This window comes from Lactuca serriola, chromosome 7 (assembly GCF_051521515.1).
Source record: "Lactuca serriola cultivar US96UC23 chromosome 7, Lser_US96UC23_V15, whole genome shotgun sequence".
NCBI classification, from domain to species: Eukaryota; Viridiplantae; Streptophyta; class Magnoliopsida; order Asterales; family Asteraceae; genus Lactuca; species Lactuca serriola.
Window position 1 is genome coordinate 15,449,717 of NC_136414.1, and position 144,179 is coordinate 15,593,895.

Here is a 144,179-nt window from a genome sequence, read left to right on the forward strand (position 1 = left end):
ATGGCCCATCTATGGGTTAATTTTCTAAATTGAGCCCAAGACTCTCACATGGGCCTTATCCTAAAACCCATACAATTATTTAGTCCATTTACTTATTCTTGTAAAGCCCATTAATAGTCCAATCACCAAAGCCCAATAGAAAGGCCCAACTCAAGGCCCAAGTGAAATTAGGGTTCCCACATGAAATGATGATTAGGGTTAAGTGTTTCTTACTTAACCTGTAACATCCCAATTTTCGAGCTCAAAAATTTCGTTTTTAATTAAGTGGTTTATAATTTAGTCTATCAAAACATTGCCAAGATCATATCAATACATAAAACCAAAATATCATGTCTCAAACCAAATCATCTTGGAGTAACAAAATATCTGAGTACAATCCCAGAAAACTCTAAGCGGAAATCATGAGTGTGTGTGATGCACTGCTATACCGCCGACTCCTTCCCCTTAGACGAAGAGGCGCCTGAAACCAAAACTAAAACTGTAAGCACAAAACACCGCAACTCGCCAAGTCCCAAGAACAACTCGTCGAGTCCATCCTTGACCAACACTATACAGTCTATTTAAATGGGTATTAACACACCAAAACCATAGATCTGGCCTCCTAATGTCCATTTTACATGTAAAGTTCCAAACTTGGTACACATGCAATGGGTCTTTGGCCCAAAAAGCCATAAAAATATGGCCTCCAAGGTGCATGGGGTGTTCATGGCAGCAAAATGGGCACCTTTGTGCCATAACCCCCCCCCCCCCCCCCCAATAGACCTGGATCTAAAGCATACACTGACTTCCAACACTTAATCCCAAATACAACCTCTATAGGGCTTAGAAATATGAAGGAAAAAGCCCAAAAATCAAGATCTATAGACAAAGGTTCAGCTTCATACCTCCAATAAGCTGAAAATGAGCTCCAAACTCTAGATCTTCTTGTTCCCCCTTGGTCTAACAAGCCACTTTCCTCTTCTCAAGCTTCACAACCCACCAAAAAGCACCTAAATGGCCTTAGAACACACACAAAAATGGCTAGGGTTTCGATATGATGTCTTATGGGAGTATAAGGGACGATGGAGGCTGAGATAAGGTGTTTTAATAGGGTGCAAACCCTCAATTTAGGGTTTTACCCAAGCAACACCTACTCGCCGAGTCAGTCTTCCGACTCGTCGAGTAGGTCACTTAAACTCTCCGCGGATCTCGACTCTACTCGATGAGTTGGGCCTCCAACTCGTCGAGTCCTAGAGAAAAACACAAGAAATGCTTGAATTAACTGCCAGCAGGAATCGGGTGTTACATAACCCATTAAGGACTAAATCCATTAAGTCTAATATTGCCTTAGGTTAATTTGCCAATGATTAATAATTATTATTTTAGGTTTTATAATTAATTCTCGTGCGGTCCTGATCAATCCTAAAATTAGGGTTTCAAGGCATTAAGGTTTTCCAAACTTTAATTAGGGCTTCCAACTCAAATACTAGCCCATTAATCAAATGGTTGGTCTTTTAGGTCAATTTGGGCTTCATTGGGCCCATTAGGGTTTCGTTGGGCCCACTTTGTCCCAACATCCCCAAACAAGTCAAAACGCAAACGAGGGACACTGCCCCCCTACACGGCGGTTGGTGGCGGCAGCCACCACCTCATGGTGGTGATTATGGATTTGTCTATTGATTATTCTGACACGATTACAAACAATATAACAATGAGCACACATACACACACACTCAAAATAACACAATAAATACACACCCACAGCCACCCTTTGTGGTGGCAAGTGGTGGTAGGTGGTGCCACCTCACGGTAGTGGTGGTGGCCCTCTTGTGATCCCGGCTAAGACAACCACTCACACATGACACACATACGAAATCTACATCATACAGCAACATACACACCTACCATGGATGTCCTTGAGGGGGCAGCCATGGTGTTTTTCGTGGGTTTTTTCGGCAACAATAGCAACATTGCGGCGTTCATGGCATTTAGCAGCCGCCCACACCGGCGTTTTTTCCTTGCTACAGCCACACGATGCATCCGCTTCATGAGTCCACGAGCTCAGCCACCATTTCACAGTGGCGGAAGAGCATCTCCGACGACAGCTTGATCTTCAACGAAAATGGGCTGCGGTCGCTATGCCTTCACCGTTTTAGCGCTATAGGGTAGCAATTCTGGTGGTTCGCACTATCAATTCTTGTTCCTGGCAATGGTGGCAGCTGGAGGTTCGTTCTTCTCTAACCACGAATGGCAGCAGCTTCAGCCATGTTTTGTCGTTTACGTCGGCAATGAAATGGTGGCAAATGACGTTTTCGCCGGCAGCAAAGTCCGTTGGTGACCTTGGTTGATCGGAGCAGAAAAATGAGGAAGGGAGGCAGCGGCTGGATGATAGGGAATGGAGATGGTGGCTGGAGGTTTAGGGTTAGGGTTTGCTAAGCTTTGTTTTTAAATGAATGGGAAGAAGGTGACGGGGGAAGGGGGTCGGGTTTAAGTCCCGTGTTCCAAACGAAACTATAACACCTTTTTACAAGTCTGGCCCCCTGACTCCACAATTTAATTCATATAAAGTTCAATATTTACACTACAGCCCCTACTCTACAAAATTCCTTTCAGCACAAGTCCAAAAATTACCAATCAGTCCCTAGCCTCCAAAACTCATGACAATTTAAGTCCCAGAAGTTACCATATAGCCCCTTCATGACAAATTCTTTTCAACTTAAGTACAAAACTTACCATTTTAGCCCCAGCCATCCAAAATCCTTTCATATTAAATCCAAATGATACCAAGCACCCCCTGGCTTCTAAAATCCTTTGGAATATAAACCCCGAAACTACACTTTAACCCCCGGAACTTTAATTCTTGTCACTTGGCTTCCCGAAACCAACACCCCGCTAAATATTATTTGATTTTTGGGCTATTATAAAATAATATAAAATATAAATTTATATCTTGGGGCTCCGGGTTTATTATTTATTTTAATTAATTTAAATGGAATGTTACATGAACCCTCAACCTCAAGGAGGAAGGACAACACCGGATACCGTTGGACTAGAAGTCCTTTGATGTTTTGTCATTCCGTATTAAAAACTTTAAAAAAAATATATTTTTATATATTTGAGGACAATTACATATTAATATATCGATTATGTGATTATTTTAAAGCATTTTATAATACATAGTTTAATTAGATAGTTGAATGATGCGGTATGCCTAACTGAAAATGTCATTGTAGGCAATGGCGGATCTACCATGGAGCCTGGAATATCCCAAGAGTCCCCTAAAAAAATTTAGTACTACAAATTTTTCTGAATTTTTTTTTGTTTATATTGCCTTTAAACCCCAACAAATAATTTGGGCTACCCTAATTTTTTTTAGGTTTTTACTAAATGGTAAATTCATATACAAACTAGTCCATGAAATAGTCCAAATTTATTAAGCCCAATTGTCAAATGCCCGACATAAAATTAGTTTAATTTAACAATTAACACAAATTTTAGCCCAATACACAATAAAAATCGGAAATAAGAAATCAATCGACACTGACTCGCGACTTCGCTTCTCCCCTCCGACGCATGTTCTCGCTGTTGTTGCCCTTCCTTCTTCTGTCGGCGATTGGTCATCGGTGGTGGGTGTTTTCCAAAGAAATCTCACAGTGGCCGGTGGTGAGTGATTATTGATCAAAGTGGTGCTACAGTGAAGCAAGTAAGTAGAAATTTTGTGATAGTTTTTTAGTTAATTGAAATTCAATTTCTTGTCATTGTGTTGAAAAAAATAAAATTACCAATTATGATTGTTAAATTAGAGACTCACGTTAATATTTAGTGATTATTTGTTGTGGAAGAGGTGAAGATGTGAACTTTAAAATGTAACTTTGTTATAGAAGTTTAACTTTAAATCTAATAAAATTGCGGTTTTTTTTTATCTTATTGTATATTACACAACTTTTTTTGGGATACCCCTTTATTAAAACCCTGGCTCCGCCACTGATTGTAGATTGTCATGTTGACATTCAATGATATAAAGTTCAATGATGATCGAACCCTTCAATAAGAAAAAAAAAAAAAAAACTTGCTAATTGTGAAGTATATATTTCATTGAATTTTGAAAAGTTCAATGCACTGTAAATCCTTTTTCCTATAATTGAATGGAGAGTAAAATGGTGATATGACAATCTATTAAACTCTAGCGAATTCAATACATTGTGGATGTCTATAATTGATAGACACACAATCAACTGTCCTGTTTTTTATAACTTAAATATGTAATTTTTTTTATAAATATGATTGTTGTTAAGCGCGTCAAACTCAACAAATATAGGGGTACAAACGACTCCTTAAACACTACTACTTTGTACTAAAAATGTAATACAAGGTAAGTAGGATCGATCCACAGAGACACGAGATAAATGCTTATACCCTTTTGCACAAGGTACAAATGAGATCACAAAAGAGGGGGGGGGGGGGGGGTTAGATGCAATGAATTAAATAAACGATAGAAGTAATAAGTAAGCAATTGATTAAGTAAAATAAACTTAAGATTTGTAAGTACTCTAACTCTATGCAAGACAAATTAACAATGTGATTCCATGGATGAAATGATATTTGTTCAATTCTATCTAAGTTGGTATTAGAAATGCTAATAAGCTCTAGCACTTCACATTCACCATTTTTTAATTAATTAAATTAATTCTAATCTAACTAACCTAATCTAAACAAGTTCTTAGAATAGGTGAAAGATTGCATTATACTTCATTGTGAATTTTACCAACAACATTATATACTCCTCATAAGCTTGGGAGTGTTAGAATGTTTGAATTTGATTTGTACTAAAATCATTGCAAGTAGTATGATTTAGTACTTGTTACTTATTCTATTTTACAAAACAAATACAGATTTTGTATAATAGATAACATGAGTGATTTAACCCTAACTCAATTGGCCAAAAAGATCTAGAATTGAAATCAAACATTCAATTTAAACAAAATGAAATTCATTAGATAGCATTTAAAACAAACACCAAGCCAAATGATTGGAATCACACACAATTGTCAATACATGAAGTTGGAGAATTAAGTTTCTAGCCACTCATGACTAGAACAAGCACAAACCTAGAAATTGAAGTTAAAGTGTTACAAATTAAAATCCAAGTGAAATCCAAATGTTTTCAATCATCAATTGTCTTCAAAAATACTCCCAAAATCGCCTCCTGGAACTCACAAAAACGACACTCCCCTTCTAGAACCAGTTGCATCCTTTTAGAAAGGAGAAAAACTGATTTAAATTGACGACCTCATTTACACAGCCCGTGTAAACTCAAGGCTTGCATTTACACGGCCGTGTAAATACAAAAACTATATTGTTTAATTCGGCCAGGTCTTCAAAGTAAACTACTCATGAGTATGCGTTTACACGGCCCGTGTAAACTCAAGGCTTGTATTTACACGGCTGTGTAAACTTCTGTAAAGCTAAAATCTTCATGTTCTTGAAATCTCCCTTCTCGATGCTCTAATAGTCCCAAAACTTCATCCATATCTCTTATTCATCACCTCAACTAACATCCTACTTCCAAAAGTCCCTAAAATATCATAAAAGCGTGTGAAGAAAAATCCCGAAAAATATGCAACATGCATGAGTTTAAAACTAAATGCAATGCACTCTTATGAAGTAGAACTGCAAAATGGATGCATGAAATGCATCCAACAAATCTACCCAAGCTTGATCCTTTCTTGTCCTCAAGAAAGAACAAGAAAAATTTAAACTAGAGAAAATAAAATAAAGGAGAAGAAAAGAAAACCAAAGTCAAAACTTTTACAAACTTAATGCAAGAAATCAAATCGAACATGAAAAAGAATCCAACCCAATTAACCTTGTTTTGTACCATAGTTGAGAATGTACATGTCGTGCCTTGAGTCAACTTGGATTTAGTCTCAAATTATATAACAATAGAAATAAGACTTTAGCCACTCCCTAATGCAAGTTATGGTCTTACTCTCGTGAAATTGTATGTGACAAAACATGCTCAATCATATTTGTTTCACAAAAAATATAATAATGACCGACTCTAACTATTTGTTGATTAACAACAATCTTTTTCTAAGAAAATATCTTCTAAAAATTCCTTAGTATTTACCCAGATTTGTTACAAATTTCAAACCACTTACACCAGTCAAAGTAATTAACATTCAGTCCTAATTGTTGGTTAATTATGGGACCACTTCATAAATATGTACGATATATTATGAAATCAATTTATTATGGTAAGAATATAAATTGTTGATGGACCGATTTATATAATAATTACTTACCATGTGGGTTGAGTTCCCGGTTTGACTCAAGATCCTCAAAGATCCCTTCCATCTCTCACATTAGGGTTTATATCCATCTATAAATACATGTGATGAGGAGCAAATAAAAACACACGAAAATACACTAAAAATTTCATATGGTTCATTGCTAGGGGATTTTAGAGAGAGCCTTTGAGATCAACTGGAAAGCTCTTCCTAGTCTCTAGATCCGAAAATCTCAATGGAACAAGGTATGTAATCATTCTTTCATGTTTAAGTTTTCTTTTAATTAGATTCGAGATTAAAGATCTTCATATTATGCTTCCGCGTTTATGTTTTGGTTACAAAAATAACCAAAAATTGGTATCAGAGCCTACTCGAATCTATTACTAGAAAGTTTTGTTTTGATTTGTTGAAGATCACTTAAATCTGTGAGTTTCAAAAGGTTTAATAAAAACTTTTGGATGGGATATGTAATTATGATCTTCGTAACATACCTGTTGTTTCTAGCTGTTGATGAAAAGACTGCATTAATTTATTTTCTTTGTTTCCATTGTGTTTTAAGTGTGTGTATTTTGAATGAGACGTGAGACCCATTATTTTCTTTATGACCTTTTAATTAAAAAGGCTTATTTGAATATCTTGCAAATCAGAAAGAAAAGTGAAAGATTTATAAATTTTGTCCATTTTTTTCTCTGTCAACGGAGATGTACATGGTATGTGTATATTGATGAGAATTTTTTTTTTCTCTTCTTGAGTTTGATCTCTCAAAGACGTTTTAGATAGTCAAACTAAGGTATGCTTTTATGAGGTTGTTCAGCCGATTAGTTATGAATGGTTGTTAGCAATTTTATGATAAGTTTAATTAACCATGATATTTAACGAAAATAATGTTTCTTAAATAACGAGTTAATTAGTCATGGATTTTATTTTTATTATTATTATCATTATTAGTTTGTACATTTGGATATGTTTAATTTGCTATTCGGCCTAAAAGAAACTGTGTAAATCACTTTTATCATATTTCAATGCAAGGAATTTTCTTTTTGGTTCCAATATACGTATAAATTGGAAATTTAGAGATTAATTTAATTGGAATTTTGGAGATTGATTTAGATTGTCAGTTTATTGTTGATAATGTTTTTCATTGTATTATCAAATTTTGGTTTCATGAAAACATGTGATAGCATTTATGGAAATTTATAAACGTAATTTTGGTTATTGATAAATTTCATATATGACATATTATTTATTTTAAGGGTAAATTAATTGACACAATATATCGCCAAAGCGATCTCTTTTGTGAAAATTAATTTACAAAGAACTTAAATTTTATGGTTTGTATTTATTACTGCGGATATTAATCGACCCAAAGGTAGGTTAATATTTGGCCGGATAAATACATGTTTGATGATAAATATGCGACGATTTTTTAGGTTACATGTCATTAATAAGTCAATCCAAAGAGAGATTTATTAATTGACATGATATATTGTCAATTCTTATTATCAAAATTTATAGTTTATGTGTTTATTAATGCGGATATTAGCTGACCCAAAGGTAGACTGGTATTTGGCCGAATAAACATATATGTGGTGATAAACATGTGACGATTTTTTGGTTCCATGTGATTAATAAGTCAATCCAAAGAGGGTCTTGTTAATTGACATGATTTATTGTCAACGTTTATCTCTAAAATAAGGATATCTCTTGCAAGTTAGTATTACTGTCCAAAGACTTGATATTAATGTTGTGTTGATACCTTGTAAAAATGTCATAAATTGAAATTATTGATTACGGTTTATGGATTAATGAGCATAAAAGTAGATTTATCTATATTCTCAAAACAGAAATTTGAATTATGGTATTATACCTGTTAACATTGATCACACTTATGATTCTTACTCAATGAGATTAACTTTAAGGAATGCAATGAGGACATTATGTTAGTTCTCAATTGCGTGGATATTGACCATTTATTTTGGATAGAGCAACATTCTTTGAGGATGTTGAGTTTGGGGGAGAAACAAGGTTAAAACATTGTCTATAAGGAGGAATCAATCTTGATTCCTATTATTGCTTTTGATAGTATGCAAATTATGAATCAGTGATCGACAATGTTTTTCAATATCCTATTTTGAATACACAAACTCAACAACCTCAACTTTGGATATCCTATGCGTGGTACCACATTTATCATCAATTTATTATCTCTTTTGGTTTTGGGGTAAATACAGTAAATGATATTGTGTATCACATATTAAGTGGGAGTAAATTTATCTTTCTGGTTTTGGGTCAATATCTATACAACCTAAGTTTGGATCATAAGAAAGTAGCCAAATGAATTTTGAGATATCTATATATAACAAAAGGCTATATGCTCAACTATAGGAAATCAGATGTTTTGGAGATCATTTTTATTAAAAATCTGATTTTATTAGATGCCAAAATGGTTACCGATCCATATTGGGATACTTTTACATTTTAGCATGATGAGCCATTTCATGGAATAGACTTCGGTAGCTTCTTCCATAATGGCAGCATAATTTGTAGCATGGAATATGGTTGTGGAAATTTGTCACGAGGCTACACATTATTGGTATTGAAAGACCACTAAAGTTGTGATAATAAGTCAGCAATGTTATATTCCAACAACAGAAGTTCTATTAAGTCAAAGCATATTGACATCAAGTTTCCTTCTGTTAACACAATAGTGCAAAATGGAAATATATATAGCACATATGAACAAACTCCATGAAAGCGGATCTGCTCATAAAGGGATTACCTCCCTAGGTCTTTCATGAGCATACTACACACGTTGGTGTGATATTTGGTTTTAGTGGGAGTTTTATGGTGCTTTATGTTTTGTTTAAGATCAATTATGTTTTTCTGTACAGAATTAAGAATTCAGTTAACTCCATTATTAGTTGCACTTATTTGAAGTTTGATCTCACTTCAAGTTAAAAAGGAACTCGTTGGAAATCTATTTAGATTTTAAAACCACACTTCATGTTTAATCTATGTCGTTAGTTATATATGTATATGTGACCATTGATAGGTTTAGTTATGTAAATTGTAACGAATTCCGCTTTGATCCTATACTATTATGATTAGTGGACGAGATTGTTTAAGGGTACCAATGTTATAATAACATTCATTAAAGCGCTTATACAGTTATACGTACATTTATATATTCGTGGTCCAGTGGGAGATTGTTGGTTAATTATGGGACCACTTCATAAATATGTACGATATATTATGAAATCAATTTATTATGGTAAGAATATAAATTGTTGATGGACCGATTTATAGAATATTTACTTACCATGTGGGTTGAGTTCCCGGTTTGACTCAAGATCCTCAAAGATCCCTTCCATCTCTCACATTAGGGTTTATATCCATCTATAAATACATGTGATGAGGAGCAAATCAAAACACATGAAAATACACTAAAAAATTCGTATGGTTCATTGCTGGGGGATTTTAGAGAGAGCCTTTGAGATCAACTAGAAAGCTCTTCCTAGTCTCTAGATCCAAAAATCTCAATGGAACAAGGTATGTAATCATTCTTTCATGTTTAAGTTTTCTTTTAATTAGATTCGAGATTAAAGATCTTCATATTATGCTTCCGCGTTTATGTTTTGGTTACAAAAATAACCAACACCAATGTCATAAGTTCAAATCCAAGTCCAAATGAATCTTTTGACAGTCAAGCATTTTTCCTAAACATATTATTCAATTAACTATAAACACAAATATGTACAAACTTCCTAATTACATTTTCCTACAAATAAAGCTCATGGCTTTCTTTGAAATCCGTGTAACGGGCTTCCAACCAACACATCCAGATCAAATGACCTTAGTGTGCTAGATTTAAAGAGATCCCTCTGGTTTACTTGCTCGAACCTCAAAGGCCACACATTAGCTTTATTTGTTATTATCAAGTTCATGACTTTCTATGGAACCCGTGTAAAGAACTTTCAACCCAATCAGTCCCAAACAATTTAGCTTTAGGCGATTAGGTGTAAAACACCCCTCAGAGTTTACTTGTTCGAGTCCCAAAGGTCATAGATTAACTTAATAACAATTTTTTTAATATATATATAACTAAGATAACACATAACACTCTTATTAATTTATTTATTTGGCTTGTTTCTTTATATTTTCGTCCTTGACTTTTCTATTGTGGGACATCTCACGGTCTATTACCATGAGGGATTCTAGACATTTTTTGGGGGACTGAAGTTAACATGCAAAGACACGTAGGTATAGTTTGAAATATTTCCCCAAGCAATGTATATAAAAGGGAATGAGTAGAAAGGACTTTTTAGAGAACTGGAAGGCTCGGGACATTGAGATTTTATATTCTTTTTATGAATTTTTGAATTTGTCAGTTTGAGTTCAATTGAGCATTTACTACTCAGAAGACCAGTCATGCGTCCCAAAGAATTGACTCATACATGCTGTTATGCTCCAATGTTGACAATCTTCTCACTTTCTATTTTGCACAAGTAGCTTTGGGAGGTGTGTTCGTGTGTGATTAGCTTTCTTTTAGATTTTCAATAAAAAGAGCAAGTCTAATCTCAAGGCATACGACTCACTTAACAGCTCAACTGTTTTGAGAAGATTCAGTTGCTTGGATTTGATCAAAAATTTTATTATTATTATTATTATTATTATTATTATTATTATTATTATTATTATTATTTTAAACAAAAGAATGATTTAGATGCAAAATGCAAAGAAAATAATCAAAATTAGAATAGAAAGAAAATATTTTTTTTATTTTTATTTTTTTAATTTGTATGCAGAAAAATGAAAATTAATGAAATATATACAAAATTACTTGCAACCTACATACAACGGGATTTATGCATGGATGGATGCCCCTCCTCAAGCTTAAAATAAGCATCGTCCTCGATGCTTGGAGAGAGGCATAGTTGGCCTATTGAGGGTCGGGCGGTGGTGGATGTCGAGGGAACTGTGAAGGATAATCAGTAGGATAATATAGATGCCATTGGGGTTGGGATGATCATGGTTGCTGCTGCGTGGGAAGGACAAGTACTTAATGAATATCATTCAACAAGTGATGAATGTTTATGTTATGTTGTTCCTGAACAGACCACCGTTGATCTTGCTCGGCCCATCGCAACTCTTGTTGGGCCCAACGCTCTTCCTGAAGATTGCGGTAGTCTTGAAATTCGAAAGAATTTTCAGCAACACCTGTGTAAATCTCTCCTACCTCCTGCTGTAAGCTCATGTAATCGTGGTCCAAGCGTGCAAATTCGCCCATGTAAAGATTGTGTTCAGGAAAAGGAATGTGGCGAGATCAGCTGGAAGCACCTGCAGTTGCAGTTGGAGCAGGAGGATTAGGAATGGTGGTTGGAGATCTACGGGTTGTATTAACACCCAAGTTGGATTGGAGGTGCCAATTGGTAGATGGGATGTCATTAGCCAAGGCTAATATCTTCTTATTTCAACTGTCGATGCATAGATATTCTTTACCGTCGGCGGTCCAATGAACATCCCCATTGGGATTGCGGTGAAAGACGTGCATGGATTCCATAACATCAAGTGATAAACAAGTACGACCCAGAATTATATTGGTTGGATTGTTGGGTAAATGGAGGCCAAGATGTTCAGCTATAATAGAAACCATGCCTCCACAATGAAGCTGACCATCATTACTCATGGAGTTTCTGAGCATTTTCTGGATTACCCAACACCCAAAATGAGGAACTTCCTCGGGTTTGTTAATCATGCACCACAAGATTTCCAAATCTTTCTTGTTTTCTTTGCTAATCTCTTCTTGAGGAAATAGGAGAGAAGCAATGATCTAGTGGGTGACTTTAAGAACCAGATGAATGATATTGGAGGCCATTGTCGTGCCTGACTGAAACTCGTTTTCACCAGAGATGCTTCTCCAAAATATTCCGCGGTTTTGCTAAAATGTAACATTTTTCTGCCCTTTGTTGTATACACATCCCTTTTCTCCTTTGGAGCACCAATAATATCACAAAGGATGTCAGCATGAATCTTATGGGATTGATTTAGCAAACGGAAAGTAAGGATATGTGTTTGGTAATCAAAGGCGATGGATGAAAAGAGTTCCAACATGTGTGTTTGATAGCTTAAAGCATGGAGATTCAATAGGCCCTCCCAACCAATGTTCTTCAAGAGCTTGTAGACATCTTTATAAATATGAAGGTCCTTAAGGGTTTGGATGTCCACAAAATTTTGTGCCCCTTTTACCCTTTGAATAAGGCTTGCATACAAAATCTCTTGTTGATTGGACTAAAAAATAAGACCAAATTCATAGGGGTTTTCCATGGAATGTTGGTATTGTTCATCATTGGTCTCTTGACCACCCATATGTGAAGTCCCAATTCTAGCCCTTTTTCCACGGGAAGCCATTGCCCAAATGAATTCAACAAATTTTTGCACAGAATGTTGGATAATTTGTACTCTAAGGTATGCACAAGAACTAGCAATATCACCAAAAATCACCCCAAAAGAATGTGGTTCTAACTATATACACAAAGTAAAGAGTTTGGAACAATTATACCAATTTGTTCTTGAAAATGGTGATAGGGTGATGTCCAATGCTTCCCCAAGCTTATCCTACAAGAAATTATAAACATTAAGACGAAATTTGGAGACCCAAAAATTCTAAGGTTTGCTCAAAACCCCCAATTCGACCATTAGAAGGTGAAAGTAAGATGCAAGACAAAGAAGATGAAGAAAAGAGAAGAGTTTCATACCTTAGAGCTTGATTTTTGAAGCAAAATTGAGGAAGATTGAATGGTTTTGAGGGTTTTTTCAAAGGGAACAGTAGGGAGAAGAGAGTGCGCTAGTTGTGAGAAAAGAATGAGCAAGAAAAATCAATTTTAACCTTTAAAACTACCCAACTCTGTTTTTACGTTTACATGGCCCGTGTAAACTCAAGGGCAAAATTTACACGACCTTGTAAACTAAACGTCTGATATGTGCTGGTCTGGTCGTTTACACAGCCCGTGTAAACCGTAAGCATACGTTTACACAGTCGTATAAACCTCTATAAAATCCAAAATTTTTAATTTTTTGACTTTTTGAAATTGCAACCCGCTACTCCACTACTGCCCGGAAAATGATTTTTTTACCGTCTTTAAACATGAGAAACAAATTGAAAACTTGAAAACGAAGAAAATACGATGAATAATTAAGAAATGACAAAAATAACCCCGGTTAGCCGCCCTTTTTTAATGCCGTTGGCTCGACTTGGACCCCATCTATTTGTCAATCTTGGTACTTTGGATCCATTACTTCCTCCATTTCTTCGTTTTTTACTTGAAATCCTTCATAATAAAGCTTCAAACGATGACCGTTTACCTTAAAGATCTTCCCGGTTTTCTCACTTGTGATTTCTATTGCACCATGCTCAAAAACATTAGTGACAACAAATGGTCCCACCCAACGGGACCTTAACTTACCAGGAATCAATTTAAAATGAGAATGGTAGAGTAATACCTTTTGACCTTTTTCAAATACCTTGCGTGAAATCATCTTGTCATGGTATGCTTTTGTTCTTTCTTTGTAAAGAATTTCATTATCATATGCCACATTTCGGATATCCTCAAGTTCTATTATGTCAAGCTTCCTCTTCTTTCCCGATTCACTTACATCCATATTGAACTACTTGACTAGCCAATATGCTCTATGTTCCAACTCAACGGGTAATCGACATGGCTTTCCGAAAACAATGCGATATAGAGACATCCCAATTGGAGTTTTGTATGCAGTGCGGTACGCCCACAAAGCATCATCAAGACGTGTACTCCAATCTTTCCTTGTTGTATTCACAGTTTTCTCCAAAATACCCTTGATTTGTCGATTGCTCACTTCGGCTTGTCCATTGGTTTGTGGGTGGTATGTTGTGGATACCTTATGAGTAACACCATACTTTTTCAACACACTTCCAAGCATATGATTGCAAAAATGTGTACCACGATCACTAATTAGGGCCTTTGGAACACCAAATCCAAGAAAAGATGTTAGCCTTCAAAAATATATCACAACTTTTGAATCGTTAGTACGGGTAGCTTTTGCTTCCACCCACTTAGAAACATAATCCACAACCAAAAGAATGTATGTAAAACCCGAAGATGATGGAAAAGGTCCCATGAAATTAATGCCCCAAACATCGAAAATCTTACAAGCTAAAATGGGATTGAGGGGAATTTTATTCTTTGAGCTTAAAGAACTCATCTTTTAACATTTATCACAACTTACACAAAAGACATAAGAATCATGGAAAATACTTGGCCAGTAAAATCCACTCTCTAATACTTTTCTTGCAATTCTTTGAGGACCAAAATGCCCTCCACAAGCATAAGAGTGACAAAATGTTAAGATAGAAGGTACCTCATGTTGATCCACACATCGTCTAATCATTTGGTCAGCACAATATTTCCACAAATATGGCTCATCCCAAACGTACCTCTTGGCTTCTTTCTTGATCTTATCTTTTTAACATCGAGTCAAATCTGATGGAAATTGATTTGTGACGATGTAGTTCACAATATCGACATACCATGGGGCAACTTTTGTTGAAAATAGGTTCTCATCAGGAAATGAATCATGAATGGGAGTCGAGTCATCGGGAGAAACAATCCTGCTAAGATGATCAACTACAAGGTTTGACTTTCCGCTCTTGTCCTTGATTTCAATATCAAACTCTTGTAAGAGTAATACCCATCGAATGAGTCTAGGCTTCGAATCCTTCTTTGCAAGTAGATACCTAATAGCTGCATGATCAGAATAAACAATGACTTTAGAACCTAGCAAATATTGACGAAATTTATCTAAAGCAAATACAATAGATAACAATTCTTTTTCAGTTGTTAAGTAATTGGCTTGTGAAATATCAAGTGTTTTTTAGGCATAGTAAATGACATTAGGAACTTGGTCTTTTCTTTTCCCCAACACTGCACCAACTGCATGATTACTAGCATCACACATGATGTCAAAAGGTAAACTCCAATTCGGCGATTGAAGTATTGGTGTTGAGATTAACAATTCCTTCAACTGATCAAAAACTTGCTTGCACTCTTTGGAAAATTCGAATTCTACATCTTTTTGTAGAAGCTCACACATGGGACGAGATATTTTGGAAAACTCTTTAATGAACCTTCTATAGAAACCTGCATGACCAAGAAACGAGCGTACCTCACGAACACAAGTGGGATAAGGTAAAGACTTAATGAAATCAATTTTTGCCTTGTCTACCTCTAACCCCTTAAAAGACACAACATAACCAAGTATGAGACCTTTATCAACCATAAAATGACACTTTTCGTAATTCAAAACAAGGTTGGTCTCAATACATCTCTGCAAAATCTTTTTCAAATTGCCCAAACACTCATGAAAAGAATTACCATAAAATGTGAAATCGTCCATAAAAGCTTCAATGATATCCTTAACATACTCCGAAAAAATACTTACCATGCACCTTTGAAAAGTGACGGGAGCATTGCAAAGTCCAAAAGGCATCTGCCTATATGCAAATGTTCCGAAGGGACATGTGAAACTGGTTTTTTCCTCATCCTCGGGTGCAACGGGTATTTGATGAAAACTGGAATACCCATCCAAGCAACAATAGTGAGTTTTTCCCGCTAACCTTTCCAACATTTGGTCAATGAAGGGAAGTGGGAAATGGTCTTTCCGGGTTGAGGAATTGAGTCTTCTATAATCAATGCAAACTCTCCACCCGTTTTGCACACGGGTGGGGACTAATTCAACTTGGTCATTTTTTGTAACAGTAATACTTGTCTTCTTGGGTACAACTTGGACTGGACATACCCACTTGCTATCCGATATGGGACTGGACATACCCACTTCATCCTTTTGAAGATTCATGTCTAAAATAAGAGCTAACACATCGAGATTAGACAAATCAAAACACTCTTCAGTTAATGGTTCAATAACATCCACAAAATTCAAGGATGAAATATCACTTGGATATCTCATAGCATCGTAGATGTTAAAATTTATCACTTCCCCATCAAATTCCATGGACAATGTACCATCATAAACATCAATTTTTGTCGTGACTGTTTTCAAAAAGGGTCTTCCTTGAAGAATTGAACTCAAATTCAGTGAGTCATCATCATCCATATCAAGGACATAAAAATCTGCTGGAAATACTAACTCATTCACTTGAACTAACACATCTTCTAGCACCTTTTGGGTGTACTAAAGATCTATTAGCCAATTGAATGATTACCCCAATCTTCTTCAATGTGCCAATATTTAAGGTTTTAAAAATAGAATATGGCAAAACATTGATATAAGATCCAAGGTCTAGCATAGCTCGTGGAACATGAAGATTACCTAACTTGCAAGGAACTGTGAAAACACCTGGATCCTTACATTTTTGAGGTAATCTTTTCTGTAACACTGCATACACATTTTCACCTACTTTGACAGTTTCATTCACTTTCGATATTTTTCCTTAAGGAATTTAGCATACCTAGGGACTTGTTTGATGGCATCAATAAGAGGAATATTTACCTCAACCTTTTAGAACATCTCCATGATTTCATTGTCTTCACTTTCACGCTTTGACTTGCTTAACCTTGTGGGAAATAGAGGAGGAGTGACTTTTACTTCAATGGGAACTTGCTTTGAAGGTGCTTTTGACTTCTCTTCTTATTTTGTTGACTCCATCTCTTCTTCTTCTTCAATCATCTTTGGACCTTCATATTATTTGCCATTTCTCAAAGTGATGGCACATGCACTATGCTTTGGATTCTTTTCGGTTTGTGCCGGAAGTTTGCCTTGTGACTCCAATTTACTCACACAAGTGGCTAGTTGAGTCATTTGTTGCTCCAAAAGTCTTTATACTCGCCTTGGTCTCATTTTGAAATGTTTGAGTACTTGTAGCTAAACTCTTTACAATGTCTTCCACAGACATTCCTGATCTGCTTGAACTACTTCCTTGATGCATGTTTTGAGGTTGGAATTGAGATTGATGAGGAGGTTGATTTGGCTGGAAATGTGGTTGATAATTTTGTTGATGATGCATTTGATTTTGAAACAGAGGTCTTGCTTGAAAAGATGGTGGCCTTGACTGAAAATTAGCATTGCGTTGGTGCCAATTTGGATTACTTCTTGGTTGAAAGTTTCCTTGCTGTTGACTAGAAAACCTCATAGCTTGAACTGACTCTATATCTTCTTGTAACATTGGGCACATATCAGTGGGGTGTCCAACTTGTGTACAAATACCACAAGGTCTAACTGCCAGTGGTTGCACACCCTTGTCCTTTGCAAGCATCATCACTACTTTAGTCAACTCAGAAAGTTGACTCTCAACTTTTGGGGTAGAAATTTCTTTCACCCCTCTTGGTGCATCACTGTATCATTCTTATTCTTTAGTTGTATGTCTGGACTCTTCTGCCATGTTCTTGATAAGAGCTCTGATTTCTGTTAGAGTCTTATCAGCTATTGATCCACCACTTGATGCATTGAGTAATCTCCTAACCCAAGATGACATTCCCTCACAAAAATATTGAAACAATTGATACTCTGAAATCCCATGTTTTGGACATCTTGAACACAATTTCTTGAACCGTTTCCAGTAAGTATGCAAGGCTTCTCTCTTTTGTTGCCTGATACCAATAATTTCTCTATGTAAAGTTGAAGCTCTCATTTCTAGAAAATATTTTTCCAAAAACATCCTTGCAAGTTCATTCCATGTTGTGACCGACCCCGGTGGTAAGTCATATAACCACTCCTTGGCTGAATCTTGTAAAGCAAAGGGGAATGCCCTTAACTTGATTTGATATTCTGTAACTTCATGTGGCTTCATACCCACACAGACAACATGAAATTCCTTAAGGAATTTTTGTGGGTCTTCATTCTCAAGACCACGGAATGAAGGTAACAAATGGATGAGTCCAGACTTGAGTTCAAAATTTATTGTTGCAGGGTAATTAATGCACAAAGGTTGTTGGGTGACATCTTGAGTAGCCCACTGTCTAAAGTTTTGTTCAGGTGGTGGGTTTGGAGGATTTTGGTTTCCTCCATGGTTGTCTCCCATGGTAGGAGTTAAGATAAAAGTTTCAAATTCGGGTAAGGGTGAAGATGGTGGGGTAGAATTTTTGGATGTTGGTGAAGATGTAGTTGATGGATTGGATGAAGAAGCTCCGGAGTGTTGTTGTTTCTTTAAGAGTTTGGCTTGCTTCCTTCTTTGTTTTGCTGATTTCTCTATCTCCAAATCAAATGGTAAAGGTGTACCTGTACGAAAAGATCTTAGCATAAACAACTAGTACTACTGTGTCCCCGACAATGACGCCAATTTGTTAAGGACGTCAAACCCAACAAATATATGGGTACAAATGACTCCTTAAACACTACTACTTTGTACTAAAAATGTAATACAAGGTAAGTAGGATCGATCCACACAGATACGAGATAAATGCTTATACCCTTTTGCACAAGGTACAAATGAGATTACAAAAGATGGGGGGGGGGGGGGGTTAGATGCAATGATTTAAATAAAGGACAAAAGTAATAAGTAAGCAATTGATTAAGTAAAATAAACTTAAGATTTGTAAGTACTCCAACTCTATGCAAGACAAATTAGCAATGTGATTCCATGGATGAAATGATATTTGTTCAATTCTAATTAAGTTGGTATTAGAAATGTTAATAAGCTCTAACACTTCACATTCTCCATTTTTTAATTAATTAAAATAAGCTCTTTAATTAATTCTAATGTAACTAACCTAATCTAAACAAGTTCTTAGAATAGGTGAAAGATTGCATTATACTTCATTATGAATTTTACCAATAACATTATATACTCCTCATAAGCTTGGGAGTATTAGAATGTTTGAATTTGATTTGTACTAAAATCATTGCAAGTAGTATGATTTAGTACTTGTTACTTATTCTATTTTACAAAACAAATACGGATTTTGTATAATAGATAACATCAGTGATTTAACCCTAACTCAATTGGCCAAAAAGATCTAGAATTGAAATCAAACATTCAATTTAAAACAAAATCAAATTCATTAGATAGCATTTAAAACAAACACCAAGTCAAATGATTGGAATCACACACAATTGTCAATACATGAAGTTGGAGAATTAAGTTTCTTGCCACTCATGACTAGAACAAGCACAAACCTAGAAATTGAAGTTAAAGTGTTACAAATTAAAATCCAAGTGAAATCCAAATGTTTTCAAACATCAATTGTCTTCAAAAATACTCCCAAAATCGCCTCCTGGAACTCACAAAAACGACACTCCCCTTCTAGAACCAGTTGCATCCTTTTAGAAAGGAGAAAAACTGATTTAAACTGACGACCTCATTTACACAGCCCGTGTAAACTCAAGGCTTGCATTTACACGGCCATGTAAATGCAAAAAGTATATTGTTCAATTCGGCCAGGTCTTCGAAGTACACTGCTCATGAGTATGCGTTTACACGGCCCGTGTAAACTCAAAGCTTGCATTTACACGACCATGTAAACTTCTGTAAAGTTAAAATCTTCATTTTCTTGAAATCTCCCTTCTCGATGCTCCAATAGTCCTGAAACTTCATCCATATCTCTTATTCGTCACCTCAATTAAGATCCTACCTTCAAAAGTCCCTGAAATATCACAAAAGTGTGTGAATGGAATTGCATCATGAAAAAATCCCGAAAAACATGCAACATGCATGAGTTTAAATCTAAATGCAATGCACTTTATGGAGTAAAACTACAAAATATATGCATGAAATGCACCTAACAATCGTCTAAATTTAAAATCACTTTCATAAATAACTTTTAAAAAATTACACTTTTCACAACCTCTAGAAAGTTCAACAATGTAATAAACATAAGCCAAAGAGTTAGGAATATAAATTTTAAAGGAAAAATTAGTAATCAAAATGCAAAAAAAAAAAAAAAAAAAAAAAAAAAAAAAAAAAAAACTTTTTAGGCTATGGAAAGTAGGAGGTGTTAAGCCTCGTCATCTCCCTTGCTATAGATAGTTGTATACACTATGCCGCCCCTAGCTTTCACTTATGGGGTTGCCAAGGTGCCCGCGCCAAGCCGGTAGCGAGAGGGGAGAGAAAGTGGAGTAAAAGCTTATATTTAACTCACTTTAATGTTATACCTAACTTTTTTTTAAATGTCCATTTTTAATAAAAAAAATACTGATTTTTTTTTAAAATAATTAAGTGTTAATTTATTAAGGCTTGGATTTGACCCACTTTCATGTTTTAATTTATTAAGTGATATATTAAATTTTAATTTATTGTAACTTTTTTATTTAATATGAAATGTTTATGTTTTATAAAAATAAAATTTATTTAAGTTTAAGAAAAATGCAACCAGTGTGCTACCACTCTCCAAAAAATGTTCAAGATGTTATTGATGTGACAATGTTTTAAACTCATGTGAAAGCGTTTTAAGGATGATACCATTCTTTATAGTTTAAAAGACGTTTGAGATTGTTTTTTTGTTTTTTACTCCAAAAGTACTTATTGACTTATGGTAGTAGCTAACGAGTTTTAAAAATATATTTGAATTAGTTTTTGTGTATTAATAAGTTAAAAGGTATTTGGTTTAAAATCATATTTTAAAAACTATTATAGTTAAAAATATAAATGGAATTTTTTAAAAGAAAAGTAACGGATTGAAAGAAAAAAACTATTCTGGAAAAAAAATGATTTTGAATTTAACAAACATTTATTATTTTTACTTTAGACAAAACTTTAAAAATGGTCCCTGTGGTTTTCAAAAATATCAAGTTTAGTCCCGAAGTTCAAAAAACCTCACAGATGGTCCCTGTGGTTTCAAAACTTTTAACAAATGGTCATTTTCGCTAACTCCGTTAGCTTTTGGCCGTTAAGTGAAGGGTATTTCCGTCATTTCACAAAAGATGGACCATTTATGAAGTTTTTTGTTATTTAAAAAATATAATTATTTAATAAAGGGTCTCTCTCTCTCTCTCAAAAGAACCCATCTTAAATTGGATCTTCACTTCGTCGATGAACTGAAATGCAAAAGGGAGATGGTGCGTCTTCTTCGTCTGATCGGGGAAGAACACGAATGGAAGTAATCAAAAATCGAGGGTACTAGTGAGGTTCAAGCAGATCACAAGGTGAGGCTGAGAAAGGGACCTCGGTCTTCATCTTCGTCTTCATTAGATCGAGAAGGCATCAGGCGATCGAAGGCAGTCAAAATGGTGGTCATGCGGCTGGCGATATTGAGAAAGGGGGAGGGGCGTCGGCTGTATAGGTCTGCTCCGGCGGTTTCCTTCTTTCATTTTGCCTCATCGCCGGCCGTAACCCGACAGAAGGGAGACAGTAGCAGCATCTGTCGGTCAAGGGAATGAGGGGGTGTTTGAGGCTTCTTTTGGTCGTCTAAGGGAGAGTTGCCGGTGCTTTTCTCGTGACAGTTTCTCAGCAGTTTAAGTCTTGCTAGGAGGCTGTTTTGGATGTCGATGATACTTGAAAATACAACAAGCAGGTGGTGGGTGTTGAATTAAAAAAGGAAGGATGGAGATGGGGCTGGAACAGTCGAGAATCGGAGATGGAGAGGCCGATATCCCGTTTTTCCATCTTTCCTGGGTTGTGGCTTCAAGGAGAGAGAGAGAGAGAGAGAGAGAGAGAGAGAGAGAGAGAGAGAGAGAGAGAGAGAGAGAGAGAGAGAGAGAGAGAGATGATGGTTATTAAGGTAATTTTCTTAAATTTTGGTTAATTTCTATTAAAAAAACAAATAACTATGATCATTTTTCTCGTACATTAATTGCCAAAATAAAAAATTGTTAGAGAAAACCAAAAAGAAAACAATGAAAGGTGGCTTCTTTTTCTTCAAAACTTAATCATGGCGCCTCCATTCTTCCACCATCAATTCAACGCAAAATCCGCTTTGCTTTCGATTTCCTTCTTCTATGAATCTCTCGAAAATCTGTCTACAATTTATCAAAATCTTCTTTGACGACCCAGAAATTTTCAAGGGATTCTTCAGGAATTCGCAACAAGCATGAGCAAATTCATTGGCAAAAACCCAATCTGTGTATCTGTAGTGTGTTAATTCACGGATGTAATGCATCAAAAAATATCTGAAATTCAGATCGGAAAAGATAGCAGCGGTGTCTCTTCCGATTTCAATCCCATTCCAGCATTCTCTTCTCCAATTTCCAACCATTCACCTCCATCACCATCTTCACCGTCTTCTTTGTTAGTAGTCTTGCCATCACCCAATGATAACAATAATAATTTCAACAATTTCACGACAACGGTGACAAATGGAAACCCTAATCATCAACACGAAATTGTAATCAATGATGTTGATATTGATCTTACTCCAATTTCATCACCAGCTCCTAAATCAACCCCACACAAACGACCAATTTTCCCCCAAACCACTACCAATTTATCTTCGGATTCACCCTTTTCACCGGAAAAACATTACTCTAAGCGGGCTGTTGCGCTTCACCTCCTCGACCGTCTCCGCCATCTCCGCCGCCTTCAATCTCACATAAGATTAATCCTTCTGTTATCTCTCCCGTTCTTCTACTTCTTAGTTTCTCGCCCAAGCCAATCTTACGTGCTCGATTTCCTATCCGCTTTTGCATTCTCGGCTGCACTGTTATTCTCCCTCAATCTCGGCCTCCCTCAGCTCCCTTCCCTCCGAACACTACTCGCTAGATCCTTCCCAATTAAGCTATATTCCTCCACCCATTCTGCCAGAGCTCCATTGCCGGTGTTCTGGTCAATCGGATCAAAGCCAAAAGGGAACAAAAAAAGAGTGAATTCCGGGTGTTGGGTGCAAGCATACAGTAACGGCGATGTCTACGAAGGTGAGTTTCATAAGGGTAAGTGTTCTGGTTGTGGTGTTTATTATTATTACATGAGTGGGAGATATGAAGGCGATTGGGTTGACGGAATGTACGATGGTTATGGAGTCGAAACGTGGGTGAAGGGAAGCCGATACAGAGGCCAGTATAGACAAGGGTTAAGACACGGCCTCGGTGTATACAAGTTTTATACCGGAGATGTTTATTCCGGTGAATGGTCTAATGGTCGCAGCCATGGATGTGGTGTTCATTGCTGTGAAGATGGTGGTCGGTATGCAGGCGCATTCAAATGGGGCGTTAAACATGGTCTTGGTTATTACCATTTCAGGTAACATCATCAATCACTTCGACCACCATACTTTTATATGCATTTGATTGTTCTTGTATGGGAATTTCAAGTTTCAAGTGTTGTTTCCTTTTGTAGGAATCGGGATACATATGCTGGAGAGTATTTCGCTGACAAAATGCACGGATTTGGAGTGTATAATTTTGCAAATGGACATAGATACGAAGGATCATGGCATGAAGGAAGACGGCAAGGATTCGGAGTGTACACTTTCAGAAATGGTGAAACGCAATCTGGGCACTGGCAAAATGGCGTTCTTGATGTTCCAAGCTCAAAGAATATAATGTGTCCTGTATCAACTGTCACTGAATATCGTTCAAAAGTTGTTAATGCTGTTCAGGTAATCTACAAAATCACACCCATCACCAATGGATTTATATAGCATGTGTTATCCTTATTGTTATCTACTTTATCAGGAAGCACGAAGGGCAGCAGAGAAAGCATATGAATATGATGCATCAGAAAAAATGGACCAAAAAGTGAACAATGTGGTGACATCCGCCAATCGGGCGGCTAATGCCGCTAGAGTAGCCGCCATAAAAGCGGTACAAAAACAAATGCACAAAAGCCGGAACAGCGACTGTGACAGTGACAAGCTTCCTATCCCGATCCCTGTTGTGCAAAACCTTCATCATCTACCTACGCAATTCACCATTTGACCCTAATTATTTTTTTTATATCTTATATTTGCAGAAATCCGGGTTTCTTAATCTTATCATCATTTTTCTATCAGTTTAACGTCATGTAGCCGTACTTTGATGACTTTGACATGTACAAAATTTAGGTAGATTAGAGCCTTGTATATACTAAATAGTGATCTGGAATCAGAATCATTTGTAAATCCTAAATCCTAAGTTTCCATGTACATTATATTCGGTTTTTAGTTGTAAATTTGTATACAAAACCATTCTTCTTCAGAGTTTTGTTTTTTGCATTTACAATTTCCATAAATTTATCTAATTTTTAAATGACTAAATAGGTAATACAATAAAAGTACACTGATTAGTTAGTTTAACCATGATATCAGCGGCTTCAAATATGAATGAATGCCCATTTCATCCCTTTGCAATTGCTTTTGTTAATCTTTTCCAAAGTAATAACCACATGAGTTTTTGTCATAAAAGCCCTCAATTTTACATGAAATGGTTGATTATGCGCAAAGTTGGATTTTTGTGCGATAATGCCTCAAAAACGTAAAGGGGCTGAGTCAGAGCTGACATGGCTTGCCACGTGCTTGCCATGTCAGCGATGCTTCTTTGGAGGGAAAACCGCAACAAATAAACGAAATGGGGGCAGGAGGGTTCAAACCTAGGTCTCCCAATCCATAAGGGAGAGCAACTTCCACTAATCTTGATGATTTCATCTTGCTTGTGTATCTTTTAATGGTTTCATATTCCTTGTGGATCTTTTAACTTTTGGTTCCTAATAACACTTGATTAATAATTAGTTTTCAAGTATAAAATGGTAATAACATTTGGGTCCTTCAAATCTGCAAAAGCTATGAATAGAGAATAAATAAAAAGTTGATGGAAATCGAATTTGAATGAAATTTAAAAATATAAATTATAGCTTTATGGTGCTTGTTTTTCTCCTTGTTTCTGTGACAATTGAGTTTCTCTAATGTTTCTTTTTTTAGTTAATGAGTTATACTGATACATTTAATCTAGATGGATATACATAGATTTTTCTTTATTAGTCAATGAGTTATACATTTAATGGATAAATAGATGTTTCTTTTTTAGTCGATGAGTTAAACCCTTAACATGGACAGTTATACATCATTTTTTCTTCTTTTTTCTACCTATTGGATTAAGCAAAAAAAAACTAGCTTAATGTATAAACCATTTACCTATCTGTTCTTTTATTTTTTTTCCTTCCAACTTCTCCCGCATTAAAATTGATAAATACTGTCAAAGATGTTGAATATTATAAAATTTGTTTAATGCACAAATAGCCTGGTCATTTAATCTAATTTATAAAAAAATAATAATAATAAATAAATTATATATAACACTTTATCCATAAACTGATAAAAGTACCATTACTCATTCAAATCAGTATTCTCAAGAATGGCTTCTAGTATAAGTAACATTTGAGTTTCTATCAAGATTTGCTTCTAGTAATAAGTTCATATGTTGAACACAAATAGATGCAAAATTGCAAATATATGTTGATATACAGCATAGAATAATGAAGTCAAATGACTCTGGAGTGTAGTTGACATCAACTATATAGCCCAGTCTACCATGAGAAGGGCATTCACGTCTTTTATATAGACAAAAGAACAATAACGAATCCTCATTCCACGTTTCTTGGTTGGACAAAAAATTACAGTTTTTGTCACATTGACATTATTCATTACTCCAATGCACACCACACATAGTAATCTATTGTGTGTCCAATCATGTCAAAGGTTAAAAAGTTATGTCATATTACTTTAAACCCTTATTTGATCTATTACAGTATTACTTCATTATATAATCAAAATATCTCAAACACTAAATACCATTGAAAATTATTGTAACTTCAGGCAGTAAAAGGCTAAAAGCACATCAAATGATCATATACTACCTCTAGTAAAACATTTTATTAAAACTAATTATCTCATTATAATTGTTAAATATCGCATAATCACTTTCAAAACACAACTCCAAACACCCTATAGTTTATGCTAGCAATATCAAATTAAAATAATCTTGTTCTTTGTTCTATAAGAAGTCTTTGAAAGTGAGCAACACATATGTAATGAATTCACAGATCTTCACAAGTAAAGGTGAAAACATGATGAGAAATAAACAAGGATGACTCATCAACTTTGGTTTTTTTTTTTTTTTTTTTTTTTTTTTTTTATAAGCTGCACATACCACACAACAAGAAGGCCGACTCAAATAGCATATGGAGGTGCCCTGGAAGCCATTGTTGTAACTTTAGCTTGCATCTGAGCAGCCCTGACTTTTGCAGCCATTGCACGATGGAAGAACTGTTCTCTAGATAATAATCTTACATTCCTCATATAGAGATCAAATGGTATTGACCCTTCTTGAACAGCTTTATCCAATGCATAAACTACATCTTCTATAGCAAGATCAGATGAAGTTGACTCAAGCATCTGTTTTGATAAAGGATCTGATGGCTCAAAAGCTTCATCGCCATTAACATTTGTTGTATCTCCACCCAATTTTCCTTCATTCTCTCTCACCCACCCTTCTAACACGTCTGTATTCATCAAAACCATCTGTAATTGCTGCTCTAAAGCTTCCTTTTCGTATTGCATCTCTCTTAATCCTTTCAAAACCTCTTCTTCTCTCTGCCTCAACACCGCTTGAGCAGTAAACATCCCTTCCATTTCAACCTCCCTCTTCTTCCGCAACGCTTCAACATCAACATGAACAGTTTCCACCAGTTTATTGATGGCATTCCGCTTGAAAACCTCGCCTGGATCCTCCGTGGCTGATCCTAACCGCTGTGGGGGAGACGGTGATGGAATCCTTCCACTGCCGGAGGCACTCCCATACGGTGATGGCGGATAAGACCTTGGTGGAATCGCTGGCCGTATAGACCCCGCTGAAATCGAATCAGAAGGCGATGCATTTGAAGATACAGATGGATTGTAATTAGGGTTTGGAGTAGGGTTTGGTCGTCGTTGAGAGTATAAAGGGGGGTCGCTACCAAAATAATGACTCAAATTACGAGTTAATTCAACCAGGTTAGAGCTTGGATAAACCCAATTTTGTAGGTAAGGGATGGAAACCAATCCCGATGGATTAACAAAAGAGTGTTGGGCTTTGATGATCATATCACGCGTGGGGTTCACGAAGACGAAAGGCGGATGACGAGGGTAAGTCTCCATGAGCCAGATCACGACGGGGATATTGTAGGTGACGTTCTGAAACACCATCGGAACTGTGCCTTCGGACTGGAGGAGGTTGACGGAGCGTCCGTCGTTGTGGGTGAAGATTGCGGTTTTGGGCTGGAGAGAGGGATAGGTTTCGGAGAGAGAGATGAGATGTTGACGGATGAGCCATTTGACATCTTCGGAGTAGGGAAGGGATGAAGGGCCGCGCTGGGAGAGGACAGAACTGAGGAATTGTTGGGTGTATTGAGCGGTGGAAGACGACGGAGACGGCGGCGGGTGTGCCATTTGATTGGGGATACCGAGCGTTTGGATGTTTTGACTTTGAGGGGAGACTTCTACTCCAAGGCTAGCACTATAAATCAGATCATTTTTGTGTAAAAATCTCACAAAAACCATTTACAATTTTAACGACATTAAAATAATTGAGTAAAATAATCTTTTTATAAATGAGTTTTTTTTTTTCTTTAAATAACCATAATCACCCCTTTCTTCTAAATGCTTCATTTCGGACCACTTTCATATTCCAGACCATTTTTCAAATTTTCTAAAAAATGATACATTTCGAAATATTTCGTTACGGCTTTGATCTAAGATTCCGGATTTTTATTTTGGCTTTTTACTATTTTTTAAAAAATATCCTCCTTTATGTCTAAAATGTTCATTTCTAAGTATTAATATCATTGTTTTTTAATGAAACGTGTTACTTTTTACACTAATATTCTTATATTAATAAAAGAATAGGTGATGTAGTCACATATCAGTCTAATATGTATTTGTATTTATTGTTTGTCATGTGTTATTATAATATCGATTTAGGAATTTTATTTTTAAATATGTTATCTTATACCAAAAATAACTTCAATCAAACATAAATAAAACACATTTAATCCCTAAAATTATGACACCGATTTAGTTAGGATTAACACATCAGTTCATAATGGAGGAGAACCCCCGAAGTAAACATAAATGAAGGGGCATACCCCACCTCAGGCAACCAAACTGAAAAACAGATGTCAGAAAGTAGCTTCGACTTAACAATAAGAAACTAAGTCTGACCAATGTATACAAGAAAGGAATGACAGCTTTTGTATAAAAATTTATTCAAATCTATAGTTAATGGTTATTATTATTATTATATAATTCATATTTACTGTATTTGTTTAACTTTTTATAAAATTGAAGTAAAAACGATTTTTTTTCTCAAAATTTTGGAATTGTTCTTCGGATTTCAGACATATTCTTGAAATTCCGGATTTTTTTTTTGAAATCCAATATTTTAGTCTTGAATCCGTAATGTCATTCCAGAATTAATAAAAAAAACTACTTTTTCTTGGTTTGAAATGCCCCCATTCCGAATAAAGTGGTTATTTTCGCAAAAAAAAAAAATTCAAATACACATTAAAAAGTGGTTAAATTACTTAATTTCCCTTAAAAATTGTAAACATATATGAGTAGTGTTATATACAAATTAATATGAGTAGTGTTTAGTGTGGTGCTTAGTTTTGGGACAGTGGTTTATGTTTGGTTGCGTTCTTTAGTGTTTTGGTTGGTTTTGAGTCGACGTTTTCTACTTTTCTCGTATGAGTTCATGTGGTAAGCGGCTGCTTTGGAGCACCGTCTTCTCTACAAATAGATTTGGCCACATAACCAGACATGTGGCTTTTGTTTAAGAGATTATTTCTTCCACCCCCACAACATTCTCCATTGTCTTTGTACCCCAATGGATTGACTGCATGTATGAACACTTTGCTTTTGTATCATTTCCTTTTTCGACAACGAATCTTGGACCTACCAACGTCATCATTTGTAACGCCTGCAGATCCGGGCTAATCAATTTCGAGACGATAAGCGTCGAAAATGACTTTCTGATGGAATATTATTCAAAATAAGTAATCTTAAGTAAGTTGTAGTAGTCGTGAAAAAGATTCCGAATATATAAAGAATGCCGAAATCTGAGTTATAATGAATAAGTTATGACATGTCGAAGTTTCGCGACAGAACCGGCACGACACAACGCGACGTAAATAGTGAATTTACGGTAGAGCGATATTTGGCCTTAGCGATCTAAACGAAAGTCGTTGAATACGTTAAAGCGAGAGCTTGCATAAAAAGAACGTCCAAATCTGACTTCGTATGAGGAAGTTATGATTTTTCTAAGTTTCAGCTTAGCAGTGTGTAGCCCGAAGTTCGAATATGAGATCGAGTGATTTCTAGCCAAAACAATCTAAACGATAATCGAAGATCTCGTCAATAGTAGTGCAACGGAAGAAAGACATATGAAAACGGACGTCAGATAAAGAAGTTATGGATTTCTAATGGAGTTTTCCTGTCCCGGCCTACTAAAAATAATATAATAAAAATAAAGTCAAAGTTTGCCGACATAGTCTAATCGAGAGTTGTAGAGCATAATCTCATTTTCGCGTGGATATAAAGAACGTTGAAAATGGAGCTCGGCTAGGTTGACTCAATTGACTTGTTGATTTTGACCAAGTGTATTTTGGGGAAATGTTATTAATTTAGAATGGGAAATGTCTTTACATTTAGGATTTGGGTTGAGCCGGTTGTCGGAGCTGGGAGTTTTTTCAGACTGCATTCAAACTATGAAGTGATTTTTTCCTCAATGTACTTACAGGTCGAAGGTACCAAGGCCGACCCATTGGAATGATATCATGGTTTATCGTATGTTGCTATGTTGTAGTGATTTGTTAGATCTGTATCCTGGTATATACGATACTTCTATGTTGTAGTGATCTGTTAGATCTGTAATTTGGTATATAGGATGTTGTTATGATGTGGTGATATGTTAGATTTGTATGAATACCTATATATGCTAGCTATTGATCGTTATCGTATATGTTGATATGTTATGGTTTGTTAGGTTGAGGCGGTCCTACTTTACGCTGAAGGCTAAGACACCCAGGGCAGCTCAGATAGACTGAAGGTATGCGAGGCGGTCTAGTCAGGCCAAAGGCCCGAAGAATGGTCTAGATAGGTTGAAGGCCCAGTGAGGCGGTCCACTCATGTTGAAGGCTCTGTATGCATGTTGTTGTTTGTTATGTTTATGTGGTGGTACTTTGGAGGAACTCATTAAGAGTTGGCTTACAATTTTAGTTTTGTTTCAGGTATGTCGAAGGACCGTGGTAAGGCGAAGGCGTGACCATACACATCCTTGGTTTCATGTTGTTGATCTTTGGAGACTCTAATTTTAAATAGTGTTTTGTAAACAATGGTTTTGTAAACACTTCTTTTAGTAAATGGGTTGTTTTGAAAAGTTTAAATTTGTTACGATTTTTAAGATGTTACAACACTAGGTATCATGGTTTACTAGAATAGTAGGGTCTTGTTTGTTACTTGATGCTTACATGTTTTGTTGGGCGAGGCCCGTTAGGAGGAACATAAATACCAATGTACCAATATACTTTTGTTAGGTGAGTAGTGTCAAGTATTTTTATCTCTAATTTCGATCTTTGTAAGCATTGGTGCCCTAACCCTCTACCCAGATTCCTTTCTACTGATTCTAGACATCCCTGACTCCAACTCTAATTCCAATAAAAAAAATACTCCTAAAGCATGCATGTATCTACTAAGTCATCTGTTGTTTAATGTTTTTTTTCATCTAATGTCTGTTACAGGAGGAATTGTCATTAAAAAGGTTCCTTTGCTTCAAGATTATTACCCTTACATCTTCCTATATAGACAGATCTTTACCAATATTTGGTTTTAGAGTAGCTTTCACTGAAGTCCATCCCATCGTTTCTAGTGATTTCAATAAACCCAATGAACACATTAAAGAAATTGTATCAAATGTATCTCCACCCAAAAAATAGTTGCATATAGTCCCAATCAGAAGCATCTATACAACAAAAACCAGTTACGAAAGTGAGACATTGAAGAATCTAATTAACATTATTAGTGATGCAACTGGAAAAGGTTGACCTTTGTCACACCTACATATGTTGTCCTTACAAAAGTTTTGATATTAAAATTTATATCTTTATCAAATATCAACAGACTCATATACATTTCAATTTCATTTATGTGTTGTCTGTTAATTGTCATTCACTATGCAGATTATTATTAAAAATGGATACACCAAACTTATATTGCGCTCATTGTAACGCCTGTGTTTCTGGGATTGCCATTTTTAGCAATGTAATAGTCTAGGTTAACCTTTGTAACCCCAATTTGAAATAATAAAAAAATGTATTATTTGTGAATTATGTGAATTATGTGATTTATGTGTTTATTTTCTTAATTATTATAATTTAATGAATTAAGAATAAAATAAGCGTCAAAATTAAAGTGTGAGATAAGCCCGATATCTTTGCATAAAGATGTAGTGGTTGAAACAAGGATTCCGGAGATATAAGGAATGCCAAAATCTGAGTTATAACAAAGAAGTTATGACATGTCGAAGTTTCGCGACGGAACCGGCACGACGTCGAGTGATGTAAAATATGAATTTAAGATAGAGCGATATTTAGCCTTAGAGATCTAAACGAAAGTCGTAGATTTCGTTAAACCGAGAGTGTGCATAAAAAGAACGCCCAGATCTGACTTCGTATGAGGAAGTTATGATTTTCTGAAGTTTCGACGTGGCAGTATGCAGCCCGAATACTCGATTTGAGATCGAGCAATTTCTAGCCGAAACAATCTAAATGAGAATCGAAGATCTCGTTGTTAGTAGCGAAACGATGAAAGGATAAGCGAGAACGGACGTCGGACGAAGAAGTTACGATTTTATAACGAAGTTTTCCTGTCCGAGCCTTCTAAAAATAATTAATAAAAATAAAAGTCAAAATTAGGAACGGAGTCTAAACGAAAGTTGTAAAGCGTAGTCTCACCTTCGCGTGGATATAAAGAACGTCGAAAACGGAGTTCGTATGAAGGAGATATGAATTTTTGAAGTTTATTAAATATTTAATATTTATTTTTATCTCTGATATTATCCGAAGAAGGATGAGGCGGTCTATTCGAAGTACGCAGCGCGTACTGCTGTACGCCTCGCGTACAGCGTAGGGCACTCGAGTTCTACGGAGTAGTGAGTCGTATGCAGTGACGTAAGGGGACCGATGACGTAAGCGCTGACGACCACCGAGGCGTACGCCCCGCATAGCTTCGTACGCCTCGCGTACGTGCGAGGGTTCAGCACCTATAAAAGGAGGTCCGAAGCAGCCGAGTTTTATTTTACAAATTCTTCATCTTCTCTCATCTTTTGCCTCGTTTTGCGTGCCGATTATACCCCGAAGCCCCGGTATTATTCCCGAGCCCCGAAGCGAGATCCGAAGCCCCGAGAATCCCGAAGAGCGTTATTCCCGAGCCGAAGCCCTGCCCGCGAGGAGCCGGTTCTTGTGAAGATCTTCCAGATCTACGGAGAGACGCTACTTCTATAAGCCGTAGTACTGTCGGATCATCTTCTGATCAAGTGAGTGTATAGTCCCTTTTCAATACGCGATATTATACAAGTAATTTTTAAACATATTTAAGAATACGGGATGTGAGTGTGTAGTTATTTTCTCTCCAACGCAATATTATGAAGTATTTAATATAAAATACGTGCTACGTGTATATATTTTGTGGTTATATGTGTGAAGGTATATTCTCTATGAAATACGTGTTATGTGTGTATGCCTCATCTGTTATGTGGAATATGTATTGATTAAAGCATGTTATACAGGTTTTTAAACAGTGTATAAAAAATGTATATTTTTATCTACTAATATGTTGGGTAGAACATGGGTAGATAATTGGTGTGTAATAAACAGATGAGAGGCCTCGGTGTTATTGGTGTTATTCTAGTCATTCAGCAGAGTATGGATGACGACCACAGACTATTCTAGACTGTCCTGTGGAACACTAGCAGGCTCATTACCTGTAGGTGTCGTGAACGACGTGTTCACCGGTGTACTCTATCCCCCACATGGTTGCCTTTAGGACACTTATTGTTGAGGAAGCCCCTCTGCAGTAATGTCCGTCCCGATGAAAATCCTGAAATAAGTTCCTTATAATAGACGTTATTTTTAGGAACGTAAGGTGAGGATAACGGGAATGGGTAATCGGGTTTATTGTTGATTGTTGTAATTAAATATAATTATTGTGGGTTTGAAAACCCTATATGCTCACCAGGCTCCCAAGCCTGACCCACTCAGTTGATTTGTATTACAGGAAGTGGCGCAAGAGCTTAAGATGGGCGAATCATCAAGTTGTTTTTGTTTACAAGTCTGTATATGTATATATTTGTTGAACGACTTGTAATGTTATCGTTTATGCTTTGTGATCTGTATCGGAACATGACATCCCGACTTTTGATTATGAAATGAAATCATATGAAATGTTTTGATAAATATCTATTTTATCATGTTTTGTTTTTGGGAACAAATTCTGCATATCTTTTAAAAATCAAATGGATTTACTCTGAAAATGTTTTAAAAAGCATAAATGAAACCGGTCTTTTCTAGCCGAGATTTTGGGGATGTCACACTCATACACATCCATGATGACTTGCCATGTACTTGCAACCGTAGTAAAAATGGGGTTTTTTTTCAAATTTTGTTGGTTTCTGATTTTTGATAATTTCCATGATAAGGCTAAGTGCAAGCATTAGCAGCTCTTTTTCACGAAAGACTGTCCTAAGAGCAAAAAATATCTTGTTCTCAGTAGGTTTGTAAAACAAGTATATAAAAGAATCTCTGGAATAAGCAATGAAGTAACACCTTTCGGATACGGGTTCAAGTTTTTTGTGCGCGTCTCGATGAACGAAATCCTCACAACCCCAAACCTTAATTCGTGCAAGAGAGGGATGAGTCGTTTTCCACATTTCTAATGGTGTTTTCTCAACCTTCTTAGTTGGTACAAGGTTTAGAATGTAAGCGGAAATTTCTAGATCATAACCCATAAACTAATTGGATGTGTAGCACGAGTCATCATAGAACGAACCATGTCTAGCAAGGTTTGATTTCTCCTCTCACACACGCCATTGTGGCGTGATGTTCTTAGTGGAGCTAGTTGCGAGACAATATTACAACTTCTAAGATGATCGTAGAATTCATCACTAAGATACTCTCCGCCCATATCAGAACGAAGTATCTTGATTTTCTTGCCCAGTTGGTTCTCAACTTCACTTTGGAACTTCATGAATACATCAAATGTCTCAGACTTATGTTTAATCAGATAAACTTACCCATATCTACTAAAATCATCATTAAATGTGACAAAGTATCTTTCACCATGTCTAGTGATGTGTCTGAACGAACCATGTACATCCGAATGGATGATGTCCAACATATATGTCCCTCTCTCACAGTTACCTGTGAAATGAGACTTTCTTATCTTCCCAAGTAAATAAGATTCACAATGTCCTTTGAACTCTAGGTTAAATGGTTCCAAGATTCTATATGACTGGAGCTTGTCCATTCTCATCTTGTTTATGTGGCCAAGGAGACAATGCCATGGACATGATTTATCCAAAGTGGATGAACTAACGTTTAAGATTAAGTTATCTTTTTTACTTATTCCAATCACATATTCATATATACCATTGTAAGGATTTAGTTTAAAACAAAGATTATTATCTTTGTAAACCAAAATACTAGCATTATTATTATCAAATACAAAAGTAAAAGCGTCACGCCACAATGCAAAAAGTGAAATGATGTCTCTTTATATATACGACGAATAGCAACAATCTATTAAACTAATTGAAAAACTAGAAGGTAATGAAAGCTCATAATCTCCAATCATGGTAACAACTATCATGCTCTTGTTCTCCATGATCAAATCAATCTCTCCATGCCTTAACTTCTTACTTCATTTTAGTCATTGCACATCAGAACAAATATAGGTTCCACATCATGTATCAAGTATCTAATTATTAGAAGTAGAAGTAGAATGTAATTCAATTTTAAACATACCTGAAGTGGCAGTACCCTTGGATTTTTTCTTCTTGAGATCCTCTAGATATTTAGGAAAACTATCTTTCCAATGGCCCTTTTCTTGGCAATAATAGCAGACGGCTTCTTCAGGATCATTCACTAGTGGTATGTCAGAAACGTCCTTCGTAGGTTTGGAAGTCCAAACTTCCCCTTTCCCCTTTCACTTATAATTGGGATGAGAGGACCTTTTTCTATTGACACCACCTTCCATAATAGACAGAAAAGGAGTGGTTGGACTTGTGTTGCTAGGTGGAACAATGCTTTCTTCAAGTGTCTTGAGTATCCCGTGTAGCTCCATGATACTCTTATCTAAACCATTCATATAGTAATTCATGGTGAACTGCTTGTATACACTAGTCAAATAGTTAAGAATGAAATCAATAGCCAACTCTTGATTGAATGAGAAGCCAAGATGATCAAGTTTTTCAAAGTACCCTTTTAATTTTAGCACATGGGTACTCATAGAACTAGGGATGGCAAAAAAAACCCGAACCCGACGGGAAAACCCGATCCCCGAAGATTTCGGGGCGGGTCGGGGCAAGCTTATCGGGTTTCGGGTCGTTATCGGGTATTTTTTTCGGGTTCGGGTTAGGGAGTGGGGATGCCTGCCCCGACCCGCCCCGCCCCGAATATATATATATATATATATATATATATATATATATATATATATATATATATAAATTACATTTCAGCCCTTCAAACCTCTAACCCTAAAATCACGCATCCTTTTCTCTCCATTCCAATTTCCAGCCGACAACAAAAATTGACGTAATCATATTTTCATCTGTATTCTCTTCTCTCGATCAGAAAAAAATGGAGTTTCATCTGTATCTCTTCTGTCGATCGAAAAAATGGTGGAGTTGTCGACCCTTGGAAGTCTCATCTACCTCGTTCATTTCATTTGTGGCAGGCAGGACCGCAGGAACCAGAAAAAGCAAGCAACGAGCCAGCGGCCTTCAATCTGAATCGAGTTATGATCGATGCTAGCCATCTACCTCGTTCGTTTTCATCTGCTCACCACCTGCGATAACGACCTGCTGATTCTAGTTCTAATCTAGCCGACAGCCATCCAGGTAAGGTTACGTTATTTTTTCTTAATCCGATGTAGCACAACTGTTCTGAATCTGTTCTCATGATCGCAGCTAGTCGAATTTCGACTGATTTGAGTTATGATTTTTGATTAATTTGATTCAATTTGAGTTCTGATCTAGTCGATGTTGTCCCAGTTTTGATGAATTTGATTCAAATCGTCTATTTTCTTTCCTATTATAAGCATAGCATAGCTTCGGTGTTGTCCTAGTTTTAGGCATCGGATAACACACCTGTGATCTGTGAAGCTGTTAAGGGTATTATAAACTTAACAGTTGACAAAATGTTATCTACTGTTCTTAAGGTCACTTCAAACAATAGTGTTGGTGGTATGGATTGAAAAGGTTATATTGATTTAGTTGACTTTTATGTAGATCCCCTCATCAGAGATATAAAATTATACTTTCATGCCTTCAAATAATGCTTTTATGTGAAAGTGGAAAGTGTGTTTTGTTTAAAAAGTAACATTTGATAAGTTGAAATACTTGAACTAGATAATGATACTTGATCATTTGCATTGTTTGTTGCCTTATATTGACATAAATAGGAAATTTTTTGGAAATAGCAATGCACTTTACTCTCGTTAAAGATATAGTTGTATTTGATTCACACCTTTCAAACTGTTGTATTTGATTTCTGTTATGCTGAATTGAATTCTGTTCTTTGATGATTCTGAGTTCTGATTTTCTGAAGAATTTGATTTCGAATTTGAGCTAATTTGAACTTAACAAACTGTTGTATTTGATTTATGATATTACATTGGTTGTTATTTTCCAGGGGATATGAATTCAAACAGTCGGATTCATGCTCCAACTGAAAGTAGTCAAGAGGTGGGAGGTTCATGTTATAATCAAGTAAATACTGATTTTGTGGATCAACAAGGTGGGATGTAGAAGAGGTTGCTTGATTTTAAGTTTGTTTTAATGTTTAAGTGTAATGTACTGTTACGATGAATTTAGTTTTTCATATTTGGTTCAATTATGTTAAGAACTTATTTTGTATTTTAAGCCTTTGTAAGGTTTTAATTTCTTATTGTTCTATTATAGTTTTTTCCATTTTCGGGTTTCGGGTTCGGGTTTTCGGGTCTATATCGGGTTTCGGGTTCGGGATTGGGGAAATTTTCTGCCCCGACGGGGCGCCCCGATAAGAAACCTGTCGGGTATCGGGTCGGGTTCGGGGCCAAATTTAATTATCGGGTTCGGGGATGGGTGTAACGCCTGCAGATCCGGGCTAGTCAATTTAGAGGCAATAGGGGTCGAAAACGACTTTTCGACAAAAAGATTATTTAGAATAAATAATCTTAACCAAGTTGTAGAATATGTCACAGGGTTTCCGTACATATAAAGAACGCCGAAATCCGAGTTATAACGAAGAAGTTATGACCCGTCGAAGTTTCGCGTCAGAACCGGCACGGCGCCGGGAAGCGTAAATAGTAAATTTATGATAGAGCGAGATTTAGATTTAGCGCTCTAAACGAAAGTCGTAGAATATGTTAAACTAAGAACTTCGATAAAAAGAACGTCCAAATCTGACTTCGTATGAAGAAGTTACGATTTTTCGAAGTTTCGGATTAGCAGTGTACAATCCGAAATTCGAATATTAGATCGAGCGATTTTTAGCCGACACAACCTAAACGAGAATTGAAGATCTCATTATTAGTAGCGTAACAATAAAAAGACAGACGAAAATGGACATCGGATGAAGAAGTTATGAGATTTTAACGGACCAATCCTGTCCCGACCTGTTAAAAATATAACTTTAAAAATAAAGTCAAAATTAGCCGACGGAGTCTAAATGAAAGTTGTAGAGTACGTCTCCACCTACGCGTGGATATAAATAACGTCAAAAACGGAGTTCGTATGAACGAGTTACAAATTATAATAGCATATTTACGTATTAAAATAAAGTATAAATCATATATACGTACACATATATATACATATGTATATATCATTAGAAAGGTATCGACGATGCGGTCATTATAAGACTAATGTTGAGTTCTTTCGACATTAGTTTAGTGCAAATATCATTAAATCTATTTAAAATAGTATTATAAAGGGGTGTTTAGTTGTTTATATAACTATAAGGTCATTAAGTAATTATGAAGGGTAGTTTTTGTAAATTCAATTACTATAAATAAGAGGCTTGGGCTCTCATATTTCTTGCACCATTCTCTTGATTCAAGAGTCTTTCTCTCCTTATCCCCCGAGCATTTCGGTCCCTCGTGATTCGACTTCTCTTTCTGTAGTTTTAGTATAGTAAGGTGAGCGCTGAAGCGCTGCACGAATCTTTCTTAGAAAGATTCAGCGACGAAGTTCTGCCCCTACAGAGCCCGACTCCTAGCTAAAATCCCCTTGTAAGTAAGTTATGCTTACCCTATTTTAAATATAGTTTATATTTAAAATTAGTATTGTTATTATAAATTTATAATAAATATTTGAGCTATTATTATGACTTATATAAGTGTCGTTATAATATCTTTTTAACTACTCGCGGTACGGGGAATCTGGTTTAAAGGGCCGCATAGGGTTGTTGGATTTCAGAAGTGCTATATGCCAAAATGGTCCTGCCCTCCGGTGTTTTATGTCTGGCCCCTGTCTGTACATAGTGGTTGGAAAGTATTGTTTAAACGTTTATATAATAATAATAATAAGACTAATAATTAGTCACGGTAAATATTAGACTAAAATCTAGTGGTAATAATACTAGGTTTTGTCGAAGGAAATTATTTTAAAGTAAACGAAGCGCTGTCCGAGTACCGAGTCACCACCTTCTCAAGTGAGTGCATAGTTACTTTCATCTTACACATAGATATGAAGTATTTTATATAAACTACGTGCTATATGTGCACATTATCTGAATACTTGCTGTCTATGCTGGTTGAACGTTTTATACATGTTTTAAAGGACTTAAACTGTATATGTATTTTATATATACGAAAATGTTGGGTATGAGATGGGTAGATGAATGATGAGAGATAGAAGATGACGTGACTATACATTGGCAGCTACAGACTTAGTGCCTATGGGACAAACACCGGTAGCTATGGACTTAGTACCTTTTAGACGTTGGTAGCTATGGATTTAGTACCTGTAGGAATTGGTAGCTATGGACTTAGTACCTGTTGAACATTGGTAGCTATGGACTTAGTACCTATTAGATAAAGACTGGTAGCTATGGATTTAGTACCCGATGAATCGACTATAGCAGCTATGGAATTAGTGCTTTATGAACGAACATTGGCAGCTATGGATTTAGTGTCAGTCCCATAACCCTGGAAGTAAGGGACTTCGGAATAAACGAATGCAGGATAGATGACTCTTAGGTTAAATCCTTAAAGAGTAAAGAAGATAATGGGGATGGGTAATTGGGTTGATTGTTTGATTGAACATAATAATTATATTATTGTGGGTTGAAAACCCTATGTACTCACCAGGTTTCCCAACCTGACCCACTCAGTTTATGTATATCACAGGTGACGAAGTGAAGTGACATTACACTGAGAGATTTAAAAGAGATGTAGATCACTAGTATAAATCATTGTAAGTCTGTTTATGCTTATGTTTCGGTATTAACGATGACATCCCAAACATTTTAAAATGAAATAAATATGTTTCTTCGAAAATGTTTTAATAACGTATTTACCATGTTTTTCTGGGAACAAATTCCGCAACCTTCTTATAAAATGAAGTACTCTGATTTTTATAAAGCATAAACAAAATCGGTCTTTTCTGGCCGTGATTTTGGGGATGTCACAATGGGATTTGCTGACCCGCCCCGAACCCGCCCCGTTGCCATTCCTACACAGAACCATTCTCCTATTGATTGCAACCTAGAATCGATTGCGTTACATTGAATCTTTCAATTCAAGCTTGGTCTTGAAAATTTCTTTGAGTTTCTCGTTCATGTCATACACCCGATGGTTCTCGCAACTCTTTTAGAGTTCAGAAGACATGGTCGCCAACATCAGACACAAGATCTTGATAGAATGATAGCGATGTTTTTCATGTTTGGCTACTTCTTCTTTAGTAGCCTCGTCAGGAAACTCCTTTTCGAGATACTTGTCCAAAACACACTCCTTCTTTTCACACCTCAAAGTAATCATTAGGTTATGAATCCAATCAAGGTAATTTGGACCAGTGAGTTGATCTCGTGCGAGGAGTTGGAGTAGTGAGAATTTTGATGAAGTGGTTGGTGCACGAGGAGGCAGTGGCACCCGAACCAGGAGTCATCTATATAAGAAAAAAACACAATTAGTTTGATCAATAAATCCTTCTAATATAATTACCCAATATAAAATTATTAATCAAAATGCTAGGATACATATTTGGCTTCACAATGTAAAGTGGCTTAGCCAAAAATTACACGATGAATTTATTTAGGTGGACAAACTATTGTCGATCTCAATCTCTATGAGATTCCTAGAAAACGAGATTTATTGGCTTATGTCAATAGCATGATAATCTCTTCTAATGCTCATTTAGCATTCATGACCTGATTAGCCAAGGATCATAAACCAAATGGTGAATCGACCATGTAGAGTTACAAAAGATTTGACTCAAGTAACACTTGATAATCATGATCACCATATAACTTTCTTTAACTATATTATTCTCTTGACGAGCCAGTAAACCACACACTTTTGTCAAAAAGAATATACCACAAGGCTTGATATCCATGAAAAGCATAAGATTCACATTATTATAAAATGAGATTGTGTTTTATTACTTATTAAATTAATACTTGTAACTTTGTACAATTGTACTATCAAACCCTTTTGGTAACTCTATTTAAAACGCAAGAAGGCAGTGATGGTGATAAGCAATAAATGCCACTTAAAAGCCAACAACATTAGGAATCAAAGAGACCTAACTTAAACCTCCCTTATTGCAATAAAGTAGATGAGCCTACTCATGGTAAGACTAACAACGTACATTTAAGAAACACACGAGGACATATGTTTGTATTTTAGTGTGATACATATAAATACAATTTTACTATATATACACACACATTTGGAGTTTATATGTATTTTAATTCAATTGACTAAACAATAAGATTTAAGTCAACAATTAAATTATTAAAGTCATAAACTTTTGTCTTTTAACTAATCTTATAATTAAATCAAGTTGACTTTATCGTTTAGTGTAAATGTTGGTTTGTATGTGTTTTAAAATCAAACAAGGACTAAAGAAAAACTAAAAGCGAGAAATGAATTTTATAATTCTGGAACAACAACTTCCATGACGTGTGGAATGTGCAACCACGTTGTGGAGCACCCACAACACGAGACTAATTATAAAATATTAATTTAAGTTTCAACAGGTCACCACGATGTGTCCAAGTAGGGACCACGATGTAGCGACGAGGCAGTCGCAATCCAGTTTAGTATCCAGTTTATACCACGATGTGCTGGAGGACAAACCATGATGTGGCGAAGAGGCAGAACAACTCGAAAGTCGTTTTTCAAGCAATAACAAATTAAATTTTAACAAGTCAAATTGCTATACAATTCAAAAATAATTTAAACGCATAAATCCTACACATCCAAACCCTAAAATGCAATGGGTTTCAAGCCTAGTCAAAGACCAGATATGAACAACGAAAACAATAGCAATTTATGATCTAAACACTCAAAACAAGCAGATCTAACTCAAACAAATCTATAAAACTTACAGGATACAAAAGAACGAATCATACCTTTGATTTCTTGGTGGTTTTCTTTCCATGAGCTAGTAGATCGGACTAGAGAACCCAATGTAGAATTCCTCTTTTGTGATCGCACCTAAGACACAAAACTTTTACATATATGAACAATTCTCGAACACCATCAACAAACTGATCCTATCAAACGAATATGTGGCGAACCACGACGTGCTGAAAGTACTTCAGGAATTCTTGGGTTTTTTAGGGTTTTGAAGTTTGGTGACTAAAGGGTAGATTTCTCATGTATCAAAAACGGGTTTCGACATCTCTTTATATATGGAGGTGATTCGAAACCCTAAAGATAATTACCAAATATAATTATAATTATCTAGTATTTCAAATCATTCTGGCATATTCCAAATTCATTTAGTTTCTATTAATTAAATAGATTATTAATTAATTAACAAAATAAGTTCTTCATATAACCCAAAAGGGCATTGTTATTCAGAGTAATATTATCGGGTTTGTTACGACTATGGGCACTAATCTCCATCAATTTTTAAAAATAAAATTACGAAAAACCAAAGAATAATTCAAGAGTTTGAAGATCAAACCCGAAATGGAGCATTCTTTGAAAAAAAATTGAAAAGTAGTCCGCAATGAGGCATTCGGGAGATTGTGGTCATTTTTCAAAAAAAATTATAAGTTGGTTATTATTATTAAAATAATCATTTATATGAGTTAGATTACTCAATTTCCCAAAACATATTTTATAATATTTTTATACATATTAATTTAGGACATGGCTTGGGAACAATGCATAGTTTCTAACCGAGCCAAATATGCTATTTTGTCGGCTAAACTTCTGTCATCACGGTCGACTAGTTTTCTTGATATGGCTTCCATTGGCTTATGCATTGTGTTGTTATCTTCAATCAACGTGTTTTGGTTGTATGTAGAAGACGCCTGATACTTTTCTTTGACATAAAATCCTTGAAATGTCGTCTTCTTCAAAGAGCTCCAACCTTTTTCTTTCGCTTCCTTTCTCAACTGTTTATTTATGCCCTTGTTTTTTTTGTTATGCGTTGATGAATAAAGGGTTTTAGAATCAAAGGATTCAAAAAATTGAGGATCAATGATCTCAAAACAATTACAGGTTAGTCCCCTTTTTGTCTTTCTCAAAATTATGGCTTTCCGATTGGTTTTAGCCTCGATTCTCGATTTCCCGTTCTACTCCTTCTCTATTCCATTAGGGGTCGATGGTAATGACTGACAAAAGGGAGGGGGGCAATCCTCAATTTTCCGTTAAGGATGCGGGATGACCAACGATGGATTGGGGAGGAACAAGATTTCTTAAATACAGTCTCTTCAACATTTCATCTAACAAATTTTACTGAAATTTCTAAATACCCCATTCACATATTTATACCAAAAAACATATCATAACATGTAATTCAAGCTTTTACAGTTGTTACAAAAACCACCAAAACCACTACCAAAAACTACCACCACCATAGTCGTCGCCACCTTTGCCACGTCCTTTGTCTCCACCACCACTTCTTCCACCACTGCCATCACCTCCTCTATTACCAACATCACCTAGTTTGTTTGTTTCATGCGATCTATTATGAATATGGTTTGTTTGTTTAGTATCATTTACATAGTATATAGATTTTAGGAAAAAGAAACGTATTTTTTATAGAAATTTTAACTAATGTTTTTTTCTACAAATATTAAAAGAAGACCGGTAGATGTTTTATTTTTAAAAAACAAAAATCACCTTAAACATCATGACCCATTTCTACTGTGAAGAGCAAAAAGAGAGTTATTTTAAGTGTGATCCTAAAAGACACGTTTCCAAAAATTATATTATATTTTAATTTTATAGTTGTTGGTTTATGGGCATCGTTTCTCTTTTTAATAGAAACTTAAAAAAATAGTTATATCTTTGAATACTTCTTGATTCTATCAAAGAATGAAAAGATTGAAGCCTTTCCCTAAGCAATCAATAGTTGATGTTGGCTGCCACATACCAACTTTATAGATGTTTCCATGCACATCTAGAGAATGTTGGAATGATCAAGAATGCTTAGGAAGACACTGGAAATATATAGGACACGCTAGAAGATAACAAAATAATATAGAATGTTACGAAAGACAGTGGAAGATTATACTCCTAGAAGATATTGGAAGGATCTAGAATATCCTAGAAAATACTAGAAGGTTCGACAACATACTGGAAGTACTCAGAAGAGTATGGAACATTATAGAACACGTTAGAAGACCTAAGAATGTCCTAGACTTCTCTAGGACACTGCACAATAGTTTAGAACATCCCGAAACTTTGTAGATAGATATAGAGAATGTAAGAATATATAGAATTGTCATGTATGGTATGGAAGTCTAGAAACTTCATAAGAGGAGGTGTAAGTTACCTACAAATACGTATGGAGCTCATTTTCTCCAACCAGAGAAGTTGCTTTGTAAAAAAGTTGAGTTCCATAATAGAAGCTTTCTTTCATTCATTGAAGCATTATTATCGTGTCTGTTGTTTTACAAGTTTGTTAGTACTTTGTTAAGATCGAAGTTAGACTGAATTGGTTGAAGAAAAGTTAAGTGGCGCATGAGATAGACCAGTCAAAAGAGTCATCCCGTGACACGTGGTATTAGAGCCAGTTTCGTGTAAGCAAGATACCATAACCATGGAAGGAGCGAGTGACGTAGACAACATTTCCCATATTGTCGAGGATAAGGAAAGGAAGTCCAAGAAGAGGTACCAATAAATAGATGCCTTGGCAAGCTTATAAAACAAGCATACAATGGTGGATATTAACATTGGTGACATCCTTGAGAGGAAGGATATTGTCGAGCAATTTGTTGGTGATATAAATGACACGAGTGATGGAATGAAGGAGTCCATCAGTGTCATAAAGGAAGAATTCCTTGAACTCACTAACACCTTGTGGAAAGAGTTTCGTGATATAGTAGACGTGTTGGAAGTTAAAGTAAAATTGTATAAGGAAGCAATTGCCGGGGGAGTTGATATGTGCATAATTAGTTAATTATTTAGCATACATTTTTATTCATTTTTAACTAATTATGTGTATAATGTGGACAAAAGGTACTTAATAATGTTTAAATTTTGTTTTCAGTCCAAAAGACATGCTTGGGAGTAAAAGGGAACAAGGGAAGCAGTTAGAGACCAAAGAATGAAGAATGAGGGACAAAAGCTTTCTACTCGGCGAGTACACTTGAATATTCCAGAAGATAAGTCAATACTCCTGATTTGAGACGGATAACTAGCACCTACTCGGCGAGTTGGGTCTGCTACTCGCCGAGTACACCCTGTTTTGTGATAATTATAAATACCAAACTATTATCCGATTGGAAGGGACTTTTGACGTTTTTGGAGCTTCATCTGCGATTGAAGAACCCTTGGAGGAGCTAAGGAACCCTAATCTTCAATCCTTGGAAGAATCAAGGCAACTAGGTTAATCATTCCACTTAGCTTTAGGAATTAAGTATGTTTAGCTTAGTTAAATCTGTTTTTGAGTTTGTTTTTATCATGACTATGAACTAAATTCGTTTTGTTTCTGTTGGGGAAGACTAATTTGCTCCTATGGTTTAGAATATACTTTTTGATTGATTGTTATTTGGTGATTTTATTAAATTAAGTTTGTTGAAGAACCTTATGCATTAATGACAACTATTTTCTGTTAATTGGAAGGTAATTAAGCTGCATGAACATCTCTTAATTATTAACCTCATATGTTATGTGAACACTTGATCATATGCTTAAGAGTAATGAATATGAAATTAAGATTAATTAGAGAATGGGTAAATTAATGTGTGAGCTTGTTTGAGAAACCAACAAACAAGAGGTTAATTGAAACACCAACTTAATTAACCAATTACAAATCTTATTTAATCCAAACAATTGAACTAGTGTAACGCCCGTGTTTCTGGGCTTGCCATTTTTAGCGATGTAATAGTCTAGGTTAACCTTTGTAACCCAAATTTGAAATAATAAGAACGTATTATTTGAGTATTATGTGTTTCGTGCTTAATTGCTTAATTATGTGATATGATTAATTAAGAATAAAATGAGCGTCAAAATTTAAGTGTAAAATAAACATGATATCCTTGGATAATGTTGTAGTAGTTGAAACGAGGTTTCCGAATATATATATAACGCCCAAATCTGACTTCGTATGAGGAAGTTATGATTTTCTGAAGTTTCGACTGGGCAGTATGCAGCCCGAATACTCGATTTGAGATCGAGCGGTTTTTAGCTGAAACAATCTAAACGAGAATCGAAGATCTCGTTGTTAGTAGCGAAACGATGAAAAGTTAGGCGAGAACGGACGTCGGAAGAAGAAGTTATGAATTTATAGCGAAGTTTTTCTGTCCCGGCCTACTAAAAATAAATAATAAAAATAAAGTCAAAATTAGCCGACGGAGTCTAAACGAAAGTTGTAGAGCGTAGTCTCACCTACGCGTGGATATAAAGAACGTCGAAAACGGAGTTCGTATGAGGGAGATACGAATTTTTGAAGTTTATTAAATATTTAATAATTAATTTTTAATTCTAAATGTTGGTATTATCCGAAGAGGAGTCTCCGGACTCATCCGAAGTACGCCCAACGTACAGCGAAGCATGACAAAGTCTAGCACTTGAGTACCTCCGATGACGCAGGCAATGACGATTGGGCATTACGCCCAACGTACCGAAGCAGTACGCCCAACGTAATGCGAGGGTCCAACCTCCTATAAAAGGGGATGCGAAGCCAACTTCTTTCCTTTTACAACTTCTTCCTTTGACAACTTCTTCCTTTTCTCTCTAGATTTTGCCTCGTTTTGCGTGCCGTTTAGACCCCGAAGCCCCGGTAATATTCCCGAGCCCCGAAGCAAGATCCAAAGCCCCGAGAATCCTGAAGAGCGTTATTCCCGAGCCGAAGCCCTGTCGCAAGGAGCCCGGTTTTTGTGAAGATCTTCCAGATCTACAGAGAAACACTACTTCTGCAAGCCGTTGTGCTGCCCGATCATCTTCTGATTAAGTGAGTGTGTAGTCATTTTCTTCCAACGCAATATTATGAAGTATTTTATATAAAATACGTGCTACGTGTATATATTTTGTTGTTATATGTGTGAATGTATATTCACTTTCTTCTATCTCATAGATCTGATTTATTCTCTATGAAATACGTGTTATGTGTGTGTGCCTCATCTGTTATGTGGAATATGTATTGATTAAAGCATGTTATACAGGTTTTTAAACTACCTATAAAAATGTATATTTTTGTCTATTAATATGTTGGGTAGAACATGGGTAGATAGTTGGTGTGTAATAAACAGATGAGAGGCCTCAGTGTTGTTGGTGTTATTCTAGTCATTCAGCAGAGTATGGATGACGACCACGGACTATTCTAGACTGTTCTATGGAACACTAGCAGGCTCATAACCTGTAGGTGTTGTGAACGACGTGTTCACCAGTGTACTCTATCCCCCTCATGGTTGCCTTTAGGATATTTATTGCTAAGGAAGCCCCTTTGTAGTAATGTCCGTCTCGATGAAAAATCCTAGATTAGGTCCCTTATAATAGATGTTTTTTTAGGGACGTAAAGTGAGGATAACGGGAATGAGTAATCGGGTTTATTGTTGATTGTTAAATTAAATATTTATTGTGGGTTGAAAACCCTATATGCTCACCAGGCTCCCAAGCCTGACCCACTTAACTTATTTGTATTACTGGAAGTGGCGCAAGAGCTTAAGATGGACGAATCATCAAGTTGTTCTGTTTACAAGTCTGTATATGTATATATTGTTGAATGACTTGTAATGTTATCGTTTATGCTTTATGATCTGTATCGGAACATGACATCCCGACTTTTGATTATGAAATGAAATCATATTTCTTTGTGAAATGTTTTGATAAATATCTATTTTATCATGTTTTGTTTTTGGGAACAAATTCCGCATCTCTTTTAAAATTAAAAGGATTTACTCTGAAAATGTGTAAAAAGCATAAATGAAATCGGTCTTTTCTGGCCGAGATTTTGGGGATGTCACAGTGCGTGTCTTGGTGTGTGTGTGTGTGTGTGTGTGTGAAGTATATTATAAGTGTAATATTGTATGTATTATTTGGATGGATAAATCAAGAAAAACAATCCCCCACCACCACCGTAAGGTGGTGGCCGCCGCCGCGAGCCACCATTGGCCACCACCACCCGAGGTGGTAGTGCGTGGTGCCCGACCAATAAAACCCTAATGGGCCCAATGAAACCCTAATTTACCTAAAAGCCCAATTATCTGATTAATGGGCTAGTATTTGGGTTGGAAACCCTAATTAGGGTTTGGAAAACCCTAATGTCATGAAACTCTAATTTTGGGGATTGATCGGGACCCACACTGGAATTATTTAATAAACTTAAAATATTAATTAATAATCATATGCAATTAACCTAAGTCAATATTGGACTTAATGGATTAAGTCTTTAATGGGTTAAGTAGGAACACTTAACCCTAATCGTCATTTCATGTGAAAACCCTAATTTCACTTGGGCCTTGAGTTGGGCCTCTCTTTTGGGTTTTGGTGATTGGGCTATCAATGGGCTATCGAAGAAATAAGTAAATGGACTAAAATATTTGGATGGGCTTTATGGTAAGGCCCATGTGAGGGACTTGGGCCTAATTTGGAAAGTTGGGCCATATGTTGGGCCTTGGCCCATTACTTGACTTTTGGGCCTTTGGAGTGTGAGGTAGGCCTTGTGCTTGAATCAAGCTAAGTTGGGGGTAAAATAGCCTTTTGTGACATCCCCAATTTCACGGCCAGAAAAGACCGATTTGTTTATGTTTTGTTTTATAAATCAGAGTAATCGTTTAAAGAAAACGGTTGCGGAATTTGTTCCCAAAACAAGATATGATAATAACTTATCAAAACATTTGTCAAAGAGAATGTATTTTATTTATTAATAAAACCTCGGGATGTCATGTTTCGATACAGACCAAAAGCATAAACAATATAAAATAGACCTTACAACAGTTATTTATAACTACTGATCTATAATCTAAAATCTCTCGTCAAGTCCATCAACTTATACCCTTGTTCCATTACCTGTAATGCAAAGAAAACTGAGTGGGTCAAGCTTGGGAGCCTGGTGAGCATATAGGGTTTTCAACCCACAATAATATAATTATTATATTTAATCATCAAACAATCAACCCAATTACCCATCCCCATTATCTTCTTTATTTCTTAAGGTTTTACCCTAATAATCAACTATCCTTCATTCATTCTTCCTAAGGATTTACCTAAGGAATTGGCACGAAGTCCATTGCTGCCAAAGTTTATCTATCAGGTACTAAGTCCATAGTTACCAACATTTATCTCACAAGTACTAAATCCATAGCTATCAGGCGCTAACTCCATAGTCACCAAGGTTCACTTAACAGTAGGCGCTAACTCCATAGTCACCAAGGTTTATACAACAGTAGGCGCTAACTCCATAGTCACCGGGGTTTATCTCGTTTATTGATAGTATTGGTTCTGAGACATCCTCTAGCAATACATATCAATGGGTTTTTAGAGTACACCGGTGAACACATCGTTCACAACACCTACAAGTTGCGAGCTTGCTAGTGTTCCACAGGATTGTCTAGAATAGTCTGTGGTTATCATCCATACTCTGCTGAATGACGGGGGCCATCGTTTGGGTGAAGGTTTCACTCATTTTTCACCTGTCACCCTCATCTCATGATCTATATCATCTTTCGTCTCATCCTCAAACAAATCTATCATCACACACCAACTATTTCATCTACTCATGTTCTACCCAACATATTTGTAGATATAAATTACATATATAGTTTAAATCATTTAAAAATTTGTATAAAACATTCATTCAACAACCATCTCAAGTAAACAAACAATGTATAAACACATAGCACGTATTTCATAGCAAATACTTCATATCTATGCGGTAGAAGAAAGTAACTACACACTCACTTGGTTAGACGATGCTCAGACAGCACTACAACTCTAAGAGTAGTATTCTTCGGTGAAACCGGGATCACTTCGCACACCGGGCTTCTCGCGGGCAGAGCTTTGGCTCGGAAACTCTTTTCTTCTTGGGATATTCGGGCTTCAGGACTTGCTTCGGGTCTCGGGGTTGATATCGGGGCTTCAGGATATTTCTTACACGTAAATCAAGGTAAAACGGGAGACAGAAGAGAAAATAGCAACCCTAAACGACTGGCCCTTCAAATCTATTTATAGGGCAAAATTGGCCCTTGCCACGTCGTGACACCTTTTTCCACGTCGTGGGCTTGGTTGTCACTGCATGCGTCATCGTCCACTTGCTCTGTCAGGCTCCAAAATGCGTCAGAAGTCCTGCCACGTCGTGGTCTCTGACGCAGCTTTGGGGTTCGCGCCCCGAACTTCAGAAATTCATAACTTTCGCATACGAACTCCATTTTCGACGTTCTTTATATCGACGCGAAGGTGAGATTATGCTCTACAACTATCGTTTAGACTCCATTGGCTAATTTTGACTTTATTTTAAATATATATTATAATTATATTACTTATATATTATTTTTAGTAGACCGGGATAGGAAAACTCCGTTATAAACTCATAACTCCTTCGTCTGACGTCCGTTTTTGTCCGTCTTTCCATGATTGCACCACTATCTATGAGATCTTCAATTCTCATTTAGATTGTTTTGGATAAATATCGCTCTAACGTAAATTCACTATTTACGTCGCGCTGTGTCGTGTCGGTTCTGTCGCAAAACTTCGACAGGTCATAACTTCTTCATTATAACTCGGATTTCGACGTTCTTTATATATTCGGAAACATCGTAACATAAACTAAATCTTAGTTAAGATTACTCCTTCTAAATTGTCTTTCCCAAAAAAGTCATTTTTGACGCTCACTGTCCTTAAATTGACTAGCCCAGATCTACGGGCGTTACACCTTTTACCCCAAGCATGGACTTGTGGTTATGTACTGTAACCCAATTATTAATTGGGTGTCGTTTTGATGTTGACAGTTTGGGAATCTGTCAACCAGCAGTTGGAGTTTTATCTGCGGGACTTCAGCAGTGTCAAGTGAGTTCTCCTCACTATATCAACAGGTTCTAAGGCACCAATGTCGGCCCTTTTCGGATTTGTATATGGGTTATTGCATGATATGCTTATTGATTACATCCTGGTAGTTAGGATGGTGATATGCTTAGTGACCTGGTTAGGTCGGTATCCTAGTATATATGATGATGCTATGTTAGTGACCGGTTAGGTCTGTGTCCTGGTTATAGGATGTTGCTATGATTGATGATCTGTTAGATCAGTTTGACTATTATATATATATATATATATATATATATATATATATATATATACACTAGCCGTTTACCCGCGCTAAGCGCCGGGTGAGGATATTTTTTTCATAAATTATTATAGAGAAGATTGGTTCTTTTACACAAATAATTTAGGAATGAGAATTTGGCCCGAAAACCCGAACCGAACCGAAAACCGAATCGAACCGAACCGAATTAGACCCGAATAAGCAATTCGATTCGGTTTTCGGGTAATTAAATAAGTCTTATTCGGTTTTCGGGTTATTCGGTCCGGGTTACCCGAATAAGGGCTTATTCGGTCCAAATGGACCGAACCGAATATGAAAAGTCACATTTTTTTTCCACCTGCACGATTGTTTATTCGGTCTTGTGTTCTATCAATCGTTACCCAAAATACCCACGTAATGTTTAATGTTTAACTTATATACTTATAGATAGTTTTTTAGGTGTTTTGGATGTTTAATGTTTACTGTTTAATATGTTGCTTAATAACTATATCTTAAGATTGTGGTGGTTGAATTTTACATTTTATATATCAAGAATAGTTAATTCGTGTTATTCGTGGTTATCATAAGCTACAAAATTCATACAAAATACAATATTTATAATCACATTGTAAATGTTATTTGGGTTATTCAGCTCCTTAATCATCTTGTACATGTTATTTGGGTTATTCGGGTCGGAACCGAACCGAACCGAATAATACCCGAACCGAACCGAACCCGTATTGCTTATTTAGTTCGGTTATCGGTTCATACAATTACCCTTATTCGGTTTTCGGTTTATTCGGGTTCGGTTCGGTTCCGACCCGAATAACATCCCTAAAATAATTTGCTACATCTAGGAGATTCCAGTGGGGGCATTAAATAAAGCAATTAAAATAAAATGTTTTTATGGGTTCTACTAAACATAATAAGTGAATTTGTTCAGGAGAGGTTCTTATAAGAAGTTTCAAAAAGAAAAACATTGATGAAATCCTTGTTGAAAACAAAGTGTCATTAACAACAATGAGAAATCCATAAACCAATTGTCCTTACATATGTCCATTAACATGTTTTGCAATTTATTATATAAATAACACTAAACTCTAAGAAACCGAAGTTTATAACATTATGTAATCATTTTTAAAGTGTAGTTGCTAGTTTGTATTTTGTAGTAAAAATTAAAGAAGCAAATATACATTAAATTTGGGTTCCTCACATGATTTGAAAGGGAGATTACTTCCATATTTCAATCCACCAATTGAAGGTTAGAGGTGGCTCTAAAAATACAGCAGCAACAACAAAGATATAACAACAATGATATAACCCAAAAACTCAACATAAGAGACACGAGGGGCCAAATGGTCAAAGTTTAAAGGCAGCAAGGGTTATCTGTAGGAAGTAGAGTAACATCTTCCTTAATCATTACCAAAAAACTTTCATTTCAGATAAATCACCACAAAACCATAATATCATATAATGTGTTTATGACTAATTGTAAGAAATGGTAATTTATTTCCATTTTTTACCAATAATAGAATTGTAGTTGGGCAATTCCTTTAAAAAACTCTGATATCTTGACACTCTGATATCCAAAGCCTTTTAACTTTCACTCTTGTTGTAACAACCTACAAAATATAAAGAGAATCGAATAAAAATACTCGAGAAAGATTTTCAACCGCACCCTAATAAATTCCCATATAAAATTAAGTGGAGATACCAATAAATGATTGAGTAATCAGAAAAACACTTAATATTTCCAATCGAATGCTGGCATATATATCATGTACATGACAGAGTAATTCTTTAAATTTGGAGTTCATATTGGAGTTAAAAAAAGGTAATACTGTACTTTCAGTTATTTGTATACAATAGCATCCTAGTTTTATTTTTATTTTATACAATTAGACAAACGAAAGTCACATGCTATATTATAGAAAAACATGAAACTACATTGCTACATAATTTCTACAAGTATTCATGTAGTTTTGTTAACCGTTGACAAACTGATGCACATTCCCCAAATCCATCCCTGGTAAACATTTTCATCCAAGTACTTACATCCTTCATTACATAAGGATCTTTGAATACATAAATAATTTCACTCAAAGATTGATAAAAGCCAAAAAAACAATAGATATTTTGTTATAAAAGAGAGGTCTACCTGGCCAAATTGACCGTTAAAGAAATGAACTCATGTAGCCATTATCTAGGATAAAAATAGAATAAGTGAGAAATGATTTTATGAAAAAGGAAGCAACAATATTTCAAAGCCTTGAAATTTTAAGTTGCATACATTCAAGAATTGCATCAACAAATGGATTAACTACCATCTAAGCCCCTGACACTTGATACTTTATCTGAAAAAAGAAAGTAAATCAAAGTTAAAACGAATATAATGAGACAGAGAATATGGAACAAAACATGGTAGTTCATTTAAACAATGAAATTTGGTACCTTGTCGACAAATATTCCATCATCGAAGGATACAGTTGGCATTCTTCTCTTCCCCTATAATTATTGATATACAAATAAATATAAAAAACATCATAAATCTCAAATTAGTCTTTGAAAAGAAAAAAACAAATCTAATTCAAAACTTGATATTTTTAACTAAAATCATTAATTTGAAAAACTGAAATGATCATGATTATGTTAGGTTTACTAACCAAAGTAGAATGAAATTTACCAAAAAAACCTTTTTTGAACCTCATATAATCTGAAATCGAATTATTATGTAGAAATACAATCAATGTCGTCAGAATAGATAAACAATATCATCTTTGAGCAATATACCAATAAAAATTCAAGTTTGTAGAACTCACTGTTGAAATTTAGGGTTCGAAATCATAGGTTGTCTCCTATCTGCATAAATATCAAGATCAAGAGTGAGTTTGGGGATTAAAATAGAGATAGAGAGTAAGATTAAGGGCTCAAAATCATTCCAAACACACATAGTCAAACAAAGGTGAAAATGAAAAGGTAACACAGAACAAATTAAATCAATATTTTCATTTCAGAGAAACCAAAAATCTAGCAAAAATGTTGACGAAAAAATACTTTTGGAAGTACCTAATAGAGATAAGCTTATCTAAGAACAAATCAAAGAGATTTTCAAATCTTGCAGATTTTCCCAATTTTATTTTACAACCAAAGAAACCTGAAAATGAAAAGATAACAAACAAATGTCACAATTTATCATTAATAAAAAAGTCGACCTTTTGGATCTAAGTTTAAGGATTCCATCATCCTTTATTTCCTTAAGACTTCCATCAGCCTTCATGTTTCTGGACAATGTTAGACATAAACCACTGACAATAAAAAATCCATTCGGTAAATTTTTGATGATCTGACCAACGAAGATGGAGAAAAAAAGCTCCGATGGCTAAAAGAAACCCTAATATGAAATACTTGGTTGCAGGGTGAGGACAATGGTGCTGTTAGTGACGATGAGTGGTGGTGTCTGTAGATTAAGGGTTTAGAGAGAGAGACAGAGACAAATCGTGGTGGGGGTCATCAACGGAGAAGTGGTGCGAGAGATAATATTGGGTGGAGAAGGTGGGTTCGAAGATGTAGGTTAAAGGTAGATGTTTGGGTATCGGGATCATTGATAGCCATTAGTTGAGGATCGAAGATGCTGAGTAGCATTAGTCTCCGTTACAGATCTAAAAAATTAGAGGTTTGATTGATCTGTTCATCACCGCCTCCGTATGATAGGAAAGGGGCATCTTTGGTGGTGTCGATGTGAATAGGTTAGATGGCAGTGTGTTTAAGGATTCCTAATACATTGTATTGGGGTGTAGTATATGATCCGTGTAGCGTATAATATAATACGTATAATGCTTAATATGTTGTACATGAGGTAATATATGTTGTACCTCTTAATTTTCAAGAAATGGGCAATATCCTTAATAATATAGTAAAGATATATATATATATATATATATATATATATATATATATATATATATATATATATGCTAGCATATGGTATTATGTGCACATGTTTGTTTGATTGGGGGTTGGGTTGAGGCGGTCCTGTTGTGTGCTGAAGGCCAACATAACAGGGGCAATCCGAATAGATTGTAGGCCTGTGAGGCAGTCCAATCAGGCCGAAGGCTCAACGAGCGGTCCGGATAGGCTGTAGGCCCTACGAGGCGATCCAGTCATGCCGAAGGCTCGAGAGCGGTCCAAATAGGTTGTAGGCCCTGCGAGGCAGTTTAATGAGGCTGAAGGCTCATTATGCATGTTGTTGCTTATTTTTTTATATGATATGGTTATATTTGTATGACGTTAGTATTTTGGGGGTAACTCACTAAGTCTTCGAGCTTACATTTATCGATTATTGTTTCAGGTACTTCTGATGATCGCGGGAAGGCGAAGGCGTGATCGTGCACCTCCTTCTGTATTATGATTTGATTGTGGGATACTCTAATGTTTAAATTATTTCAAAAACAAACTGTAATAACTTAATACTTTTAAATTTTTTAAAAAGTTTTAAATTGACTTTAATTTTATAGGTGTTACAAATGTGGGAAACAATGATTATCGGTTTTTACTTGTGGACACTCACTCCTATGGGTGTGGGGATAGCTGGGTGGAATGTAAGGGCGGGTGGAGTAAGGGTAGAGGCGGCGGTGATGGTAGGTTGGATGGGCGGGTAAGAGTAGATTAGGTGGGATGGGATCGAGTGGGTTAGGGTTATGTAGGGTGGGTTTAAGTGGGTAGTGAGTATAAGGGTAGGTGGGTGGGGGAAGGGTAGGAAAGTAAGGGTAAGGTGTAAGTACGTGCTGGTGTTAGGAAGGTAAGGGTGGAATGGGTAGGTACGTTTGGAGTAGAATGGGAGGTAGTCGTAAAGGGGTATGTAGGTAAAGATAGGGTGGGTAGGGTATGTGTGGGGTATGGGGTGTGGATAGGAATGGATGACTGTTTGTATATTTATATATTTTAGAAAACTTCTAGAAATAGAAAAGTATGAAAAAATACATATTAATTTTTTAAATTCATTATAATTTCAGAAAAAGCATATATTTTTATTTTTTTCTAGAAAATTGAAAAATTTATCTAACCAAAAACGTTTTCAAAAATTTCACTTTTTTTGTAATTTTTTTGTTTAAAATTTAAAGAATTTTTAGGACAAAATAAAACCATAAGTTCTCTAACTTTTTTTTTTTGGTTTTGGTTTGTTGAGAGACCTCTTTAACCCATCAGTGAATTCATTGAAGATGCGTTCTCATATAATATCAAATGGTATTTTTACGATCAAAGTCTTGAACCAGATAACTCATTTTAGTTTGGATCTTTGCACCTCAACAAGATTTTTTTTCTTTGATGATCTAGAAATATATTTGTTGGGGAGATTGGAAATTGGGTGAAGCTGAAACAAGGAGAATCTTGACTCGCCATATGCAAAGAGTTCGACCTTCTTATTATTGATAAACAAAAGCTCATACTAAATTTAGCATATTGTTTATGAGAGCATGGTAATGCACCAGGGGAAATAGTCTTTATATGAGATTGTGATGAAGCAGAGTTCCATCAGAGGTTAATTGAGAGTTGGAGACCATGAACAAGGTGTCAAAATTTTCACAAAGCTTCCTCCAATATCAAACTGAGATTAGTTATCACCAGTTTTTTGGTAAACGATAAGTAGGACCTACCTATTAATGTTGTTACAAGGTAAATTGTGGATGCCTTTTGGATTTGAACTTTTGCGTCACACAACTTCATGTTGCTTCATCTTCACTTATCAACATAAGATATTAGTTTGGTACTTTTGTTCTCTAGTTTTGTTTATTTTGTGTTAGAAAAAACTATGTATTTGTCTTCATAACTCCATTAATGATGTTGTCACGAATTTGACTACGGAAAATTATGCTGAGAGATGTATTAAATTTTAGGTTAAATGGACACAGTAGCAACACATTTGATATCACAAGTTTTATCTTATGCAATGTATTTTAGGTTGTTTTTTTTTCCGCATTAAAGAATTAGTAACAATCAACACAAACCGACCGATCCATACCAATGCGTCTATTTGACCTTGCTATATGTTATGAACATGATTATGGCATGTATGAACTAGGGGTCCACAATTTAAGACACTTTGGTGCGATTAAATGTAGGATTTTAAGGTCGTAAAATCGAACCCAATATCATAGGATTACATGTAGGATTTTAAGATTGTAAAAGTTCAAAATCCATCCATTGTCTTTAATATAGTCTTTAGTGAGCGTGAACTCTAAAGTCCTTTCTAACATAGAAACATTGATCTCACATATTGGTTCAAAAATCCTTCGCAGAGCCTAAATTTTGTACATGCACTTCAAAATCGCACCCCTTCGTAGTTGAGCACCACATATCATCCAAAGCCACACAGAGCCTCACCGTCTCGCCCACTCATCTTGAAATCCAGACTTTTTAGTATATAGAAGTATGAAGCGTTAACTTTTAACCACTGTAATTTTTTACTTCATTCATTTAAAAGAATGTAATTAATGCATATTTTTTGGTTTTCTATCTTTGATATCTTTGTAATTTTTGTTTCTTAAAGAATGCATGCTCTCTCTCTCTCTCTCCTTTTTTTTTTTTTTTTTTTTTTTTTTTTTTTTTGCCTTGGTGCTCATTTAGAAAAAAAGACATTGCTATCTTAGATTCGAAATTTATGTACCGACTTTAAGAATATCACTAATATTTTAAATTTTATGCGTGTAAACAAATGGAGATGTATGTTTCAAGATTGTAACTTATTACTACTTTATTTTTACCGGATTCTTTTATCTCAATCCGATTTTATAATAACGATATTGGAAAGTAAAAATGATCATATTTCAATATTGACAATCTTGATTTCAACTTATAAACAAATGATAAATTCGGATTTTATTCTATTGTTAAACATGCCAAGTTGTAAAATTTTTCTTTACTTTCTCAATTCGGATTTTATTCTATTGTTAAACTTGACAATCTTGATTTCAACTTATAAACAAATGATAAATTCGGATTTCTTTACTTTCAACTTATAAACAATATGTGGAACCCGTTAAACATAACTCATGACAAATCGGTGTCTTAATAGCACCACCCTTATTTAACAATAGTTTTGTAGCGACATTTAATTAATTTATTATTTACAAAGGTCGTGAAAAAGTGTTAGCGGCTCAAATTTGACATGTTAACCGCAGGGAATGATTTATAGGGTGATGTTCTTCATAGGTTGAGACGTTTTGTTAAAGATATCTTTTAACAAATCAAATGCAAAATAAAATTAAAAATTACGTGGACGACAAAATATGTAAATTCTGAGTTTTGCGTTTTGAACACGTAAATCGTTATTTGTATTTTATATCACGCACCAAAAAGAGAATGGGTCGGCCCATAGCCAAGACAGATGAGCCGATTCCCACCTGCCTCAGCACACTCGGCCCGTTAACGCGATTCAGTTTATCACGCCTACATGGCTACATTCGCAATTGCTAAGCGCCAAATTGTCTCTCTAAATTCCTGTTTGCCAATTGGCGCCACGAATCGCCGGTCTTCTTCTTCGGCCATTGTGACGCCAACGCTATCATCAGTCTCATCTCACCTGATTCCGGCGTGTAACGTCATCACTATCATCATTACGAAAGAAAGGTTGTTTTTTTTTTTTTTGGGTTTTTTCGATATAAATCTTTTGATTTTTTCCCTCTTATGTACCTGAATCATTTCTAGTTCTGTTCGAATAAGAATATAAGGTATGATGGGTATTTGGTGGAATATACTCCTATATCACTATTTCATGTAGTATGCTCTACATTTATGAACATCTTTGTCAAGTTTGAGAGCTTTAATTTTTTGTGTGCATCACCTCACTTCGTATATAGCGACTTCACATTTGGCGCGAAGATACTGTTAGGTCTTGCTATTTGTTAAAGAAGGGTGACTAATAACCTAAGATTTCAGACTTATGGTCCTTGCGGTTTCGTCTCAGGCTCATGAGCCCTAGCTAAATCGAAATACATTTTTTGGTTTTTTCTTATATGAGTGAGAGTGTGAGCTTTATTTCTAAAACCCTAGTAATACCCCCTTTCATTTGTCTCTTTTATTTGGTTCACATTTATCCCACATATTTGTAATTTTCTCATTTCTTTGCATTTTAAACGGTATCATCACAAGTGGATATCTCGGTAGTCTCCTCTGCCTGTTTATTTATTTGTTTTTTTTTTCTTTCTCAATTTGTGGTTTCCACATAAACCTGAGTATGTGTGTGTAATGTTAATTTCTTTACTTATTATAGTTGATTCTCATTAGATTTTAGTGATTTTGGTGTTATTCTGCATAATCAAATCCTTGGTAAACTTTGTTAATTAGGAAAATTGTTTATTGTTTTTGCTCATTCGTTTTTATCAATATTATTCAAAAATTGTCTGTTTAAATATGTAATAGTTTTTAATCCAAATTAACAGAGACATGAAGAAATCCAAGGAAGGAAAGGCGTCAGAGGTAGATATGCTCAGTAACTTGCCAAATCCTATCCTTCATCTGATTCTTTCATGTCTTCCAACCACAGAAGAAGTTATTCGAACCAGCATCTTGTCTACACGATGGAGGCATGTATGGACTTTTAGTTCCCTCTATAGACATAGATTATAACCGAGGATGGACGTCCGTTACAGAATTCAAAAAGAACAGCTTCGAAGAGTTTGTGTCTCAGGTTTTGGCAAACAAATCCACCGATTTGGATAGAGTTCGTTTAGATTGTGTGTTTTTCTACAATATTCCGACAATATGGAGGTGGGTTGATGCTGTTGTTAGCAGAAACGTTAAAATACTTGACTTGAGCTTTTGTACTCAAGGCGAGTATGAGGATATTGAGTTGCCCCATTCTCTGGTGACTTGTGGTTCGTTGGAGGTATTAAGGTTGTATCTGTTAGCAACTCGTCTAAGATTGCCTAAACTTACAGGTTTTGTTACACTTAGGGTTCTTGAGTTAAAAAGTTGCAATTTATTCAAGGATAGTTTGGTAAATGATTTTCTCAAAGGCTGCTCATCGCTTGAGGATTTGAGTTTGGTAGATTGTGTGACATACAAACTTGATCATTTTTGTATTTCATGTCCGAAGCTAAAGAATTTGAGAATTGATAACCGGAAAATATTAGATTCTGAAGATTGGGATTATCCAGTGGATGGCATGGGCAAACGCCTTCAGATTTGTTGTCCAAAACTGGTGTTTTTGGAATTTGCAGGTTTTATGGCTTTTAAGTTTATTTTGGAACGTCTTGATTCCTTGAAAAAAGTTGTGATTCACCCTTTAGATACATATGAATGGGCGGATGATAACGTATGTGAGTTGTTTGATGGATTTGCTCATGTGGAATCTTTGTCGCTTCGCATTTGCCTAATCCAGCAGGTAGATGCCTATTTTCATATGACATGCTTTGGCTTTTTTTTTTGCTCTTTATTCTGGTATATGTTATGCTTTGGCCATTAGTTTTTATCATTTGAGTATCTACATGAATATTTATTATCATGAATAATAACTCCAAACCCTTATTTGCTGTCATTACTCTAGTTCATTAATCTACAAGATCTCCCTGAATCTTTACCTAATCTCAAGACTTTGGAGCTAATCACAACACGTGATGCCTTCAAGATGAACGTACTAATCCGAATTCTCATATGTTCTCCAAATCTGGAGTCCCTTCGTTTGACAATTCAAAAGGTATTCTCATACCAAAAATTATTTTTATGTATCACAATCTCATGTGGCTCACTTTCATGCTTTCCTTGGTGTTTTGTGCATTTCAGATACTGAAATACATGGAAATTTTCACTCATTTACCATATAATTTGGGTTAATCTGGTTATATTTTATCAAATGAATAAATGGGATCGAAAGTTCCCAAAATGTATTAAAATGCTTAAAACCTTCTAAATTGTTACATTATATATATATATATATATATATATATATATATATATATTAATTTACAATATATAATATGTAAATATGCTTGATATAGAAATGTTTTATAAATTTAAAATCAATGAACATAAAGTGTGGAGGGATCAACCTAATCCATTTTGACCCGCACTAGAAAAATATCACTTTTGACCCGAACACATTATCTATTGCATCCACCCATTTTGCACCTCAACATGAAAAACTTATGTTTTTGTTTGATGATTTAGCATTGTTTTAGTTCCAAAAACTTTAGAGTTCACCTTTATATTTTTAATTTAGGATCCATTGCATACATCAATTGCAACAGAAGATGATGATTTGGAATTCTGGGAGATGATGGAATATGACTGCATATTTGAAGGGCTTAAGATGGTAGATATGACGGGGATATCTTTTGTTCCACACCATTTGGGAATCATAGAGTTTCTGCTTCAGAGTTCACCAGTTCTTGAGACCATGAGCATCACCCCAAATGTGAACATGACTGATGAAAAATTAAGCTTTACGATAGAGTTACTGAGTTTTAAACGAGCATCACCAGAAGCTGAAATCATAATTGTTCAAGATTAGGCATAAATCATACTTTCATTTGAATTTCTAAATCTGTCGTTTTGCTTTTGATTTTGGTTTGTGATAAACCTCACTTCAATTTACAACTCCTCCAGCGAGATTGGGATAACACCAACAAAGTAAATGTGGTTTTTTCACGAAAAAAAAAGTCAGACAAAATCTAAGGGCTTTTCTATAATTAGCCCCTTTTAAATTATATAAAACTATAATATTACTCGTACCCTAGAAAGGTTCATTTTTTTGGTTTTTGGATATCTACATGTTTTGATCTTTTTTGCCTTATGTACTAGAATCATTGAAACTGTTTTGAAACAATGTATGATCTGTTTCTGATGATATATGAACGAAATCTGTTTATTATGATCTGTTTCTGATGATATATGAATGAAATCTGTTTATTATGTAGTCTACGCTTTGTTCCCTATGATATGTTCTCTGCCTTCTATTGTATCATCTGCATTTTGTCTTGTACTCCCAAAGGTGTAGGATAGAAAAATGACCATTTCCATGGTTGTGGGATGATTTTGGCCTTTGGGAAGGTGAGAAAAGCTGGTGTGGACAGAGGGATTGAAAATGACCATACCCTACTCTACCGTTATATAAACATCTTATAAATTCATATAACTGGTCAGTAACTTGCCAGAGGTAGATATGCTAATGTATTCCACTAAATAGTACAACCAATAAATGATATTTACAAATAGGACCCTACAATATATAAAGTAAGGTCCCGTTTAATAGACATCTTTCTAGGTCTAAACAAATCTTTCTAGCTGAATGGGCCGGAAAGATCGTTTGATTTGCACAAAAAAAATCGTCTTTCCCGGTAAGATGAGTCTTTCCCACAAAGCTACAAAATCTCATCCGAATGTAAAAAAAGACATGCTTTGGACAATTGTGCCCTCACAAAAAAAAGCCAGCATAGATATCCTCAATGCCTCCATCAGCCATCATCAGCTTCTCCCTTTGGTGATCTTCATCAACGGTCTTCGCTGGCTAGCCTTCCCCCGCCAAGCAACCTATTTTTCTAGAATCATTTGGGACCAAAGTTGGGACAAAATTTTTCTTGATGCATATATCCATGAAGTAATCACTAACGGTCGTGAGTGTACTACCCGTCAAACGAAACTCATGGAAGGTTGTAGCCGAAAAATTGGTAAAGGAACATAGTTTAGTTGTTGACCAAAAAAACATGAGAAACCACTACGACTACTACAAAGGAAAGTATCAAGCTTGGGTGAAACTTAAAAGCGAAACTAAAAATATATATGATCCTTTAACAAATAAATTTAATTTGGCTGACGGAGAATGGGAGATGGAGACGAAGGTAATATATGCTCATTGAATTTTAAAACAAATACTAGGTGGAGGAATTATGGCGAAAACACAAAAGGCATAGAATGGGGTTCGGAAGCCCTTGAATATATGACTATTTTGTGTGAGCAGATTGCCAATAAACTACTTTCACATGGTTTACTTTAGAGTTGTATGCACATTAGTATGTTATTTTTCAATTTAAGTATGTTTCTATTTAGATTTTAATAAATTTATGTTCAATTATTTTGTATGACAATTGGTATTTGGATTTTTAAATGATTATTGTGTAATTATTCAGCAACTTCATCCATCACAGTATAAAACAGCATGGTAATATGGTCATTTTTCATCATCTAGCACAGTCACTCAGATGTACAATCAAATAACATGGTTTTTTTTTTTTTTTCTGGTCAGAAAACTTTTCCAGACAACACTTTCCTAAACAGTAACTATCAAACGAGACCTAAATATGTACCCATATATTATACAAAGTAAATAAATAATGTCCAGTTTGATACTACCCTTCAATTTGAGTACGAATAGAAGATTTACGTATGTTTAAACTATTCTGAAAATCAAGAAATAACTATGCGGGAAGATCCTTTTTAAATATATTAGCCAATTGACCAAATTTTTTCCCAAACAAAATATAATCTATTTCCACATGTTTTGTTCTTTGGTGCAGAGAATTGGGTTAGAAGCTAAGTACTTGATACTTACATTGTCACAAAACACAACTGTAGTACGAGTTAAGAGACATGATCATCCCTATACTTGGCTTTGGCACTAGACTCAGATACAACATCTTGACGTTTGGAAGACCAAGACACAAGGTTGTAAGCAAGATAAACATAGTACTTTGATGTTTGGTTAGATCATGGAAAGTAATGGCTCATTACATAAGGAATTCCATTTGTTTAAATCTCATGATTTTTCATTCTTTTCCTGACCTTTTTATCGGAATGAACCAATCTTTGAGACTTATCAAACTCAACTTTTTTTTTTTGAAAATATTTGCATCTTTAAAAACAATCCATAAATTTCCATTTAATTAAAGAATTTGCATAATCTTCAAAAAGACTCACAATTATATGAAATGTTTTTAGCGTTTGAAAAATATGATGAGTAAGACAAAAAATAAATAAGATGTGCTATTTTATAAAAACAGAATCTTTTTAAGAGTCAATTTTTATATAACATGTGAAGATTTGTATAGAAAATAAGAGCTACATCTCTAACACCAATTAAAAGGTGTACCTTGGATTTTACCTCATAGTCTTCTTATTAGTCTGTTAATATACTGCCTTGTAATGTGGAGATAGTTTAGCTAAACGTGGGTGTTGGACCCTGTATTTATACCCTTATAATCTGTTGAATGAAACACACAGAGAATTACACATGATCTTCAACTTTTTATCGATCCCTGATTATAATTCCCAGTGTGGCTCTTTTCATCCAAGTTGATCGCTAGGAGCGAATCGCCGATCTCCTTCCTTATCGGCCATATGATCACATGTGACGCTAACGCTATATATCACCAGTCATCATCCCATCCGATACCGACTACTTCACTTCCACATTAATTAACGATATCACTATCATCATTACGAAAGAAAGGTTCGTTATGATTATAATTTTTATGTACATGAATCATTCCAAGTTCTGTTTGAACAATATATGATGGGCATTTGACGTATATTATATTGTTTGTGTTGTACATTTGTGAAAATCTTTCTAATATGTGCGAGTTTTGATCTGGTGTCTTTATGCACCTGAATCATTCATTTGTATATAGAGACACTACATTTGGCAATATCTTCGGTTCTCTAATAATTGGATTATTAACATCACCAGAGGGATGAAGAAATCCAAGTTAGGAAAGGCATCAAAAAGGTTGGATATGGTGGATATGATCAGTGACTTGCCGGATCCTATTCTTCACTCGATTCTTTCACGTCTTCCAACTACGGAAGAAGTAATCCGATCCAGCATTTTGTCGACTCGATGGAGGTACTTGTGGACTTCAATTCCTTCTATAGACATAGATTATTCCCGAGGATTGATGCCCTTTAAAGAATTCAGAAACAACAAATTTGAAGAGTTTGTGTGTAGTGTTTTGGCAAACAAATCCATAGATTTGGATAGTTTTCGGTTATGTTGTGGGAATTACTTCAGTATGTCAAAAGTAAGGCGGTGGATTAATGCTGCCATCACTAGAAACGTCAAACTACTTGACTTGATGTTTCACCCGACGAGGAAAGTAAAATAACTGAGGTGCCCCATTGTCTTGTGAATTGCAGTTCATTGGAGGTATTAAGGTTGTGTTTGTTGGGAGGATTATTTATGTTGCGTAATTATTCAGGGTTTCTGACAATTAGGGTTCTTGAGTTGAAAACTTGTATCTTAATAGACGATGATTTGGTAAAAGATTTTCTCAAAAGCAGCTGCCCATTGCTTGAAGACCTGAGTTTGGTAAACTGCATGACATCCACCATTACAGTTTTTTGTATTTCATGTCCAAAGCTAAAGAATCTGAGAATTGATAACCAGAAAGTACTTGATTGCAAAGAGTTGGGGGATGACATCGACATGTGTGATAACCTTGAGATTTTTTGTCCAAAACTGGTGTTTTTGGAGCTTTCAGGCCATGTAGCTTATAATTTTCTCTTCGAAAATCTAGTTTCTTTGAAGAAAGCTGAAATTCACCCTGAATTTAAGCTGCAGAGAGAATTACCATCTGAATCCATGGACACCATAGTATGTGCTTTGTTTTATGAAATTTCCAATGTGGAACTTTTGTCGACTAGCCTTTTCTACGACCATAAGGTAGATGCTTATTCTCATATGTTACGATTTGGCTTTTTATCAGTTAAGTACGTACATGCCTATTTATTGATATGAGTGATCAATCCAAACACTGACTTGCTGTCATTATTGTAGTGCATTAATCTAGAAGATCTCCCTAAATCTCTACCTAATCTCAAGACTTTGGAGATAACCACAATAGCTGATGCCTTCAACATGGATGTACTAATCCAAATTCTCACTCGTTCTCCAAATCTGGAGTCTCTTCATTTGATAATTGAAAAGGTATATATTCTCATATCAACTGTTATTTTTTTGTATCACATTCTTTGGTATCTTATGCATTTCAAATTCCTGAGATAGGCGGAAATTTTTGGTCATTTTCCATTTTAAATGGGTTGATCTGATTATGTTTTATCAAATGATCAGTAAAATTAAAAAATTAGCTAAAACTGAAACGGGCCAGTGGGTCGATATGATCGAAGGTGCCCTAAGTGTGTTGAAATGCTTACTATTGGGAATAAAAGGATCAAAATAGCTGTATGCTATTGTGTTTTAGTACTCAAATCAGTGAGCAAAAAGGTGTTTTCTGGTATGGAAGATAGAGGAAACATGGGCTGTAGGCAAAGCTGAATTTTTATTCATAAAAAGGAACTAAACTGTATTAATTTAGAATTTTTATTTACTTATGAAGGTTTAATTTATAACTTAGAGAAGCTTATATTAATCTTGAAGATGAAAAGTTACCTATTTGAACCTAAGCATCAATGTTCTGATTTTTTATTTTTAAAAAAATTTAGGATCCACCGTGTTCATCATCTCTAACAGAAGCTTCCAGTTTGGATTTCTGGGAGATGGAATGCCCCTTTGACTACATATTTGAACGGCTTAAGATGGTAAAGATGACTTGTATATCTGGTGTTCCACACGAGATGGGATTCATAAAGTTTCTGCTTGGGAGTTCACCGATTCTTGAGACTATGAGCATCTCCCCAAGTGGGAACATAACAGATGGAAGATCAACTTTTTCAATCGAGTTGCCGAGGCTTCGTCGAGCATCACCAAAAGCTGAAATCATATTTGTTCAAAAGTAGGTGTAAATGATATTTTATATCTCAATCTCTGCCTTTGATTTTGATTTGTGATCGATCTCACTTCGATAAGCAACCCCTCTTGTGAGGTTGGGTAACAACAAATATTTTTTGTGGCCTTCTCAAAAAAATTCGGAAAAGCTAAGGGCATTTCTATCATTAACCCTTTATAAAACATATAAAACTATAGTCGGTCTCTTCCTCCTCGAACCTGTAATGAAAGGTTCACCTTTTTTTTTAATGGTTTTTGAATATCTTAATAATCTTTTTGCCTTATGTATGGATGTACCTGAAACATTTCAAGTTATGTTGGAATAATAAATTATGTGTATCTATGGAATATGAAAGAATTTATAATTTAGCATATCTGTTTCTACTCTACATTTGTAAAGATTGTTGAATTGTGAAAATAGTTGTTAGTCCATTGATAACTAGTACAACGAATAAATAATATTTACACATAGGACCCTACACTCTTAGTGAGCCGAGGTTCACATATGCTTACATTGTTCCAAAAATCAAGAAATAACTATGTAGGAAGATGCTTTGTAAATATATCGACAAATTGATGAGTAGATAGAACATACAAAACACAAACATGATGAAAGACATTTCCTAACAAAATGTAAATCTATTTATACATGTTTGATTCTTTGGTGCAAAGAATTAAATTAGAAGTTAAGTACATGACACTTACATTGTCACAAAAAATAATTGTAGTACAAGTTAAGGGACATGATAACTCCTTATACGGGCTTTGGCACTAGACTAAGAAACATTGTGTTGACGTTTGGAAAACCAAGACACAAGGTTGTAACCACGATAAACGCAAAACCTTGATGTCTATTTAGATCAAGGAAAAAGAATGATTCATTACATAAGGAATACCATTCCTTTAGTTCTTGTAACTTTTCATTCATTTCATGACCTTTTTTTTTCATTTGTTTTCCCCTTCTAATAAAGGATGACCATTTGCATTTGATATGTTTAGTTTCCTCGCAACGCAACTTGTTGCCCGTTTTCCATCCCACTCGTTGTATGATGATAACAAAGTTTTATTATATTAATATATTACGTTGTTGTGCATATTTATAATGACCAATCACATTGATATCCTATCTCAACAAAACTTGTGATATGTTCAACATATCGTTTGAAATCACAAAAGTATATTGCCTATAATGAAAAAAAACACATTTCTATTTTACATAGAAACTATACTACATAAAATAAAAATCGGTCTAAAGTACGTTGCTACTGTGTTCATTTAACCCAAAATTTAATACATCTCCATAACACAGTTGTCCTATCTTCCAAGTAAAATACAAACCTTTTCCATAAACCGACAGTTTGTATTTTTTTAAAACCAAAAATTTAGGTTCATTTGGGTTTATTTGTCATTACATTGCGTCGTTTAGGTATATCATTTAACAGTTATTAGTTTATATTGAGAGAGTTATAGTCTTAGTTACTAAAAACTATATTTAATTACAGAAAAGAAGACGTATTTTCTAGTAATAATTGAAAATGAAACAACATGAAGCACGGTACCACAAAACTCCAATTCCAAAAGGCATCCACATGAGACATTAATGAAATCTAATTAGTGCATAATTTAGCCCGATAGGGTATATAAAGAAAAGACGACATAATCATAGATGATCGTTAATAGTTATAACAAATTTCTTTTTCCACAAGTAAAATTTAGTGTATATCATAATAAGGTTAATGTATCAAATGACAACAAATAATACTTTTAATTTGCTTTTGATGAGGTAGTTAAGTAATTTATCTTCTAATTATACTCAATAGGGTATTAAACTCCTTTTTGGTTTTTATATTACATAATTGGATGAGACCTCAATATGGTAAAATAGTTTTTTTTTAATCTCATTTGGAACCCAATGTCACAGAATTTGTTTCACTTATTATAGTCACCTGGCTTCCACATGTCGTCCATGTGGATATTTTTAAGCTAATTATAACATTTAGATCTCGCAATAAGAAAATGCAAATACAATAGGTTTAGGTTTAAGTTTACAAAATATGAAGTCACATTAACCAATGTACCATGACCTTTGTCTTTACTGGTTTTATAATCAAGCTAAAGCCTCGATCTATTCTCCAAAAAAATGTGTTATATCCACTTTTTTCCATGACTATGTCGTCACTTTGAAATTTTACATGTAACTATAGTTAGTTTATATTGAGAGAGTTATAGTCTTAGTTACTAAAAACTACATTTAATTACAGAAAAGAACACACACATATTTTCTAATAATAATTGAAAATGAAACAACATGAAGCGGGGTACCACAAATCTCCAAATCCAAAAGGCATCCACATGAGACAAAATGAAATTTAGTTACGGCTTACAGTTTAACAAGTTAGGAAGACTTGGGAGAGTTGATCAGTTTGACAGTTGAGGAAGCCTTGTGAAAATTTGAAACTTTCTTCATAGCCTCCATTGAATTCTCATGTATGTACATGTCTTTGTTATCCCAAATGAAAACCATTTCCTCCAGTGCATTCCCATGCTCAAGTAAGCATCGTGCTACATTTAGTTCCCACTCTAGTCCATCGAATTCAACAAACTCCACCTTTCTCACCTTACGAGCCAAGATTTTCATTGCTGCAGCTTTTTCTAGATTCCAGTATTCCCGCTCAAATATTTGCTAGAAAGATCATCAAAAAAAATCATAAGTTGTTAAAGCTTGCAATGTAAAAGTCTCAAGGTAAAAAAAAAAAAATCACTAAAGAAAATACCATCTCATTTGTCAATGCAACTGGGGCATAGTCATCAATTGTTAGCTCCAAAGTCTTGAGATTAGGTAGAGATGTCCAGACATCTACTTGTGACAGGCACTAAACCATAAAGACAGCAAGTAAGGGTGTGGAGGTTATTACTCATGGCAATAAATAAACATGTAGGTGATCAGATGATAAAGATTTAATGAAAACCTATATATAGGCATGTAGGTGCTAAACTTTTGCCATTTTCACTTGATATAAGAATTTTAACATTTGGCAAGCATTACACAACAGATAAGGCAAAGATTTCAACAGATGCACTACAATAACAAAAAAAAAAGAAACATTTTAACCGAAATGAAAAGTTAAGCACAAGTAGAGTAAAAATCTACCCGTAGAACGATGTAAAGGTTGAGCGACAAATATTCCACATGAGAAATTCTAGACAACGATAATCCTTCGGGATTTATACTTTCGGCATGAATCATAGCTTTCTTCAAGCAATCTAGACTTTCAAAGAAAAAATTCAAAGCTATACGACCTATAAGCTCCAAAAACACCAGTTTTGGGCAACAAATCCGAACCTCAGGACACATTGACTCAAGTTCTTCTTCTTCTCCATCCCATTGCTCAAATCGTATCATTTTCTGGTTAACAATTCTCAGGTTCTTGAGGTTCGGGCATGAAATACAAACAACATCATGTTCATCTATCAAGCAGTGTATCAAACTCAATTCCTCAAGCAACGGGAGACTTTTAAAAAAAAGTTCTAACTTTTCATCCTCGCATGCAAACTCAACAGCGTTTAACTCAAGAACCCTGAGTGTCAGAAACCCTGTCAACTTAGGCAAACGTAAACCACGTCCGAACAAAAACAACCTTAATACCTCCAAGGAACCGCAACTCACTAGAGAAAGGGGAAGCTTGATATCCTCAAAGTCCCACCTATTTATCCAATGATCGGGATGGATGGTATGAGCATCCTTATACTGCTCCCTAGGCCGAAATATCAAGTCAACTACTTTGACCTTTCTCCTAACTGCAGCTTCAATCCACTGCCTTACTGTTGACATACTGTAGTCATTCGCACAACATAAATGAAAACTATCCAGATCCAGTGAATTCTTTAATAAAACTGAATACACAAACTCTTTGAATTTTCTTTTTTTGAATTTCTTCTGGGATGTAAGTCCTCGAAGATAATCTATGTCTATAGAGGGAACTGAAGTCCATAAGTATCTCCATCGCGTCGACAAGATGCTGGTTCGAATTACTTCTTCAGTACTTGGAAGACCCGAAAGGATCAAGTTAAGAATATGATCTGGCAGTTTACTGAATATATCAACCCCATCGTTAGGTTCTGATGCTTTTGCTTGCTTGGATTTCTTCATGCCTTTGGTACTGTATGTCAAAAGTTATTAACAGCAGTAATCAAAGAAGGACATTTTATCAAACACTTTGTGAACAGCATGAAGGTACAGCTTCTACTCAAAGTGAAACAACATAAGTTTTACAAATCTCTGTTTCTCATGTGTGAGATTTTCTGTCTACACCCGGGGTTAATAATAATATCATAATGTGGCAACTTGGCATTTCAATTTTACATCCACTTTATTGTACTGCTAATTATTCGCACCTGATAGACCATAACGTTCCTATGTATTATCTCATCTCATCTCATCTCATAGAGAATAAGTTTAAACATATCATTCACTACTATAAACCCTAGATAATCACTAATGAAAAGAACCAAATTCAAATATTGTAGCTGAAATTAAAGATATTTAAGAGACATACCAGAATTCACATTTGTTTCCCAACGGATTGATCGGTGTATCTGCGTCGTAATCGTCCCTCACTCCCTCCTACTCTCCTAGTAATCGTCTAATCAACCGCGATTGTCTCGCTGATTCCAAATTGATGAAGTTATCTTTTATGGGCCTCCAAAATAGGGAGTTGGGCGCTGGTCCAGGTTTAACAGGCCCTGGGGCCTGGCAGTAATCACATGGTAACTCGAAGAACATTATAACAAATTTCTTTTTGCACAAATATTATTATTTGGTATATCATTGTCAACACCCAATAATACTTAATCTGCTTTTTTAATTAATTTATTTTTTAGTTATATTCAATTGGATACTATTTTCTTTGTACATTAAACCACCGAATAAGATTTTATTCCAGTAAAATTCTTTTATCCAGTATGTCATTGACCGGTTTTTAATTAACATAACATACCCATTAAAAACCTATTTTTTTATGCAATTTTACTTCCAAAAAAACCAAATGCAATATAATGTTGGAGAGTTTGTTCATTTACCGGTTTTCAATTAACATAACATACCCAAAAAAAACCTAAAAACCTATGTTTTTTTATGCAATTTTACTTCTAAAAAAACTAAAAAAATCAAATAATAATTGAAATGGATTTTTTTTTTTTTCCTTTTTTAGAGTTCTTAAAAAACCCGAGCCAGTTTAGAACCGATATATATACATTTTGTAATGGACCCCCAACTTGGTGGTTATTTAAAAGGAAAAATATTTTTAAATTATTTTCTTTAGTATTAAGTCGATATACGGTTAGTTTAGTTAATTTTCCTAAAAATAAAATTTGGAAAGGATACGTATTCTTTCCCAAAAAATATTGGATTTTATAAACATTAAACAACGATGCTTTTTACGGGCACTTGGAAATAATAAAAAACTATACGAAACCCTACTCTCTATCGTGAGAAATCGAGCGAACGAAGGATGAGCGAAGGTTTTGAGTTCCGATCAAGATTTTTCGCCATTTAAGGTAAACTAGAGGATCAAAACTTCGAATTAAGTACATTTGTCATTATATTTTTGTGTTTAGTGTTGTTTGGTCGAGTCTCGTACCCTAATTCGACCAAAACCCCGAAGTTATCAATCGGTTTATGCTTTGAATTTTAGATTTTTAGGGACTATGATACCTCTTTTCTGTTTGAATAAATTACAATATTGAAAAGAATGGCTGAAATCAATGCTAAAAGTTTTGGTTATGGCAGAAAAAATATACTGCACTTTCGGGTAAAAGAGGCAAGGAAAGCGGATTTGATAATTTTAATCGGATATCAGCTAAGCCTAATGCCTTAGTTAATCTGGGCTTAATCTAGGAATGTAGGCAGAAAACAAAATAAATGGTGTTACCCAGTGATTCACCACCCACCTGTCAATCTTACCATTCTTCTTCAGCTTGGTCTTGAAGACCTTTTAACATCTATGGCTTTTGTTCCATGGTGCTGCATAACTCCCATATGTCAGTTTTTTTTCCGATGCTTTAGTTATCATCACATCTCCAACATTCTTCTTTGGTTGCATCATCATAGTTAGAGATGTGGTGATATAGTCAACATGGCATAGTTCTCTGATATTTCTTCTTCATCTCCTCAACACTAATATACACATCCATCTATCCCGCCATTATTCTGGTTATTCTTTCTTGATTTTCAATTGTGGTTCATACTCTTCTTTCCTAGTTATCATCTTCTACTAGCCTTTTTCCTTTTGATTGTTCAATTGAATTATTATTTAATTTGTGTGTATATATAATTATATCGTCCTCTTTGCTCACTTAAGTGGTAGAATCATCCCATTCAAGTTCATCTTGTCTTGTAGTGTGATATCAAAATCCCAAATCCAGCTTGCTTCCTCTTCAAACTACTCAGACACCTTTGCATGAGTAGTTAGAAGTTTTGGATTTGCCGAGTGCTAAAAAGATAATTCTTTAGCTTTGGTTCTGAGTAGTTAGAAGCTGTACCATCTTGTTAACTACCATATTAACATGTCTATACAAAAAGATTATGTGTAGTGTATTTAATAATTCCCAACATGAAAAACCATAGAGATTGATATCAATTTTGTTGCGAAAACATATGTCATTTCACTTTATGTAGAAGCTGTATCATGAGATGTGATTCAAAGATGTGTTTGCTTCTCTATATAATTTTTGTTCATGTCATTGTATTTGTCACCACAGTAACATAACAAAGGCATGGAGAATTCGAAGCAATCAAGAACATCAGAAGACAAAGATGGGGTCGATATGTTTAGTAAATTACCGGAACCTATTCTTCACTTAATTCTTTCACATCTTCAAGGTACAGAAGAAGTAATTCGAACCAGCATTTTGTCAAGAAGATGGAGGAATTTGTGGACTTCAGTTCCCTCTATAGACATAGATTATTCCCGACGATTGAATCCCTATCAAGGATTCAAAAAGAACAATTTCGAAGAGTTTGTGTCTCGGGTTTTGGAAAACAACTCTCTCGATTTGGATAGTTTCCGTTTATCTTGCGCGAATTACTGCAATATGTCGATAGTGAAGCAGTGGATTGATGCTGCTGTTAAAAGAAACGTTAAAGTACTTGACTTGATGTTTTGTATTGGAGATGAGTATGATGAAATCGAGTTGCCTAATTCTCTCATGACTTGTGATTCTTTAGAGGTGTTAAGGTTGTATTTGTTTGGACGTTGTCTACATTTGCCTTATAGATGTAAAGGGTTTTCGCGACTTAGGGTTCTTGAGTTGAACGATATGATGTTATTCGATGGTGGTTTAGTAACGGATTTGCTTAAAAAGTGCCCATTGCTTGAGGATCTGAAGCTCAAGAAGCTCGTGTTTGGTGAAAAGATGGAAATGGTGGATGGAGATTTCCATAGTAGCATTCAAATTTCTTGCCCAAAACTGGTGTTTTTGGAGTTAACAAGTTATCTAGGTAAGTTTAATTTTACCTCGAAAGGTTTAAACTCCTTGAAGAAAGCTGTGATTAACCTGAATGGATCGCTACCTGAATTGATGAGGCGCAACATATGTGAGTTGTTTGCTGGAATTTCTCATGTGGAATCTTTATCGCTCAACCCTTTCACCATCCTTAAGGTAGATGATGCTGATTCTCTTTATAAAATGCAAAGTTTTTTTCATTTTGGTTAAAACTTCAAACTCTTATTTTTTGTCATTATTGTAGTGCATTGATGCTGCATCTTTACCTAATCTCAAGACTGTGGAGCTAAGGATAACAATGGATGACTTCCCCATGGATGACCTCATCCAAACTCTTCAACAATATCCGCGTCTGGAGGCTCTACATTTGATCATTCAAGACGTATTCTCATATCAAAGGGTATTTTTTTATGCATCTCTTTCACACTTTCATTGGTGTGGTGTCTTATATATTTCAGATTCCTAACATAGGCTTAATAGCGGGAAATTAACCTAAATAAAATAGAAAAATACCAATAATGAAATGGGTCAAACTTACGTTTTTTTTTTGATGATGTACTGTAGAGGAATTCGTGGCAATCTGCCCACCTGAAGTTGAATGAAGTTGAGGCAAGAAGAATCTTGACTCGCCATCTGAGAAGAGTGGAGTTTGTTGAATTCAATGGAGAAAATCCGAGTCTATTGATGGCACGTTCGTTACTCATGTATGGAGATGCATTGGAGGAAATGGTTTTCAGTTGGGGTGACAAAGACAAGTACCCTCGCAAGTCAATGGAGACTTTGAAGAAAATGTCAAAATATCGCAAGGCTTCTTCAACTGTCAAGCTCATAACTCTTCTAAGAGAATGATGTTACAAGTTTTTTTGTAGACTGTGAGAAGTACATGTCTTGGGGTCACTAGATTTCTTGATCTCAGTTTAATCCTTTATCCTTTTAAATTCTTGCAATACCTATGCTAGAAAATATTTGTTTAGTTCCTGAATTCTGTTCATATTGTATAAAAACTAGGAGTCTCCAACAAACGTTTCAGTTTGGTATTGGCCTAAAAACAAAACTAAATCATAATAATTTGTCTTGGTAACTCTTATCTTTTGCTCATGCTTGATTTTGGGAGGGAAATATCTTCGGATTATTATTTAAAAAAATGATGTCATGATATTGGACAGTTGTGTTGGGAGATACTAAATTTTGGGTTAAATGCACACCATAGCAACATAGCTGTTAATGTTATTAATAGTAGAATATGTTATTAAAAAGCAAATAGTTTTGTTTTTAGATAACGTATTTGTTTGTAACGATTTTGAATACTAGCTTTTATGAGCCATAGATCATAGATCATGAAGATGATTATTATTTAAAATTGTATCTAGATGAGTAGGTTAGCAAGAATCCTTAAGATTTTGCTTAGAATTATTAATATATTTTTGGATTTGTTGTATTTTTAATAGAATATTTTTATTAGGGATACAATTCATTAAGATTTTGTTAGACATAATCAAACAATTTAAGTATGAATTTGATTAGCTTGATTATTAAAAACGAGCCCTATTTTAACAAAAATTTCAAATTTTGTAGAATTAACAGTTAGAATAATTCGAAATGAAATTATTATGGAGAAATAAATTTAATAACAAGAATTGAATAAAATACTTTCAGATACTACCTTCATTTAATAACAAGAATTAAATAAAATACTTTCAGATACTACCTTTATTGATTAGGCTTGAAATACAATCATTGCATAGATCTGGAGAAAAGATTATTTGAAAATCTAGAACCTTTGAACATTGACTAGTAGATAAAGAAACTCTTGGGGTTTTTCTAGACATGAGATAAACATTTTAGAGAATGAAAGTTTTTTTTTCCTCGAATGCCTATAACTAGAAACATTACATCTTAGTTATAGCAGTCTTAGAGTCTTGAAACCCGAAACCGGAAGTTTACTGGCTTTGCGAATAATCGAATTGAATCATCGTTGAAATGACCGAAAGTGGAATTAATCATTTCTTTTGTCACTCTTTGAATCACCTTTTGAAAAGTTTTTTTGTCGTTTGCAACCAACAACAGTCTTCCTTTTGATAATATGTCGTTTTTGTAATTATCAAATATATTCCCAAATCGTTTGTTTTCTGTTCATAATTGGTTAGTACGAACAATGTCCCTGCAATTTTCTTGATAAAATTTTGATAATAGATATTTTTACATAGTGTATTTATACGGTGTATACTCGCACAATGTATACTCACATGTACATATTTGAAAATTACACTTTTTATAAAGAAATGAAAATTACACTGTGTGAGTATACACCACGTAATCACTGAGCAACTAATACGTAAAAAATGATGGGTTTTGATACAAAATATAAGTTTGTTTTTCATAAAATCGGCAACGGAAGACTTTAAAAATAACAAGTTTATTTTTAGTTCACAACAAAACGAAACCATCATGGATCCATTAATAGAGTTTAGAATGAAATAAAAGCAAACCAAAGAATGTTTAGAATGACAACCTTTGAAGCCTTTGAAACCACTTGGTTTTGGGGTGTTGATGAAGATGGAAAAATCAAAGAATATGATCTTCTCTACAAGTATCCACCATCAAGATTAAGGCATTTGGAATGCTAGTTTCTGTGACAACCGTCAATTTTGGTCAAACAAAGTCAATAAAAGTCAACCAAATCAACTCAACTCGTATCAGAATTTTAGGAGAAATGTGATATTCCCTAATATTAATAATGTATTATTGGCAAGTTATAATTCAAAGTACTTCTCTTTTTACCAATTATTAAATATAAACCCTAATTAGGGTTAGTAATGGTATACTACGTGACAAATTCATAACAAATGTTACATATTCAGATTTTTGGTGAATTCGTTACCAAATGCGACAAATTCTTTACTTGGCTTAAACACTCAAACGTTAACGAAAGAATTAGGAATCATCCTAAATTTCGTGTAGTGTGTTCTTATTTTTAATAATAATGATTTTTATAATAACTTGACCTTATATGATTCAAATCAAGTAACTATACATCATTTTACCACACTTTTTATAAAATCACAAACTTTTATAAAAATTACCCATTTTTTATAAAAATAAACTAAAGACACATTTTGTCCTATATGATTATTACCTCCTTTTAAAAGTAGTATTATTTAAATAAATCGTCATGCTTGACTAAGGGTGCAACTAAGCCGAGTCAAGTCAATATAGTGTTGTAAAAAGGGTAAATATGTAACTTTGAATAATCTCATGAGCTCTACTCGACTTTAATTACACTTCTAAGTTTGACAACTGAAGAAGCCTTATAAAATTTCGAGACTCGATTCATAGTCTTCATTGACCTCTTATGGAACCTGGTTTCATCACCCCAACTGAAAACCATTCCCTCCAATTCATTTCCATGCTCCAACAAGGCACGTGCTAAATCTAGTTTCGGCTTTTCTTCATCGAATTCAAGAAATTCGACCTTTTTCAGATGACGAGTCAAGATGCTCATTGTTGCAGCTGAAGCTTCATCTTGATTCCACATGTCCAATCCATAAACATTCTAGATAATCAAACAAAAGCACATGTGAGAAATGGGATAAGTGAAAGCGAGCCACATGCTTCAAGATTGTGATGCATAAAAAATGTTATTTCATTTGAAAATATATATACCTTTGGAAAGATTAAATGGAGAGACTCTAGATCCGGAAGACATTTGAGAAATGGGATGAGCATATGCAAGGCATCAACTTTTAGCTCCAAAGTCTTGAGATTGGGTAGAGATATAGGCTCATCTTCATCTGACCAATAGTACTACACCACAATCACAACAAGTAAAAGTTTAGAGGTTATTATTCATGAGAACCAATACTAGGTACTTGAAGCCTTGTTCTTGTTAACTCCATTAAGTCAAAAAGAAACAAAATCAGAATGTTCTAATCTTAACTTTCATAAGATGCAAAAAAGAAGAAATTCCACTGCAAAATGTTATAACCGAAAATGGATCACTGTTTAAAAAGAGTATACACATCTACCTGTTCAACACAGAGAAGGCTGATTGACAACGATTCCACTTTAGACATATTACGAAACAAATCATCAGTGGATTCTTCAAATCTAAACAAATCTTGAGCATGAATCACAGCTTTCTTCAAGGAATACAGACTGTCAAACAGAAATTTCATAGCTACATAACCAGTTAACTTTAAATACACCAGTTTTGGGCAAGAAATCGTAAGACTTAGACACATCTTCCAATCTAAGTCTAGGTCCTCATCAGTAACTTCTTCTCTGTTATCAATTCTCAAATTCTTGAGCTTCGGAGATGAAATAACAAGAGAATAGGCACTGCAGTCTCTCAAACTCAAATCCTCAAGCAATGGGCAGCCTTCAAGAAAATATTTTAATAAATCATCACCAAATAAGTCAACTTGGGTCAACTCAAGAACCCTAAGTGCCTGAAACCCTGTAATATTAGGCAAACATAGACGACATCCGAGCAAACACAACTTTAACACCTCCAACGAAGCACAAGTCACTAGAGAATGGGGCACCTGAATATCCCCGGACTCGTCTATCGGGCAAAACATCAAGTCAAGTAGTTTGACTTTTCTCATAACAGCTGCATGAATCCAATGCCTTATGGTTAACATCCTGTTGATATTCGCACACCATAAGCGAAAACTTTCCAAATGTTGGGGTTTGTTTAGGAAAACCCAATACATAAACTCTCTGAATCTGTTACTATTCCATTCTGGGAGATGATTCAGTTGATGGACATAATTTATGTCTATGGAGGGAACTGAAGTCCACAAATACCTCCATCTTCTCGACAAAATGCTGCTTCTAATTGACTGTTGTGTACCTTCAAGACGTGAAAGAATCAAGTGAAGAATATGATCCGGCAAGTTACTGATCATATCAACCCCATCTAATTCGCCTTCTGATTTCTTTGCTAGCTTGGATTTCTTCATCACTCTGTTACTTTAGTGATTTCTATAGCAAATCATTGAGAAAGATATTCAACACACACAGACATTTAATCAAACAGATTGTGAACAACCATTTTTTTTTTTTGGAAACAGCAAATATATTAATATATCAAAAACCCAACCAAAAGCAAGAAGCAAACGGAGGGGAAGGAATACAAACAAACAGAGAATCACAGAAAAAATAAAAAAGCATAGTTACAAGAAACAAAGAAGAGAGTGTTTTTTTTTATTTTTTTATTTATAGAATGGGAAGCAACTCCATTCCACCCATCTACCTACCCAATTCCCCCTGAATTTGATCCATTCGTAAGTTTGAAGAATTATAGAACAACCATTTATTATGTGAGGTTATCTATTTCTATAAATAGTTTTTCTTTCATATGTGAGGTTATCTATTTACACCCATTTATTAGATTGGGGACTAATGGCATAATATGGCAACCAAGTATGTCAATTTTACATTCATGTCGTTGCATTGAATAACAAAAAAATAAAGTTTGAAATTATTAAAAGAAAAAAAAAATCAAAACTAAAATTAATTGACAATCTAGAAATTAAATACTTTTTATGAAATTTAAGGGTTAATGTCATGGGATGGGATTCTAAATTTTTACACTTTAAGTGTATTTTGATCTCCATAAGTTAAGCTTGACTCTCACAGAGGCCTCATAGGTATAAATCTTATATCAGTATACTGTCATGGAAGTTGTAACCCTCCAAGCTTCAAAAACTTCAAACATTAAAAGCAAATAATAAAATTGAAAACTAAACCCTACATGATCATTAACCTTTCAAACTTCAAAAACTTCCGACATTACCAATATATAAATATAAACCGCAGATAATCATCAACCAAACAAATCGAAATCCAATAATAAAACTAAAATTAAAGATATTTGAGAAAAAAGAGTATACAAAGAACATATAAACCTTAGATAATATCTAATAACAAACCGTATTCAAATTACAAACAAAATGAAATACATTTGAGAAAGATACCTGTTTAACGATTTCGTTTGTTTCCCGCCAATCTGAGCATGCGACTGCGGCGAAACCTGATCGTAGCCAAGTAATCGACCACGATTGTTGATTTATTTCTTCCTTCTGTCTCGATTTGCTGATAACATGTTTTTATGGCCTCAGTTTGGGCCTAACTGACTAGGCCCAAGGGTTCAATGCTTAACTGACTCTGGACTAGGCTTATATAACAAGAGAATAAACGTTGAAAATATAACCTTCTCTCTCATATATGTGATAACAAAATAATTATTTACATTAAGTTTAATTACTTACAAATAAAGGTGCGTCTATTGTTTGTGAACTGAAATAAAAAAAATATATTAAATTTTGATTCTTTTTTAAATGGAAAATTTTTACTTTCATTTACTTTTTTTTTCTTGCAATAAAACCTCTTTGCTATACTTTTTTTACAAAGTGAATGAACGAAAATTCTAATTTAATCTTTTATAAACCCAATTCTATCTATTTGGTCATGTTTAACTCCCTACAAAAAAAATTCCAAACAAATTGACGCAGCAAATTTACACAATAAAAATGAAATTTTAAGCCAAGTAGTGTATTAGATAATGCAATATGTTCATCCATTTTGGACAATATGTTTTTTCATTTAAGTGCATATCTTAACTCCCTAAAATAACTAAATTCAACTCATATTATGTGAAACGATGAGGTGTGATGTATCCGATGGAAAAAAAAAAGTATATCTCTTATCAAGTTTGTATCTAATCCAGTCTACCTTATTGGACACAATTTGTATTCATAGGAAACATTGGTTTTTTATTATTGCCAATTTTTCCCATAACCACTTCACATATATGTTGCTCCCAAGTCCTAGTTCGTACTAATGTTTGCTTAACTACCTTCCGCCAATCACCACAAGAGTTGTCAAGGATATAGTGCACAAGAGATTGCATTATTTTTAAGAAAACTTGGTTTTGATAAGGATAATGCTATTTGTTTCACTCAATCAAGATGGGATAGTAGTCTTGATGCTTTGAAAGAACTCTTCCCCAAATCTTACACAAAGGTGAGACAATATAAAAAAAAGAACATTTGAATTTCTTGATGTAATTTGAGTTATTGATTGAATGATTGATTGATTTCAGAAGGAAATAATGCCAATGGACAAGAGAAGTCAAAGTTTCTTAAATCTGAATATGAGAAGGTGATTAACTTCTACATATGTTTACAGATTGATGTAATCTTTTTATTTTTTCATGGTAAAGAAGAGGCCGAATCCATCTTCTTTGAATATCATGTATAATCCTACTTTATACAAAGGTGAATATATGTGTTTTTACCTTTTAGTCATTTATGTATTGTGATATGTGCATATTTGGTCATATATTTTGTTTAATATCTTAATACTTTTTGGCTATTTTGTCTCAATTATTGGACAAAAGGTACTTAATTATGTTTAAATTGTATTTTCAGGCTACAAGACATGCTCAAGTTAAAAAGGAAGCGGGATTAGCAATCGGAAGCTCGGGAATTAAAGAAAGAAGTTTTTGAAGCCAAAAAGTTGAAGGACTCGACGAGTTGGGCATCAACTCAACAAGAAGATAGGAATATTCGCGAACCATCAGGTGCCTTACCGTGCACGGGATTTAAGTGATGGACTCGTCGAGTCGCCCCTGTTTTCAGAAAACTATATAAAGGGCACAAATACCCGAGACATGGACTTTTCCTCTGGATCTTTTGGCGACTTATCTGCGATTAGAAGGTGGAAGCTCTTGAATTCGAAGATCAACCCTATAGATTGATTTGGAAGAGATCAAAGGCAACATATACTCTCTTTTTCTTAATCTATTGCACAATACTATGTTTTTACTTATGGATTTCGTTTTTGAGATATTACTTGTTGTAGATATGAGCTAAAACTCATTACTTATGTTTAGGGTAGACTATCTTGTTAATATGGATTGAATTTATGAAATGGATTATTTGATTTGGTGAAAATTGTTTTGTTAAGCTTGTAACTAATCCTTATGTGTTGACAACAACTATTTTCTGTTAATTATCAAGTCTATTAAGTTGCATGAACATCCTCTTAATTGCTTGCTTCATATGATTTATGTGAAAACAATATTATATGCCTAGTATTAGTGATTATGAACCTAGGATTAATTAGAAAATAGGTAAGTTAATGTGTAAGCTTGTGTGATGAACAACCATACAAGATTTTAATTGAATTAGTAATTTAATTAGCTACAACTACAAGTCTTACTTAACCCGAATCAAAATACTAGGAAATTCATTAGTTTAACCAATTGGTCATTGTTTAAATTAATTTGTTTTCTGAGGATTAGTAATAGTGATAATGAATCTAATCACATTAATCGGTAGCCAATGTCAAAATAATCCATTGCACTAGTCATAAATTCAACTATACAAACAAGCGAGTCAAACCTAAACATAAGTCTATTTTAATATTGAATCTAGCTACCTTCTAATCCCTTAGATGTTAATTTTCTTTGTTTGCGTGTTAGTTAATTGTTTAAGTTTCTAGTCTTGTAAAACTAGAGAAAACCCTTCTTTTTATTGTTAATTTTAATTAGATAATTTTAGTACTTAGTTAATTGTTACCATTTCCTATGTTCGATACCTGCTTGCTTGAACTATATTGCTAAACGATAGGTACATTGCCTTTCGTGTATTTATTTGTGTTTGAAATAGTAGGAATAAAACTAGTGCATTTTTGTAACGCCCGTAGATCCGGGCTAGTCAATTTAGAGATAATAGGGGTCGAAAATGGTTTTTCGAAAAAAGATTATTTAGAATAAATAATCATAACCAAGTTGTAGAATACGTCTCAAGGGTTCCGTACATATAAAGAACGCCGAAATCCGAGTTATAACGAAGAAGTTATGGTCCGTCGAAGTTTTACAGCAAAACCGGCACGACACCGAGAGACGTAAATAGTGAATTTACGATGGAGGATTTTTTAGCCTTATAAATAAAAACAAAAGTTTTAGTATACGTTAAACCAAGAACATATAAAAAAAAGAACGCCCAAATCTGATTTCGTATGAGGAAGTTATGAATTTTCTAAGATTTGGCTTAGCAGTGCACAACCCGAAACTCGAATTTTAGATCGAGCGGTTTTTGGCCTACGCGACCTAAATGAGAATTGAATATCTCATTAATAGGAACTCAACGGTAAAAAGACAGACGGAAACAGAGTCTGTATGTAGAAGTTATAAATTTTACGCGGACATTTAACAGTATAATCTCCTCCTACTGTTAAAATTAAGATTGGTCGAGAATTAGCCGACGGAGTAAAAAGGAAAGTTGTAGATTTTATTTTTACCTACGCGTGGATATAAATAACGTCAAAAATGGAGCTCGTACGCGAAAGTTATGGATGAAGCTTAGTCTCTACTTTTCTAGCACGGCGAATTCGATATAGTTTTGTAAATCCGAGATAGAATGACAATTAGCCTACGAGGTCTAAATGAAAGTTGTAGTACTCGTAAATACCAACACATGGATATAAATAACGTCGGAAACGGAGCTCGTATGTGAAAGATATGGACGAAGCTTAGTCGCTACTCTTCGTGCGCGATAAATACGATACAATTTTTGTAAATCTGAGATAGAAGGAGAATTAGTCGACGAGGTCTAAATAAAAGTTGTAGTCCTCGTAAATACCAACGTGTGGATATAAACAACGTAGAAAACGGAGCTCGTACGAGGAAGATACGGACGAGACTTAGCGGCTACTTTACTATAAAATCCCTATAAATAAAGGGTGAACCCTTCATTATTTCTACACACAATAAGCATTTTTTTCTCTCTCTAACTTCTCTCTAGCCTCCATAAACCCCTCCCAAGTCTAGGGAACCTCCCTAGCACGAGAAGAAAGCCCCGGAGCGCCCGACGGCTCCGAGAAGAAAAGCTTTCGGCTCGGAAACGCTGCTCCAGCGAAGCCCGGTTTTTAATAAAAACTCGTTGTTTTGTCGAGGAAAATTGTTTTGAGATAATGAAGTGTTGTCTGAGTTCAGAATCACCACCTATTCAAGTGAGTGCACGGTCTCTTTCATCTTACAAATAGATATGAAATATTTTATATAAACTACATACTATGTGTGAATACTATCTGTATAATTACTATCTATGCTGGATGAACGATTTTATACATGTTTTAAATGATTTAAACTGTATATGTATTTTATATCTACGATAATGTTGGGTTAAAACATGGGTAGTTGTAATAGATGGAGTATGAGTTGGATGATGAGTTGAGAGGTGAAATAGACCGTGAGGTGAGGGTGAGAGGTGGACGATGTGAGAAGCCTTTTTCCCAAATGATGGCCCCATCATTCAGCAAAGTATGGATGACAACCACAGACTATTCTAGACAGTCCAGTGGAACACTAGCAGGCTCGCAACCTGTAGGTGTTGTGAACGATGTGTTCACCGGTGTACTCTAAAAACCCATTGACATGTATTGCGAGTGGATACTGCCGATAAACGAAATAGCCCTGACAGCTATGGATTTAGTGCCTGTTGAGAAAACCATGGCAGCTATGGATTTAGTGCCCGTTGAGTAAACTTGGCAACGATGGATTTCATGCCGATTCCTTAGGATGATCCTTAGGAATGAATTAAAGAGGAGTAGCTGATTCTTAGAGTAGACCCTTAAGAGTAAAGAAGATAATATGGGATGGGTAATTGGGTTAACTGTTTGACGATTAAACATAATAATTATATTATTGTCGGTTGAAAACCCTATGTACTCACCAGGTTTCCCAACCTGACCCACTCAGTTTATTTGTATCACAGGTGTTGATATGAAGTCACATTACACTGAGAGATTAAGGAGATATAGATAACTAGTGATAATGAATGTAAGTTCTGTTTATGTTTATGTTTCTGTATTGACATTGACATCCCAAATGTTTTAAAATGAATAAAATATGTTTTTTTTGGAAATGTTTTGATAAAGTATTTATCGTGTTTTTCTGGGAACAAATCCCGCAACATTTTTATTAAAAGAGATATTCTAATTTTTATAAAGCATAAACAAAATCGGTCTTTTCTGGTCATGAAAATGGGGATGTCACAGTTGGTATCAGAGCATTAGTTTAAGCGAACTAGGAATTTGTAGGAAATTTCTAGACTTAAACTTAGAATGCTAAGTGATGATTGTGAGATGAGTGTTTGCTATATTTTAGACACAAGCACTAGTTTATTTTAGGAAAGATGCCTAAAATGTTTTATGTGCTAAATGTTTTATGTTATAGCTATAAAGATGCCTTATATGTTATTATTTGTTCGGATCTATGGTCTGTTGCCGACCGGATCTGGAAATTTTATGTGTTTAGATTTCTAAACGTTTAATCATGGTATTAGAATTGGCATATAACTTTTCGTTGTGACAAGGAGATCTATACGTCTATCGTAAATAAAATCTTTCTTATCTTAAAATTCTCGCCTCGGTACACCGAACGTCTGCTTGGGTGTACAAAACGTCATGGTGAATACAGACTAGGAAATATCCGAGGAAGATGACAACCTGAGCCTAAGAATGTGATGGGTCATGCATCGGTTGTTGCGCCTGCACCCGAACCTATCACAATGGCAGAAGTTCAGGAAGTGATGCGAACCATGATAAACTGAGAAAATAGAGGAAATGAGATGGCTTACGATAGTAAATGATACCTATCAAAAGATATCATAAGAGAGGTATCTTGCCTTTAGAATACGTCTGATAAAATAGCAGTACGTCTAGAGAAGTACGGTACATCTGAATGTACACATTTGATTGGCGGGATGATAGAACGATTGGTGTAATTCCTAAAGTTTTCCTATCATCTGGAATTTCCATCACCAACCGAGTTGAAACAGAATTGATGATTGAAGATATGCATGGAAGAAGTCCTAGTAGAGTCTAGGGAAATTTTTATGATTATTTGGACACACTCGTATGTGTTAAATTGTTTTGTGATTTTAGGACTTGGGGACTGCGAGATAGTACTTGGGACGAGTATGAGTAGGTGTGAAAGGTAGTAGATGCATATACTACCGGAAACATAGGACTCACGCTTGGATCAGGGAAAGTCACAAGGTTACCAAGAAGCCAATAATTGAGTCCGTTTTATTCAAGCATGTCGTTACCATCGTTTTGGTAAGAAGATTGTTGTTATTCTGACCCTAGTGGTTATATCAAATTGAGTCTGAATACGATGAGTATGATACGTGGTTCAGAGAACCAAGTTCGATGTAACATCTGACTTAAGCCGGAAGATTGAAATAAAAGATAATCAAAGCGATCATTAGAGGTATCGTGATAGTTGGTTGTAGCTAGAAATGCTACCTTTTAAGATGTGATTATATCACATTAGAACATAAAGGAAGGTATAATATGTTCTGGAAGACTCTAAGAGACCTGAGTCTAAGCGTTGCAACATACGATAATAGGTCATTAGAATATGACACATCGTTCCATTGTAGTAATAAAAGAACTTATCTTAAGTTTGTATCCAGTGAGAATCGAGATTGTGACTTGAAGGTCATAATCTGGAGTCTAACGTGAGATAGGGAGCAAGTGCAAGATCGAGCAATGCCTACAGTCAAGGAGTCCAAGAGTTAGATACTCATTCAAAGAAACAAGGAAGTTACGATTATTACCTAGGATGAAGAGATAACGTATGGAATCATTATACTGCCCTATTTTGTTGATGATTTCGGGACGTAATCATCCTAAGGGGGAGATAATTGTAATGCCCGTAGATCCGGGCTAGTCAATTTAGAGATAATAAGGGTCGAAAATGACTTTTCGACAAAAGATTATTTAGAATGAATAATTTTAACCAAGTTGTAGAATACGTCTCAAGGGTTCCGTACTTCTAAAGAACTCTGAAATCCGAGTTATAACGAAGAAGTTATGGTCTGTCGAAGTTTCACAGCAAAACCGGCACGACACCGGGAAACGTAAATAGTGAATTTACGATGAAGGATTTTTTAGCCTTATAAATAAAAACAAAAGTTTTAGTATACGTTAAACCAAGAACATATAAATTTTACGCAGACATTTAACAATATAATCTCCTCCTACTGTTAAAATTAAGATGGTCGAGAATTAGCCGACAGAGTAAAAAGGAAAGTTGTAGATTTTATTTTTACCTACGCGTGGATACAAATAACATCAAAAACGGAGCTCGTATGCGAAAGTTATGGACGAAACTTAGTCTCTACTTTTCGAGCACGGCGAATTCGATACAGTTTTGTAAATCCGAGATAGAATGACAATTAGCCTACGAGGTCTAAATGAAAGTTGCAGTACTCGTAAATACCAACACATGGATATAAATAACGTCGGAAACGGAGCTCGTATGCGAAAGATATGGACGAAGCTTAGTCGCTACTCTTCGTGCGCGATAAATACGATACAGTTTTTGTAAATCTGAGATAGAAGGAGAATTAGCCGACAAGGTCTAAATGAAAGTTGTAGTCCTCGTAAATACCAGCGTATGGATATAAAGAACGTAGAAAACGGAGCTCGTACGAGGAAGATACGGACGAAACTTAGCGGCTACTTTACTATAAAATCCCTATAAATAAAGGGTGAACTCTTCATTATTTCTACACACAATAAACATTTCTTTCTCTCTCTAGCCTCCCTAAACCCCTCCCAAGTCTAGGGAACCTCCCTAGCACGAGAAGAAAGCCCTAGAGCGCCTGACGGCTCCGAGAAGAAAAGCTTTTAGCTCGGAAACGCTGCTCCAGCGAAGCCCGATTTTTAATAAAAACCCGCTGTTTTGTCGAGGAAAATTGTTTTGAGATAACGAAGTGCTGTCTGAGTTCGGAGTCACGACCTAATCAAGTGAGTGCATGGTACCTTTCATCTTACAAATAGATATGAAGTATTTTATATAAACTACATAGTATGTGTGAATATTATCTGTATAATTACTATCTATGCTGGATGAACGATTTTATACATGTTTTAAATGATTTAAACTGTATATGTATTTTATATCTACGATAATGTTGGGTTAAAACATGGGTAGTTGTAATAGATGGAGTATGAGTTGGATGATGAGTTGAGAGGTGAAATAGACCGTGAGGTGAGGGTTAGAGGTGGACGATGTGAGAAGCCTTTTTCCCAAATGATGGCCCCATCATTCAGCAGAGTATGGATGACAATCACGGACTATTCTAGACAGTCCAGTGGAACACTAGCAGGCTCGCAACCTGTAGGTGTTGTGAACGATGTGTTCACCGATGTACTCTAAAAACCCATTGACATGTATTGCGAGTGGATACTGCCGATAAACGAAATAGCCCTGGCAGCTATGGATTTAGTGTCTGTTGAGAAAACCCTGGCAGCTATGGATTTAGTGCCCGTTGAGTAAACTTGGCAACGATGGATTTCATGCCGATTCCTTAGGATGATCCTTAGGAATGAATTAAAGAGGAGTAGCTGATTCTTAGAGTAGACCCTTAAGAGTAAAGAAGATAATATGGGATGGGTAATTGGGTTAACTGTTTGACGATTAAACATAATAATTATATTATTGTCGGTTGAAAACCCTATGTACTCACCAGGTTTCCCAACCTGACCCACTCAGTTTATTTGTATCACAGGTGTTGATATGAAGTCACATTACACTAAGAGATTAAGGAGATATAGAGAACTAGTGATAATGAATGTAAGTTCTGTTTATGTTTATGTTTCTGTATTGACAATGACATCCCAAATGTTTTAAAATGAATAAAATATGTTTTTTTGGAAATGTTTTGATAAAGTATTTATCGTGTTTTTCTGGGAACAAATCCCGCAACATTTTTATTAAAAGAGATATTCTAATTTTTATAAAGCATAAACAAAATCGGTCTTTTCTGGTCGTGAAAATGGGGATGTCACAGTTTTACACACATCATATTGTATATTATGGGTTTGTTTAAATTTAAGAACAATTTATGATTATCATTCGATGACATATTTTGATAAAATGATCATAGTATATCTTATCATTTACTAAGTTTAATGCTAATTGGGTTAAATGTAATAAATAACAACCAAAATCAGTGACGACTTTTTATGGTCATTAATTAGGTAAATCAGTGGCCACTTTTTATGGTCACTAATTAGACAAAAGAGTGACGACCTTTTATGGTCACTAATTATATAAAAACAGTGACGACTTTTAGTGATTAGTGACAACAGTTAGGGACGAAACGGGTCGTCATTGATTTAGTGACCATTACATTTTAGTCACTAATTAGTGACCATTATATTTTAGTCACTAATTAGTGACCACTTTTATCTTTTGGTCACTAATCAACTTTTGTGACAGAACCATAGTGATGAAAAGTGACGACTAGAAGTTTGGTCACTTAATCATTTAGTGACGACACCTTCTATTATTAGTGGCCATTTCGTTTTCGTCATTATCATTTTTTTGTAGTGAGGTAAACATCTTAAAACATTATGACTGCTATGGGAAGTTCTAACCTCCCAAGCTTCAAAAACTGTAACGCCCGAAATCTTGAGGAGAAATTGTTGGGGAGTAAGCCTCTTTTCGGGTTAGACACGGTGTGTTGGAGGGACAAACACGGCGTGTCTAGTATGGAAAAATTGTGAAGATTAATAAACCAACACGACACGTTGGCAGCTGGAAAGGAAACCCTAATTTTTAGGGTGCTGCACCCTATTAAAAAGCCTTAAGTCCCTTGGCTGGCCTCCTTATCAGCCTCAGGGGCGAATCTACCTTTATATAAAGGGTGTCCATGGACACCCCTAAATTTGAAATTTTATTTAGAAGGTATACCATAAGTTTTTGTGGGACACCTGTTATCAAAAAAATTGGAAACCCTTTGAACTTTGAAAGAGAAACACAAAAGAAAGAACAATAAAAAAATTTGATCTTTCATAGTTGTCAATCGTAAATTCGTAATCTATTCTTAATCTTTACGACTTACAAAAAAAGTAAGAGCATCAATTTAGGAGTTAAATATGCAAAATATTTTCAAAAATATAATAGCAAATAATATTTGAAACTCATACTAATTTGTTTGGTGATCGCATTCCGTCTTGAACCGTTCTTGGTGTAAAAATTATGGACTTCTGGTTCTTGTCATCTCCCTACTCCTACATTCGATTTATTTTCCAGGTAAAGCTCTTTTTTTCTCTGTTTAGGACTCGTTAAATTTCTCTTGGTGTTGTGATGTAGAAGCAATTTATCGCGTACTCTTGGTATTAAAAGTCAAAGTCTACAAACTAGAAGCTATAAAATAATTGCGTACATCATGAAACTAAAACACACCTATCTGTAGACTTACTTTTGTGATGTATGTCAGACATATATTGTCTATTGTATTTGGTATAATACATAATTAGAACTTCCATTTTCCTGGTTTCATTTTGTTTATATAATCCGTTTATGTATTCATATTATAGTGATATGGTACTAGCAAAGATGTATTTATAGATTTTTTTAGGAATAAGACAATTTGTATGAACAATTATAATACATTTATAAGTGTTTTTTTAAATTAAATTGATACTTGAACCCGCAAACTCAATCTACTTCTAACCTAACATCTAAATTCACCTAAAAGTTAATAAATAATAGGCTACAATGATGTTATTATTAAACCAACCCGTTAACCAAATTTTTTGACTTATTTATTTTATCATTTCATTTAAGTAGGATACACGTGAATTTGAATCTTAGATTCGCCACTGATCAGCCTCCATTGTTATCAAAACCCTAAATCGAGTTGTAGCCTTCATTGTCAATCATTTGAGCCTTGGAAGAAAGTTTAGTGTTTATTTTGTGCATTGTGAAGGAGGTAGAAGATCTTGAAGTTTCTAATCTTGGATAAGGAAGTCTTGGATCCAGAACCACCACCCATTTTACAATGAGTTTGAGGTACCAAGTTCTTATCTTGATTGCTAGATGCTTAGATCTCTCTTTTGGGTTAAATTGTTATGTTTTAGCCATGGGTTGGATGGATGTTGGGATTAGGACGTCCCAAAGCCTTATTCTTTCAGATCTAGGGTTTTCATGGACTCTTTTGGCATAAAGGTGCCAACTTTATGGATTTAATGGTTTCATGCATTCACTAAGTCCCTTATTAAACCCTTCTTGAGCATTTGAGCTTCTCCTATACATGCATGAATGTGAAGTTGGCAATTTTACATGGTTTTCCAGCTCTAGGGTGTTAGATCTGCATTTTGGTGCTTTGCCCTTGAAGATTAAGTGATTAATGGTTAAGGCCTCACTCTTTTTAAGTCTAGTGTTTAGGTTTGGATCCTTTTCGGTGGTTCCTAGGGGTAAAGTTGGAAACTTTACCCTTTTAGATCTCAGTTTGGTCGAGATTTGAGCTTTGGAGCTCTTGGATTCGATTAAGGCAACTTAATGTATTTAAGCTATTAGGTCTTGGGCGAACTCGACGAGTTTGTTGTCAACTCAACGAGTTGGCTTGGTTTTCCCCATTTCAAAGTTTATGGAGAAATACGGCGTGTTGCAGGGACAACACGACGTGTTGGGTTAACATGGATTGTTGATCTTGACTTTTTGGCTTTTGTCTTTGACCAAGTTTGTCCTAAGGGGTACTTGAGGTAATCTGAATCGTAACTAAGGAAATTATGGGCTTATGATAAGGCGCATATGGGGTTGGGCCCAATTTTTAGTGGGCCTTTGTGGATCTTTTGGAATTGGGCCTTAGTTTTGGTTCATGTTGGGTCAGGGGTAAAATAGTCATTTTACCCCAAGTATGGATGGTGGGCCTTAGAATGTAACCCAATTGCTAATTGGGTGTTATTTTGATCTGATAGATCGGAGGTGTCATTAGGGTAGCAACTAGGGATTTCTTGCAATGAGCTTCAACATTCGAGGTGAGTCTCCTCACTGTTCTACGGGTCGAAGGCACCAATGTCGGCCCATTTGGTTATGTTTTGTAGGAAGACCCGAGGATAACCCTTGGCATTTTGTATGAAAGACAAGGAGGCGGCTTCTGGCATTCTATATGCAAGACAATAGTCTGAGCTTTGGCAATTATTAGTTAAGTAGCTGTAGATTGTATGTTAGTTGTTTTTGTGATGCTTGCATGAAAGATCAGGAGGTGGCTCCTGACACTTGTATGTAAGACCCCGGGTTTTGCCCCCCCGACTTAGCAAGGAAGACCACGAGGCGGCTTGTGGCATAATGACAAGACTATGGATGACACATAACACCTTTATTGATTGTGATATATGTATGTTAAGTATAGCTTGATGATATAAATGTTATTTATGTCTCGATTGGTATGTGTGGTATGTGGTATTTGGGTAACTCACTAAGCTTTGTGCTTACAGTTTGTGGTTTATGGTTTCAGGTACTATCGGTTCGAAAGGGAAGAGCATGGTTTGATCGCAACACATACTCTCATGTTTTTATTCAAGATGTGATTTTGGGAATTAACTCCGATAATTGTTTTAGTTAGAAATGCTTTTAAATGTATGGGTCAAGTTACATCTGTGTTTTGATTATAATAAAAATGGAATTTTTACCTAATGATTTTTGGGATGTTACAACAACCTCAAACATTACACACGAATAATGAAACTAAAAATTAAACCCTACATAACCATTAACATACCAAATACCAGTTATAAAACTGAAATTAAAAATATTTTTGAAAAATAGAAGAGTATACAACGAACATACCTACCCTAAATAATAACAAAACATAATCAAATTTTAAAAAATATATTTGACAAGAATTATTAAATAGATGCAACGCCTTTGAGTTTAAGAATTAGGGGGGGGGGGGGGGGAACGATTTCATTTGTTTTCCATTGTTCCATCTAGGGATGAGCAAAATGACCGAACCGGACCGGACCCGGGAACCGACTTCGGCCAAAATCAAGAATCGAACCGTCTACCGGTTCTTGTCGTGTCTTCAAATGTTGGAACCGGTCCTCGAAAAATAACATCATACGGTTCCGGTTTTTGCCGGTTCTCCCGGTTCCAAAAATCTACAAAAATAATGTCCCGGTTCTGTCTCGACCGATTCCATCGGGTTCCGGTACCGATTCCGGCCGGTTCCCCGGTCCATATGCTCATCCCTAGTTCCATCGTACTAGTAATCGACCATGATTATTTTCGGTTTTTAGGCTATTTTGGATTGCTGAAAGCCTGAACCATCTTTTTTGGGCCTCAAATTAGCTCAGTTATTAACGTCTTTCTAGTCTCTACATGCTCTCTAATGGGCTGAGCCTAGCAGTATACTATAATGAATTCAATGACAAATGGGAATCATGATCGCTTTATGACAAAAGGATTTTTTCTCATGAAATGACTTTTTAAAAATATCACAATTATGCAGGGTGTTTGATAAATGAGTAAATTGCATAAATAGTTTAACTTCTATTTGTTGATCTATGAGTCTGTGACATTTTTTTTATTTTCCAATCCACCAACGTTTGTATTTGTTTCATCCATGTCTTACAACCCTCCAATGCCATTTTAGAAAGGGTTATTGATATTATTGATCATCTGAGTATTGAAAAGTGAAGACACTTATTTGACCATTACAGATAAAACGAAAAAAATGTTAAGTAGGTCACCGAGCATATAACTTCAACACCAAGTGTCATTTGCTTCTGAAATGGCGTCCACATGAAAATTTTTTATTAATTTTTAGAAATGTTAAAATTATTATTATTAGTGTTGTTATTTTGTTATCTTTAAACCTTAAAGATGAACAAAAATGATGAACATGAACATCACCAATTCTGGAAAGAACATACTTCTACATATAATAATGTTTTACAAAAATTTAATACATCACACAACAAAATTCCTTATTGTGAGGATTAGGGTGTAATTGACTCAAGCCAACTAGAAGTGGTAAAAATTGACCCGACACGAAACCCGACACGAAATAAATAGGTTTGGGTAAGATATTTCAATCCGTTTAAATAAACGGGCTGACATGACACGACACGAAAATTAAATGGGTAAGGTTAGGGTTGAGAATTTCAACTCGAATATGACTCGAAACCGACCCGTTTATTTATATGCAAGTTTTTTGAATTATTTAAATAAACTAAAAAGATACAAAACCAAAAGCATAAGTAAAAGAAAACCTTCGAATTGAATTGTTTTGTAATGTTGAAATGACTTAGCCGTCTAGATCAAGATTTCATTTCAGTTTTTCCATTCTCTCCCAAACTACCCAGTCTCTTTCACCACTCTCACATCCTCATGACCTTGTCATCCGCCTCCCCAACTCCCACTCTTTTAATTTTGTCATCTAAACTTGCTATGACTTCATTTATTCTGCCTCAAAACAATTAGTTTTTCATTTCCGCCTACCAAACTCCTACTCTTTCAACATGCTCAATCTTTTAACCTCACATGACACGACATATTTCAAGGTATAACCCTAACCCGAAACCCGACACGAACTCGACACGAAAATAAACGGGTTGACACGACACGACGCGTTAATTAAATGAGTCGGGTTAGGGTCAAGCACTTTCAACCCGTTTAGTGTTTCGACACGACACGATTGCCACCTCTAAAGCCAACTCATACTCGAGATCGACTAAAAAATACTCGAAATCAACTCAACATAAGTGAAAATGAACAACATCAAGTTGGGTGTTGGACTGTTGGGTAATCCAAAAATCCAGATCCAACAAGCATTCACATGAAACCAAAAAATCTGGTTTACCCATAACATGAATATTTAGTTATTACTTGCACAGTTTTTGACTCAAAGCTTGTAACATCGGTCCTTCATTCAGCAGAGTCATGAGTTCAACTAGGGGTGTGATCAATCCGAGTCGAGGTGATACAATGTAACAGAAAGGGTAAAAATGTAGCTTTACAAAGCTCACGAGCTTCAAGGGCCAACTGGTTTAACACTCAAGTTGCTCAAGCACAAACTCGGCTCAACTTGAATTGAGTTGATTTCTAATATGTTTTGGGCCGGGTTCAAGGGGCTACAACAGGTTAACAATGGTTCTTCTGAAAATATTTATAAATATCAATGATTTTTCTAAAAAGAAAAATAAAATAGTGACTTGTGTAAAAAAGTTGAAATAATGGTTAATCTGAGAATTTCCCTGATTAACCAATAGAATTTGGAGTTTTGAACTAAAGTATGCTGTTACTGTGTTCATCTAACCCAACATTTAATATCTCTCACAAAATTCCTTAATGAAGAGGATTATGATAGACGTCATTTCAAAAAGAACAAAAGAACGACTTCCCCCTCCAAAAATCACCCTTAAGAACCAAGAAATCTGGTCTACCCATAACATGAAAAGATATTCATTCTACTACTTACACAGTTTAAGTGTTTAACGCAAAGCTTCTAACATCAGTCGAGTCATGAGTTTGAGTAGGGGTGTAATCGATACAGGTATTAATAGGGAAAAACAAAAAATGTAACTTTGACAAATCTCACGAGCTTCATTCATGAGCTGGGATCGACTTGAATCAGGACGAATTCTGGTATTTTTGGGCCCAGCCATGGGTTGAGTTGGTTTAGGTTGATCACACCTGTAAGTTTGACAGCTGAAGAAGCCTTGCGAAATTCTGAGACTTGATTCATAGTCTCCATTGACCTCTCATGGAACTTGGCTTCATCACTCCAACTGAAAACCATTTCCTCCAATTCATTTCCATGCTCCAATAAGGAACGGGCTAAATTTAGTTCAGGCTTATTTTCTTGGAATTCAAGAAACTCCACCTTTTTCAGATGACGAGTCAAGATGCTCATTGTTTCAGGTGTAGCTTCATCTTGATTCCACTTGTCCAATCCATAAACATTCTAGATAATCAAACAAAAGCACATGTGAGAAATGGGATGAGTGAAAGCGAGCCACATTCTTCAAGATTGTGATACATAAAAAACAGAGTATTGAATTACAGAAATGGTCCCTGTGGCTGTTTAAATAAATAAATTAACGGTTAACCCTTAAATATAGATTTGTTACGGTAACAGCCCCTGTGGTTGACTAGTCCCACGTGAAATTATTAATATAACCTTTCCTAGTCCTTTTATCTTTGATCTTTAATTGATTTCTATATCTGGATTCTGGAAGATGATGGGAGTGTGGGGTTGGGGTGGGAGTGGGAGTGGGGCCCATGAACTTTGATTTCTTTTTGAATTAATTTATATAAATAAATAAAAAAAAAAATCCAGAAAATGGTACCAAATACCAATGCCATCAGGGACCAAAACAGTAACAGAATTCAAACTTAGGAACTGTATGGTTAGAAAAAATAAATTGGAGTGAGAGTGCAGTTTTTGGACAACTACAGTGACCATTTCTGTAATTTACTCCAAAAAATATTAATTTCATATGAGAATACCTTTGGAAAAACCAAATGAAGATACTCCAGATCTGGAAGACAGGTGAGAAATCGGATGAGTACATGTAGGGCATCAACTGTAAGCTCCAACGTCTTGAGATTAGGTAGAGATATAGGGTCATCATCATCTCTAAAGCCCATCTTTTCATATGGAAAAAAAAAAAAAAAAGATGACATAAAAAAAGTATTAGGGTTACAAAGACCAATTAGAATTGTCATTTGCACAAAAAAAACATGAAACATAAGCACCGGATGTCATGTTTCATGTTAAGTGCATAATGTGACATGTTTAGATCCCTAAGTGCATAAATTCATATATAATACCTTAGCAGAGATTATGTGAGAATGTTAATCATGATTTTAAAAGTGTCGTATGTAATTCTTGAAAGATTAAGGAAAGATAATGCACCTTGTTAAGGAAAGTAAATAAGCCTTAAAAGCGTGGTATGTAATTCTTGAAAGATTAAGGTGTCAAAAGAGAAAATGTGCAAAATTTATACTAAACGATCAAGCAAAAGGTAAATACAATTATACAAGGATGACAAAACATGACATAAGGGTATAAGAATCTACCTGTTCAACAGAGCGAAGGCTGATCGACAAAGATTCCACATGACGCATGTCATAAAACAAATCATAAATGGGTTCCTCAACTTCAAACAATTCTTCAGCGTAAATCACAGCTTTCTTCAATGAACATAGATTGTTAAAGAGAAACTCCGTAGCTACATAACCCGTTAACGTTAAACACACCAGTTTTGGGCAAGAAATCTCAAGGCTTAGACACATGGCCCAATCTATATCTAATCCCTCCTCAACGTACCCATCATCATCAACTAGTTCTTGGGTATCAATTCTCAGATTCTTGAGCATCGGAGATGAAATAACAAGAGAATAGGCAGGGCAATCTATCAAACTCAAATCCTCAAGCAATGGGCAGCTTTCGAGAAAATATTTTACTAAATCATCCTTCAATAAATCAACATCGTTCAGCTCAAGAACCCTAAGTGCCGGAAACCCTGTAAATTTGGGCACACTTAGAGGACCTCTCATCAAATGCAACCTTAATACCTCAAGCGAAGCGCAAGCCACCAGACAATCGGGCATCTCAATATCCTCAGAATCATCTATTGGGCGAAACAACATGTCAAGTAGTTTGACTTTTCTCACAGCAGCGGCATGAATCCATCGCCGTATGGTCGACATATTGTAGCAACTCGCACACCATAAACGAAAACTATCCAAAACGAGAGGTTTGTTTAGTAAAACCCAATCCACAAACTCTTTGAATATGTCACTTTTCAATATCAGAAATCCATATGAGAGACCCACTCCTCGGGTAAAATCTATGTCTATAGAGGGAATTGAAGTCCACAAATACCTCCATCGTCTCGACAAAATGCTGGTTCGTGTTAATTCTTCGGTACTTGGAATACGTGAAAGAATCAATTGAAGAATATCATCCGGCAACTTACTCATCATATCAACCCCATCTAATTCGCCTTCTGATGCATTTGCTAGCTTGGATTCCTTCATGACTCTGTTACTGTGATGTGAATAAAAAACCACTCAGACAGATAATCAAAACACACACACAGACATTTTATCAATCTCTCTTTTCTTGTTTAAGATCTTCTAGCTACATAATGCACTTCTATTCTATTAAGGGTTAATGTCATAATAAGGCAACTAAGTATTTCAAAGTTTACGGACACTCCTGTCAATGCATTTCTTATTGCACATTCTAAAGCATTATAGCTTCCAACTATATATATTTATCTCATATGAAAACTTCATGTTACACCTAAAAATTACACTAGTTTGATGTATTATTTTGTATACATTTATATTCTTTACTAATGTTGAATTGAATAACAAATATAAAGTTCAAAATTAAAACAATAACTAAATCCAAAAACAGAAACAGAAACAAGACTAAAACTATAATTATATCAACAATCTAGAAAATAGAATTTAAATAATTTTTTTTATATTAAAGGGTTAATGTCATGGGATGGGATGCCAATTTTTTACTCTTTAGCGGAATTTTGATCTTTATAAGTTGAGCTTTCCTCTCATAGGATGCATTGGTATAAATATCTTAAATCAAAGTTCTAAACTTCAAACCTTACTCGCAAATAATCATTAAGCTTCCGATCATCAAACACTTCATAGTTACATTACGAAAAATATATAAAACGTATATAATCATCAACCAAACAAACCAAACTCCCATAATAAAACTAAAATAAAAGACATTTCAGCAAAATACAAGAGTATACAAAGAACCCATAAACCCTAGATACTTGAGAAAAATACCTTATTAAATAGATACTAGTTTAAGAACAAATGGGCGATTGTTAACGATTTCGTTTGTTTCCCGCCCATTTTGAGGCTGCATCTGCGGTGTAATCATCCATGCTCCGTGCTAGTAAATGTAGTAGTAATCATCTAATCGACCACGATTATTTCTGGATTTTGGGCTGATTCTCGATTGCTGGAATTAATAACATTTTTTTTGGGCCTCAGATTTGGCCCAGTTCTCGAGGGCTAAGGCTTAACTACTTCTTGGCTGTATAATAACTGTTTATCACAAAAAATTTCTACACATACAATAAGCTTCTGAAAATACCATAAATATAAGAAAATTACATAAATCGTCCATATAGTAGAAAATGTCATTTATATTATTAATTATCAAACTATTGGAGAATTACATATTGACTATTAGAGGTCTATCAGCAATAACATATCATTAACATATGTAGCATGTGACATGACATATTCGGATCCAAGTGACTAATATGAAGTCCACATGAAATTTTTTTGATTAATTTTTTAAAAAACCTATAAAACTGTTATTATTATTACTATCATTTTTTTTCTTAAATTATGAAACTTCATTTGTTTTTTACTAGATATTTTTATATCCATGAACATGGATAAAAAGTCAATACATATCGACGGATAGCAAACGGACAACAAGTTGTGCCACTAGCCTTTTCTGAATGATAAAATTAATTCTTTTGAAAATAACATCTGTAGATGTGGGAAATATAAAATCAGTATGCATGACCCGTTGAACTCTGTTGAGGAGCTCCACCGCCTCTTGTGCGACAAAAACAAAAGTATCAAATGCGAAAGATATAAACACATGTTGTTTTTCAATGCATGCATTCTCGTGCTTCCTACTTTGCATGCGGTGGCTTTCACCAAATCTAAAAAAGGAACATAGATTGCATAAAATATAACACCGCCCAAAATTGAACACATCTCCCAACAAAATTTAATACTTAGGATGATTTATGAGTGTAATCGATTCGAACCAACTCATTAGACACTAAAAATCAGTTGGGTTCAGATGGAGTCAAGTTTGGGCTACTCTAGTATACTATCAAGCCTAACTGGAGTATTGAAATACATGGCTCCTTAGCTCACAAGCTTTAAGCTTAATCTAGCTTATTGATATTCATTTATTCTTTATTTTATTCGTACTTACGTAAATCGGGACAAGTCAAGTCATCAAGTCAAAGATTGTGAGTTTATTTAATGTTGTTTTATTTACTTATTAACTAATCTTGTCAGGAAGAACCGAGTTCAACATTGTCAATTACTTTATTGAGGTCAAGCCCGGTCATGAAAATTCAGGCTCGATAGAGCTTGAGTTTTTTTATTCAAGGTGAGCTTCAAAGTTGGCATTACACAGCTCAATTACACCCTTCGGAGGATCATAATGTACGTCTTTTCCAAAAGAACAAACAGATAAGTAGCTATTATAGCAAAACACAAACAAAACTAGACCTGAGAACCAGAATAATATTTTCTAGTAATAAGTAAAATTGTAAAAATGAACGAGTTGAGTAATGAAAGAAATATAAATCCAAAACACATCCACATAAACCCAAGAAATCTTGTTTACCCATACCGGGAATAGGTAGTTACAACAAACACAGATTTTGATATAAAGTTGAAAGTTTGTAACACCAGTACTTGATTCAGCACAGTCATGAGTTCGGCTATGGGTGTAATGGACCCGAGTAGAATCGATACATTGTACCAAAAAGGGTAAAAATGTAACTTTTACAAAGCTCACGAGCTTCCACGACCAAGTAGTTTAACACTCGAGTTGCTCGAGCACGAGCTTGACTCAGCTTGAATCGAGTCGATTTCTAATATGTTTTGGGCTGGGTTCGAGTTGGCTTGGCTAGGGTTGATTATACATCTAAGTTTGACAGATGAAGAAGCCTTGTGAAATTTTGAGAGTTGATTCATAGTCTCCATTGACTTTTCATGGAACCTGGTTTCATCAGTCCAACAGAAAACCATTTCCTCCAATGCATGTCCATGCTCCAATAAGGCACGTGCTAAATCTAGTTTCGGCTTGTCTTCATCAAATTCTAGAAATTTAACCTTTTTCAGATGATGAGTCAAGACTCTCATCGTTTCAACATCATCTAGCTTCCAGTATTTCAACACATAAGCATCCTAGATCACCAAACAAAAACACATGTTGAGGTGCAAAAATCCAAACAAGTTTGGAATTGAAGTGTAGGTCAAATACTAGATATAAACAACATCCTAGGTATGTTTGCAGAAAGTATATATTGCTTCAATGATTAAAATAATAATAATAATATAAAGATTTAGAAGGTTATAAACATTTGAATACGCATTTAGCACCTTACAATTTGTTTTTAGTTTTAGCTAACCTTTTTGTATTTTACTCTTTTGATAAAAATACAACCAAATTGATCCCTTTATAGGTAAACGAGCTGGAATTTTCCGCCTTTATGAATTTGTGAAAGTGAGCCACATGCTTCTAAGATTGTGATAAATAAATAAAAAAAAACCATTTGAGATGAGAATACCTTTGGAATGATCAAATGGAAGGACTCCAGATCCGGAAGACGTGTGAGAATTGGAATGAGAGTATTCATGAAGTTGTAGGCATGAACTGTTTGCTCCAAAGTCTTAAGATTAGGTAGAGATACAGAGATATCAACTGTTGGATCAAAACACTGCCATAATGACAACAAGCAAGGGTTTGGAGGTTCTGATTCATGATAATAAACATGTCAAAATAAAACAACACCTATAAATCTTATTATATAGTTCCTGATTAATGTTGTAATCTTAACTTAATAATACGTAAAATAGATGTTTGAAAAATACTACACTGCAAATATGTTAACCAAATGAGGAATTGTTAGGAAAGGGAATAGCACCTACCCACTTGATATGGTGCATGTGGCTTGGCTCTGCTATGGGTCATTGCGTATGGATTTATGTCAGTTTTTTCCAATATTTTATAAATTGAGTTTTATTTAAATCGATTTGATAACCGGTTTCTGGTTTGACCATCGGATCAACCTACTTTTTAGATTTACATAACGTCAATATCAAATAAAATTTACATAATTTCAGTATCAAAGAGCTTCATAATATTTAACCGCACATAATTAGCCTCATAACATTTCCCAAATTTTAGTAATAAAAACACATCACTTGAGCTATAGTGAAAAGTTTATCTAAGATCCAAAACAAATGACTTTTTTTTTTGTCATTTTGAAGGTATATAAAGTTGGCAATATGAACATTAAAAATCAAGTCAAATGTTATCAAATTATCTCATATTCAAAGGGTTCTTATATTTACTTTCTGGAATTGCAAAGAATGTATCTGCAACGGATTATCAAACATAAGATATCAGAGAAGTTTAAATAGATGTGAAAAAGATCACAGAGTCCAATTATAACAATTCAATACTGGTTTTAACTGTTTAATTTAATCGGATCAACCGGATTTTTGAAAAAATCAATATGTTTTGGTTGTGAAGTAAGCATAAAATGGATGCTAATTGAACCATTTCATTCCCATGTTCTTGGTTTGACTGAGCGGTTCGAACTGACTTTTAAAACATTAGTATTTTCATTTTTGTCCTGGACATCAACATTTTATTTGTTGCATCCATGTAAACACGTCATAGAGGCCATTCTTAAAATTGGTTAGTAATATAATTAACCATCAATGTATATGAGATTACTTATTTAGTGATGATATATCAAAACGTTTTAAATAGGCTATTGAAATTTGAACAAATACTTCTGTCACAATTTGACCATTGTTATATGTTAAAGTAATTTTACCTGGCCACCATCACACGCGGTTTGAAATGCCAAATGTAATGGCTACCAAGATATGCCACGTATGATGAATGGTTTGAAATCCCAAATGCCAATCAAATACATTTTACTTTGGACTCGTGTCCATTTTTAGCATCGACAATTTTGGAGACAAATCTTGCAATTGAGAATTGCTTTAGGTTTCAAATGTGCAGTAAATTAAACATATTGATGATATATCCCTAACTTTTGACAAAGCATGTGATAAAAATCCACTAAAGGTATATTCCAGGAAAAAGAATCGTATGACAGCTGTCAATATGGGACAATTGAATTCTATTTTTGGGAATTGGTTGAATCCACTAGGCCAAATCAATTAAATGGCAATTGGCTGGAGTTACCCAAATCAAGGGGTGGTTATCAAAGGAAGTGGGAGCCATTACCATACGTAACCTTAGCAGCTACCATATTTAATATTAAGAATAGGGTATTATAAATAATAGGTTTGCTTATTAGTTAAGTATCACATATTACTCATATTTATCTTTTCCTGTAATTGGAGACCTTGCCCCTCTCGAATTGGGTCATTTCTAATAAAAAGCTAGCCTACCTCTATTCTTAATAACCCTGTTCTTATCAGCATGTGAACAAGATTTGTAATCTAATCTACTCTAATAAATGAAAGTTTTTTTTGCCACATGTCATCTTCTCATTCATTTGGACACATGACATTTTCTAAAATTTTTAAATTTTTTATTTTCCACTTGTCATTTTATTGTATATTTCATTTTATTAAATCAAAATTCTACATTTAATATGTAAGGTAATATATATGTAAGGTATTTATTAGAAAAAAGTTTATATATGGAATGTATTCAATACATTAAAGTCTCATTAATTTTAATAATTCAAAATTTTTCTTATTTTTTATATAAATTCAAACTTTTCAAATTGTTAAAATTTCATATTTAATTTTTTTAAAATAAATCCATGTAATACATGGGTCTCGCACCTAGTCATAACTAAACAAGTAAATAAGTTGTTATTAGAGTACCTTAACTCATTGTTATTTATGAGGTCATCTTTTACTTTCAACGTTGAAACAAACATTCACACAATAACAATGAATCTTAAGCCAAATCATGTTTTAAAAAATGTATATGTTCATCCATTATACTCGAGGTACTTTTTTTTTTCATTTGGGCAAATATACGAACTAAATGACAGTGTATTGCCTATAGCGGAAGAACGAATATACTTCCACATAGAATCAAATTTGACCTAAATTATGCTGCTATTGTGTGCATTTAACCCAAAATTTAATACATCTTCCAACAAATTTTCTTACTCAAGAGGATCATAATGGAAACCATTCCCAAAAGAACAAACGAATGATTTTCTTTTTCCTCCAAAGATCACTCTTAAGGAAAAAAAAATGGAGTTGCAAAGACAAACAAGCAGTTAATTTAGCATAACACAAACAAAACTAGACTGGAAAACCAAACTGATAGTTTCTAGTTATAAGTGAATGAACAACATAAAGTTGGGTAATGCAAAAATCCAAATACAACAAACGTCCCATGAAACCAAGAAATCGGGTATACCTATAACATGAACAGGTAGCACACTACTTTACACAGTTTAACACAAAGCTTCTAACATCAGTCCTTCATTCACTAGAGTCGTGAGTTTGACTACGGGTCTGGTCAATGCAGTTAAAAAGGGTAAAAATGTAATTTTGACAAAGCTCACAGGTTTCACGAGCCGGGCATTTTAATACTCAAGTTGCACGAGCAAGAGTTTGATTCAATCCGAGTCGACTTCTACTATTCTTGGGGCGGGTATGGTATTGGCTCAGGTTGGGTTGGGTTGGGTTGATTACAAATCTAAGTTTGACAGCTGAAGAAGCCTTGTGAAATTTTGAGACTTGATTCATAGTCTCCATTGACCTCTCATGGAACTTGGCTTCATCACTCCAACTGAAAACCATTTCCTCCAATTCCTTTCCATGCTCCAATAAGCCATGAGCTGCCGCTAGTTTCGGCTTTTCTTCATCGAATTCAAGAAACTCAACCTTTTTCAGACAACGAGTCAAGATGTTGATTGTTTCAGCATCTTTTAGATTCAACTCATCCAGTCCATAAACATACTACATCATCAAACAAAAGGAAAATGTTTTACATGTTGAGGTGCAAAGGTCCCAACTAGTTTTGAATTCTTGAAAAATGTATTTCTAGGCTCAAATCTCAATTGCTCTTTCATGTAACAGGATAATGTAGACTTTTCATAAGAAAACATGATTTGCTTCATGATCCAGTCTAGGGTTCATAAATATCCGTCTAATATTTTTTTAGCATAGGTTAGAACAGGTCTTGTTGGATTAGGTTGACCTATTTATCCATTTTTCTAATACTACAAATTATTGATATATTAAGCACGCACAGTAGACCCACTTTAAATTAATACACGGTAAATTTAAAAATTATCTAAGAGAATATTTTTCATGGGTCCCATTAATAAATAAGATAATAAATGACATGCTTCAAGACTGAAATAAAAATAACATTTGATCTGAGAATGAGAATACCTTTATAAAGATCAAATGGAGAGACTCTAGATCAGGAAAACATTTGAGAAATGGGATGAGCATATGCACTCCGTACGGGTCATCAACTGTTACCTCCAAAGTCTTGAGATTAGGTAGAGATATAGGCTCATCTATACTTGGACAATAACACTACCACAATCACAAGTAAAAAATTTAAAGGTTATTATTCATCATTCATGGCAATAAATAAGCATAAAGGTACTCAAATGATGAAGATTCACTCAAAATCAATAAAAAGCATGTAGGTACATTAAACCCTGTTAATTCCATTAACTCAAAAAGAAACAACACCCAGGAAGTTTATTTTATAGCTTTTGATTAATTTTCTAATCCAAAAATAGAGTCTTCTATTCATATGAAATGGGCTAAAGTTTTCATCCTTTTCATCGAGAGTTCTGTAATTCATTTACCATTACACAACTAATGATGTTACTTCATTTTGCATGGTTCTGATTTCATATTTGGAAAATAATTGTATATGGGACCCACATAACGGAGATGACACGACATGAAATTTAATATCAGGCGATCATTAGATAACCCTGTCTTTTTGCAAAACTACTAAGGAAAGGTTGCATAGAACTTTTTCATAGAGTTAATGAGTATACAGAAGTCTTGCTTTCGTAGGCTAACATATTTTAAATTAGATTGAACAATATAAAATTTTGTGCTTTATCATAACACTGTATCAGAACATACAGCAAAAGAGGAAAGTACACTGCACAATATAATAAACGAAATAGAAAATTTTATACCTGTCCGACACAGTAAAGGATGATGGACAAAGATTCCACTTGAGATAGTTCATCAAAAACATCAAAAGTGGGTTCTTCCAATTGAAAAAAATCTTTAATGTGAATCACAGCTTTCTTCAAAGAGTATAGATTTTCAAATAAAAAATGACAAGCTAGAGAACCAGTTAAATTCAAAAACACCAGTTTTGGACAAGAAATCTGAATTTCGAAGCCCATTCGACAATTTATGAATTCGTCTGCTTCATAATCAAAAGTTCTTTCCCGATTTTCGATTCTCAGACTCTTGAGCTTCGGACATGAAATAATAAGACAATTAGCATCGCAGTGTAACAAAGTCAAATCCTCAAGCAATGGGCAGCTTTCAAGAAAATATTTTAACACATCAGTCTTTTTTAACGTAACATCATTCAACTCAAGAACCCTAAGTGCTGGAAACCCTGTAATCTTAGGCACACATAAACGACCTCCGAGCAAACATAACCTTAAAACTTCCAAAGAACCACAAGTCACCAGACAATGGGGCATCTCAACATCCTCAGACTCATCTATTGGGCAAAACATCAAGTCAAGTAGTTTGACTTTTCTCACAACAGCCGCATGAATCCATCGCCTTATGGTTGACATATCGTAGTAATCCGCACAACGTAAACAAAAACTATCCAAATCAAGAGTTTTGTTTAGTAAAACCCAATACACAAACTCTTTGAATCCATTACTTTCCAATTCTTTATCTAGATCCAATCCTCGGGTATAATCTATGTCTATAGATGGAATTGAAGTCCACAAATGCCTCCATCTTCTTGACAAAATGCTTGTTCGAATTGCTTCTTCAGTACTTGGAATACCTGAAAGAATCAACTGAAGAACATGATCTGGCAAGTTACTGATCAAATCAACCCCATCTTCTCCTTCTGATGCATTTGCTTGCTTGGATTTGTCCATGGATCTGTTACTGTGATGTGAATAAAAGATCATCCAGTAAGACATTGTATCAAACAGTTTGTGAACAAGAAGATGTTACAGCTTCTACACAAAGTAAAAGGGAGTAAGTTTCATGCCAAAATCGATCTCTTTCTCTATATGTTTTTTCATATGTCAGATTTTTTGTATACACCTCTTTATTAGATTGAGGGTTAATTAATATGGCGACCAAGAATTTCAATTTTACATTCGTGTTCTTTCCAAGAAAAGCATTTACATTCATGACATTGCATTTCTAAATGTACATTGTAAAGCATTAGAGTTTCTAACTGTTTAAATGTTGTTTCATGTGAAAGTTTTGTGTTACATCTTAAAAATGCAGAATTTTGATGTATTAACTTGCATGCCTTTGTATAATTTACTAAAGTTGTATTGAAAAACAAAAATAAAGTAGAAATAAAAATAATTAAACTAAAAGCAAATACAGAAACAAAATTAAAGCTAAAACTATATAAGTATATATACTATCAAATATGACAAAAATTATATAATTATATTATAATAATTTAAACTGTTTTAAGGGTTAATTTCAGGGGATTAGATACCAGCTTTTTACTCTTTAACTGTATCTTAATTTCCATAATTTAAGCTTGGATAAGTAAATACTTAAACCAACATGAGTGTAATGTGAGGTTCTAAGCTTACAAACTTCAAAAACTTTAAACATTACACGCAAATAATAAAACTGAAATAAACCCTAAATAATCTTCAGACATTGCAAAAAAAAAAAAAAAGATTAAATCAACCAAACATTCCAAATTCAAACAAAAGAAAAATCTGAAATTAAAGACATTTGAGCAAAATACACGAATATATAAAGAATATACAAACCCTAGATAATCAAACAAACCAAATTCAAATAATAAAGCTGAAAATTAACATATTTGAGAAAAAAAAAATACCTGATTATATAGATGCAGTAGCTTGGGGAGTTGTGGTTTAAGAGTCAATCGGTGGCCTTAGCGATTTCATTTCCAATCGACGACGATTTTTTTCATCGTTGTAACTTGTAAATGGGTAATAATCCCCTGCTCCCTGCTACTCTGCTAGAGTGCCAGTAAGTCGACCATGATTGTCTCTTGCTTCTGGACTGAAATCAGATTCCTGAAAACAGATTTATTTTTTCCGTTTTGGCCCTCAATGCTCTGGGCTGGGCGTAGCAGTATAACACAAATGGATTCTATGGACTATGGGAATCAATAAAAAATACTATATGATTATCTTTTTATCACAAAAGTTTTTTTTTTGCACGTACAAAAAAAGGTTTAAAAATACCATAAATTTAATACATTTATGCAAATTATAGTATTGGTATCTTGATTTTTTGGGGTAATTTCATTTTTTTTACAAATACATGTTTATGTTATCTCGATCAAATCCACTATAATTAATATATCGACTACCAATATTTAGAAAAGAGATTCACTGCAGTTTGTTAATTACAACAGTTACGTGCGGTTTTGTTTAGATCATGTGCAAATCTATAACATACTAAACCAGGTTGTTCACGAACTGTTTGTCATATATATATATATATATATATATATATATATATATACCTCAAATCAGACAAACAAAAAAGGGAATCCGTTGAGTTCTTACGCTTTCATGTCTACAACTCAATTGGGATTTTTTAGAAATTGGATGCAGTTACTAATTCATGATCTAGCATGTACAGAATATATATATATATATATATATATATATATATATATATATATATATATATATATATATATATATATATATATATATATATATAAATTCTTGTCATTGTTCAAAGATGGCAACTAGATTTGACAAGGTGTAACGTTTTCTAATGACTGCCCTCAACATGATGCTTTATAAACACCAAATGGACCAATAGTAAAATTTTATCTAAAATTTTAATAAATGCCGAACAAAATTCCTCACTTAGGCAGATTAGTGGTGTAATTGAGTTGAGCCAACTCATATACTCTGAATCGAATAAAAAATAATCGAAATGGCCTTGGTTTAAGTGAAAATGAACAACATTAAGTTGGGTAATGCCAAAATCCAAATCCAAGAACCATCCACATGAAACAAAGAGATCCGGTTTACCTATAACATGAATAAAGTAGCTACTACTTGCACAGTTTTTAATACAAAGCTTACAACATCAGTCCTTCATTGAGTAGAGTCATGAGTTTAACCTCAGTCGATACAATGTACCAAAAAAGGATAAAACTGTAACTTTGACTAAGCTCACGGACTTCAACAGCCAAGTAGTTTAATACTCGAGTTGCTCGAGCACCTGCTTGAGTCAACTTCAAATCTTTTTGGGGCCAATATCGATTCGGCTTGTCTTGGTTTGATTACAAATCTAAGTTTAACATTTGAAGAAGCCTTGTGAAAGTTTGAGACTTGATTCATAGTCTCCAATGACTTTTCATGGAACTTGGCTTCATCAACCCAAATGAAAACCATTTCCTCCAATGCACCTCCATTCTCCAATAAGGCACGTGCTAAAGCTAGATGTTCTTCATCATAATCATGAAACTCCACCTTTTTAAGACGAGGAGTCACGAAGTTGATTGTTGCAGCATTTTTTAATTTGCACTTGTCCGCTCGATAAAAAAACTAGATCATCAAACAAAAGCACAAGATTTTCATGTTGAGATGCCAAAATCCAAACTAGTTTTGAATTATTGAAAAATGTATTTATAGGCTTACTGATACATTAAACCCATTGAGCTAACTTTTTTTTTTTTAATTTTACTGGTTTACTAAAATATAACCAGCTTGATTTATTTGCAGGTAAAAACGAGCAGCTATGAATATGTGAAAGTGAGCTACATGCTTCAAGAGTGTGAAACATAAAAAATACCTTTTCCATTAGGTCCAAAAGTGAGGATTCGTTTATAAAGATCAAATGAAGAGACTCTAAATCCGGAAAGCATTTGAGAAATGGGATGAGCCTATGCACTGCATCAACTGTTATCTCCAAAGTCTTGAGATTAGGTAGAGATACAGGCTCATCTTCTTCTGGCCAATAGGCCTACACCACAATCACAACAAGTCAAAATTTAGAGGATATTATCCATGCATGTAAAGGCATACCCAAATGATAAAGATTCAATGAAAACCAATTTGTCACTAGGTAAAAAAGAAATACGACTTATGGGCTAAACTTTTCACCTTTTTCATTGAGAGTTTGTGTAATTCATTTAACATTACACAACTAATTCGGTTACTGCATTTTCCATATGGTTATGATTTCCATAATTTGAAGATGTGTATATGGGACCCACATAACAGAAATGACATGAAATTTAACACAAGGCAACCATTAGACAGCCTAATCTTTTGGCAAAGGGATGTCATTTTTCCACATATGTTTTTGATTCATCCACTTAAAAGAAAAAGGTTTAATTGGAGAGAGAGAGAGAGAGAGAGAGAGAGAGAGAGAGAGAGAGTCATAATGAAATGTATAGAGAGAGAGAGAGAGCGAGAGAGAGAGAGAGAGAGAGAGAGAGAGAGAGTCATAATGAAATGTATAAAAGTCAAAAAACAACTTTTTTTAAGTGAATGGACTATAAAACCTAAATACAGCTGAGATGTCTAATATGGGTTGAACAATAAAAAAAGAATATGCTCTATCATAACATAAAGATTTCAGAAGATGGAAAAAAACAGTGCAATATATTTGAGCTGAAATGAAGAATTGTTTAAAAAGAGAATAAGCTTCTACCTGTCCCACACAGTAAAGGCTGATGGACAAAGATTCCACTTGAGATATTCTTTCAAAAAAATCACAAGGGGGATCCAACTGATTAAGAAAGTCTCTACAGAGAATCACAGCTTTCTTCAAGGAGTATAGATCGTAGAGAATAAAATCACGAGATACAGAGCCAGTTAAGTTCAAAAGCACCAGTTTTGGGCAACAAATCGTAACACTTGAACTCATCCTACAATCTATGTAATCTTCTGTTTCATAATCAAAAATTCTTTCCCGGTTTTCAATTCTCAGATTCTTAAGCTTCGGACATGCAATAACAAGTTTATCAGCATAGCAGTGTAACAAACTCAAATCCTCAAGCAATGGGCAGCTTTCAAGAAAATATTTTACCAAATCACCCTTTTTTAACGTAACATCATTCAACTCAAGAACCCTAAGTGCAGAAAACCCTGTAATCTTAGGCAAACATAGATGATATCCGAGCAAACATAACCTTAACACTTCCAAAGAACCACAAGTCACCAGACAATAGGGCATCTCAATATCCTCAGACTCGTCTATTGGGCTAAACATCAAGTCAAGTTGTTTGACTTTTCTCACAACAGCAGCATGAATCCATTGCCTTATGGTCGTCATATCGTAGTAATCCGCACAACGTAAACGAAAACTATCCAAATCAATGGGTTTGTTTAGTAAAACCCAAGAAACAAAATTTTTGAATCCAATACTTTCCAATACCATTTGGGGATCGTGTTCTAGACCTCGGGTATAATCTATGTCTATGGAGGGAATTGAAGTCCACAAATACCTCCATCTTCTCGACAAAATGCTGCTTCTAATTGCTTCTTCTGTACCTTGAAGACGTGAAAGAATCAATTGAAGAACACGATCTGGCAAGTTACTGATCAAATCAACCCCATCTAATTCGCCTTCTAATGTCTTTGCTCGCTTGGATTCCTTCATCACTCTGTTACTGTGATGTGAATAAGAAATCATTCAGTAAGACATTTTATCAAACACCTTGTGAACAACAGGATAGTGCAGCTTCTACACGAAGCTAAAGGGGATAAGCTTCTAGACAAGATTGATCCTTCTTTCTCTATATGGTTTAACATATGTGAGGTTTTCTACTACACCCCTTTACTAGATTAAGGGTTAATGTCATGATGATAATATGGCAACTAAGTATTTCAATTTTTTACATTCATGTCGTTGTATTCATAACTGCACATCCTAAAGCATTAAACTTTCTAAGTATTTATATATTATCCCATATGAAAACTTTATGTTATGTTACATCTTAATTCTTAAAAATACGGTTTAATCTCCTATTCTAATAAAAGAATAGGTTTAATCTCCTATTGATAAGTGTCATACAATTAGAACTCCTCATTAATGTTATATATCACATATCATGCCACTTGTCAACCTATTAATTATCTATTTAAAATTTTTAAATTTTAAATTTCCACTCTAATTACATTAAATTAATAATTGATTATCCATTTCAAATTTTAAATTTTAAATTTCTTACTCTAATTATAGTAAATTAATAATTGATTTTTCATTTTAAGTTTCAAAAATTTAAACTTTCTCACTTTAATAATATTAAATTAATAATATTTGATTAAAAAATAAAATACAATTATTACAGATTATAAGATGATATAACTTCACATATTTATTTAAATCAACGATTATAATTTTATATAAATAAAAAAATATATCTTAAATAATAATTTATTTAAAATAATTGATTAATAATTTTAATTTTTTAATATAAAAGTTTAATTAATTTTATAACCGTGGTTCTCACGGGTTATAAACTAGTAGTATTTATAATATCAAATATGACACTCGAGAAATTAAATAATTACTTTTTAGGTATAAACTGGACTTTAATCTCCATAAGTTAAGTTTGACTCTCACAGGATGCAATATTTAATACTTTAAATCAATATGAGTTTCATGAGAAGGTTAGAAGTTTCAAAAATTTCAAACAATACACACAAATAAGAAAACTGAAAATTAAATCCTAGTAGTCGTTAACCTTCCCATCTTGAAAAACTTAAGACATTACATCAACCAAACAAACCAAATGCAAAAAATAAAACTGATGGATATTTGAGAAAAATAAAAGAAGATACAAAGACTATATAAACCCTAAATAATAGGAGACCATATTCAAATAAAAAAACTGATATTTGAGAAAAATACATGATCAAATAGGTGCAAAACCTTAGGGTTTAAGAAGTAAGTGGAGGCCATGAAGGATTTCCTTTGTTTCCCAGCAAATTTGAGTCTGCATTGCTGCGTAATCACCTCTTGCTCTCTGTGCTACCAATCGACCACACTCATTTCTGGCTTCTCCGCTAATTCTTGATTCGCTGGAAACATCTTTTGGGCCTGATACTACGCCTTTACGCTCTTGTGGACTTCACGCTTAACTGTTTCTGGACGGGCTGGCAATAAAGCCAGGTCCATTATTATCTCTTTATCTAGAAAAATGATTTTTGCTCGCATAATAAAATCTTAAAAATAAAAATATCATAAATACGTAAGATACTAGGTTATAATCCGTGGAAACCACGGTTACAAATATAAACAAATATTGATAGTTATAAATCATAATAATTAATTATTTATTTTCAAAAAATTATTATTTTATAGAGTTATGAGATTTTGATGTAACTCTAATGTTGGATTAAAATAAACATGTTAAACATTTTTTTAGGATACATATGATATTCTTTTTTAATAATTTGTTTTTTTTGTATGTAAAAGTATTTTATTATTCTTATCAGTTACAATCTAAATTCAATGCATTGGTAGTGAATTAATTGTTTTTTATTTTCATTTTCATAAACTGATAAATAAATTAAAATATATAATATATAATTATTAATGTAAATTGGAGCAACATACATTTACTACAGACTCAATTAGGCTACACTTATGGTGCTTACAAGCTACAACGATGACGATATGTAAACAACCATAATAATATAAAAAATGTTCAAAACTAACATAACATTATTTGCCTTACTATTTTTTGCTAGTTTGATTACCTCTCCTCTACACCCATTCAAAAATTGGCGCTCTTGTATACCATAAATAACATATTATTAAATAATTAAGTAAAACGGGTTGAATTAGATACAAAAATAAAACCTTTAGAACGCACTTCAACAATTAGCTCACTTATGCACCATGTATAAATATGGGTTTAGCATTAGCTTCAGAACTCCACTATGCACATCATTACAATCTATTGATTTGCTAGCAATTAAAAAAATGAAATCACAAGTATCATCAACTAATACTTGGATGAAAACAAAAGAAGAAAAGGAAAATAGGATGATTATGGAAAGGCTAACAAAATCTAAATTAAGTACAATACAAAAATTAACCTGAAGTTGCAAAAGAATTTAAATAAACACCAGTAGAAATAATAATAAGAGCAAAATGAACAATGAATAGAAAAACAACTTAGCAAATGTCTTAAGTTATTATCTTTGAGAACACTTGTAGACAACAAAAAAAAGGTCAAGTTATTTATTTACATTTTTGCAATAAGTCTAAAATTTCATTACAATTTATTTAACAGCGGGATAAACGTATCAATATACAATGCTTTAATAAAAAATTATAATAAAAATGTTGTAATTTAAAGAAATAAAAGTAGGATGCTATAGAATGAAGTAAAAGAAAGTATGTTGCTAGTTCTTGCAGTTAAACCAAAAAATGACTTAGTTGTAAGTATCTATTACAGTAATGCTAGAAATTTGACGTTTTACATAAAGAGAAAAGAAGTTTGGCAGCTTTATAGAGCCTATATTATAGCTTCTACAACCATGCCTAAATCTTATAAAGTGTGAGCTAAATATATTTTAGCCAAAGTTTCATCAAATGGTTTTAGATTTTTCAATATAATTACCATGAAAAAACATATGCTACACCTTGTATTCATTTTCTTAAAAAAATAGAAGAACCAGTTTTAATTTTATATACTATAAAAGATGTGTTTAACCACAAAAGCAAAAAAGTATTTGTAACTTCGAAACCAAATTCTATATTAGAGTTATACACCTTTGGACTTTAACTTCACTTATAAGATGCATAGAGTTTGCGATCGTCCACAAATTTAAAGAAATTTGACAAAAACATTAATAAAACTCATTGATGAGTGAAACAGAAAACAATTAGGCCCATACATTTAGAGACAACAAGATTTGTACAAACATCTTGATTTTCTCACAAATACTCTTATACTTGATTAGTTAAATAGATCTTGATAAAGATATTATCAACTGCTCTGGTAGATCAACAAAACATATTGTACGTATTCAATACCCAACTAATAGATGAAATGACCAGGTCTACAAAGATAACAAATATAGATGTACAAGTAGGAGTGAGTGCAAATCGAAACATTAGAGTGAAAATACGAATCGAGAGTTTGAGAACCGAAACTTCCCTTTTTGTAAGATTGATGTCGCCATGAATGTTGATAAACCAATCAAACCTACAATCGAAAGCTCTCTAATCAATGAATACACTGCTGAAATAAGCATCTGCGAGGTCGAAGAAGAAGAGAATGATAGCCATAAAAATAATAATCTTAACCCAAATAACCTTTCGAATTTACCTTGGAAAATTGGGGAAATAGTTGTGGATCAACGTTAGGGGTAACCCTGGTTCCAATAACAAAAGCAATCAATTTGGGAGGAGACGTAAATGATGAAGAGACCAAGAAGAGCATTAAAAAGGATGGAGGTGAGATTAAGGAGTCAATTTCGTTCCTCAAATCATGGGGTTTTCTTAATCAAGTCGCAAATATTCAATAGGATAGCTGATTTCTCGGGTAAAATTTGGAAACTGTTTTCAATTTTTTTCCATGAATAAGGATTTCATTGAGGAATACTATGAGTAGTGATTAGATAAAATAGTAACTTACATAGTTGTTCTTGTGGTTTTCTTATTCTTATGGATCAGTCCAGTTTGTCGTACTTTATTCGGACGACTTTTACGGTATGTTAAATAATAATTGGTAGTAGGAAACCGTAAGTTTTCTAAGTTTTATGTGTATAAAAGTATTTGTCAAAAGACATTTGTAAGTTTTTGAAGGTGTAAATTACATAAAATCAAAAGGTAATGCTACTTCAATAATTTTTGAATTAAAAGTTTTTTGTTTAAAATAAAAGTTGTAAACTCGTATTTCCACAACAAAACTTTTTTTCTTTGATTCTAGCTTTTTCTTATAAGCTAAAAAACTAAAAGCTCATATAAAACTCTCAAAAGATTGTTCACAAACACCTTAATCTATATTTTTTTTTCATAAGACAACACAAACGAATCAAAAATATATTTTTGAAAACTTTGTACCGTAATCTTAGGTAGTTCTCATGCAATAATACAAACTTTGATACACAAACTACTTATTTTTCCTCGTAAAGCTATCATTGGAGTATATTGAAGAAATAGTCTCTATGTTATAGTTGAAATAACGTTAGTCCAGTTTTGCACACGGACAATTCTCATGCTTTTATTTTGCTGTATTTTTGGTACTTATCACTAACTTTATTTGGAAATGTGAACTCAAATGTTTGTAAAAGAAAACCATTCATGGAATTTCCTCTTACTCCAGAAAAAATATTACGTGAACCTCCAATCTATTGATTACCGTGTAATGTAAAAGATGACCGAATTACCGTGTAATGTAAAAGCGAATCAATATTTTTAATATCTAGTTCTCCTATTCATATATGTTTTATATAATTTCGTTGATAGATGATTATGTAATCCACTAAGGATTTTGGGCAATTTGAAAGTCTTCAATTGAAATCTTCTAAGAAGACAAAATTGTAAAAAAAAAATGGTCTTTGTGGTTTTCAAAACTATGTGGTTTTGGTCCAAAAAAGTTTAGTGATACATAAGTGGTACAATTTCGTAAAATTTTACTAAATTTGGTATATGTACACTTAAAATGACTTTTATGCCCTTATGATTTCTTTTTTCCTATTATATTTGTATTAATGTTTTTAATTGATTAAAAATACAAAGAAATTCTCTCTCTCTCTCTCTTTCTCTCTCTCTCTCTCTCTCTCTCTGCCACTCCAATCCTCACCTTTCTATCTCTTTTCAGAACACACACACAAACATATACTATCAAGAGCACATACACATAATCTCAAGAACACCTCCATCTTCTCCACCCTCATCCCATATCTTTCCTTCCTTAACCCGATGAAACTTGACCACCGGCCACCACACCACCTTTCTATTGGATTAGATGTTTAAGCCCATAACTATAATTGGTATATGTTTGAATTGATAGTAACACGGTCCTTTTGGGTTGTTTTCAAAACGAACAACTAAACATGATGACTTTTGGAGAGAGAGGTTAAATTTATTATTTGATTAATAAATTGAAATAAATAACTTGTTAATATATTATTAAAATAATATATTAATTAGAAATAGCAATATTTAATTAATATTTAATCAGAAATTAATTGGAATTAATTTTGGGATTAAAAGAATTAATTAAAAGTACAGGGGTTAAAGTGTAATTGTTCAATAGTTGAGCAAGAGGTTCCAGAACCTTCCTTAGGAAGGAGGTGGACGGATTCTATATGGATAATCTAGGGTTTCTAGATTATCCCATGTGGATAAATAATGAGCTGGATAATTACCAATTTGAAATAATATTATTATATTCAAATTAAGGTTATCCAAGACATCTTTGGTGCATTATAAATATACACTAACCCTTTACAACCCGCTCCCAAGTTCAATTTAATGAGAGAAAAAGAAAGGAAATGGTGGAAGTGAGAGGAAAGTAAAAGAAATTGGTGTTCTCGAGTTTCATTAAAGGAAGGAAATGGAAATCAAAGGTATCTATTCTAACCCTAGTTGCTATTTTCGAAAATAGTATAGGTTTCTTAAGGTTTCCTATTTGATGTTCAAAAGTTGTATGTTCAATTAGAGAAAAATAGAACAAGAATTAGGGCTGAATGCACACATAGTTTTTTGTTTGTTATGTTTAAAACCCATCATGTTCCTCATCTTTCTATCAGAAAAATCATGCCATACACCTTTCCTTCTCATATTTGAAACCCATATCTCATCAGAGATATCCCTCTTTCCTCCCATTGCCAACTAAGAAAGAGCTCTAATAGCTCCGACATTTGTCACCACCAATGAACCAGAAAACCACCATACCCTTCTTATCCCCGAAATCAATTAGTTTCTTGGAGAGATTGACGGATGTTTACAGAGACCAAACCTTCATGATTTGTATATCTTTGAAGTATACATGGGAAGAAACACGCAGAAGGTGAGTGAAGCTCACATATGCTCTAACTCAATTGGAGATTTCTCATGGTGACAATGTAAGTTTTTCACCGGAATCAATGGCTTTTTAAATCCAATTTACATATTTTTTTTCTTCGTTTTGTCCATGACAAAATTTGATGCAGTGATTGAAGCCCAAAAACCTTCGCCCCTTGTACAAATCGATCCTAATACAACCCACATAATTTTTTGTTCTCATCCCTATGCTTTTCTTTGGTTGTTGGAGGTGGTTGTATTGGAGGTGGAAGGTGATCGGTGGAATGTTAGAAGGCACCAAGGGGGTGTATGGTGGTCTAGGTTTTTAAGGAAAAAAATTAAAAATGTAAACCCATAAGAGAGAGAGAGAGGGGGGAGGGGGAAGGGGGAGGGAGAGATGGGGGGAGAGAGAGAAAGAGAGAGAGAGAGAGAGAGAGAGAGAGAGAGATTTTGGTTGTTTAATTAAAATAATAAGAATTCAATTAAAAGAAATATAAAAAAAACTATTTTAAATGCATGTTTGTCATTTTAGGTTGGATATTAATCAAAACCACACAAAAATGTCAATTATAGGACCAATACCAAACAAGGTCTCCAAAATTGGACAACCGGCACCAACAAACTTTTTTGGATCAAAATCACATATTTTTTACAACCACGGTGACCATTTTTGCAACTCTCTACTATAAATTTATATTTTAACAAGACAAAATTGCAAAAATAGTCTCTGTGGTATGCATTTTTTGGGGGTTTTAGTCCAAACCACGACTTTTTTGGATTGATGGCCCTTTTGAGCTAGTTTCGTTGCGTTTTTGGTCCCTCTGAAAATTGAAATGACTGTAATGCCCTTAGGGTATTTATTTTCCATTTTTAAATTCATTTTTTTAATTTAATAATTATTTATTCATTTTAATTATTAAAAAATGAGAGGGCCCACCTCTCTCTCTCTCTCTCTCTCTCTACAAACTCCACCCCCTCCTCCTTTATTTACGACTAAGAACTCCCCATCAGAGGTGGAGCTATTTTTCCGGCCACCATCCAGCGTTGTTGTTGTTCCCCTTCCTTCTCGTCAATCCGAGCCGGAATCCAAAAACGGAGGTAGCAAAGCCGACGGAGGCAGCTCGCCACCCCACTACACCAACTGCTTTCCCTTTTTACTCTCATTGTGTACTGTCGGACGGGAATCCAACTGACAATACCACACATGCCATTCAAGAGCACCTACATACAAATCAGTTTATGGGGGATGAACACCCACAAACAAATTGATTTCCAAAAATGAGAACACACACTCTCCAAAAAGAAAAACACACAAATAAATAAATTTTGGAAATGAGAAAACACAAACAAAAACAGAAACACACTATCTGATTCCATTTGAGGGAATTAATACACACAAACACGCACAATTTCAGTTTTGATTCAAATTTAGGCTTTCGATTCTTGAGTTACCATCTGAAAAGCCCTTGGCGAATAAATCTGGGAAAGAGGCGATGATCTTCATCTGATTTCGTTTTTTGCTTGCATCTATATTAGATCTTCATTGCTTACAATTTGCAGGTTTAGTACCCCAAGATTCCCCAGTGAGTAAATTGTTAGAGACTGAAAAGAAATAGACATAAATGAGGTTTACCCCAATGCTTTAAGGAAGTGAAGAATTGAAAAGATTGTTGGAGAAATCAATGAAGGCAGCAACTTGTGGTGGAACCAGAATCACCCTAGTGAGGCGATTAGAATACAGGTTGAGGACAAAAAGCGGAGGAAGGTTCATATACGAAAAGCCTCCATTTCCAACCTCCCATATCCAACTTGGTATTTCTCCAGCAATTTTGTTGTTTGAGAGGTCTAAATTTATAAATCTTGTTTGGATGAAATTAGGGTGATCGTGTGTGAACCATAGAAAGGTAGAGACCGGAGATGAAAGGGATGAAGTCGAGTAAAGGTACAGACAGCAAAACCTGCAACTCCAACCTCTCTTTTATTTGTCTTGATTTTTAACCCATGTGGAGAGAGAGAGAGAGAGAGAGAGAGAGAGACCTTTTATTTTTTAATTATTAAATTGAATAAAACATTATTAACCTTTAAAAAATGAAAGAAAAATAGAAAATAAATATCCCAATGGTATTATAGTCATTTCAATTTACTGAGGGACCAAATCTGCAACGAAATTATCTCAAAAGAACCACGAAGCCAAAAAAGTCGAGGTTTGGACTAAAACCCCAAAAAAATGCATACCACAGGGGCCAATTTTACAGTTTTGTCTTTTAACAAATAAATGTTTAAAAAGAATTGTACATAACCATTATATATGAATTATTTTCTATAAAAATAAGATAAACTCATATTCACAATGGGAATCTATATTGAAATACTACATAGAAAAATTATTTTTTATATATTAATATGAATCTGTATTTATGATCGACAAAAAATGATTATATTTGATATATTCATTTTCCAGATAAAAGTAAACCTAAAAACAAAAAACTAAACAAAAAAAAAGGATTTTTCAATAATCCAGAAAATATATTCACACTATATACATGGTAAATATATGGATAAGATTGGTTTCTTAGTTCATTATTTAATCCAAAGACATGTTTGGCCATTTAAAAAAATATGGCAACTCAAAATTTAGATTTAAAGCCAGAAAGACCACCCGTGCAACAAAATGAAATCATGAGAACCATTTGCGTTTATTATAGTTCTCCTCAACATGATATACTTTTTGCAAACCACAACGACCAATCGAGAAAGATTAACTGAAAATTTAATGCAACACCTAACAAGATTCCTTAATCAGGAGGATTGGTGGTGTAATCGAGTTGAGCCAACTCATTCATTCGAGACAATTCGAAAATAATCGAAATTGACTTGGTTTAAATGAAAGTGAACAACATTAAGTAGGGTAATGCCAAAACCCTAATCCAACAAGCATCCACATGAAACCAAGGAATCGGTTTACCCATAACATAATAAAGTAGCTACTACTTGCACAATTTTTAATGCAGAGCTTGCAACATCGGTCCTTAACTAAGTAGAGAGTCAGTAGTTTGAGTTAGGGTGTAATCGACTCGAGTTAAGTGTTTAATACTAGAGTTGCTTGAACACGAGCTTGACTTGACATTAATCGAGTCAACTTCTAATCTACGGATCGGCTTGGCTTGGGTTAATCACAAATCGAAGTTTGACAGTTGAAGAAACCTTGCGAAAATTTGAGACTTGATTCATAGTCTCCGATGACATCTCATGGAACTTGGCTTCATCACCCCAACTGAAAACCATTTCCTCCAATTCCTTTCCATGCTCCAATAAAGCTCGCGCTACAACTAGTATCGGCTTTTCGTCATCAAATTCACGAAACTCCACCTTTTTGAGGCGACGAGTCAAGATGTTGATTTTTTCAGCTTCTTGTAGATGCCACTTGTTCAATCCATAAACATGCTAGATCATCAAACAAAACCACAAGTTTTTCATGTTGAGGTGCAGATATCCAAACTAGTTTTGAATTCTTGAAAAATGTATTTATATAGTTGATTTTTCATATGATAGGATAATGTGAAGGTGTTAAGTTCAAATCCTTTACAAAATAAAAAATGATGATTTATAAATAATTTAGATATTAAAAATTAGAAGGCTGTAAACATTTGAATACACATTTCCAGAACTTGGATACGTTAAACCCATTGAGCTAAGTTTTTTATTTTACTAGTTTACTAAAGTATAACCAGCTTGATCCATTCGTAGGTAAATAAGCAGGAATTTTCTGCCTCTATGAATATGTGAAATTGAACTACATGCTTCAAGACTGTGAAACATAAAAAATACCATTTGATATGAGAATGAGAATACCTTTATAAAGATTAAATGGAGAGACTCCAGATCCGGAAAATATTCGAGAAATGTGATGATCATATACAATCCTTGCGGGTCATCAACTGTTATCTCCAAAGTCTTGAGATTAGGTAGAGACATGGGCTCTTCATCTTCATCTGACCAATAGCACCACACCACAATCACAACAACTCAAAATTTTAAAGGTTATTATTCATGCATGGCAATAATATTCAATCAAAACCCATAAAAGGCATGTAGCTACTACATTAAGCCCTGTTAGGCAGTTCTTGTTAATTCCATAGGTCAAAAGGAAATAACATCGACAAAGTTTGTTTTATAGCTTCTGATTAATGTTCTAATCTAACATAAGGCAAGCATTAGACAGCCCTATCTTTTTCCAAAACTATAAAGGAAAGGTTGCATAACGACCTTTTCATAGAGCTAATGAGAGATGTCTAAAACAGGTTAAACAATACAAAATAAAAATAAAAAATGCTCTATCTTAAAACAAAGATTTTCCGAAGATGCAATGCAAAATATTTTAGCCGAAATGAAGAATTGTTTAAGAAGAGAATAAGCATCTACCTGTCCGATGAAGCAAATGCTGATGGACAAATATTCCACATGAGATATTCCATTAAAAACATCACAAAAGGATTCAGATGAAAAGTCTGTACAGTGAATCATAGATTTCTTCAAGGAGTGTAGATCTCGGAATGAAAATTTAAAAGATACAGGGCCAACTAACTTCAAAAGCTCCAGATTTGGGCAAGAAATCTTAAGCCTCAGACAATCTAACATATCGTCTACTTCTGGATCAGGTATTATCTCCTGCTTTTCAATTCTCAGATTCTTCAGCTTCAGACTTGCAATAACAAGAGATCCAGACGGAGTACAGCAGTTTAACAAACTCAAATCCTCAAGCAATGGGCAGCTTTCAAGAAAATAATTTACCAAATCACCCTTTCTTTTACAAATATCGCTCAATACAACATCGTTCAACTCAAGAACCCTAAGTGCAGGGAACCCTGGAATCTTAGGCAAACATAGACGATGATATCCGAGCAAATATAATTTTAACACTTCCAAAGAACTACAAGTCACCAGACAATGGGGTATCTCAAGATCCTCAGGCTCATCTATTGGGCCAAAAATCAAGTCAAGTAGTTTGATTTTTCTCACAACAGCAGCATGAATCCATCACCTTATGGTTGACATATCGTAGTAATCCGCACACCATAAACGAAAACTATCCAAATCAAGAGTTTTGTTTAATAAAACCCAATACACAAACTCTTTAAACCCGTTACTTTCCAATTCCATATCTGGATCCAATCCTCGGGTATAATCTATGTCTATAGATGGAACTGAAGTCCACAGATGCCTCCATCTTCTTTGACAAAATGCTTGTTCGAATTTCTTCTTCAGTACTTGGAATACCTGAAAGAATCAACTGAAGAACATGATCTGGCAAGTTACTGATCATATCAATCCCATCTTCGCCTTCTGGCTCCTTTCCTTGCTCGGACTTCTTCATGACGCTGTAATCTGTTACTGTGATGGATAAAAGATCATTCAGTAAGACATTTTATCAAACAGTTTGTGAATAATTATTTTTTTAGATATAAACTGGACTTTAATCTCCATAAGTTAAGCTTGACTCTCACAGGACGCAATATTAAATACTTTCAATCAATATGAGTTTCATGAGAAGGTTAGAAGCTTCAAAACTTCAGACATTAATCATCAACCAAACAAATCAAATTCATATAATAAAACTGAAATTTAACATATTTGCAAGAAGATACAAAGAATATATAAACCCTAAATAATAGCAAACCACATTCAAATAAAAAACCTGATATTTGAGAAAAATACCTGATCAGATAGGTGCAGCGCCTTATGGTTTAAGAAGTAACTGGAGGCCATGAACGATTTCCTTCTTTTCCCAGCCAATTTGAGTCTGCATCTGCACCCTAATCAGTAATCACCCCTTGCTCTCCATGCGATTATTTCGCTTCTCAGCTGATTCTCGATTTGCAGGAACATCTTTTGGGCCTCAGATTAAGCCCGAGGCTGTTCTGGGATGGGCCTGGCAGTAAATCACATTTTTGTTCTTGTGGTTTTCTTCTACTTATGGATCAGTTCAGTTTTTCCTATTCCATTAGGACAATTTTTAGAGTACGTTTGATAAGTGTTTGTTAAAAAAGGACAGGGAGCATTTATGATGTTATTTTTTTAAAATTATAACGATCTCTTTTATCTCAATAGGATTTTTGCATGTATAATCAACTTCTGAAAATATCATAAGTATACAAGATATTAGATAAAAGAGTAAAGTATGTAATTCATTTTTGTGGTTTTTGATCCGGTCCAGTTTTTGGTATCTATAGACTATTCAAGATCATCTTACATGAACAACTTTGTATACATTCTGATCCGGTCCAACTTTTCCTATTCATTTGGAATCGGTCCAGTTTTTCCCTACTTTTCTAACATGTAACTTTATAAAATTTAAGTTGCATGGAAAATTGTGGCAGGGAAATAACAATATATTTTGCATTTATAGCATTATGGGCGATACCACATGTTTCAATTTTTACCATAGTTACAATTTATAGTGATTATAGCAAATTTATTTTGAAAATCCAGTAACCCTTCAATTTTGTTGCTTATCAGGCATCCAATTAACACCAACAAGGCAATTCAAATAGCAAATCCACATTGAAAAAAAAATGTCGTAAGAAATCCAAACCAAAATACTTATATTTCTAACAGCCATTAGTAAAATCTAGCAAACGATTGTTTTGATAATTAAAAGCCTTAGCTTATGTTTGATGATCTAATCATTGGATCTGTAAGAACAAATTTTAAAAATCATTAAAAACTTTATAAAAAAACACATTAGCATGTTTGGATGTGGCATGTGATGTGGTCAGTGACACAACAACAACGGATGTCATGTCCGATTTTCATAGGTTTCATGTCACATATTGGTATAAACAACTAGAGAAGTTTTGTCCTTATTGTGTCCGATATGTTCTACATCGGTTGACATTTTGGATCAAATTTTTGTTTCCTATGAGCTATCGATCAACATTTGGAGAAAGGTCTTATGTTGGCTTGATATGGTGGTTTCAGGATGGAAGGCTATTAATGACATCATCTTGTGGTTGGATTCGGTTTTTAGTGGAGTGTAGAAAAAGGCGATGGTTGAAGCTATTATTTTTGTAGTTTGGTATATTTGGCGATTCTGAAATGATCGATAAGATTCCTCAAAGAAATGAGATTTTTGAAAATGTTGTTGACTTTTCGTTTGATTGGTTTGTTTTTAGAAACTCTGTTGATTGACTTAATAACCCTTATCTAGTTGTGTCTTTGTAATTTTGTTATTTTTTGCTAATAATTCACTTGTTCAAAAAAACTGGTGGTAGTTTGTGTAGTTATGATACCACTGAGGAAATGTTTTTTGGATTTGATAATAGTTTGCATAAGTCTATTATGGATAGTTAATGGTTAGAATAACACTTAATTAATTGTAACCTTGATTATTAAGGAATTTGCGTAATAACACTTTAATAATGAATTTGAGTGTATACTAAATTGTTGAAAGGCATTGTGCAAATTGTACTGATTAGCTTAATGATATATTAAGTTGTGTAACTAATTTATATTTTTAGTCATGTTACTCGTTGTAGCTTATCATTTTGTTGGTGTGCCTTTTAGGTTTCAAGTAGACTTAGTAGAAAGATGCAAAGTTGGTAGCGCCCGGCTTAGAAGTTAGTAGAAAGATCCAATTTTTCCAAAAGGTCGCTCTTGAACATATTGTTGGTATAATCTTGATGTTGGAAAATTGAAATAAAAAAATATGGTTTTACATTTTATGCTTTAGTTATTAGTTTGTTATCTAGAAATGGTCCACTATAGTTTGACCGAATTTTGTGGAGTTGAAAGAATGGGTCTTTGGTTGTATCTCTTCTTTAGGGAGAGTAGATAGTGTAGCTATTTTCATGCATCACGTGGGTGTCTAGAAGGCTATATACAGTCTTTCCTCTAGTATGAATAAAGTAAGAGTTGTTTGTCATTATTTTTCACACAATGCATATTTAATTCATTTGTGCAGATCAACTTTTGTTTCCTCTTTCTATCATTAAAATCGAGTAAACAAGCTGTCATTTTGGTTCTTCTTTTACAGCACATATCCTAATGTATTATTTTATTTTCGTAGGGCAGCACAATCAAATCAAGCTGATTTTTTTTTCAGCTGTAGTCTAAGTTAGTTCTCATGCAAGTAATACAAAAGATCTAGTAATACGGGGGATATGAAAGCAACATCATGTTAGGTTATACAAAATTCCAAAGCTAACAACAACAAGCATCCGCCACAATTCACATAAGACCAAAAGATCTGGTTTACCCCATAACATGAATTGGTAGTTACTACGTACAGTTTTACAAAAAGCATTTAACATCAGTTCATCAAAAGAGTAACGAGCTCGATCTCAACTCAAATAAAAGACTCAGAGCTTGAATCGAGGGTGAGCTGGCTGAAGTACAGTTGTAAGTTTGACAGTTGAAGAAGCCTTGTGAAATTTTGACATTTCCTTCATAGCCTCCATCGACTTCTCATGGTGCTTGGCGTCCTGTTGCCACAAGAAAACCATTTCCTCCAATGCATCTCCATGCTCCAATATGGCACGAGCTATAGCCAGTTTCCGATCATCTCCATCGAAACCAAGAAACTCAACCAATTTCAAACGACGCGTCAAGATTCTCATTGATGCAATATCATCTAGTTTCCAGTCTTCCAACCGATCTACCTAAAAATACATGATTCAAGTTTTGTTATATACATAAATAAAAAAAGAACACCATTTGATATGAGAAATGAGAATACCTGTGTAATGAACAAACGGAGAGACTCCAGATGTGGAAAACATATGAGAAATGGGATGAGATCATTCATTGCAAATACACCAGTTGTTATCTCCAAAGTCTTGAGATTGGGTAGAGATACAGGGACATCATTTGGCGGAAAATAGCACTACCACAACAGTTTACAGGTTATTATTTAAGAACTGTTCATACATACAATACAAAGAGAATAAGAACCTACCATTGAGACACAGTAAAGAGTGATGCACAAAAATTCCACGTGACTTATTCCAACAAACCCATCAACAAGGGGCCTTTCATCTTCAGTCAGTTCTTCAGGGTGAATCACAACTTCCTTCAAGGAGGGCATACTTGTTTCAAAGATAAATTCACCGGCTACATAACCTGATAGCATCAAAGACACCAACTTTGGGCAAGAAATTTTTAGCGTATCAAACATGCCCTTATTCTTCTTGAACACTTCATAACTAACCCCTGCCTTGTTGATAATTGTAAGACTCTTGAGGTTCGGACACGAAATACGAAGAGTATAAAGTTCGTGTATAAAACAGTCTATCAACCACAAATCCTCAAGCAATGGGCAGCTTTCGAAAAAATATTTAACTGAAAAATCATCGAACAAATCAGCCTTTTTCAACACAAGAACCTTAAGTGCTGAAAACCCTGTAATAATATTAGGCACACTTAGACGACATCCGGACAAAGACAACCTTAATTCCTCCAATGAACTGCAAGTCACCAGACAATGGGGCACCTTGACAACCTCAGACTTATTCCGAGGGCTTAACACCAAGTCAAGTTTTTTCACGTTTTTCATAACGGCGATGTGAATCCATTGCCCTAGTGTCGATTTATTGTAGTAGAATACATAACTTAGACGAAAACTATCCAAATCGACGGATTTGTTTGCTAAAACCCAAAACACAAACTCTCTAAATTTGGTTTTATCGAATCTTTGTAAAAGATTCATCCCTCGGAAATCATCTATGTCTACACAGGGAATTGGAATCCACAAATGCCTCCATCGTGTTGACAAAATGCTTGTTCGAACAGCTTCTTCTGTACCTTGAAGACGTGAAAGAATCAACTGAAGAACATGATCCGGCATTCGACTGATCATATCAACTCCATCTTCGCTTTCGGATGCCTTTGCTTGCTTTGATTCCTTCATATTACTCTGTTACTTTATAGACGCGAATAAAAAATCATTACAAATATTCAAATCAAATTGACATTTTATCAAACACTTTGTGAACAGCAAGATGGTAATACAACTGAAAAGGCGTAGGTTTCTCACCAAGATTGATCTCTATGGTTTTTCATGCTTGACATTTTCTATCTAACTCCCTTTATTCTATTAAGGGTTAATGTTATAATATGACAACTAATTACTTCAAATTTACAGTAATGTCATTGCATTTCTAGTTGTACATCCTAAAACATTAATGTTTCTAACTCTTTCTATATTATTTCATATGAAAGCTTTGTGTTACATTTACACCTTAAAAATGCAGGATTTTGATGCATTTATATAGTTTGCTAATTTTGTATTAAATAACAAAAATAAAGTAGAAATTAAAAACTAAAAGCCAAAGGAGAAACAAAAAAACTAAACTTGACTCTCACAGGAAGCATTAGTAAATATTTTCAATCAATATGACTTTCATTGGAATTTGGAAGTTTAGAAGCTTCAAACATTAAAACTAGAAATTAAGTCCCGTAGATAACCATTAACCTTCCAATCTTCGATTACTAAGCATATAAACCGTATATAATCATCGACCAAACAACCAAGTTCAAATAATAAAACTGAGATTCAAGATATTTGAGAAAAAACACAAGAAGATGCAAAGAACATATAAACCCTAGATAATAGCAAACCATACTCAAATAGAAAAACGGAAATATAATTGAGAACAATACCTGATTAAATAGATGCCGAACCTTGTAGTTTAAGAGCTAATGCCTGGGCGATTGTAAACGATCCCCCTTGTTTCCCGCCCAATCTGAGGCTGCGTCTATGTAATCTTCCCTTGCTCCCTGGCTCCTAAAGTCCTAATCGACCACTATTATTTCTAGCTTCTGGGCTCATTCTTGATTGCTGGAAGTTGAAGGTGGAAAGTGGAGAGTGGACTGGAGACTGGAGACTGGAGACTCGCAGCTGATAAAACCTAATTTTCCAATTGAAAATTTTGGATTGTAATGTTTGGTTCGGATATTCGGATTTTTGGAATGGTTTTCAATAAAACCGAGTTATTATTTTGGATTTCGGATTGGTTTTGGTTTATAAAATAAGAACCGAATAGTCCAAAAAAAACCGAATAACAATTTGTTATGAATTAATTTTCAGTATATCTATAATTATTTATTAATTTTATAATTTTTTTTAAATAAGTTAAAAAAGTTTTACCTAATAAAAAACATTAATATGTACTTTCTCTCAAAAGTTTTTTTATCTATTAAATAACAAACTATAATATGTCTTCTTAGTGGTTGTTTATAAATTTTAAATCACAAGTAAATAATTTGTTTTTGCGTTTTCTGTAAAATTGGATCATATTATATTTCTATGTCCTTTTAAAATGTTATGGTTTTGAAAACCGAATTATAAAAACCGATCCAACCGAATTGTAATTGGATTGGATCGGATTGGATTTGAATTTAGTTTGGACTATTTGGATTCATGTTTTGGAAACCGAAATCAATTTGGATTTAATTAATTAGATCGGATCGAACCGATCCATCCAAACGATCACCCCTAGAGACCGGAATTGGAATTGGAAAGTAGAATTGTAGAAACATCTTTTGGGCTTCAGATTGGGCCATGGCGGTTGTCCGTATAACTGTCTCTGGGCTGGGTTATACTTTATAAAGCTATAATAATGAAATAATCTATTTTATCACAAGAGGATTTTTGTCCTACACAATCAAACTTCTGAAAATATCATAAATATATAAATAAATATACAAGATATTGGATAAAAGAGTAAATTATGTAATTCATTTTTTGTGGTTTTTCCATACTTATGGAACGGTCCAGCTTTCGTATCTACTCGAATCCGGTCCAGTTTTTCCCTCATTTTTGTGGTTTTTCCTACTTAGTTTCTGAACATATAACTTTGTACAAAACCACAAATTAAGTTATATGGAAAATTGTAGCAGGGAAATAACAATATATTTTGCATTCATAACAATATGTGCAATACCACAATAGGCTTCAATTTTAACCATAATAGCAACATAGTTGCAATTTATAGGATTTATAGCAAATTTATTTTGAAAACCAGTAACCCATTACCAGTTTTTTTCCAATTTTATTTCTTATCTGACATCCAATCTCCACCACAGAGGGAATTCAAATATCAAATTCACATAGAACTATAGAAGCATAAAAAAACAAAACAAAAATAGAAGTCAAAAAGAAATCCAAACCAAAATCTTTAAATTCCTAACGACCATTAGTAACCAAAATCTATCAAACTACTGGTTTGATAATCAAAAACCTTAGTTTACGTTTGATATCATTTGCTATGTAAGAGTAAAATTTAGAATCATTAAAAAAATCCACATTGGCATGTTTGTATGTGGCATGTGATGTTAATGCATGCCACATCATATTATCATAGGTTTCATGTCGCAGATTGCTATAAACGGCGGAGAAATGTATATATGTTAGTATTATAATTTATAGGTAAAAGGTAAAGTACATTGCCTATATTGGTTGGAAGAGTAAATTATGTTGCTACTTCCCATAACTCACATATAGGTCTAGAAAAGGATGAAAGTTGAAACTACACACAAATGAAACAATTCATGTCATATAATAATAAATAAATATTATAAGCATCACCCCACAAGACTAGTTTGTATTAGACAAGCAATCAACCCACCAGCACCCTTACAAATTAGTGTTTCTTCTTTGCTTTCTTATACAGTTTTACACAAAAATAATATGGAATCAAACAGTTGGGGCATTTGCCATATAGTAAATAGCGAAAATCCATTTTTTGTAGCTAAAAGTGTTGTCAAATCAAACAGACTTAAACTGCTATCGGCTGAGAAGGCTGTAGGAGGGTATATCTTCGAGCCTTGTTACGTCTTCTTGCAGAAGCTCTCTTTCAAGCTGACGACGTGTTGACTTCATCACCGCCTGCAACACAAATCATATACACCTCACTTTTCTCATTTATCTCTGTATTATTATTATTATAGCATCCTACTTTCATTTTACGCAATCATACCATTCTACTTTTAATTATTTTTCTTATTAATATAACACTGAAAATTGCTTTGTATTTGGATGAAATTTCTATAAACGGATAAAAAATTTCAAAGTACAATACTATAATAGGAAGAAATGAAAGCAGGATGTTATGATAAACAAATCAATGAAAATATGTTTGCTGTTTTTTTTTTTTTTTTTTTAATCTAACAACACCTTCTAGAAAATGTGTTAAGTGGTCATGACCAAATCTATGGCAATCATCACAGATTTCACAATTCAACCGCATGTAACCATTTTTATTTTGTGGTGTTCAAAAGGTTCAACATTCCTGTTTTTTTTTTTACCATTTTCATATTAATGGTGTTTGATGACTTGATCTCTCTACAGAGTGAAAAAAGGGTAACTTAATTTGTTGTCATAGATTTTCTCATTTTGTCAGTTGTTTTTCTAAAATACGAGAAAAAAAATCACATACATTGAAATCCATGTAAGATGCATGCATAGCGAGCCACTGGTGATCCATTAGCTTGAATGTAATGCAATAAAGAAGGTCAAATGCCAATTCGTTTTCTGTTTGGAAAAATAGAGAAAATAAAACCAAAAAATAAATTATTAGCTCCAAAATTAGTTTATATAGAACAAACAAATACTTGTACCTGAAAGAAACTTCAAGAAGGTTGCTCCCACAAAACTTCGTGGTTTAACTGTAAAGTAGAAAAACTCTATCAGGCCCTGTTTCTTTTTTTCCCCATTAAGTGAATTGAGGGCAAATTTGTAAAAATTAGGACTCAAATGGGAAGGTTTCCTTTCCATAACTTTCTGTATCAAGTCCAAAAAGAAACACTAATATAAAGCTTACAGCCTAACAGGATTAAGTCAAAAAGAACAATATCTTAATCTGCAAAGCATTAAACTCCTAAATTAATTATTATTTAAAATATCCTGGAAAACCTGCTTCAAGATCCAACATCTGAATAAGCATGAATGTAATGTTGACACCAGCTACAGCAAAAGGATATTCCCACATGGAACGGACGCCTTCTCGCTTTCTAAGAAGATCTTGAAATGATTTCTGCAAAAAAATGTAACCAGTGAATAACCTCCTTCTAGAGAAATAACTAAAATGAAAAGAAAAAACAATTGCATGGATGCAAGTGTATCATGTTTGACAAAGAAAAGAAACTTATTCTGTTCCTTCCAGAAAACATACGAACCAAACGGACCCTTAGTTTTACATACATGAAGAACTTCTGAGTATGTGTGTATGTGAGAGAGAGAGAGAGAGAGAGAGAGAGAGAGTACCGGGAAATTTCTGGCAAAATACAATAAGTTTTCCAGTGATATAAACCCACCACCCCTATCACAAAATTCCAGGTGTTAAAAACTGCATAATGTTAATGGAAGATCTCAAGGAGCAACAAGAAAAATGTGATTTACCGAAAATCAGTGGAAGGATCTTTCCCTTGCCACCCCATCTCCTTCCACTGTTCAGAAATTAGATTATGGAGTTCCTCTTCAGGAAAGGCGGCTCCCCATAATGCCCTCAATGCTTGCTACAACATCAATAAAATTGCAAAAATGGGAGATTAATTTAAACCCACTTCTTGTATTGTAGCCATGAATCTTAGTTATGAAATCTATTTAGTATTTACATACAAACATCAAGAATGTGTGTTTCTGCAAAAGGAGGAAGACATTTACCTGATGTCCTGGAATTGAACTATCATAAGCAACATCTAAACGGTGTTGCAGCCTCTGTAAACAATCTTCCTGGCAATGGCGAAAAGAAATGAACAATCAGATTCTTATCATATCATATACTGTTAAAAAGGAAATGATGGAAGTGGTAAAGACTTTAATCACAAAATATTTATACTTTCTGCATACAATCCTAGCAAAGTCATGCTTTATAACCATCTTCTTATAAATGAATAAGAAAAAAGCCCATGAAAGTTTTAGCATATGGATTCTTTGGACACACTGGCTAGCCATAACTGACTATAGGGAATAGTAGAAAACTAGAAATAGATATAGGTATAGGATCGCGTGGAAGGATGTTTTTCATGTCATCTATTGGGGTGTTTGGTTCGCATAATATTTTGAAAGGAAATGGAATTGGAATCTGGAGGATTTGGAATATGAATGAATTGAATCCCGTCACAATTTGTCGAGGTGGAAACGAGATGGAATTTGTGAGCTACAAAAGGGAAAGAAAAGGAACATGCGAGAGGCGTTTAATTACTTGTAAATTCTAGGTTTTAAAAGGGCTTTTGAGTATTTTGAACATGAAAAAATGATGGGAATTGAATTCCATGGGTTTTAGGATGGAAAGTTGAAATCCATGGGTGGAAGGATTTCGTGAATTCCAACGGAATCCAATTCTGTACTCATTAGCCACCAATTGCGGGATTGGAATGGAATTGATTTCCAATTACGGCCAAATCCACAGAATTCTGCAAGCCAAACACACCTTTAGTATCCGTTTTTCACTTTCAACCTTATCTGGATAGTTTTGGGTAAAGGGCTTGTTAATGTTGCAATGTTTTCTACATTAATCTACCAAGTCCCATACTTGGTTGTCTGACATGGCTAGATCTTGGCTTTCATAGCATTGAGCAATTTACCAGATCCAGGTGTGCTACAGAAAATCACATGCATCAATCATCTTAACAGGTTTAAAACCGTACCTGGGCAGGGGTCAAATCAAATGATGGGCGAGAGTCACCTTCTCTTCCCTGAACACAAACACATGAGAGGCCTCTGCCAAGCCATGCTGCTGAGCCTGCTGCAACCTCAGCTGCACATAAAAAAGAAACAGGGCCAAAAGCAGAGTTCCTAAGTTCACCAAAATCATAATTCATGACTATATGATGGTTTAAATAATTAAAGCAACTAGTAGTCCATGCTTAGTGCTACAGTCCACAAGAATGTCAAATCAAACTAAAACTTAAATTTGATGGGAGATGCACTCTAAATTGTCAAAAAGGGCATATCCCAAGGCCAATTTGATTTAATTTTTAACTGAACCAAACCAATATATCAAATGTTCATGATCGTGTATGCACAATCAAACAATTTGAAATGAAATTGTTTATAATTGATATTTGATTAAGGTAATTATACTAACAAGCAAGCTGAACTCATCACATATATCAATGAAAGCAATCATCTAATATCTAATTGCGACAGATCGGAATTTTCACAATTACCTCTTTACAGAGAAACGTATAATATGGTGCTACGATCATAATGAAGTTAAACAATGAGTCATATACCTGAAGCTGTATTACAGGTGTTGCTTCTATCAAGTCCATGTGAAATCCTCCTAACTGCAACAAATGATCCACCACCGCCTCCTCCTCTGTCCTCCATTACCGGTAACAAAAACTCAAAGCGCGCACACTAATTCACCGTTAATTCCACCATTACCGACCACAAACGCAAGCGCAGAAGTTCTTCAACTTCACAGCAAACTGCGAAATTGAAAACGAATCCTAATCCGTTCACGACACCGAATTAAAATCCGCATCAAGAAATAAACCTCCGATCACCACTTTCGCGATCAAAACTGATGAAAAAACATATCAAGAAGCAATTCATTAAAAAAGTTTACCAGTAATTCTTGAAGGCAAATGCAGGAGTTCTCTAGGGTTTTACTGGATCTAAAGTTCTAATAGAAGAACACAAAAAATGAGCTTAAATCAATTTCCCTCTTTGATGATTATATTGTGTGTATTCAAATATATACAAGAAAATAGAAAGTATTGGTTGTGTTTCTCTCCCTACTTTCTCTCTCTACATCTATGTCACGAAGAGAGGTTTATATATATAATATTTGTGCGTGTTCTTTGTTCGTTTGTTGGTGGCCATCTCGTCTGTTGGGAAGGAGTATGACTGTAAGAGAGAGAGAAGAGAAAAGGCGAAGGTTTTTAGGTACGGAGATTACAACTTAAAAAGGGAATATATGCTAAAAGCCTAAAATTAATAACAATTAGACAAAGACAAAATTGCAAAAATTGTCCCGGTTGTCAAAATTTTATAGTTTTGGTCCAAAGAAGTTTGATGGTGCATCAGTGGTCTAACTTCGGATACTTTGTATGGTTTTGGTCCCAATGGTTGGTATTTTTGTGTAGTTTTGGTCTATACCTCACCTAAAATGACCAATATACCCTTACATATTTCTTTTTTAATTTAATTAATTTAATTTATTATTATTTCAATTAAAAAAAAAAGAAAAAGAAATCACCACCTCATCCCCTACACCCCATCCTACTCTCTCTCTCTCTCTCTCTCTCTCTCTCTCTCTCTCTCTCTCTCTCTCTCTCTCAACATAATCGGTCTATCCTATCCCTTTATTCTACCAGTGCTCAAAAACCACCACCAATGTCACCCCTGCTTGTGCAACACATCCCCCTAGCAAACTCCGATGATGATGGCTTGCGACCCAGATGCAAACTCCAACGATGTGACCCACCTCCCACCACTCATTCATCTTCTCTGGTAGCGTCATCGTAACGCCATATTTTCGTTTCCAGATCTGCAAACGAGACTGACGTACTGGATCCGAAAAGCATCATTTTCTGGCGAAGGCAAACAAATCCTCAGCCGAAGCTCCGCCTTCTCTGCCACCTGTAAACCCCCAATCGCCAACATCCAAATCTCTAGTCCTCATGACTACCACCACCACCAATACCACAGATCTTTACATACACTGTTCACTGTCGTCTCTTACATCTCTGCCTACTAAAGATTCCATTGTTGCTTCCTTACCTATGATTTGGGGTTTATTTTATGGCCATCTACGGCCCTCACTCATATGTCACCTCCATTTCTAAGATCTACATCACCAAACCTGTTTTCTCAAATCATACATCGACGTCGGAGAAGAAGGATCGTCACCCTCAACCATCTTTGATTAGGATTTCGCCATTATGTTTACAAGGATGAATCTAAAAAAGATTCCACTGCCATTATGTGTACAAGGGAGGTGGGATTGGGTTGCAGAGATGAAGAACAAAGAACGAAAGTTTATGTTCTTGATTGTGTGTATATAAGTGATTGATTGTGTATCTCGAGTTTCTAGAGAGAGAGAGGGGTGTAGCAGTGGTCGGAGGTGAGGCGTTGATCTTGGGGACGTTGACAGATGCATCCTTTTCATGAGCTTATTTCCCATTAATCTCCTTTCTACCAACGAGAACATTGATCACTTCACACGAAAGAGAGAGAGAGAGAGAGAGAGAGAGAGAGAGAGATGGTGTGTTTTTGTATTTTCAATTAGTTAAAAACATTAATATAAATAAAAAAAATGTAAAAACAAACTAAAAGGGCATAATGGTCTTTTTAAGTAGAGAGGGACCAAAAACGATAAAAAGATCCAATTTTGGACCAGTGGTGCACCAACGTTTCTTTTTGGACCAAAAGCACATAAATTTGCCAACCACAGTGACCATTTTTGCAATTTTGTCTAGACAAAATTATATAAATAGTCTTTGAAAAAATAGACCAATTTTAGTCCTTATGACGAATTGTTTGTATTTATGGTCCTTATAGTTTCAAAATTTTGCAATTATCCTTTTAACTAACGGTGCTAACTTTTCTAGTTAAGGCCTTTGTGAAATGACACATATGCCATTTCTGTCATAGGGACCGTTTATGTTATTTGTTCATGTCACATGGACAATTTATGTAATTTTGTCTATTATTTAGGGTAAGTTACACGGATGGTCCATGTGGTTCAGGGTAATCTGCGTGTTTGGTCCCTAACAACTTTTTTAATTTGGATCGTCCCAATTTTAAATTTTTGTTGCACGCTTATTGTCTGTTCGTTCTACAAAGACTGATTTACCCTTATTGATTTCTTTTACATTTTTTAATATCAGTTAATTAAAAAATAATAATTAAATGTGGAAATGATATTAATTAAATATTAAAATTTGATGGGTCCTAAATTATAACTCCACCCCACCCCTCTCCTTCTTCTCTGTAAACCACCCACAAATTCGTCTTCTCCGACAAACCACCCATAACCCCGTCTTCTCCGGCGAACCAACAACAGATACCAATCCAAAATCAAAATAATGTCTTTTCCAGCAAACCTCCATCAAACCAAACGCATTCCATGAATTTAAAAAAAAAACAAATCAATCGGGAAGAGATCTCAAACATGTCATTGGTGGTTCCGAGCCACATTTTCAAAAATCAATAAGTGGTTTCTTATGAAATCGATGGATATTCTGGTCTTATCCGGCAACAAATCAGATTCCGATAATCACCAAAATTAGAACTTGAACCTTCAATTGATCTTGAAAGCAATCCTGAAACCAAAAGAACATGAAAACTGAAATCAAAATTGATGGCAATTTGAAGCTTGAAATCGATGGCAATAGTTGTTGGTGGCCGACGGTGGTAGAGGGGGTTGGAGGCGATGGATGAAGAAGACGGGAGGTGGAAGAAAACGTGAACGCGGGATTTGGGAAGTGGGGTTAGATTAGGTTTAGTCTTTTTAACCTTTTTAATATTTAGTTTATATATTAATAAAAAAATCATTAATACAAAATTATATAAGATGAGGGCAAGGTAGTCTTTTTACATCTAATAAGGACCAAGCGTGTAACGAAAATATTGTAACATCCCTAAAAATACAACCAATTTAAACATTTCAAAACAACCTATTTACTAATAAAAGTGTTTACAAAAACATTGTTTTTAAAACATGATTTAAAATATGAGTCTCCCAATATCCAATCAGTTGTAAAACCAATGATGTGTACGGTTATGCCTTCGCCTTGCCACGGTTCTCTGAAGAACCTGAAACCATAAACCAAAACTATAAGCACGAAGCTTAGTGAGTTCCCCTAAAGTACCAACACACAAACATATAACATATACAAATAACATGTATTGGGTCCACAACTAAAAGACTGGATTACCCCTGAGCCCACAGTATGAGTCCGTCTTGCCTATCGGGCCCACAACTCATATATGGCTTGCTCTTGATCCCATAGAATAAGTCTGGCTTGCCCTCGGGGCCCAAAACTTATGCATGGCTTGCTCCCTGACCCAATTAGTCATCAGACTGGAATACCAATGTCCAACCCTCAGTACGAGTCTGGCATACCAATTGGTCATCATCTAGTATCTGGAATGCTACTGAGCCCTCAGTATGAGTCTGACATGCTCTACTCGACCCTCAGATCATATCTGGAATGCTATTGAGCCCTTAGTATAAGTCTAACTTGCCATATTCGACCCTTAGCTCATATATGGAATGCTCCAGGGTTTGTTGGTTACAACACAAAGCAGTACAACCTCAACCCAACACAATATCTAAACAGATACAGATAATCATGCAAACAAAATCACAGGTAGTCCTACCGATCTACCAAACTAGCATAATCATTCATATCTATTCCCTACTCAGGATAACTGGTCTTCGGGCCGCTACCCCGAATTAGGAAACGATTCAGGACAGGGTGTTACAAATATAAAGTAGGGACAGTCCAAGTTAAAAAAAAAGTTGTTAGAGACCAAACACGTAGATTACCCTAAACCATAGGGATCATCTGTGTAATTTACCCTATTATTTATTATCTTCATATTTTATTTTATTTATATTTTTTTTATAAATTAAAGTTTTTTTTACGTTTTGTTCAAATATAATGTTTAATTTTCTTTTTATATATTTTTCGCTTATATTTGTTGATGTTTTTGTTGAAATAAATTTCTTAAATTTTTTGACGTTTTATTCGAGTACATTTATTAATGTTTTTTTATGTTTTGTTCGTATACTTTTTTTGACGTTTTGTTCGAATACATTTTTAATGACTGTTTTTTACTTTTTGTTTTTTTATAAGGAAATTGAGTAATCTAACAATTTTTTATTGTATTTTATAAAAAAAAAATAACCACTTCTTTTTATAACTACATTTTAAAAAAAGAAAAACTATTTACTCTACAATGTATACATTCCACGTCGTATTATTAAACGTGTCAAATCCGACTCGGTACTATGGTCCCCCAGTCCAAGACATCTATTTCGTACTATGTTTTGGGCATCTCTGTTCCAGGCTACTCCAACTTCGAAAAATATCTTTTATCGGTGAAGAGCTCCAACATTTATGGATATATGTCAATTATTTGTATGATTATATGTTCAAAATAAAGTTGAAGTGTTTTTTGTATGATTATATGTGATTATTTTGGAAAGAATTCATTTTGCTTCGATTTCGGCAATTAATTGTGATTAATAGGAATTAATTACATATAATTATAAAAAATTGAAGCAAAACGAATTATTTTCAATTCGTAGTACTGTAAAAAAAATAATTCCAATTAATATGAAACCAAATAAAAACGAATTATTTCCAATTTATCACATATGATCATACAAAAAACACTTCAACTTTATTTTGAACATATAATCATACAAAAAATTGATACATACCCACAAATGTTGGAGATTTTCACCTGTAGAAAACATTTTTGAATTTAGAGTAGCCCGGAACAGAGAAATCCAAATATAGTACGGAATGAGGGTTTTTGACAGGGGGACCACAATATGGGTTAGATCTAACTCGGTTGATAACATGACCTGAAATGTATGAATTCTGGACTAAGTGGTTATTTTTCAAGAAAAAAAAAGGTTATTTAAAAAAAATTACAATACAAAAATGGTTAGATTGCTCAATTTCCTTATAAAAAAACAAAACATAAAAAAATATTTTAAAAATGTTAAAAATGTATTCCAACAAAACATTAAAAAAAACTTATTCAAACAAAAAATAAAAAGGTAATAAATAAAAAATAAAAAAAACATTAATATATGTATTCGAATAAAGCGACAAAAAATTTAAGAAATTTATTCGAACAAAAACTTCAAAAAATATTAGCGAAAAAAATAAAAAAATTAAACATTATATTCGGAAAAAAACATCAAAAAAATACAACGATAATAAATAATAGACAAAATTACATAAATGGTCCATGTGGCTTGAACAAATTACATAAATGGTCCCTATGACATGAAGGGTAAAAGTGTCATTTCACAAAGGACTTAGCTGAAAATTTTAACACTGTTAGCCAAAAGGACTGTCTTTGAAACATTTTGAAACCACAAGGACGATCTATACAAAAAATTTGTTATAAGGACTAAAGTTGGTTTTTTATATCAACCATAAGAACCATTTATGTAATTTTGTCTAAAAAATATATTTAAGAGATATTGTGATTAAACTAAGCACTCTAGTTAGAGAAGAGGGAAATTGAGTAAACTAATCTATATAAACGAGTATTTTAATAATAATAATCAATTTAACATTTTTTGAAAAATGATCACTTTCTCTGGAATAGCGCTTTTCGTAGCCACGATAGTCATTTCGGAGCTATGTTGCCCACCCATTCTTCAGAATAACGCATTTCGGAGACATGGTACTCATTTCGGAGCTCTGGTTCGGAATAAATATCTTTGTACACTCCAGACTTACATTCCCGGAATAAGAATATTCCAGACTACCAATGTCGAAACAGGAATCTATGTACATTTTTGTCAAGCTCGTACTTTGAGGTGACAATATGGAGTCACAAACATAAGTTTTGTAGACCCGTTCCGGATAGTTGTTCCAGATTAAAAAACTCAATTTTTGTCACCTATATATATATATATATATATATATATATATATATATATATATATATATATATATATATGAGTTTGCATGTACTTAGATGCTTACTTTCGATCATCCGTAATTATCTCTTATAACTGCTTCAAGATGAGTTTCTCAGATTGTGAGTATGGAGAAAGCTTTAACAACCTACATGTTTACCTATGCAACCTTAGGTGAATCAACCCACATACTTACACTCACATCAAAATTGATGTGATTGATCGTTTCCAATCTTGTTTCATAGCTATTGGATGTGTGGTATATTTTTTCTATATTTTTATTGCCTCTTTAAATTGATAATGTTTCTACATCTAAAGTAATTGTTTTGGGTTCCCAAAAAATACAGCTTCATGCATTCATAGGTTATTTGTTGTCCGTCATTTTCATAGTAGCGTCCTTCTAAGAGGGGGCTATCTAAACATAATGTTTGTAGCACTTGCTATTGACGAGAACAACCAAACCCTCCCTATAGCATTTGGTCTGGTCGTAGAAAATAATCTAGATTGTTGTACCTAGTTCTTTATGAGGTTAAAGGAAGCTTTCAGAGTGGGTAGGGAAGTGTCGTTGATAACCATTATGGAAGATGCCGTTACTTCTTGCATAGGTCATGTGCTCCCTGATTCGTATCTTGGGTATACTTGTAAAGGTGTGTTCATGTATATGTGCACAACAGGCGTCTCGCGCAGAACATTGGAACCTTTGTTATGGATGACATCCAAGTCATATATTATGTCTTATTTTGAGAAAAACTTATGTCGACTAACACACAATGCACGAGAGGTGCTTGTCAACATCGGTCATGTGAAATGGGTAAGAGCCTATGTCCTTAACATCCGTTGGAATGTACTAAACATTGATATTCCAAAATTTTGTTGGTGTTATCGTTTAATCAACACAATGTGTCGATAATAATGCTTACCGAGACAACTCATGACCACATTCAACGAATTTTTGTTAAACGCGGTTTCATGGGAGGTAAAATACAGTAAAATATTGATTTTTTTCCTATACAATAAGTTCGCTAACTTAAATGATAATACTTACCTTTCAGGGAGGTTGACTAGCGTACTAACCCCGTATGCACATATGATGCTTCAAAGGAGGATGCAAAAGTCCATTCGATAGCAAGCAACAAAGATCTCGTCTTCGTTTCCGTCCAACATTTTCCACGTTTTTTATTTTAAAAGAACTTGTGTTATGAATTTGAACTGTCATACATGTTCACATGGGAAATGGCGCAGTTTGGGTATAGCATGCGGTCATGTTATTGCAACATCACGTTATTCAAACATCACTAAATTAGCAGATATGGTTCAAATATATTATCATGCTGATGTGTTTCGAACTACCTACCAGACCAAAATGTCACCCTCTTCCCCCTCCAACTGAATGGGAAATACTTGACCCGTTCATATTCGTTTTATTGCCTATAACTAATTATGTTTGTATTTGATTTTTGGAGTGATTAATGAAAGATATTATTATTGCCCTAATATTTGTTAGATGTTACAAATATAGAGAAAACATAATTTACAACTACCATAACCTTATTAAACATGAAAGTGACAAAATACATAGTTAAAAAATATGGGACAACTTTTAAAATATCCCAAGCATGTTCGTATGGAAAATCAACCCCGTTATTTTTCTGTCTGTATTCCACCCTTGCCTGCTGCAAAATTACTTGTTCATCTTCATCCATTAATTCGTTGTCGACCTTGTGATATATTTTGAGAAAAAAAATCTTCACCTTTGACTGTATGTCTACAAACTTAGCCTTCACTTCTTCTTCAGTTCGATACTGAAGAACATCTAACTCAAGGTAAAACAAAATTTTTAAGCGTGCCCATCGTGATTCGTACATTAGATGTGGCAGCATGAGAAAAACCATATTATCATCAATTATTACCCAAGACTGAACGAGCGTGATCTCTTCCTATATAGTCCACGAATGGGGTTGATTTACTGTCATTTGGACTTCTAATGTAACATCCAAAAACTAAAGATAAAATTTTCATTTTTCAACCTTTGACTGTATGTCTACAAACTTAGCCTTCACTTCTTCTTCTTCAATTCGATATTGTAGAACATCTAACTCAAAGTAAAACAAAATTTTCAAACGTGCCCATCGTGATTCATACATTAGATGTGGCAGCACGAGGAAAACCATATTATCATCAATTATTACCTAAGACTAAACGAGCGTGATCTCTTCCTGTATAGTCCACGACTATCATTCGGTCTTCTAATGTAACATCCCAAAAATAAAGATAAAATTTTCATTTTTCAAAACCAGCAAAAAACCATAAATGTTTACAAAATAGAGTTTTCAAAGTGTCAAAATCACAAATTAGAGTTGCAACATCCCAAAATCCACGACCAAAAATTTTATTTTTAATTTAATAATTTATAACAGATTATTAAAAACATCATTGAGTTATCCCATATCATAAAAACCCATAAGTCAAAAATCTCAAAACAAGTCATAATAATATCATAGTACAAATCCCAAGAACATCATAGTGCAGAAAATAGTGGTGTGATGCGTTGTAGTCATGTCGGCTTCGAGGAAGAAGTACCTGAAACCAAAACTGAAAACCGTAAGCATAAAGCTTAGTGAGTTTCCTTATCATACCACATACCATACAATAAACATACTGCCAGGCATATATGGGTGCCCGACTTATCCTGCTGAGCATATATGGGTGCTCAACCTACCCTTGTCAGGCATACAGGGGTGTCCGACCTACCCCTGCCAAGCATATCTGGGTGTTCGACCTACCCTGCCAGGCATATCTGGGTGCCCAACCTACCCTCCGGTTTATTTCAACCGGTTACGGGAACTATTTCTCCCATACCATTACCACCTAATAACATAGCATAACCTATTGTCAGACATATATGGATGTCCGACCTACCCTCCGGTTTATCTCAACCAGCTACAGGGTCTAACCTACCCCTCATACCACTATCACATAATATCATAGCATACTAGCACATAAAGCATAACATATAATGGTATACCATAAAATTATCACAAAGACAATCATCTCAACTATAATCAACTACTAGTGGGCCAGCATTGGTGCCTTCGAGCCACTTCTACTGGAAGGTAACTCACCTCGATAAATGGGAAATAACTGTAAAGGCTCTTGCTCTGAAATCAATCCCTCTCAGACTCCTACACATAAGCAGTTCCTTT

At 34.5% G+C, this 144,179-nt stretch overlaps 10 protein-coding genes, 1 long non-coding RNA gene and 2 pseudogenes across 17 annotated transcripts; 5 read left to right on the forward strand and 8 right to left on the reverse strand.

Annotated features, from left to right (window-relative positions):
* Positions 1-22,095: 22,095 nt before the first annotated feature.
* LOC145061039 (uncharacterized) lies at positions 22,096-24,362 on the forward strand. The gene is made up of 3 exons (XM_079008403.1): positions 22,096-23,427; positions 23,524-23,785; positions 23,862-24,362. Exons 1-3 carry the CDS (start codon positions 22,346-22,348, stop codon positions 24,102-24,104), a joined length of 1,587 nt encoding a protein of 528 aa, XP_078864529.1. The 5' UTR covers positions 22,096-22,345; the 3' UTR covers positions 24,105-24,362.
* Positions 24,363-26,130: 1,768 nt separating this feature from the next.
* LOC145061041 (protein ELC-like pseudogene) lies at positions 26,131-27,691 on the reverse strand (annotated as a pseudogene).
* A 4,829-nt stretch (positions 27,692-32,520) lies between these two features.
* LOC145060959 (uncharacterized) lies at positions 32,521-33,645 on the forward strand. The gene is made up of 2 exons (XR_013687070.1): positions 32,521-32,726; positions 33,467-33,645. It is a non-coding gene; the product is annotated as an uncharacterized LOC145060959 (long non-coding RNA).
* A 25,119-nt stretch (positions 33,646-58,764) lies between these two features.
* Positions 58,765-62,159, forward strand: LOC145063757 (F-box/FBD/LRR-repeat protein At1g13570-like). The gene is made up of 5 exons (XM_079011344.1): positions 58,765-58,940; positions 59,753-59,789; positions 59,857-60,696; positions 60,859-61,008; positions 61,531-62,159. The coding sequence occupies exons 1-5, from the start codon at positions 58,765-58,767 to the stop codon at positions 61,819-61,821; spliced, it is 1,494 nt and encodes a 497-aa protein (XP_078867470.1). The 3' UTR covers positions 61,822-62,159.
* Positions 62,160-65,420: 3,261 nt separating this feature from the next.
* Positions 65,421-67,365, forward strand: LOC145064919 (F-box/FBD/LRR-repeat protein At1g13570-like). The gene is made up of 3 exons (XM_079012284.1): positions 65,421-65,964; positions 66,079-66,228; positions 66,744-67,365. The coding sequence occupies exons 1-3, from the start codon at positions 65,482-65,484 to the stop codon at positions 67,035-67,037; spliced, it is 927 nt and encodes a 308-aa protein (XP_078868410.1). The 5' UTR covers positions 65,421-65,481; the 3' UTR covers positions 67,038-67,365.
* A 1,939-nt stretch (positions 67,366-69,304) lies between these two features.
* LOC145063080 (F-box/LRR-repeat protein 13-like) lies at positions 69,305-71,741 on the reverse strand. Its single transcript, XM_079010671.1, has 4 exons — positions 71,583-71,741; positions 70,178-71,186; positions 69,801-69,899; positions 69,305-69,709 (listed from the first exon to the last, which is right to left on the reverse strand). Exons 2-4 carry the CDS (start codon positions 71,174-71,176, stop codon positions 69,422-69,424), a joined length of 1,386 nt encoding a protein of 461 aa, XP_078866797.1. The 5' UTR covers positions 71,177-71,186; positions 71,583-71,741; the 3' UTR covers positions 69,305-69,421.
* Positions 71,742-72,437: 696 nt separating this feature from the next.
* On the forward strand, positions 72,438-75,610 carry LOC145063051 (F-box/LRR-repeat protein At3g58900-like). The gene is made up of 4 exons (XM_079010646.1): positions 72,438-72,582; positions 73,786-74,685; positions 74,774-74,929; positions 75,094-75,610. Exons 2-4 carry the CDS (start codon positions 73,801-73,803, stop codon positions 75,376-75,378), a joined length of 1,326 nt encoding a protein of 441 aa, XP_078866772.1. The 5' UTR covers positions 72,438-72,582; positions 73,786-73,800; the 3' UTR covers positions 75,379-75,610.
* A 2,048-nt stretch (positions 75,611-77,658) lies between these two features.
* Positions 77,659-115,973, reverse strand: LOC145062743 (F-box/LRR-repeat protein At3g26922-like). 4 transcript variants are annotated; one of them, XM_079010341.1, is made up of 5 exons: positions 115,671-115,973; positions 113,261-115,596; positions 78,555-79,503; positions 78,193-78,333; positions 77,659-78,082 (listed from the first exon to the last, which is right to left on the reverse strand). In XM_079010341.1, the coding sequence occupies exons 3-5, from the start codon at positions 79,491-79,493 to the stop codon at positions 77,792-77,794; spliced, it is 1,371 nt and encodes a 456-aa protein (XP_078866467.1). In that variant the 5' UTR covers positions 79,494-79,503; positions 113,261-115,596; positions 115,671-115,973; the 3' UTR covers positions 77,659-77,791. The 4 variants fall into 4 exon arrangements, with proteins under 4 accessions (XP_078866467.1, XP_078866468.1, XP_078866466.1 ...); XM_079010342.1 differs by lacking the exons at positions 113,261-115,596; positions 115,671-115,973 and adding an exon at positions 80,511-80,634 and having other exon boundaries at positions 78,555-79,515; XM_079010340.1 differs by lacking the exons at positions 77,659-78,082; positions 78,193-78,333; positions 78,555-79,503; positions 115,671-115,973 and adding exons at positions 109,317-109,923; positions 110,171-110,341; positions 111,035-111,995 and having other exon boundaries at positions 113,240-113,730.
* Positions 95,794-99,310, reverse strand: LOC145063444 (F-box/FBD/LRR-repeat protein At1g78750-like). The gene is made up of 4 exons (XM_079011050.1): positions 99,176-99,310; positions 97,430-98,402; positions 96,857-96,997; positions 95,794-96,311 (listed from the first exon to the last, which is right to left on the reverse strand). The coding sequence occupies exons 2-4, from the start codon at positions 98,390-98,392 to the stop codon at positions 95,955-95,957; spliced, it is 1,461 nt and encodes a 486-aa protein (XP_078867176.1). The 5' UTR covers positions 98,393-98,402; positions 99,176-99,310; the 3' UTR covers positions 95,794-95,954.
* Positions 100,833-108,485, reverse strand: LOC145063758 (putative F-box/FBD/LRR-repeat protein At1g78760). The gene is made up of 6 exons (XM_079011345.1): positions 108,225-108,485; positions 106,342-107,293; positions 105,566-105,715; positions 104,762-105,127; positions 101,725-101,931; positions 100,833-101,341 (listed from the first exon to the last, which is right to left on the reverse strand). The coding sequence occupies exons 2-6, from the start codon at positions 107,281-107,283 to the stop codon at positions 100,946-100,948; spliced, it is 2,061 nt and encodes a 686-aa protein (XP_078867471.1). The 5' UTR covers positions 107,284-107,293; positions 108,225-108,485; the 3' UTR covers positions 100,833-100,945.
* A 5,241-nt stretch (positions 115,974-121,214) lies between the features above and the next one.
* Positions 121,215-124,229, reverse strand: LOC145062214 (F-box/LRR-repeat protein 25-like; annotated as a pseudogene). Its single transcript, XR_013687484.1, has 4 exons — positions 124,070-124,229; positions 122,777-123,745; positions 122,207-122,346; positions 121,215-121,798 (listed from the first exon to the last, which is right to left on the reverse strand). The product of XR_013687484.1 is annotated as an F-box/LRR-repeat protein 25-like (transcript).
* A 2,285-nt stretch (positions 124,230-126,514) lies between these two features.
* LOC145062707 (F-box/FBD/LRR-repeat protein At5g56420-like) lies at positions 126,515-129,262 on the reverse strand. 2 transcript variants are annotated; one of them, XM_079010297.1, is made up of 4 exons: positions 129,011-129,262; positions 127,308-128,264; positions 127,089-127,235; positions 126,515-127,011 (listed from the first exon to the last, which is right to left on the reverse strand). In XM_079010297.1, the coding sequence occupies exons 2-4, from the start codon at positions 128,256-128,258 to the stop codon at positions 126,712-126,714; spliced, it is 1,398 nt and encodes a 465-aa protein (XP_078866423.1). In that variant the 5' UTR covers positions 128,259-128,264; positions 129,011-129,262; the 3' UTR covers positions 126,515-126,711. The 2 variants fall into 2 exon arrangements, with proteins under 2 accessions (XP_078866423.1, XP_078866422.1); XM_079010296.1 differs by having other exon boundaries at positions 127,308-128,270.
* Positions 129,263-130,889: 1,627 nt separating this feature from the next.
* LOC145061771 (uncharacterized) lies at positions 130,890-135,231 on the reverse strand. 2 transcript variants are annotated; one of them, XM_079009333.1, is made up of 10 exons: positions 134,926-135,231; positions 134,588-134,785; positions 134,000-134,109; positions 133,014-133,082; positions 132,750-132,865; positions 132,615-132,669; positions 132,264-132,384; positions 131,969-132,016; positions 131,788-131,882; positions 130,890-131,237 (listed from the first exon to the last, which is right to left on the reverse strand). In XM_079009333.1, the coding sequence occupies exons 2-10, from the start codon at positions 134,682-134,684 to the stop codon at positions 131,136-131,138; spliced, it is 813 nt and encodes a 270-aa protein (XP_078865459.1). In that variant the 5' UTR covers positions 134,685-134,785; positions 134,926-135,231; the 3' UTR covers positions 130,890-131,135. The 2 variants fall into 2 exon arrangements, with proteins under 2 accessions (XP_078865459.1, XP_078865458.1); XM_079009332.1 differs by having other exon boundaries at positions 134,588-134,806.
* Between the last annotated feature and the right edge of the window lie 8,948 nt (positions 135,232-144,179).

What these genes read in the sequence shown, in the direction of transcription:
- LOC145061039 (XM_079008403.1), top strand. Translation starts at nt 22,346, where the DNA reads ATGCATCAAAAAATATCTGAAATTCAGATCGGAAAAGATAGCAGCGGT. An exon ending in CTTGGTTATTACCATTTCAG is followed by an intron (nt 23,428 to 23,523) that starts GTAACATCATCA and finishes TTCCTTTTGTAG; the next exon opens with GAATCGGGATACATATGCTG. An exon ending in AAGTTGTTAATGCTGTTCAG is followed by an intron (nt 23,786 to 23,861) that starts GTAATCTACAAA and finishes CTACTTTATCAG; the next exon opens with GAAGCACGAAGGGCAGCAGA.
- LOC145062743 (XM_079010340.1), bottom strand. Translation starts at nt 111,985, where the DNA reads ATGAAGGAATCCAAGCGAGCAAAGACATTAGAAGGCGAATTAGATGGG. An exon ending in GCCTTTACTGTGTGGGACAG is followed by an intron (nt 110,342 to 111,034) that starts GTAGAAGCTTAT and finishes ATTGTGGTGTAG; the next exon opens with GCCTATTGGCCAGAAGAAGA. An exon ending in TTTTGGACCTAATGGAAAAG is followed by an intron (nt 109,924 to 110,170) that starts GTATTTTTTATG and finishes TTGATGATCTAG; the next exon opens with TTTTTTTATCGAGCGGACAA.
- LOC145064919 (XM_079012284.1), top strand. Translation starts at nt 65,482, where the DNA reads ATGTTGCGTAATTATTCAGGGTTTCTGACAATTAGGGTTCTTGAGTTG. An exon ending in GCCTTTTCTACGACCATAAG is followed by an intron (nt 65,965 to 66,078) that starts GTAGATGCTTAT and finishes TCATTATTGTAG; the next exon opens with TGCATTAATCTAGAAGATCT. An exon ending in TTCATTTGATAATTGAAAAG is followed by an intron (nt 66,229 to 66,743) that starts GTATATATTCTC and finishes AAAAAAATTTAG; the next exon opens with GATCCACCGTGTTCATCATC.
- LOC145061771 (XM_079009333.1), bottom strand. Translation starts at nt 134,684, where the DNA reads ATGGAGGACAGAGGAGGAGGCGGTGGTGGATCATTTGTTGCAGTTAGG. An exon ending in TTGATTTGACCCCTGCCCAG is followed by an intron (nt 133,083 to 133,999) that starts GTACGGTTTTAA and finishes CGCCATTGCCAG; the next exon opens with GAAGATTGTTTACAGAGGCT. An exon ending in GATCCTTCCACTGATTTTCG is followed by an intron (nt 132,670 to 132,749) that starts GTAAATCACATT and finishes ATTTTGTGATAG; the next exon opens with GGGTGGTGGGTTTATATCAC.
- LOC145063757 (XM_079011344.1), top strand. Translation starts at nt 58,765, where the DNA reads ATGGCTACATTCGCAATTGCTAAGCGCCAAATTGTCTCTCTAAATTCC. An exon ending in ATCATCATTACGAAAGAAAG is followed by an intron (nt 58,941 to 59,752) that starts GTTGTTTTTTTT and finishes CCAAATTAACAG; the next exon opens with AGACATGAAGAAATCCAAGG. An exon ending in AGGAAGGAAAGGCGTCAGAG is followed by an intron (nt 59,790 to 59,856) that starts GTAGATATGCTC and finishes TTCCAACCACAG; the next exon opens with AAGAAGTTATTCGAACCAGC.
- LOC145063080 (XM_079010671.1), bottom strand. Translation starts at nt 71,176, where the DNA reads ATGAAGAAATCCAAGCAAGCAAAAGCATCAGAACCTAACGATGGGGTT. An exon ending in ACCTTTACATCGTTCTACGG is followed by an intron (nt 69,900 to 70,177) that starts GTAGATTTTTAC and finishes TTTATGGTTTAG; the next exon opens with TGCCTGTCACAAGTAGATGT. An exon ending in TTGCATTGACAAATGAGATG is followed by an intron (nt 69,710 to 69,800) that starts GTATTTTCTTTA and finishes TGATCTTTCTAG; the next exon opens with CAAATATTTGAGCGGGAATA.
- LOC145063444 (XM_079011050.1), bottom strand. Translation starts at nt 98,392, where the DNA reads ATGAAGGAATCCAAGCTAGCAAATGCATCAGAAGGCGAATTAGATGGG. An exon ending in GCCTTCGCTCTGTTGAACAG is followed by an intron (nt 96,998 to 97,429) that starts GTAGATTCTTAT and finishes CCATATGAAAAG; the next exon opens with ATGGGCTTTAGAGATGATGA. An exon ending in TTCATTTGGTTTTTCCAAAG is followed by an intron (nt 96,312 to 96,856) that starts GTATTCTCATAT and finishes TTGATTATCTAG; the next exon opens with AATGTTTATGGATTGGACAA.
- LOC145063758 (XM_079011345.1), bottom strand. Translation starts at nt 107,283, where the DNA reads ATGGACAAATCCAAGCAAGCAAATGCATCAGAAGGAGAAGATGGGGTT. An exon ending in TCCTTTACTGTGTCGGACAG is followed by an intron (nt 105,716 to 106,341) that starts GTATAAAATTTT and finishes TGATTGTGGTAG; the next exon opens with TGTTATTGTCCAAGTATAGA. An exon ending in TCCATTTGATCATTCCAAAG is followed by an intron (nt 101,342 to 101,724) that starts GTATTCTCATCT and finishes TTGGTGATCTAG; the next exon opens with GATGCTTATGTGTTGAAATA.
- LOC145063051 (XM_079010646.1), top strand. Translation starts at nt 73,801, where the DNA reads ATGGAGAATTCGAAGCAATCAAGAACATCAGAAGACAAAGATGGGGTC. An exon ending in ACCCTTTCACCATCCTTAAG is followed by an intron (nt 74,686 to 74,773) that starts GTAGATGATGCT and finishes TCATTATTGTAG; the next exon opens with TGCATTGATGCTGCATCTTT. An exon ending in ACGTATTCTCATATCAAAGG is followed by an intron (nt 74,930 to 75,093) that starts GTATTTTTTTAT and finishes GATGTACTGTAG; the next exon opens with AGGAATTCGTGGCAATCTGC.
- LOC145062707 (XM_079010297.1), bottom strand. Translation starts at nt 128,258, where the DNA reads ATGAAGGAATCAAAGCAAGCAAAGGCATCCGAAAGCGAAGATGGAGTT. An exon ending in CTCTTTACTGTGTCTCAATG is followed by an intron (nt 127,236 to 127,307) that starts GTAGGTTCTTAT and finishes CTGTTGTGGTAG; the next exon opens with TGCTATTTTCCGCCAAATGA. An exon ending in TCCGTTTGTTCATTACACAG is followed by an intron (nt 127,012 to 127,088) that starts GTATTCTCATTT and finishes ATGTATTTTTAG; the next exon opens with GTAGATCGGTTGGAAGACTG.